The sequence below is a fragment of the Lutra lutra genome, chromosome 5 (assembly GCF_902655055.1).
Source record: "Lutra lutra chromosome 5, mLutLut1.2, whole genome shotgun sequence".
Classification (NCBI taxonomy): domain Eukaryota; kingdom Metazoa; phylum Chordata; class Mammalia; order Carnivora; family Mustelidae; genus Lutra; species Lutra lutra.
Window position 1 is genome coordinate 139,133,020 of NC_062282.1, and position 144,179 is coordinate 139,277,198.

Consider the following 144,179-nt stretch of genomic DNA (forward strand, 5'->3'; position numbering starts at 1 on the left):
CTTCAGTTCCAGCGTTGACATCCAGCCCTCCTCTTGGTAAAGGAGCAGCTTATTACAGAAGCTGAAAGCAGACACATGTAGACAAAGCAACGTTTCTGGCTTGGATCTGAAGACTTCCAGGAAATCCCAGCCTATATTCAACTCATCATTCTTTTCCAAGCTTGTTCTGTCTCTTTGCCACATTTTTGCTTTACGATTTGTGGTTTTGTTCCTCACTTCCCTACCAGATTTCTGATTTAACACTAATTTTAGGACTCAGGTCGTTCAAAAAGGAGCTTGGTTTATGACTGTGTTTGAGACCTTCTAGCTTTGTGAAATGTTTTATCTGCAAGAGTAAGATATTTCTCCCAGTTAAGGTTGGTTAAATAATCTTATATATGATGGTTTTAGAAGAATTATTAATCCATGGGGGAAATGCATTTTAAACAAAGAGAACAGTTTACAAAACAGCATTTCTGGTAATGTACTACTTTTTTTTTTCTTTTAAAGATTTTATTTATTTATTTGACAGGCAGAGATCACAAGTAGGCAGACAGGCAGGCAGAGAGAGAGGAGGAAGCAGGCTCCCTGCTGAGCAGAGAGCCTGATGCAGGGCTTGATCCCAGGACCCTGAGATCATGACCTGAGCTGAAGGCAGAGGCTTTAACCCACTGAGCCACCCAGGCACCCCTACTTTTTTTTTTTTAAAGCACTCTATGTATACATATATTATCTGTAACAATTGATTCATATGTAATTGGAAAGTATGCCATAATGTTGTTAATGGTTCTTTAGCTGAACAGATAAGGGTTTTTAATTATATTCTGTATACTTTTTCTACATGTTCTCAATCTTCTGCGTGTCATTTTTATTTTGTTTAAAATTATCAAAATACTATTAACTTTCTAACAGACCACATCGGGGGCGGGGGTGGGGGGAACAAACGAACAAACTGTTCTATTCAAATGTTTCCAAGATGAAGCCTCTACCCTCTAAGCATGACCGAACCACTGCTGGTCTGGGGGCTCTTCAAGAAATTATTTTCTCCCTCTGCTGAGAAAGGGATGGAAACACCATAGCTAGTTTTGAGCCATTTTCTATCAAGAGACACCGTCTTAGTTGAGATATAAGGTCAACACCACCAAACAAGCTTGCCTGACTTTCTTAACACCAGTTTAGGTGAAATCTTTCTTTCTTCCTCAAAGAGATGAAAAAGCTATCATAGCTTTTATCACAGGGTTTGTGAAAGCGAAAGACAAGTGAAAAGAGGCAGACAGCAAGATAGAATACCAATAACCAGATACATCGTTTTATTTCTTTATGGACCATTTATTTCGCCCCCTACCCCCTACCCCCGCATCATAAAGCTTTTTCCGTGGCAACGGTTCTCAGTCTTTTGAACCCCTATCATCTAGCAGAACCAACATGGTTCCAAAGTGTAATTAATTTTCCACAAGGCAGGCAAGAGAGCCTCACACAGATGCGGATCAGAATGAGGAGTGATTTTACTTGGATAAAATTATTTCTAGTTGCTTCTGATATCCCCCCCAACTTTGAGAATTACTGCTTTATAGTATTTTGTTGGCTTTTATTGAATATTTAGTAGATCAACATCACCTATTAAAAAAAAAAAGCTTGGCTGTCTTCTGCTAAACACTGTTAGCATTCTCCCTGCATCCTTCCTCACTTTGTCCTTTCTGTTGTGTCTCCCAAACCCAGATGCTTCAGGGCAAGGTGACTTCATCTCCAGCCTCAGAGCTAAGCCTGAGTGATTTGAAGGGTATTCTACTTAACTAATGAATCATTGAACACTACATCAAAAATTAACAATGTACTACGCAGTGGTTAACGGGACATAAAAAATTTTTTTTAAATAATATTAAAGGTTGGGGCGCCTGGGTGGCTCAGTGGGTTGAGGCCTCTGCCTTCGGCTCGGGTCATGATCTCAAGGTCTTGGGATCGAGCCCCGCATCGGGCTCTCTGCTCAGCGGGGAGCCTACTTCCTCCTCTCCTTCTCTCTCTCTGCCTGCCTCTCTGACTACTTGTAATCTCTGCCAGGTAAATAAATAAAATCTTTAAAATAATAATAATAATAATAATAATAATAATAATAAAGGTCATCTCAAACGCTTGCAACAGTGACTGGTTTGGGAGGACTAGGACCTGGGCAAGTCAGCTGTGGCGTTTCCCCAGCCATGGGATTGTTCAGGAATGAGCAACAGCCAATGGACTTTATTTAGCTGTTTAGAAAGAAATTTCGTCCCTGTTAGGAGAAAGTCCCTGGGAGAGACAAGTTCTTTCTCTGAAAGCCGTTTTGTGTAGCCGTGAAGTACAGGACTGTTTCACGTTCTCCCCAGTGAAGGAAGCGGACGCGAAAATGAAACAATTCTAATTGAAGAACACAGATGAGGAACTCACAGGAGCTACCCCCACCCACCCTGATACCCTTCCTGCTGCTCAATCCCCAGTGGCAACCATTGCCTTAGTCTGTAACCAGCGGGGTAGGAGGGACTTTTCTATTCCTCACAGCTGAAAGCACACTAATACTGATAAAATGTATGTAATATTGAAAAATTCCTCAAAATAGAGGCTCATGATTCTAGTGTGAACTGAGTTTTACTTTATAGATTGGGATGAATAGGGAAAGAGAAGCTGCTTCAGTCTCTAACTATTGATTTAAGTTAATCCCCTTAGATAGCATCTTAAATATTAATACCGAAAGTTTCCATTAAATACAGCATAATAATACAGTTGGTTAGAAGAGATGAGGCTTTTAGCAATCACAGAACACCAGTGATTGTGAAGCAAATCTCAATAATAGGATTTGTGCTTAAACTATGTTTTTACCTATAATGTCCTTGAGATCTAATCTTAAAATATTGGTGCTGATAAGTGATTAAGGTACATTTCTTAGTGAATAATTCATGTATCAGATCATCAAGTTGAAGAATTATATTGCAGAGAGATTTCAATAACCATTTATACGATCACAAGAACAATCCTTATGTTTTTTTTTTTAAGATTTTATTTATTTATTTGACTGACAGAGATCACAAGTAGGCAGAGAGGCAGGCAGAGAGAGAGGAAGGGAAGCAGTCTCCTTGCTGAGTAGAGAGCCTGATGCGGGGCTCGATCCCAGGACGCTGGGATCATGACCTGAGCTGAAAAGCAGAGGCTTTAACCCACTGAGCCACCCAGGCACCCAATCCTTATGGTCTTTTTTAAAGAAATGTCTTTTTCAGATAATCCATTCATTCCTTTAAGTTTATTGAAATATTCTAAAATAACAAAACTGTGAAAATAAAAGCCCAACTTAAAAAAAAAAACTCAACCTTTTCCCTCTTTGGTAAAATCATTTCATGTTTTGTTCCATAAATTGCTTGTCTAAGTAATCCGTACCTTTAAGTGTATGGGAAGGACAGGTGATAGAAAAAAACCAACCAACAAACAAGCAAACAAAAAAACTTAAAATCAAGAACCATAAACCCAAACCCAGATGCCAGGTAATCTACAGGATTCTTCTCTAGAATTGAAAATGTGTGTTTTTGAAGGTTACTTAGGTGCCAGAATCATTGTGGAAATGCTATGCTCCCTTTTCATAGGAAATCTTCTGTCCTTCAAAGATGCTTGTTTTGAGGTTTCCATTATTTTTTTCTCCATTGAACTCAGTATCTATGCAGACTCAAGGTACATAGGCACTTTGGTATCCATCCTCCATTATTTACTTATATTTAATTTGCTAGATTAGTACATTCCTACACATCATAATAATATGTGGCCACAGAGGAAAAAAAAGTATTCAGGCTGGCTGGATATTGACCATCTAGACTTAACTTGATCTCTATTTTGCTGACACAAGAAAGTGGGAAAAAGAAAGAGCGATGCTGGAAGAGAAAGCTTTTCCATTAAGGGAAAACGTATTAAATTAACTCTATTTTTTCTTGTTTGTTTGTTTGTGTGTGGAAGTTCATGTTTGAGACTTTAAAATGGGAAGGTGTATCGAATAGGGTCCAAACAGCTAACCTGAGACTATTTGGGGGTTCTATTTACCAAAAAATCAAACACATTTTAATACAAAAAGACTTTGGGGGGTAGGACCTGTAAACAAAATATCTCAATGAGTGAAATTTTAACCAAAGTGAATAACACGACTGGATACATTATTATCTTTGGATAGAGCCAACGTTAATCTGAGAGGACTGGGAGAAAAAAAACGTATAGAATAATTTTTGTCTCACTCCTGGTATCAGATTGAAGCACGTTGCTTGTTTTAAATGGATTTGAAGTGAATGCATCTGAGGAATGGCTATGAAGTTCTACCTTTTCATATCAAAATGATAACACGAGGCACCCACACTCATGAGAACCATCCTGGGTCGGGAGAAAGTTAATTGATCTGGGCAGAAATGCTTTAGGGAAAGGACAAGAAGAAAAGAAACCCCAGCACGCGTGTAAGATAAGTATTCCCGAGGCTCTCCGTCTCAGAAGTGGTTAAGTTAACTATTTGGATAGCATGATAATTGGGTCCATTGCAATGCATTGATATTTAATGCTTTGAAAATGGAAGGAAAGTGGAATATCTGATCACGTTTCCTAAAACTTAAAAGCTTACTTAAAAAAAAAAAAACAGTGAATTTGGCAGAACGTAGATATATGATAAATTTATTCAAACCTTCTGATTAAGTTCAGTGAGAATATTTCCCAAGATAGACAGCAATGTGGATTTGGATATTTGAAATTTAAAGAACCCCCTGGGAATCTGATGGAGCCAATGGTTCTGTTTAGGTCCAATTACGAAATAGGAGAAAGTCCTTGAAAACTTTCGATATCTACATTTAAAAACCTGAAGCTTAAGAGTTTGACCAAGGTAGGGAGCCTGGGTGGCTCAGTGGGTTAAGCCGCTGCCTTCAGCTCAGGTCATGATCTCAGGGTCGTGGGATCGAGTCCCGCATCGGGTTCTCTGCTCAGCAGAGATCCTGCTTCCCTCTCTCTCTCTGCCTGCCTCTCCATCTACTTGTGATCTCTCTCTGTCAAATAAATAAATAAAATCTTAAAAAAAAAAAAAAAGAGTTTGACCAAGGTAGAAAGCTGCTGGCCAAATCTAAAAAAAATATATAACATTTTATATTATATAAATTTTATATTATAAAATTATAAAAATGTTTAATATTCTTATATTTTTGCTTTATAATAGAGGGTATTGGTCAAATATATCACATGCCAGGTTTAAAGTCCATCTACTGGCTAAAATCCATCATAGTTTTGCCATTTGTGTAACAAATATTTACTGAATGTCTATAGTGTGCCATCTACTTATTCCAGACCCTGGGGATAAGGTCCCTATCTCATGGAACTTAATTAATAGATTATACTTTGTTGGCATTTGTGCTATTAGCCAACTGAATTGTTAATTTAAACAAGGATTTGGGTTGCAATGTATCCAAATAGTGTTAAAATTCCCAATAAGAAAAAAATAATGAACAAGTAACACAATGTCTTTTTATCTTTACTCTGCTGAATAGATATCCTTTTGGTGTATTCATATTCCTTGAGGGAGATAACAGAAACTGGTTTGTTAGTAAACATTGGATGGTGGTGGACAAAACTATAACTTCCCATATCTTGGTATGATGCAAATGTTATCTAAGTAAAAATTATGAGAAATGGCTGGTGAATACATACTTGTGCAAACACACTTGGAAGATACTTCTCATTGCCTCTCTGAGCATTGGCTTAAATTCTGCAAAAGTCTAGATTTTTAAAAATATTTCTTGGGACGCCTGGGTGGTTCAGTCAGTTAAGTGGCTGCCTTCGGCTTGGGTCATGATCCCAGTGTCCTGGGATCAAGTCCCACATTGGGCTTCTTGCTCGGCAGGAAGCCTGCTTCTCCCTCTGCCTTTGCCTGCCACTCTGCCTGCCTTTGCGGTCTCTCTCTCTCTCTCTCTCTCTGAGAAATAAATAAAAATAAAATCTTAATAAAAAATTTCTTTCTTTGTCATTTTAAGTATCCTTCTCACTCCCTGATGAAGTAATCCTCTTGATTTATCAGATTCCTGTGGCACTGTCAATGAGAATGCTAATGAAATATACAAGTTTCATATTTAGTTTCTTTTTTCCTTTCCTCTCCTTCAGTTTTTCCTCTTTCTCTTCTTGACACTTATACAATAATCATATTTTTCAAGGTTAACTTGATATTTGTGTAAAATTATCTGTTTATAGAGCATCTTAACCTTCAAATTTTTCCCAGAGTAAGGCCATAAATCTTTCTTTTCTCCTCTAGTCCAATAAATCACTTCTTTTCATTCTGGTAGAAAGTTTCTGAAATCAAATAGACTTCGAAGTGTTTCCTAATGCATCAGAGAATGGCTGGTACAATCTGAACAAGACAGTCTCGCAGCTACATTTCTTAATCTGTGCCAAATTCCGTATTCACCTTGGTTCTCTATCCATGTAAGATTTTATCTCTATGACTATCTATCAGTGGCACAGATACAATTCTAACATCATTGTAAGTTTGGCTTAATTTATTTAATGAGAATTTCTTGAGCCTCTGCTACAAATTTACTCAAGACACTCTTCTAGACACTAGGAGTATAGTAATGAACAAAATAAACATGTTCTCTAATTTACTAGAAATTGCTATTCCTGATTTTTGGGAGATTACGTATTTCTGGTTAATGGTAGAATAATCCAGTTAATGCTGACATTGCAGGGTTTTGGCTAAAAGTTAAAAAAAAAAAAAGAAATCACTGCTTCTTACCTTGTAATCAACCCTTGTCTGGGACATTCATCATTTTACGGTAAAAATTTGTAACAATTTGGGGCACCTGGGTGGCTCAGTCGGTTAAGTGTCTGGCTTTGGCTCGGGTCAGGGTCTCAGGGTCCTGGGATCGAGCCCCACGTTGGGATACTTGCTCCTTGCTCCTCCCTCTCCCTCTGCACCTATCCCCCATTTGTGCTCGTTCTCTCTCAAAATAAATGAATAAAATCTTTTAAAAAATTTCCTAACAATTTATAGAGTATACTAACGTTCTGGTATCACACAAGAGTACCTCACAGCTAACCATCCAACCATTTACATCTGAAGTAATTAGAATATTCAAGTCAGCTTTCCTGAGAATTTCCCACCATATTGAAATAACAATGACTTCAATGTATGATTAGGGAAATAAATTCAATCTTCTCCAAGCCCTTAGAGCCCTATGCGGAAGTAAGACATTTCTTCCCTTTAGATATTGTCTTTGTCCCTTTCAGTATCGTGAATAGTAAAGCGAATCGGGCTCAAGAATGTCAGTAATGAACTTTTCAGCCAGTCCACCAAATGACCCCTTAGCTGGAGCAGAGGGTTGATACTGATGGAGTCTGTGTGGGGAAAAGGCTGAAGATGTGATCCAAAATGAATTTCTTTGAAGGATTAAGTTTTTTCTTTTTAAGTCATGCAAAAATGTCCATTGTATCCATATAGCTTCATGTTTTTTTACTATTGACTAACATTGCTGTTCTCTGATAGGATATGGGAATTTCTACTCCTTTCCTAGCATGGCTCCATGGGCTCAGGTCATACGTGCACCCCTCTTCAAAATCACCGGGGTCGCTTACCACAAGCTGTCAGATCACCTGGCCTCTCATTATTATCCAATTGTTCCAGTTATCAACTTCACATTGTCTCATGTGTTAAAAAGTAATGAAAAGCAGAGATGCTTTTCTTTCCATAGGGTCACTGGGAAGATTGGAAGACTTGATAGGATATTATTATTTTTTTAAATTTCTGTCATTTTTCAAAGATTTTATTTATTTATTTGAGAGAGAGAGAGCGAGCAGGGGGAGGAGCAGAGGGGAAGGGAGAGGGAGAGGGAGAAGCAGACTCACCGCTGAGCAAGGAGCCCAGGATCCTAGGACCATGACCTGAACTTGAATTAAGATTCTGCACTTGGATCCCAGTCAAGGTACAGATATAAAATGGTTCCATTTTTCTCTAGTTACTGCTTCTCATTGTGCTCCACAGAGTCTCCTCCCATCCCTTAATGACAGCTTGATCATAAGTTTCTGATTACTTCTAGCTCTTAAAATATCAGTTCAGTCCAATTTAATCCATTTTAAAAGGTCACCTCATATCTGTTTGAAATCTCGTCTCTTCCCATTTTCCCTGTTCAACAAAGTTTCCACCTATGGTATTTGAATGGAGCAAGAAATGGGATCCACTTTTTCACCCTCTGTCCTCCCTTTCTTTTGAGACCCTTACTCCTCCAAAGAATTGGCATCCAAGATGGAGAACAGCAGCAAATATCCCTAACTTTGCAGATGCAGCTGTGGTCCTCTCTCATCTGTTGCGCTTTCTTTGTTCAAGATCTGTCTCTGATGTCCTGCAAGTGACTCCCCGATAAATGCTGTTTCTCTTGGGACACACATAGGAATTGCATCTAGCAGCAATGTTGGTGGGGGTGGCATGAGGAGCTTCCCAGTGCAACGTGTTGTATTCCGAAGGACCTGCCCTCATTCAGTCATTTTTGATTCCTCCTGCTCAATTCTTCGGGAACCAGATCAATTCCCATATTGGAATTGACCCCATAGCTTCTCAAGGCTGCAGCCTCCTCACCTGATGACTTGGCTTCTTAGACACCAGAATGGCTCAATGGATGGGACCTACCACCATATTCTTTTGATCCACGGGATCACACACATTTTTGACACAACAAAAGAAAAAGTAGGCTACTCATCTCTCTCTCTCTCTCATAACCATATAGACTCACAGCCTCTTTCTCTCTCTCTTTTCCTACTTAAGTATCTATAGTGAGCTGCTAATGAGCATGCCCACACACCTTTGTGAGAAATTCCTGTTGACTCACTCCTTTGTACTTGGCCTGGGTTGAGGAGGGGGAACAATTTCACTCTCTACAACCGGAAGGCCCTCAGGCTTATCGCTAACCACTCCTCAGCCCACCATGTTTGAACATAGCGTTAGGTGGCTACTCAGGCGATGGTCATGCTGAACCAGGTGGTCAGCTCCTCAAAGCCCAGGAGATAATGACCCAGGAGAGGCATCTGGGCCTTAATCGTCTTGGGTGCTCTTCACAATGAAGGGGACACGACACCTCTTTGTCATCCTTTGAGTCATGGGTGACATCTCCAAGGCAACACAGTCCCCATCCAACATACTGTTACCTGTTACACTGACTAGACTCTGCCTGGAAGTGGACACGTTTTTGCAAATGAAAAATTCTATGATGGCAGTGAAAACACATACAGTAATTTAGGAAGGGCAGTTTAGTGATTTAGGCAACTGCCAAGGGATATCAGCTTTGCTATACCACTTGGGAAATGAGGTGACTAAGCGTGCTGGCTGCTGGCTGTGGGCGCTGCTTGTGCTATCGCTCAGGGATGTGGGTGAGAAGTTGAGGGAGCCTTCTGTCTTCTCTGAATCCAGGCCATATGTTTAGAGCCTTTCTCCAAATTCATTTGATGGGGGGCGGAGGGGTGGGGGAGACGGGTAATGATTGTCTGTTGTTGTAATTTCTGGTTGTTGATGGTGGTTGTAACACAGACAGGGAGGAAATAGTTTTCTACCCTTCGGGTGTCCCTGTAATTTCATCCTGAACCAAAAACCCTTATACCAGAGATATCTCACAGTGCGGAAGATCATGTTACCGTTTGATGGGGTCAGACTTCTGGGGGCTAAAACACCCAGAAGCCTGGAGAATGTCTCCTCTAGATAGCTGAGTAGCAGACTCCAGCTTTTCCTCCACCAATGGCTTCCAGGTTTCAAAAGGAAGCTTTTCAGAGGGGAAAGAAATTGACACACAGGAGACATTACATAATAGGTGAATCAAAGTCCCATAATGTCATAGAGTGTCTCTCAATGACACCATGTCCCAGTGGCTGGGCTTTCTTCCCAGCATAGAACATCTGTTGCATCCTTTACCCCTAAAATGAAGTCCTCTCAGGGAGCCTGGGTGAGTTCAAGCCCCGTGTTGGGCTCCATGCCGGGCCTGGAGCCTACTTAAAAAAAATAATAAAATAATAATAATAAAATAAAAAGAAGTCCTCTCAAAAGGCTGCTGCTTCTAGTATGCAATTATTCTACTAATGGGCTCCTCCTTCTAAAGCAAATTCAGTTGGCCTGCAGACCTTACCCACAGTTGCAGAAATATCTCTAGCTCTGTCTGTTCTCCATGGAGTAGGAGGCATTCTCCCACCCCCCACCCTCGCTCTGTGCCTTGCCTCAGAGACGGAGCCACTCGGTACCTCAGACCCCGTCCCAGCCTAAAGGAACTTCCAGAAGCTTACTCCACAAGGAAGGGAGAGCAAGGAATGTTGTTCTTCTTCAAATGCTTACATTTGACTGCAAGCTTCTCCTGTCAGGCAGAAAATCAGTCTCAGTCGCTCCTGGGGTTCCCCACTGCACACACAAAATGTTGTGCAAAGGTGTTTGGGTTCTTACATGAAGCAAATATTTGCGGAGGGCTTGGGAAGTTTTGCCCCTCCTCTTAACTGATAAGTAGTCTATCATCCAAGCCTTTGTGGTCTCCTGACTTATCTAGTGAGTCTGCTGATTCTGTGTCAATTTAGGGGCATAAAAACTTGTGCCAAGGGTGATAAATGGGGGGCTAAGGTCTCCATTTCCTGGGGATCCCACAGGGCTAATCTCTGTTTCTGCCCTTTCTGAAGGTTCTGCTAAGGAGTGTAACGGGGGTCCCCAGCACACTGTCTTTCAGTCCTCTCCTTCCCACTTGGAGGTGATCTCTTCTCCTTTCCTGATTCTTGTCCTTTCTCTGCCCTTCAGGAATACCCATTAGAACCACCTTCCTGAATTAATGCCAGAGCTAACTGAAGTGTGATTGGAAGAAGTTTTGGTTGGCTCCTGTAGTGCTGTTGCTGTTGTTTGTTTGTTTTTTAGCTGAAATTAATAACCAGCATTTATTGTTTTTAAAGATTTTATTTATTTATTTGAGACAGAGAGAAAAAGAGAACAAGCAGTACAGACTCCCTGCTGAGCCGGAAGGCAGACTCCATCTAGGGACCCTGAGATCATGACCCGAGCTGAAATCAAGAGTCAGACAACAGGTGCCCCAATAACTGGCATTTAAAAATCAGATGAGGGGGGTGCCTGGGTGGCTCAGTGGGTTAAAGCCTCTGCCTTCGGCTCAGGTCATGATCCCGGGGTCCTGGGATCGAGCCCCACATCGGGCTCTCTGCTCAGTGGGGAGCCTGCTTCCTCCTCTCTCTCTGCCTGCCTCTCTGCCTATTTGTGATCTCTGTCTGTCAAATAAATAAATAAAATCTTTAAAAAAAGAAAAAATCAGATGAGGGAGGCACCTGGGTGGCTCCATTGGTTAAGTGTCTGACTCTTGATTTCTATCATTCTAGCTTCTTATGGAAATTTAGAAAGCCTGGCTTTTATTACCTGGCCAGAAGCAGCTGGGCTGGGAAGGGCTGCTCTTTGGGCAGGCACCGGGCTCTGCTTCTGTGCACCTGACACTGGTTACTAACACCTGCCTGACCTGAAGGGGTGTATGACTTTGGAGCGCCCTGCTGTGGCCTTTCCCAAGAGCCAGGGAGAGAAACTGTTTCAGGACTACATCACCCTTAGAACGTAAATATAGGCCAAACTGAGGGAATATTTAAAAAGCTGGTTTTCTTTGCAGGAGCAGAAGAAAAAAAAATGACACAATGATACATCTGTCCAAATCAACAATCAAAATGGCTGCCGCGTTCAGAGATTTCATCATGGCTGGGGCCTCTCCCTGAAGTAACGCCAATGAATCTTCACGAACACCTATTATCCCTGTTCTACAGAAGGGAAAACTGAGGTTCAGAGAGAACAGATGTGGCCAGGTCACAAAGTGGAACTTGGGACACAGGTCGGTAAGGCTCTTCACTACTGGGCTACCCTGCCTCTCTTGCCGTAGACATTAGTGACCCTTCTTCAGGGGAATAGGGGCACCCAAATTCATTGCCAGGTTTAATGATATCAGATGCTGGGTTGGAAGTCAAGTCATGCGGATGCTGAGTGAGTAGAAGTTACTGCCTCCACTCTCCCTCCCTCTGCCTGAAGGAGGGATGTCAGGGTCTAGAAGGTCAGGGCCTGGCCCATGCTCTTAGACATCACAGGTGTTCAGTTACTGTGCTCATGTTGTTACTTCTGGTAGCTTGTCTGAAATTGTAATAAGTGCATGTGTGTGTGTGAGTGTGTATGTGTGTGTGTTTGTGTGGTGAGAAGGGGGAAGAAGAGGGAACGGACAGAGGCAGGGCTCCTGATCCTTCCTGTCTTGGGCCATAAATGTTGCTGGAAAGAGTCCAGATAAAAGGAACTGTATGAAAATTTTACTATGTGAAAGAGTTTCTTGGTTAATTTTAATGGTTTGTCAGAGTTTTCTTTTCTGATTTGAGATTATTTTCTGACATGCAGGGATGGTTTACAATCTAGCTTTTCAGCCTGAAATATCCTAAAACAAAACAATGAGACATCTTGATGGCAATTTCCTAGTTCTCGTACATCTAGTAACTTAAGGTCTGTTACTGTTCATGTAAAAAGATAATGACTGGGGGCACCTGGGTGGCTCAGAGGGTTAAAGCCTCTGCCTTCGGCTCAGGTCATGATCCCGGGGTCCTGGGATCGAACCCCACATCGGGCTCCCTGCTCAAGCAGGGAGCCTGCTTCCTCCTCTCTCTCTCTCTGCCTGCCTCTCTGCCTACTTGTGATCTCTCTCTGCCGAATAAATAAATAAAATCTTAAAAAAAAAAAAAGATAATGACTGAATGCCGTTGGCTATGCTTAAGTCCGGAACTAAGAAATTATGTATACTACTATTGTATAGCTGAAATTTAAGCTCAGAGGGGTAGAGTGACTTGCCTAAGGTCACCTAACATATAAATAGTAGATTTAGGTCCCAAACTCTGACTTCCAGAATCATTCTTTGCTTTGGAGATTGGCTCCTTTTGTCTAGGGTTTAAGCTAAATAGTGTTTTACACCATAATAAGCTTGTATTTGGCTCACTGTTGTTGACCTGTTTGCTGATCTCGAGTATTGTCAACCTGGACTGGACATCTTCATTAGACTGCTCAACAGGTGAGGTGTTCAATAATAACATTGTTCTTGTATCAACAAAATTTAGACTGTGGTAAACTCCACAGGGCACATGACCAATTACTTCAATGAAGAGTTTCGAGGGAGAAAAAAAATGGAAGTGAGTACCTCTACATGAAAAGACACAAAAGACAGATCAACCAAATACACTGTGTGTGAACCTCTTCGAATCCTGATTTGAACGAAGCAACTGAAAAGTAATTATTAGATCATCAGGGACATTTGAAGAGTGTGCACTTAAAGGTTTTAAGGAATTTTTTAAAAATTTTTTTATGCAATTGAGGTTGAGATTAAGTAATATATGAAGATATACTATGTTTTAGAGTTACATATTTACATATTTGTTTATTTAAAAGATTTTATTTATTCATTTGACAGAGATCGCAAGTAGGCAGAAAAGGGGAAGCAGGCTCCCCACCAAGCAGAGAGCCTGATGCGGGGTTGGATCCCAGGACCCTGAGATCATGACCCGAGCAGTAGGCAGAGGCTTAACCCACTGAGCCACCCAGGTGCCCATAGAGGTACATATTTAAAGAGATGAGTTGATACGATGTTAAGGACTTCCTCCAAATTAACGGAGCAGATGAAGATGGGTCTTCAATCATAATCGTTGAAGCCATGTTTTAGGTATTTGCTGGTTCACCGTATCATTCCATCTACTTTTGAATCTGTTTGACACCTTACACAAAAGAATGCATTGTTCAACTATGAACCCAAAGTAGATCGTTACTTTGGTATTATATTGCATAATGCCTCATTTCAGGGAGCTTGGAAGGGGACGGAAAGGGTCTTCTTCGAAGTCGTCTAACACAAAGTGCATATTCTTCTCCTCTCCTTTTAGGCCCACCCAATGGGGGTGGGGTGGGGATTGTTTTTTCCTCTTTACTCACCCCCTCCACCCCACACCTGGTTCAGTTTCAAGCTTATAACCTCCAGAGGATTCCTAATCGGTCCTAAAATAAAGCCTGAAGGTTGCGGTGCGGGGCGGGGCGGGGGGGGGGGGATATGCTTTGTTTAATTTGGGTCTTGATCGTGCTAATTAGTTACCCTCTCGTCAGGGGGCCGTACAACCTACACTTTTAATTTCCCTGCCCACGTGACAATGTTTTTGTTTCAGGGTAATTTCTAAAGTACAGGAAATTCTCGGAGAGTTTACGTCACCGCCAGCAGCTACAATAATTACCGTATTGACGCTACTTGTTTTCCAAAACGTGAACGTTTGCGGGGCGGTGCGCGTCCTAGTTAGGGATTTTTCAGTTCAGACTTAATTTTAAGCAGTCGTGACGCTGGGAATGTGAACGGAGCGGGGGTGGGTGGGTGTGTGTGTGCGCGCGCGCGAGCTCTCCATCTCCACCGCTGTATTTCCCAGGTTGCGTCTGGGGGTGAAAAAACAGAGAATACACCACATCCACACTCCTCTTCCGCGCACTGCGGGAAGCGTCGGCTGCAGTAGTGCGCCTGCGCAGTCGGGTCCCGCCAAAGCTCCCGCCTTCCCCCGTCCCGCTAGCAGGGGGCGCTGTGAGGCAATGGTCAGGTCTTCTCTCTAGGGCTCTGGAACATAGCATAAAAGGGCGGGAGGCGAAGCGACAGGAGGGGCGTTCTATCCGCGACCGCCCTGGTCTCTATCACCCTTTGGCCTCCATCTTTCCCCCGGCCCTGGGCCTGCCGGCCTGGTTGCTAGGCGGAAGCGGGGCGCGGCGGATGCCGCGGCGGCTGCCCGGGCGTTTGAAAAGCTGCAACGCAGGCGGCAAAAGGTTTTCCGGCGGCGGGCTCGCCTCTCCCTGCAGACGGGCCGGGTGGCCGAGCAACCTTTGCCTTTGCTTTCAGTCCGGGCAGGGCGAGGGCTGGGCTGGCGGCCCGGGGCCGGGTTGCCCGGAGCGCTGCAGGCGGCGGCAGGCCCGGGCCGCGGAGCGGGGTCCCGAGGTCGGGAGCCCCGGGCGGGCGGTGGGAGCCCCGCCGGGAGCCCTGCTGGTGGTCGCGGGCCTGCCGCATCTCACCCGGGTCCTTCTTCCCCCAAGCAGACCCCGCCTGCGGGTCGCGCAGCGCGACCATGGTCTCCAAGTCCGACCAACTGCTCATCGTCGTGTCCATCCTAGAAGGTGAGCGGCGCGGGGCTTGCTTCTGCAGCTGCTGCTTGCTGAGTTGTAACAGTGGCGTGCGACCGAGGCTTGGTTAACCTTAAGAATCATTGCTTTCGCGCTCTCCCTGACGTGTTCACAGATGGAGCTAGTCAGGTCTGTTAGGCGATTGATTTAAAAACCTCCCCAAGGGAGCATGAGAGCTATTAGGGATAGGTGGTATTTAGCGTGAGGAGCCGGAGCCCCAGAGAATGTAGGAAAAACGATTTCCATCTGAAGCAGCCTGTCGATGACTTTTATATGTGAGCTGAATGTGCCTGCAAAGCATGTTCTGTTCAGCGGCCTCCCGGTGACACCATTTGTGAGAACTTGGCTTCGGGTCGCGGACAGATTTCCTGCGGTCTGAAGTACTGCGGGAGGCCATTCCCTTTATAAGTCTTGGTAGGGGACTTAGGAGACTGGAGTTGTCAAGACGGTCCACCGGACGTGCCTTGAAGTTCTGTTGGTTAGATAAGTGGCATTTGTTCATCGGAGGCTCTCTGAGTGTCAGGCACTGTGCTGGGAATGGAAGGAAGCAAGATCCCTAGTCCTAAAAACTCAGGGGATAGCATGGAGAAATGTGTGTAATTCCTCAGGCCGTGGAAGAAGGAAAGACAAGCTCTGGGGACGATTTCCCAGCGGAGGTGACATTGATTTGGGTCTTAAGAGATGATGAGGTCTGCCTCAAGGAAAAAAAATGGAAGGGAGGGCTTTCCATACAAAGAGAAGAGCAAAGAGAACTTAAGGTATGGAAAAGCAAGGCATATTCTGCAAGTGCTTAAATTTCCTGTAGTTGGAGAGTAGGTGGCAGAAAGGGGTGGGGGCATAGGATTTGGTAGGGAGAGTGAGGACAAGTTACGAGTATTGTGACAACAGTCGTCTTGAGTGGGCTAGAGGAATGGCTGGTGGTTTTTTGTTTTAAACCACTAGTGCAGGTATTTTGTGAGGCCTACCACTGTTGGGGGGATGAGAGGGAATGGTTGTAATAAGTTGTGAGACAGAAGGCTGACCAGAGACTGTAAAGTGCTGGGACATTTTTAACTGTTCCATTACTCATTGTTAAAAGACAGAGGATTGAATTCCCCTTGTAATTTGGTTAATAAAAGCTTTTGGACTTGGTTCTTGCTCCCTGTAGCATGGCAGCAAACCAAAAATAAAAGGCATTCTCTGTCCTTTCCAACTTGCAGGCTTCTGTCTTCTTGCGGAGATCAGATTGATCTGCAGGGCACCGTATGTTGGAATGCTTTCTAATATTAAAAATACTGGATGTGGGCCATAAACATAGGTTTTGGGGGTGAGTGGGGACGATGGCTTCAGCACTGAGAATGGTAAGTAAGGATGGAAGAAAGTCCTTGCTGGTGGTTGGATAACCCAGGCCGATGATGGAGCAAGTGTGGTAGATAGAATGGTGGAGAGGCCTTCAGGATGCCCAGGGTCAAGGGAGGTGAACACTGAGGAATATTCTGGTAAAATAAGCTTGCGTGAGTGAATAGACCTTGGAGGATTTTGGAAGCCAAGGAGTTTAGATGGAATGTTCTAAAAAAGAGAGAGCCCGCCCATAATCCTAAGCAGGAGAGCATCATTTGCAAATTTCGCAGGGGCTGTGCAGGGAAGGGAACCTGGCTTTAGGGAAGTCAGTTAGGTGTTGCCACAAATACGGCTGACCCTGGAGGGTGGGCCTCCCTGCAGATTCTCCTTTTGTTTGTGTTTCCATGCATCCTCTCCATGTTGTTGCCTCAAGCCCAGAACCGGAGAGTCCTCATCTGCCTGGGTTCCTTCTCCATCTGCACCTTCCAAATGGTCCCCAAGTTTTGTTGGCTTTATTTTTAGAATAATACTAGGGGCTTCATGTAAACGTCTGAATGAAAATTTTTCCACTTCGAGTGCGCTGTGTTGAGGCCCTAGTAGTTATCTTTTCAGTAGTCTGTTTGGTGAATGGTTTTTTTTGTTGTTTTTGTTTTTTTTCCTTTTCACAGAACCTCCACTGCTCACATTTTTTGTGAGGTGATTTTTTGAAATGCAAATCTAATTGTCTTAAAATCCTTCAGTGTCCTAAAGGATAATGTCTGTACTTTTTATACATTTTATTTATTTATTTGAGAGAGAGAGAGACAGTGAGAGAGCGCATGAGCGAAGAGAAGGTCAGAGGGAGAAGCAGACTCCCGTGGAGCTGGGAGCCTGATGCGGGACTCGATCCCGGGACTCCAGGATCATGACCTGAGCTGAAGGCAGTCGCTTAACCAACTGAGCCACCCAGGAGCCCCGTCTGTACTTTTTAAGAATGGGATTCATGGCCTTTTATGACACACTGCTTGCCTGCCTTTCAGTTTGCTCTCCTCTCCTGCCCTGTTCCCAGGTCTTCAGTTATATTGAGCTACCCGTAGTTTCTTGACTGCACCTCTAGAAATGCCCTATATTCAAAAGAAAATGAGATTTCTACCATGAGCAAAACTGGGGCTATGTACTGGATGCTAAGAATGAAAAAGACAAGGTTTCTATTCTCTAAGTATTGTCTTTGGAAGGAGGCAGGCACTGGTTCCTTCTAGTACATATTCTCTGTTGTCAGCCCAGTTGGAACTTATAGTTAGGGTAGAGGGACTGAAAATAAAGGTTTTTGTTGTTTTGTTTCTTTTTTGTTTTTTTTTTAAAGATTTTGTTTATTTGACAGAGATCACAAGTAGGCAGAGAGAGAAGAAGGGAAGCAGGCTCCCCGCTGAGCAGAGAGCCTGATGCGGAACTTGATCCCAGGACCCTGAGATCATGACCCGAGCTGAAGGCAGAGGCTTTAACCCACTGAGCCACCCAGGCGTCCCTGTTTTTGTTTTTGATACTGATGAATTTCATTTGGGGAAGCTGGTGATCTTTTAGAGCAGCTCAAAATGATGTCCAGAGAGAGGCCTCTGTGATAGCTGGTTGGGAGAGCCATGTGCTATGTGGTAGGACTGCTAAGTGGCGAGTTTTAAATGGGAGCTTCAGGTGGAAGGTCACAGGATGGCAATCAAGATCTCTCTGAGCCCTTGCATATGAAGTAGTTTGTGCCAGGGTGAGTAGCAGCTGGGATGTATTTATTTAATAGGCGTCAATGCTCGTCTCACCAAAGTGCCCCTCACCAAACTTGTGAACAGGTGGACGATAAGATTCTTGTGCTTTAGTTCTTCACCTTCCTGTTTGCAGTGTCTTCAGTTTCTCTCTCCCCTAGACCCTCCATTCCTTGAGGGCAAGTACCGTTTCACTCTTTTTGCTGGATGTGCTGGGCCTTCAGTAACCAGTGAAAGAACAGAGTCAGGCAGTACCAAATTCAATCATTTACAGAATTGTCCTTGAGATTTGAATGAATGAATGAATGAATGAATACATGTGACTGCTTTTCCCTGGCTGATTTGCTGAGTATTTTCAACCATGTTAAGAGGTAAATTAACATGAAGGTTGATGGGTGATTGCTTATTTGATTATTTCCTGACTCTCTGGATGACTTCACTGTTCTATATTAACAGCCAGTCTAGTAATATCTAAAATTGGTGGAATCACATTTTTAATTGTTTAATTCTAAATGTCACTGAGATCATTGCTGCTCCAAGGGTGAACCAAGGACAACAGCATTGACATCACATGGGAAATGCAACCTCTCAGGCCCATCCTAGACCTAGTGAACCAGAATCTATATTTTAACAGGGTCCCCAGATGATTCATGCATGTTAACCTTTGAGAAGCTCTAATTTACAACTTGTAGTCTTCAGTTCGATCCCTTTCTTAAGAATCATGAATTTGTACGTGTGAGTACGTGTTAGTAGGTAGGTAGTGGAATATGTTAAGTCAACCTGATGCAGATGAGTTTTTAAACCACGTGCTAAAAGATGATGTTTGATTTTTGTATGCTCTTGATTCAACTGTGTGGTCTTTTATTCCAGGTCGCCATTTCCCCAAGCGTCCAAAGCATCTGCTTGTAGTGGAGGCAAAGTTTGATGGAGAGCAGTTGGCTACTGACCCTGTGGGGCACACGGACCAGCCAGAATTTGCTACCGAGTTAGCCTGGGAGATCGACAGGAAAGCCCTCCATCAGCACAGGTGACTCTTACTGTCCGTTCCTTCTGCTCTGTTTCTCTGGGCTCCTAGAGGTGAATAAATTCTTATCTTATTATAGTAACAATGATAATAATGTATGTTTAGTGCTTTCGTCATGTGCCAGGAGATTTTTCAGAGTATTTGGCAGTGATAATTCACTTGAGCATTGGAAAAACCTATGAGGCGGATGTTAGGATTTACCCCTAGTTCAGGTGAGAAAACTGAGGCCCAAGAAGGGAAGTCACTTGTCATCTCTCAGTCAGGTGGCTAGCACTAGAGCCCAGCCACTTGAGCTCTGGAGGGTACCTTTCTAACCTCTGCACCTTGCTATCCCCCCACCCACCCCCCCAGCTGCCCCCTGATGTCTGAGAGAATAGATACTCTAGAAGGGAAGTAGTTATTCTAGAAGGGCTGTGATGATGCTTACCCAGTATTAAATAAGGGTTGGAATTCCTTGTAATTTCTGTCACTTCATTTATTATACACTTGACCTGGTTTGCCAAGGATATATAGAGATATGTATGTAGTAATTACAGAAGAGACTCTTTCTAGTTAGTTTTATACTTGATTCTATTTATTTATTTATTTTTATACTTGATTTTAGACCTAAAAATACTTGGTATCAGTACATAAAACGTAAAACAAGCTTAAAGTTAGAACGTCTTATTTCATGGACCTAGATGATTAGAAATAGGCAAGAGGACAGATACTTATATTTTAAAAGACATGAAAAGTATTTTTTTGTTTTTTGTTTTTGTTTTTGTTTTTCTGGGAAACACAAAATCATTTCATTCATTGCTCTGACTTAGGACTAGAGCAAATAAAATTGCAAAGTTAAAAAATGAATGTCAGGAGAAATTTGTTTTTTTCTATGGCTAAATGAGTCCATGGATTTGTTTGGGGCATGTGAAAGGGTAATCAGTTCTTAGAGAAGATCAGAATTATGTTTTCAGTGACTTCTGGAATAGTTTGTGATTTTTATGGCAGTTAATTCCTAAGGTCATTTCATTATTTTAGTCACAAAAAGAGCTTTAAGCATATACGTATATTTGTAGTTTTATGTGTGTATGTGACAGTAGAAGGAAAACATTTTGAAATCAGTCTTGAGGATTCATGGTAGTTTTTTACTTGAAAAGAGTTCTGTATATTATAGAAGCTTGAAAAACACTGCCCTAGACCATCTCCAATGAGAGAAACCAAGATTTTTGACGTGGTTTGAATATTACTTGTATAAAGATAAATAGGCATAAGTAATCATTGATGTCAGTTGGATTTTTCAGAAAATACAGTGTTCTGTTATTCAACAAAATTATAATATACTTTATAGTAGTGACCAGCTTTTTCGAAGCTAACAGAACATCAGTTCAGAATTAAGCAGGAGGTACGTTATCTCTAATGTGAGTTGTTACCTTACAGGTTGCAGCGTACGCCTATCAAACTGCAGTGTTTTGCCTTGGATCCTGTATCTTCAGCCAAGGAGACTATAGGTTACATTGTTCTAGACTTAAGAACTGCTCAAGAAACAAAGCAGGTAGTAGCCTTTGGATGTTTTCTTACTGATTCTGTTAGTTGACGATTTTTAGTAGATACCAGATTGCTGAAAAGGCCGTGGAATAATGGACCTGAAAGGTTGGGGGAAGGTGGGGTGGAGACAGTAGAGCACTTCTCAGGTTTCTGTCCCTTCTTTGACCTAGAACTGTGTTTCTCAAAGAATGTTCTCTCTGAGCTCAAACATGTGGTCATGTTGCTGTTACCTGGAGCATTCACCTGCCAAGCTCTGCTTTTAGTGGTACTCCTCCTGTAGTGGTGCCCCCTTCAGTGAGTGCTCCCTATTCCTCTTCCCGGCATGCAGCCTAGAAGGCCAGGAGTCTTCCTCCACCCCTCCCTCTTCAACCTCTGCAGCCCTTTCCATTTGGTTTCAGGCCTCCAGCTGCCCCTTCCTGATCCAGGTACTCTTCTCCATTCTCACTGTGGCCGTTGTGGCCGAAACCACCATGCTTTTCTAACGTGGCTGTGGTGGCAGCCTTCTGATCACACTCTCTGTGTCCTGCTCTTTGCGTTCCTCCTGGAGCTGTCAGAGCATGTGAACTTCCTGGAGTGCTCTCTGAAGACTGAAACAGCTCCCCCCACCCCGCCTTCACCGCGCGCGCGCGCGCGCACACACACACACACACACACACGGAAAAAGAATTCAGGGTCTTGATTCCTAGCTCAGTGCTTTCTGTTACTGAAAATGTCTTTCTTCCATCTTAAAATCTCTTATGTCACTGACTTGGGAAGTGTTTCCTTTCAACTTTTGTTAATAACCTTCTTTTGTCACAACTCTCTTAAGAAGATAAATACACACACACTTGTCTTTTGAAGTCCTTTATTTATTTATTTTTAAGATTTTATTTATTTGGCAGACAGAGATCACAAGTAGGCAGAGAGGCAGGCAGAGAGAGAGGAGGAAGCCGGCCCCCCCGCTGAGCAGAGAGCCCAACGTGGGGCTCGATCCCAGGACCCCAGGATCATGACCTGAGCCGAAGGCAGAGGCTTTAACCTACACTGAGCCACCCAGGCACCCCAAAGACCTTTATTCTTGATTGGAATCCTAAATTAGGATTCTGTGAAGAAAATGGATCTGTTACCAACATTTTTGCTGTGGTAGCCATGATATTTACAAATGGGCCAGTTAGCTTAGCCCGAGTTTGGAATCCTTGAGAAGAAACTGAAATTTTAAAATGTTTTAAAAATCTGTCTCGGATGGTGAGTGCTGTGAAGTGTGTAAACCTGGCGATTCGCAGACCTGTACCCCTGGGGATAAAAATATATGTTTATAAAATAAAAAATAAAAAAAAGGAAAAAAAAATCTGTCTTGGGCGCCTGGGTGGCTTAGTAGGTTGAGCGACTGCCTTGGGCTCAGGTCATGATCCCGGACTTCCTGGATCGAGTCCTGCATCAGGCTTCCAGCTCCTTGGGGAGTCCCTTCTCCCTCTGACCTTCTCCTTTCTCATGCTCTCTCTCACTCATTCTCTCTCAAATAAACAAATAAAATCTTAAAAAAAAAATCTGTCTCTCCTTTCTCTTTGGATACTCCTCCTCAGTTCTCTGCATCCAGTTCTTTTTTTTTTTTTTTTTTTAAAGATTTTATTTATTTATTTGACAGAGATCACAAGCAGGCAGAGAGAGAGAGAGGAGGAAGCAGGCTCCCCGCAGAGCAGAGAGCCTGATGTGGGGCTCGATCCCAGGACCCTGGGAACATGACCTGAGCCGAAGGCAGAGGCTTTAACCCACTGAGCCACCCAGGTGCCCCTCTGCATCCAGTTCTGAAAAAAGTTTTCTCTCTCTCATCTTAGCCCTGCAACCATGATTGTGCCCCTGATGTTTTACTTAACTAGCTTTACTACTTGATCTAGACACTTGTGCAGTAGTGACTTTGGTTACAGAGAAAGTGAATTCTCTTAGGGGGAGGATACCTGAGAAGAGGTCATGCCGGTAAATGCTCTTGGCATTCTCTCCTCCCCCACCCCGGCCCCACTCCTGGTCCTATAGGACACTTTGTCCTCATAGTGGTTTTTTATCTCTATCAAGGGTAAGGAGAAATGTTTCAGAATTAAGAGTTTTAGGAAAGCCGGATGTTGTCTTGCTTATTCTCTCCTGTTTATTAGCAGAAATATTTGAATTGGTGAGTAGAATATATGAAGTTCAAAATAAATTGATTGTCCATAAATGAACATCAACACAGAAAAACCCAGATTTGTTATTCTAAGTTATGTAACAGAAAAATAGGTCATAAATTTTGAGTTGCTGAAACTCTTTCCTCAGGCTCATACTTAAAATGATAAAATATCCATCATAAAAAAGACAGCACAAGACTCCTGAGTTTTCTTTGCTTTTAACAAACCTTGGGTGTGGATTTTTTAAAGGCTGTGGCCTAGTTAGTCCTCTTTTACGGGTCACATGTAACTTGATACACAGCAGCAGCTTTTGCTTTTGATCTGTAAAAGCACTCGCTTCAATGGCTTTATGTAACGGTGATCAAAGTAGGAGCGCCTTTCCGTGAACGACAGTGGTGCCCCTGCAGGAATGAAGCAGGAGGTCCTGGGCCGTGATGGCGCTGGCTGACTTGAGTTCTAGACTGCTCACCAGTGCTAGAATAACAAGGATCCTTGATTCTGTGAGAAAGACTTTGTGTTTCCATCAAGTGCATGGTTTGTAACCCAGCCCTCTGCCTCAGGTCTCTGCTTTAGTATTGTGTTAGTGTTTTTTGTTACCACTAGCTTTCCTTTTCCCTCATTTGATACATGCAGAACGAAGCAGAGAGGGGGTTAGGCAGCAGAGGTATGCCAGAGAAAATGAAAAATGAGGGTTTAGGGAAATGGAAAACTGGTAGTCGAAATTACTTATTTTTTTTCCAAGAGGAAGTTCAGTTAGCTTCCCAAGCAGGGTTAAAGTCTTTGGAGGAAAATGAAAAATATTTTAAAAGAGGACAAAGTACTGAGGAAGGACAGGGGATATATTAGGAACCTAATAGAATGTTGCCCGCTCTCGTTGATTGCCTATTAATGATTAAGGTGGTTTTGTTTTTTGTTTTACTCTCCAGGCTCCAAAATGGTACCAGTTGTTGAGCAATAAATACACCAAGTTCAAGACTGAGATACAGATAGGCATTGCTTTGGAAACAGATACAAAGGCCCCAGTGGATAGTTTTAAAGCCAAAGGAGCCCCCCCTCGAGATGGAAAAGGTTTGTGCATTATCTCTACAGTCATTTGCCAAAAAGTTGTAACTGGGGAATGGTGAGTGGCTTGATAAGAAAACACACTCGGGAGTGGACTGATTTTACTGTAGTGCATCACACACGTTTTGAGATTGTTAAACATGCAACCCTTGCTGCTCTAAGCTCTTGTTTACAAAACCAAGAAATAGAACAAGAGTTTCTTTTATGTGGTATATAACAGAAGAAAGCAGAATTTTGTTTTCTTAAAAATCGATAGGAAAATTTTCTCCTAGGATGAGTATAGGAAAGCCAAAAACACACACTGTTCTCTTTTCCCTCACCTATTAATAGCACCTTCATATTTTTTTTTTAACTAAACTCTTTCTTATAGAGCATTTTGAGGTTCACAGCAAATGGAGTGTAAATTCAGAGTGTTGCCGCATTCCCTGATTTCCTTGTCACGTAGGTCCCCGCTGTCACCATCCCTCACCAGAGGGGAACACTTGGTAAAATCGATGAACCGACATTAACAATCACCCAAAGTCCATAGTTGGTACTAGGATTTACTTATGGTGTTTGTATTACAGTCTATGAGTTTAGGCAAATGTGTAATGACACCCATCTGCAATTGTAGTATCCTACAGAAGACTTTCACTGCTCTAAAAATTGTCTGCTCTGCTTTCCCCTCCTGCCAAACTGGCAAATACTGTTGTTTTGTTTTGTTTAATTGTAGGATAGTTGACATAAATGTCCTATTAGTTTCAAGTGTACAGTACAGTGGTTTGACAAGTCTGTTCCTTACACTGTGTTCATAAGTGTAGATACCCTCTGTCGCCATACAAGCCTATTACAATCCCATCACTGTATTCCCTGTGCTGTTCCTTTTGTCCCCACGACTGACTTGTGCCATAACTGGAAGCCTGTACCTCCCACTCTCCTTTATGCAGTTTGCCCTCCCCTCCCCCTGGCAGCCATCAGTTTGTTCTCTGTGTATTTATAGATACGATTCTGCTAGGAATATATTTTGCATCATCTGCTGACAAAGACTGTTTTATGTCTGTACTCCCGCTCAGCATGCCTTTGTTTCCTTTGTTTATCTTACCTTATTAGCCGGGACTTGCAGTATGATGCGAAGAAACACTGAGGAAAGGGGATATCCTTACCTTGTTCCTGTAGGTTTTTTTGTGTGACATTTTTCATCAAGTTAAGGAAGTTCCTCTCTATTTGTAGTTTGCTTAGGGTGTTTTATCAGTACTGAGTGTTGGATTTTGTCACGTGCTTTTTCTGCATCTTTTGATGCCATCGTGTGGTTTCTTTAGCCTGATGATGTGAGGGATCAGAGTAACAGATTTTCCAGTGTTGAACTAGCTTTGTATACCTGAGCAAAATCACATTTGGTTGTGGTTCGTATTTCTTTCTTTCTTTTTTTTTTTAAACTATTTTTATTAACATATAATGTATTATTTGCCCCAGGGTACAAGTCTGTGAATCATCAGGCTTACACATTTCACAGCACTCACCATAGCATATACCCTCCCAAATGACCATAACCCCACCACCCTATATCTACCCCCACATCCCCCCAGCAACCCTCAGTTTGTTTTGTGAGATTAAGAGTCTCTTATGGTTTGTCTCCCTCCAGATCCCATCTTGTTTCATTTTTTCCTTCCCTATCCCCCACAAGCCCCCACCCTGCCTCTCAAATTCTTTATATCAGAGAGATCATATGGTAATTAACTATCTCAGATTGACTTATTTCGTTCAGCATAATACCTTCTAGTTCCATCCATGTCATTGCAAATAGCAGGATTTCATTTCTTTTGATGGCTGCATAGTATTCCATTGTATATATATACCACATCTTTTTATCCATTCATCTGTTGATGGACATGTAGGCTCTTTCCATCATTTGGCTGTTGTGGACATTGCTGCTATAAACATTCAGGTGCATTTGCCTCTTCGGATCACTACATTTGTATCCTTAGGGTAAATACCCAGTAGTGTGATTGCTGGGTCATAGGGTAGCTCTGTTTTCAACTTTTTGAGGAACCTCCATGCTGTTTTCCAGAGTGGCTGCACCAGCTTGCATTCCCACCAACAGTGTAGGAGGGTTCCCCTTTCTCCGCATCCTCTCCAACATCTGTCTTTTCCTGACTGGTTAATGTTAGCCATTCTGACCGGTGTGAGGTATCTCACTATGATTTTGATTTGTATTTCCCTGATGCTCAGTGAAGTGGAGCACTTTTTCATGTGTCTGTTGGCCATCTGGATGTCTTCTTTGCAGAAATGTCTGTTCATGTCTTCTGCCCATTTCTTGATTGGATTATTTGTTCTTTGGGTGTTGAGTTTGATAAGTTCTTTATAGATTTTCGATATTAGCCCTTTATCTCATATGTCATTTGCAAATATCTTCTCCATTCTGTCAGTTGTCTTTTGGTTTTGTTGACTGTTTCCTTCACTGTGCAAAAGCTTATGATCTCGATGAAGTCCCACTAGTTCATTTTTGCCCTTGCTTCCCTTGCCTTTGGTGATGTTTCTGGGAAGAAGTTGCTGCAACTGAGGTCAAAGAGGTTGCTGCCTCTGTTCTTCTCAAGGATTTTGATGGATTCCTGTCTCACATTGAGGTCTTTCATCCATTTAGAATCTATTTTTGTGTGTGGTGTAAGGAGATGGTCTAGTTTCATTCTTCTGCATGTGGCTGTCCAATTTTCCCAACACCATTTGTTGAAGAGACTGTCTCTATTTTCCATTGGACATTCTTTGCTGCTTTGTTGAAGATTAGTTGACCATAGAGTTGAGGGTCCATTCTGGGGCTCTCTCTTCCATTGATCTATGTCTGTTTTTGTGCCAGTACCATACTGTTTTGATGATTACAGCTTTGTAATAGAGCTTGAAGTCTGGAATTGTGATGCCACCAACTTTGGTTTTCTTTTTCAACATTCCTCTGGCTATTCGGGGTCTTTTCTGGTTCCATATAAATTTTAGGATTATTTGTTCCACTTCTTTCAAAAAAAAATGATGGTATTTTGATAGGGATTGTGTTAAATGTGTAGATTGGTTTAGCTAGCATAGACATTTTCACAGTATTTGTTTTTCCAATCCATGACCATGGATTCCATTTCTTTGTGTCTTCCTCAATTTCTTTCATGAGTATTTTATAGTTTTCTGTGTACAGATTCTTTGCCTCTTTGGTTAGGTTTATTCCTAGGCATCTTATGGTTTTGGGTGTAATTGTAAATGGGATCGACTCAATTTTTCTTTCTTCTGTCTTGCTGTTGGTGTATAGAAATGCAACTGATTTCTATGCATTGATTTTTATATCCTGACACTCTCCTGAATTCCTGTAGGAGTTCTAGCATTTTTGGAGTGGAGTCTTGGGTTTTCCACATAAAATATAATATCATCTGCAAAGAGTGAGAGTTTGATTTCTTTGCCAATTCGGATGCCTTTTATTTTTTTTTGTTGTCTGATTGCCGAGGCTGGGACTTCTAGTACTGTGTTGAATAGCAGTGGTGATAGTGGACATCCCTGCTGTGTTCCTGACCTGGGGGAAAACAGAGCTTTCCCCCATTGAGAATGATATTCGCTGTGGGTTTTTCATAGATGGCTTTGATGATATTGAGGTATGTACCTTCTCCCTACATTTTGAAGAGTTTCGATCAAGAAAGGATGCTGTACTTTGTGAAATGCTTTTTCAGCATCTGTTGAGAGTATCCTATGGTTCTTGTTCTTTCTTTTATTAATGTATTGTATCACACTGATTGATTTGCAGATGTTGAACCAACCTTGCAGCCCAGGAATAAATCCCACTTGGTCATGGTGAATAATCCTTTTATTTTATTTTTATTATTTTTTTAAAGATTTTATTTGACAGACAAGTAGGCAGAGAGGGTAGGCAGAGGGAGAGATGAGGAGGAAGGCTCCCAGCTGAGCAGAGAGCCTGATGCGGGGCCGATCCCAGGACCCTGGGATCATGACCTGAGCCCGAAGGCAGAGGCTTTAACCCACTGAGCCACCCAGGCGCCCCCTTGAATAATCCTTTTAATGTACTGTTGGATCCTATTGGCTAGTATTATGGTGAGAATTTTCACATCCGTGTTCATCAAGAATATTGGTCTGTAATTCTCCTTTTTGATGGGGTCTTTGTCTGGTTTTGGGATCACGGTAATGTGGCCTCATAAAATGCGTTTGGAAGTTTTCCTTCCATTTTTTTAAACAGTTTCAGGAGAATAGGTATTAATTCTTCTTTAAATGTTTGATAGAATTCCCCTGGGAAGGCTTCTAGCCCTGGGCTCTTGTTTTTTGGGGGATTTTTGATGATTGCTTCAATCTCCTTACTGGTTATGGGTCTGTTCAGGTTTTCTATTTCTTCCTGGTTCAAGTTTGGTAATTTATATGTCTCTAGGAATGCATCCATTTTTTCCAGATTGTGAAACTTGCTGGTATATAGTTGCTTATAGTATGTTCTTATAGTTGTTTGTATTTCTTTGCTGTTGGTTGTGATCTCTCCTCTTTCATTCATGATTTTACTAATTGGGGTCCTTTGTCTTTTCTTTTTGATAAGTCTGGCCAGGGGTTTATCAATCTTATTCTTTTGAAGAAGCAGCTCCTAGTTTCATTGATTTGTTCTACTGTTCTTTTGGTTTCTATTTCATTGATTTCTGGTCTGATCTTTATGATTTCTCTTCTCCTGCTGGTTTTAGGCTTTCCTGGCTGTCCTTTCTCCAGCTCCTTTAGATGTAGGTTAGGTTGTATACTTGAGACCTTTCTTGTTTCTTGAGAAAGGCTTGTATTGCTGTATACTTTCCTCTTAGGACCGTTTTTGCTGTATCGCCAAGATTTTGAACAGTTATGTTTTCATTTTCATTTGTTTCCATGAATTTTTTCAATTCTTCTTTAATTTCCTGGTTGACCCATTCATTCTTTAGTAGGATGCTCTTTAGCTTCCATGTATTTGAGTTCTTTCCAACTTTCCTCTTGTGATTGAGTTCTAGCTTCAGAGCACTGTGGTCTGAAAATATGCAGGGAATGATCCCAATCTTTTGGTACCAATTGAGTCCTGATTTGTGGCCCAGGAAGTGATCTGTTCTGGAGAATGTTCCATGTGGACTAGAGAAGTGTATTCTGTTGCTTTGGGATGGAATGTTCTGAATATATCTGATGTCCATCTGGTCCAGTGTGTCATTTAAAGCCTTTATTTCCTTGTTGATCTTTTGCTTAGATGATCTGCCCATTTCATTGAGGGGGTGTTAAAGTCTCCCCTATAATACTATTATAGTATTATTGTCAATGGGTTTCTTTGATTTTGTTATTAATTGGTTTATATAATAGGCTGCTCCCATGTTAGGGGCATAAATATTTAAAATTGTTAGATCTTGTTGGACAGACCCTTTAAGTATGTTATAGTGTCTTTCCTCATCTCTTATTATTGTCTTTGGCTTAAAATCTAATTTATCTGATATAAGGATTGCCATCTCAGAAACTAAACTATATCCGGCTAGGCTGTCATTGAAAATAGAAGCTTTAACCTGCTTGAGTGGCGCAGTGGGTTAAAGCTTTTTTTTTTTGATGTCCATTAGCATGGTAAATTGTTTTCCACTCCCTCACTTTAAATCTAGAGGTGTCTTTGGGTCTAAAAATGAGTTTCTTGTAGACAGTATATTGATGGGTCTTGTTTTTTTATCCATTCTGATACCCTGTGTCTTTTGATTGGGGCATTTAGCCTATTTCCATTCAGGGTAAATATTGAGAGATATGAATTTTAGTGCCATTGTATTGCCTGTAAGGTGACTGTTACTGTATTTTGTCTCTGTTCCTTTCTGGTCCACTACTTTTAGGCTTTCTCCTCGCTTAGAGGACCCCTTTCAATATTTCCTGTAGGGCTAGTTTGGTGTTTGCAAATTCTTTTAATTTTTATTTGTCCTGGAAGCTTTTTATCTCTCCTTCTACTTTCTTTTTTTTTTTTTTTTTAGATTTTATTTATTTATTTGACAGAGATCACAAGTAGGCAGAGAGGCAGACAGAGAGAGGAGGAAGCAGGCTCCCTGCGGAGCAGCCCGATGTGGGGCTCAATCCCAGGATCCCGGGATCGTGACCCAAGACGAAGGCAGAGGCTTTAACCCACTGCGCCACCCAAGCGCCCCCTCCTTCTATTTTCAATGACAGCCTAGCTGGATATAGTTTTCTTGGCTGTATATTTTTCTCCTATTTTTCTCGTTTAATGCTCTGAATGTATCATGCCAGTCCTTTCTGGCCTGCCAGGTCTGTGTGGATAGGTCTGCTACTAATCCAACAATTCTGCCATTGTATGTTACAGACCTCATGTCCTGAGCTGCTTTCAAGATTTTTCTCTTTGTCACTAAGACTTATAAGTTTTGCTGTTAGATGATGAGCTGTGGACCTATTTTTAGAGGGGTTCTCTGTGCTTCCTGGATTTTGATGCTTGTTCCCTTTGCCATGTTAGGGAAATTCTCTACTATAATTTGCTCCAATATACCTTCTGTCCCTCTCTTTCTTTCTTCATCTGGAATCTCAATTATTCTAATATTTTAATATTGTTTCATCTTATGGTATCACTTATCTTTCAACTTTTCTCTTTGTGGGCCAGTAGTTGTTTGTCTCTCTTGTGCTCAGCTTCTTTATTCTCCATCATTTGATCTTCTATATCACTAATTCTCTCTTCTGCCTCATTTATTCTAGCAGTAAGACCCTCCTTTTTTTTTTTTTTTAAGATTTTATTTATTTATTTGACAGAGATCACAAGTAGGCAGAGAGGCAGGCAGAGAGAGAGAGAGGGAAGCAGGCTCCCTGCTGAGCAGAGAGCCCGTTGCAGGACTCGATCCCAGGACCCTGAGATCATGACCTGAGCCGAAGGCAGGGGCTTAACCCACTGAGCCACCCAGGTGCCCCAAGACCCTCCATTTTTGATTGCACCTCATTAATAGCTTTTTTGATTTCGACTTGGTTAGATTTTTAGTTCTTTTATTTTTCCAGAAAGGGATTTTATTTCTGCAGAAAGGGATTCTCTAATATCTTCCATGCCTTTTTCGAACCCAGCTAGCACCTTAATAATCGTCATTCTGAACTCTAGTTCTGACATATTACCAATGTCTGTATTGATTAGGTCCCTAGCCGTCAGTACTGCCTCTTGTTCTTCTTTGGTTCTTGTTCTGTGGTGAGTTTTTCCACCTCATCATTTTATCCAGATAGGAATAGATGAATAAGAACTAAATATTAAAAGGGGTGGGAAAGACCCCATAATTGTATATGCTAACCAAATCAGAAGAGACCTGAAACCAGGGGGAGAAGATAGGGGGAAATAATTTAAAATAAAAAAATAAAAAATAATTGCATATTAGACTGGTAAGTAGAATAGGGCCACCCACTTGATTTAGAGTGTATTCTGGTCTCTTAGAAGAAATTACCTCCCGGTCGCCTGGGTGGCTTAGTGGGTTAAAGCCTCTGCCTTCGGCTCAGGTCATAATCCCTGGGTCCTTAATGATGATGACCATTTTTTCATGTGTCCATTAACCATTCACATGTTTTCTTTGGAGAAGCGTCTGTTCATGTCTTCTGCCTATTTTTTGATGTGATTATCTGTTTTGTGTGTGTTGAGTTTGAGAAGTTCTTTATAGATCTTGGATATCAGCCCTTTGTCTTTAGTGTCATTTGTGAGTATCTTCTCCCATTCCATGGGTTACCTCTTCTTTTGTTGATTGCTTCCTTTGCTGTGCAGAAACTTTTGATGTTGATAAAGTCCCAAAAGTTCATTTGTGCTTTTGCTTGCCTTTTTTTTTTTTTTGTTTGCTTTGCCTTTGGGGACATGTCTTGAAAGAAGTTGCTGTGGCTGATGTCGAAGAGGTTACTGCCTATGTTCTCCTCTAGGATTTTGATAATTTCCTGCCTCACATTGAGGTCTTCCATTTTGAGTTTATCTTTGTGTATGGTTTAAGAGAATGGTCGAGTTTCATTCTTCTATACCTAGCCATCCAATTTTCCCAGCACCATTTATTGAAGAGACTGTCTTTTTTCCACTGGATGTTTTCTCCTGCTTTGTCGAAGATCATTTGACATAGAGTTGTGGGTTCATATCTGGACTCTCTACTCTGTGCCACTGGTCTGTGTCTGTTTTTGTGCTACTACCATGCTGTCTTGATCACAGCTTTGTAGTAAAGCTTGAAATCAGGCAATGTGATGCCCCCAGTTTTGCTTTTCTTTTTTCAACATTTCCTTAGCAATTCGGGGTCTCTTCTGGTTCCATACACATTTTAGGATTGTTTGTTCCAGCTCTGAAAAATGCCGGTGGAATTTTGATCGGGATGACATTGAAAGTATAGATGGCTCTAGGCTGTATAGACATTTTAACAATGTTTATTCTTCTGATCCATGAGCATGGAATGCTCTTCCAACTTTCTGATTCTTTAATTTCTTTTGTGAGTGTTCTGCAGTTCCTCGAGTATAGGTCCTGTATTTTGTTGGTTAGGTTTATTCCCAGGTATCTTATGGTTCTTGGTGCTATAGTAAATGGAATCGATTCTCTAATTTCCCTTTCTGTATTTTCATTGTTAGTGTATAAGAAAGCAACTGATTTTTGTGGATTGATTTTGTATCCTGCCACATTACTGAATTGCTATATGAGTTCTAGTAGTTGCCTGGTGTGGGGATCAGGGTAATGCTGGCTTCATAAAGAGTCTGGAAGTTTTCCTTCTGTTTCTGTTTTTTTTGAAACCGGTTCAGGAGAATAGGATTGTTTCTTCTTTGAATGTTTGGTAGAATTCTGGGAATCTGTCAGGTCCTGGACTCTTGTATTTGGGCAGGTTTTTAATCATAGCTTCAATCTTGTTTCTAGATACTGGTCTATTCAGGTTGTCTGTTTCTTCCTGATTCAGTTTTGGGAGTTTATAGGTTTCCAGGAACGCATCCATTTCGTCTGGGTTGCTTAACGTATTGGCATATAGCTGTTCATAATAATTTCTGATGATTATTTCTATTTCCTTGGTATTAGTCATGATCTCTCCCTTTTCATTCATAATTTTATTAATTTGGGTCCTTCTCTCTTTTCTTTTGGATTCATTTGGCCAGTGGTTTATCGATCTATTGATTCTTTCAAAAAACCAACTTCCAGTTTCATTGATGTATCTGTTGTATCTCTAGTTTCTATCTCACTAATCTCTGCTCTAATCTTGGTTCTTTCCCTTCTTGAGTGTGTGGTTGGCTTAATTTGTTGTTTATTTTCCAGTTCTCTAAGGTGTAAAGAGAGCTGGTGCATTTTGGATTTTTCAATTTTTCTGAGTGAGGTTGGATGGCTATGTATTCCCCCTTTGGACCACCTTTGCCGTATCCCATAGGTTTTGGACCGATGTGTCTTCATTCTCATTGGTTTTCATGAATTGTTTAAGTTCTTCTTTGATTTCCTGGTTGATCCAAACATTCTTAAGCAAGGTGGTCTTTAGCTTCCAGGTATTTGAATTCCTTCCAAACTTTTTCTTGTGGTTGAGTTCCAGTTTCAAAGCTTTGTGGTCTGAGAATATGCAGGGAATTATCTCAGTCTTTTGGTATCGGTTGAGTCCTGATTTGTGACCCAGTAGGTGGTCTATTCTGGAGAAAGTTCTGTGTGCACTGGAGAAGAATGAGTATTCTGTTTTTTTAGGGTAGAATGTTCTGTATATGTCTATGAGGTCCATCTGGTCCAATGTGTCATTTAATGCTCTTGTTTCTTTATTGATTTTCTGCTTGGGTGATCTGTCCATTACTGAACGTGGCATGTTAAGATCCCCTTCTGTTAATGTATTCATATCAATGTGACTCTCTATCTTGATTAACAGTTGTCTTATGTAATTGGCTGCTCCTGTATTGGGGGCATAAGTATTTACAATTGTTAGATCTTCTTGGTGGATAGACCCTTTAAGAATGATTTAGCGCCCTTCTTTATCTTTTGACTATAGTCTTAGTTTAAAATCTAATTGATCTGATATGAGAATCGTTACCCAGCTTTCTTTTGAGGCCCGTTGGCATGAAAGATGCTTCTCCATTTCTTTACTTCCAGTCTAGATGTATCTTTAGGTTCCAAACATGTCTATTGTAGACAGGATATGGACGGGTCCTGTTGTTTTATCCAGTCTGCAACCCTGTGCTGTTTTATGGGAGCGTTTAGGCCATTCACATTGAGAGTGGTTATTGAAAGACACGTTTTTATTGACCTCATGTTCCCTGTGAAGTTCTTGTTTCTATAGATTGTCTCTGTAAATTTCTGTTCTAAGTCAGTCTTGGGTTCTTTCTTCTTTTATAGGCGCCCCCCCCACCTTGATATTACTTGTAGTGCTCACTTGGTGGTCACATACGCTTTTAAACTTTGCGGGTCTTGGAAGCTCTTTATCTCTCCATCCATTTTGAATGTCAGTCTTGATGGATAAAGTATTCTTGGCTGGATGCTTTTCTCATCTAGTGCCCTGAATATGTCTTGCCATCCCTTTCTGGCTTGCCAGGTTTCTGTGGAAAGGTCTGACATTATTCTGATGGACCTTCCTCTGTACGGAAGGAATCTTCCCCTAGCTGCCCTCAGAAGCAGTTGTCTAAAATTATGATTCGTCAGTCTCACAATCAGTTGCCTCGAGGTCTTTCTAGATTGGTTATCTTGGGGGGTGATCTTTGAGCCTCTGGACACAAACGTGGGTTCCATTCCCCAGATTGGGAAAATTTTCATCCAAAATTTGTTCAGCTCTATCTTCTGGTCTTCTCTCTTTCTCCATCCTATCACAATCCCAATAATTCTGACGTTGGAACGTTTCATAGGGTCATTTATTTCCCTAATTCTGTTTCCATGGCTTCTAAGCTATTCTTCCAGGCCTCCTTCTGATCCTTTTTTCCTGTCAATTTGTCCTCTAGATCTTTTGCCTTGGTTACACTAGCTGTTAGAGTATTTAGATTAGATTGGATCTCATTGATAGTATTTTTAACTTCTTCCCAGGCGGCTTTCACTTCTGCTATTAGAGAGTCTATGTTGTCACTAATGGTTTTCTCCAACCTAGCCTTTGCCTGGATAATTCTAACCGTGAATTGTGTCCTTATCCAATAATTCTGATGGAGAGGGCACAGTCTCTGAAATTTTCCTCTGTTGGGTGTTCCTCCTCGTCATTTTGGTGAGAGGTGGTTGAGGGGATGTATCGCTGAATATATCAGTCATGATCCAGGCAAGGTGCACTCTGGAATGCTTCTGAGCAATCGGGAGTCACCACCAAAAAGAAAGAAAAAAGAAAAAAGAGCGAGAAAGAGAAAGAGAGGGGGGGAAAAAAAGAGAAGACCCAGCCAGAATGGGCCCCCAAAATAAGATTTATAAGGTATACAAACAAAAACAGACAAACAAAAAGACCGACAAAAGTAAATGGAAAAAAAAAAGAACCCAGCCAAAATGATCCCCAAGGATAAGATTTATATAATATCAGAACAAAAACAAATACACAGAAACACTGGCAGAAGAAAAAGATGGGAGGGTGGTTATAAATCCTTAATGTGGGCGAGGAATTCTTCCTGGGTGTATCTTGATATCTTTGTTAAAGGACTCAACTTTCTAGAGATGAAGGGAGATTAAAACTGGTTTATATATAGGTGTAGTATTGATTAGTGAAAGAGGATTACTTTGAAGCTTATATGTGTATGTATATTAAAAATAGAAAAGGAAAAATCACGGTACGTGTATGAAAAAAGTTCAAGTTAAAAGGTTATTATGGAATATGTTGTATTAATCCTCTGGTTGTAATGGTAAGTAGGTTAAAAAATTAAAAAAAAATAATAGTGAGAACGAATTAAAAATTAAAAGTTGTATCTGTGAAATATACAGGTTTTAGGGCAATACCAGGAGCTTAACATATTATTTTCCCCTGATATTGGGGTTTTACAGTTTTATGGGGACCCTGTAGTGGTTGTTTTCCCGTTCTTTTGGCTTGTCTTCTGGGAGAGAGGACTGCTGCATTGTTTTTCAGTCAGGTTTGCTTGGGTTGAGTCCTCCTGTCCCCTATCAAGGGGCTGGGCTCTGTGAAAACCGGTTTTTCAGGCTTTTGTTCTCTGGAGGTTTTGGGTTTTGGTGGCTTTTTGGTTTAGTGGAAACAAACTGCACCCAGACCTCCATCTCAGAGGGAAGCCTTGGTCTGCTTCCTCCTGGTGGTTCAGAGCACACAGACTCCCCCTCTGCAAACTCCATGAACTGTGCAACCTCAGTGCAGGCGGTGCAAGTCCCCAGCCACACCAAGGGGTCCCTTGAAGTGCCGCTTGTCTCTGCACCCATGTGCCGCTAAAACTGCAAGCGATATTGGTCCAGGGAGTCTGCTTCCGTTGGCTGCCTTTGCTGGGACTGATTCTGGGGTCCAGACTTGATGGCCGCCCAGGTTGCTGCCAAAGGATCCCGACCAGAGGTCGTGCTGAGTTCCTTCAGGCCGGGCTGGGGTGTGGGTCAGACCCAGTTTGCATAGTGTGTGCAGAGCGCAAAAGGCTGTACTTCTAGGGAGCGAAGGCTGGCGCCGTCACCAGACTCCCCCTTGTGGGGGCAGGAGTGCGCCCAGCCTAGCGGTGGTGCAGGCTACACAGCCCGGGGGAGCTCAGCAGCCAGAAACTGGAGGCTTCACCGCACTCTCTCTGGCACCGGTGGTTGCCGGCGGTGGCCATCCTGGGTCCGTGCGCCTAGGCCCGTGCCCGTGACTGCCTGATTCCACCAGTTGCCCTTTAAGATCTTTTGCTCTGTTTGAGTGCTTTTAACCAGATTCCAAGTAAATGTTGGTCCCCAACCACAGGGCACTTTCGTATGGGTCGCTTCTGGTGGCTCCCTCCCCCTTCTGCTTATCCTCCGGTATCAGTCTGAGCATTCCCACTCTGCTTTACCTCTCCCCGGTGTCTTCTGCCCCTGTAGAGATCCAGAAGTGTATAATCCTACGTCTCAGGCTGATTTCATGGTTTTCAGGGTGTTCTGGTAAATAATTAGCTCACTTTAGCGCTCCAGTTGAAACAGAGTCTCCTACTTCTCCACCATCTTGCCCCTCCCCACCCCCTTGAGTATCCTTTTAATGTCCGTAGAATCTGTAGAGATGTCTCTTTTATTTCTGATAATAATTTGTGTTTTCTCTCCTTTTCTCTTAGTTACATTGGCAAAATGCTTAATGGTTTGATAGATGTTTTTGGAGAGCTAGCTTTTGGTTTCTATGATTTTCTTCATTGATTTCCTGTTTCCATTTCATTGATTTAAGCTCTAGTTTTTATTATTTCTCTCCCTCTGCTGGCTTTGAACTTAATTTGCAAAAATTTGCTGCCGTTTTTTCTGTTTTCCTGAGATAGAAACCTAGTTTTTTGTTTTTTGCTTTTTAATATGCCTTGTAATTATTTGTTGCAAGGTGGACACGATATACTGGGTAAAAAGAAAATAAGCCTTTAGAACATAGAGGGAAGGTGTGGGGAGAGGAGACCCTTTCTGTAGTCCCATGACTGAGTCTGAGCTCTGGGTGAGCCTGTCCCCCTGTACCATTTCAGCTTGTCTGATAATAGATGTAGGTTGTACATCTTTGGCATGAATATCACGGATGTGATGCTCTGTTCTCATTTCATGTTTGCAGGTGGCATGTAATTTGGATTTGCCTCATTACTGATGATAAAATGTTTCTCATTTTGATTACTTGATTAAGGTGTAGTGTGTATCTTCTCAACTGTAAATTACTATTTTCTTAGGGAATTGATATTTTGTGACTCATTATTAAGAAATTGTCAAAAGTACTCATTCCTTAAACCTTCAATTTACTGTTGTTGTTGTTTTTAATGGGTTAAAATATCTATCATTGTTTGTCCCAGATTTGTGCAAGGGGAACCCCTTCAAACTGCTTCTGTTTCCTTTAGCCTGTCTCCATAATTCTTTGAACTTTCTCTTGGTTTCTGGCGTAGGAAGATGGTACAGGCTGATGTCCTTTCCTGTCTAGGCCTGGATTCAGCGGTTTGTTCAGGGAGCCCTGCTTCCTTACAAGAACGAGTCTAGGTGCAAGATATGCCTGATGCTATTGGGGTGTTCTGCTGCCAGGGCCTTCTAATGAAAAAAGTGAGGGATTTGGTTTATGTAGGTATACATAAACACACATACATGAACATGGGTACACATGCCTTTATATCTGTTTATCTGTACATTTAGTGAACCGTGTACATTCACACTGACACCTTCAGTCCTTCCAGTCTTACAGTAGGTTTATCCTCGTTCTCGTCCCTTTAATTTTAACTTGTGCCTGTAACTCCTTGGCACAGGAGACCTGTCATAGTTACTCTTCTCATTTTTAAGCTCTGCTGACATGACTGTTTTGTGGATGTCTTTAACTAAAGTGATTGTCAGAAGCTTTATTTGATTATTTAATTTGATCTTCTAAACAACATTATAAAAGCTTTGCAGAGCAAATAATGGAAACAGGAAGAAATCTTATGGGTTATTCATAAAACTGGTAAATGGCAGAAGTGGGATTGGAACCTCAGTCTATGTTACTGGAGCATCCGTGTGCTTAACTGTTTGGCTATATTTAGCCAGTGCTGTAGGAAGTTCATTTCTTCAGGGGTAACCCTGCATGCTGCCTTCCCCCTATCAGAGTCCAGGCTGTCTTTCCAGCTGCCTGACTGCTTGGGGGAACCGTTTGGTTTTAAGATCCTTTTCAAGCCAAAGGTACAATTTCTCAGGCTGCATAATAGGAATCTGGAGAGGATTGCTTATTGATGGGGGATGCATATCTCTGAGGTATGCATTATATCACTTCTCTTCCCAAAATTGTTTATGCTCTCCTCTTAATCTTGGAAAATGACCCCCTCGTTAGAGTGTGGTGTGTGGGGAGTCTGTCATCGGGCCTCAACCCCGCATCTTCCTGCCTGTCGGTCCTTACTCTGTGAGCCAGCACGCCACCCCGCCACCCCCCCACCTCTCCCACCGCGTGCTTTCTCTTCCCAGGCTGTGTATTCCAGTTCCTTCTGCCTGGAACACTGTTCCTACTCCCTTATTCTCCGTTCATTGCCCTTTCTTTTCTTAGCCACGCTGGGCTGATGGTTCAGTCCCCAGTTTAGATTCACTTCCTGGGGCGTCTGGGTGGCTCAGTGGGTTAGAGCTTCTGCCTTCGGCTCAGTTCTTGGTCTCAGGGTCCTGGGATCGAGCCCCGCATTGGGCTCTCTGCACAGTGGGTAGCCTGCTTCCTCCTCTCTCTCTGCCTGACTCTCTGCCTACTTGTGATCTGTCAAATAAATAAATAAAATATAAAAAAAAAAGATTCACTTCCTTCGGGAAACCTATGGGGTCTCTTCTCTGCAGTTTGTTCAATTTTAAAAATGTTACTGTATTTCAGACTAGAAGGAAAATGGTGGTTAAAAATGGTTTCTTGGGAGAGAGTGTTTAAAAAAAAAGAAAAAGAAAAAGAAAAATTTACTGAGGTACTGAATGTATCTGTGACCACTCTCCAGCAAAATACAAAGCATAACCGGCTTTCAAAATCTTACAGTGGTTTATGGCAAACTGTAATGTAGTTGCATTGTGGTTTTCCCCATAAAGTACCTGCCAGCCTGTCTGGACTTGACCCCAAGGACATTGTGGTGGTGCTAAATGAGGAGGGAGGCTACCATCAGATCGGCCCAGCAGAGTACTGCTCTGACTTCTTCATTATGTCGGTGACCATAGCCTTCGCCACCCAGTTGGAGCAGGTGAGACTTCCCCTCTGATGAGGGATTCATAATGAACTGAAAACATTGATTTTTATTTTATTTTTATTATTTATGTTTTTTAAGATTTTATTTATTTGTCAGAGAGAGACTGCACACAAGCACAAGCAGGGGGACTGGCAGGCAGAAGGAGAAGCAATAGCTCCACAGCTGAGGAGCACAGAACTTGGGAGATAGACCACTGGCAATGTAAACAGTCCTGGTCTCTCCCCAGGAACATACTTAATCCCTCGAGGTTACCAGCTGTACAAGCAACCCTGGGAAATAGCCTGGGGGAGAGTGCTCTGGGCCTGGTGGGGCCTGGTGGTCTCGGTGCCCTCAGCAAGGAGAGCAGGGACACTCACGACCCATGCCAACATTGCCTCCTTCCAAAATGAGCTGTCCTTCCATCGTTTTTCTCAAGATTCAGCCCACTTTCTCAACATTATATTGGTCTATAGCAGTTGAAATAATAATTTCAAAAATAGAGAAAATGGCTTATGACTTCAATTTTTACCGTACTGTTAACTTCTTCAGAGGTACAAAGCTCCCGCAAGGTCCACGTTTATAAGTGAAATACCTGGTAGTGACCATATATGAGTACATGACTCGGAAGAGTTTCAGGTAACGCTTTTTCTCAGGAAATATTTAAAATTTCTCATTCCAGATTCATGCTTTTGGCTCTCTCCCATCAGTTTCTCTCTTTTTCTTCATAAAGCCCTGCTTATGAATAGCTCCACCTTAATATGCCGTTCCTGCTGGGGGAAGGTCAGATGTCCACTGCCTTCATTAACCACATCAGGGTACATGTTAGATAATGAGGCCGCTATATTTTTACTGTGTTATTAAGTAGATGCAAAGGCATTTTACATTACCACTTTAATTTTTTTCAACTCTCCTGGGTGGCATAATTGTTCCTCATCATTTACTGTGTGTCCTTTTCTGTGGACCAGGCATTATGCTAACTACTGTGTTTAATCCTCCCACAACTTTAGGGGATTATTATTTTCATTTTCAAGATCAGGAAACCATTTCTTAGGAAGGTTTTACAGCTAAGTAAAGGGCCTACGTATTTCTGGACATTGAGTCTCTTCCCTTATTCTCTTGTTCCAGTATTATGCTCTCTTCCCTCTTACACAGTTTCGGAGTAAGATGGATTGGCATGGGGTTTGCATTCTCTCTGCTTACTCACTACTTACTAGCTGGCTTCTCCAGTTTAGGCACCGTAACCTTTCTGAGGCTTGAGTTTTCTCCGGAGTCGAGTGGCGATAATACCAACTTTCCATATAAGGATGAGGGATGAGATAATATAACCAAAATGACTATCATGTAGTTTGTATGTGTGAAGCTACATTTGTACAGTAAAAGCTTGTTGAGAGTAACTGACTTATTGAATCCACAACTAAAACAGCTCTTCGTAATACAAGATGATTTACTGGGACCAGTCACTCCGTTTAGTTTTTAAAAACTCAAAAACCAGATTGATGACTGACCATTGGCTCTCTCTGCTAAAAAGGAAGCCAAACAGTTTTCTCTCAAGAGTAAACCGAACTAGTGTGGAATCCAGCAATGTCAATGCTAGGTGTGAATCAAGAACTGAAAGCAGGTGTACAAACAAAAACGTGCACAGCAATGTACTAAGCAGTATTCACAGTTTCCAAAAGTTGGAAACAACCCAGCTGTCCGCCACTGGATGAATGGATAAACCAAATGCATGTCCGTATAATGGAATATTACGCGACTATAACGGAACGGGGTGCTGACAGGTGCTGCAGTGTAGGCAGACTTTGAACGCATGCCAAGTGAAAGAAACTGGACACACAAGGCCACCTGATGTGTACTTGCATTTATATGAAATAGACTAGCATAGGTGAACCTATAGAGACCCAAAGCAGATGGGTGCTTTTCTGTGGCTGGAGGAGAGAGGGAATGGAGACTACTTCATGGGTGCGGTGTTTGTTCTGGAAATGATGAGAGTGTTCTGGAACCAGATGTGACCAGTGCATGCACAGCCTTATGAATGTACTCAGTGTTACTGAGGTGCATGCTTTGTAATCGTTAAAATGGCACATTTTCTGTTACATGTATTTTACAATAATGAAAAAACACAAGAAATTGAGCCCAGTAATCTAGTCATCTTTTGATATTGTTTCCTTTTTTCATTATGTATAGACAAGCCAAGGGTTTTATAAATTAGCCATTTAGTTTTTTCCTCAAACTAGTGAGAAAGGTAGTGTGAGAAAGCACCAAGCAACAAATAAAGGTAAGAAATAATACCTTTGCAGGTGCTCCTCAGTGACTCAGGACATGTGCTGTCCTGTTGCAGAACGGAGGAATGAGTTAGGAGCAGGAGGACTGGGTGGTTTTCTTATATTGAATGTCGAAGTTTAAAAAAAATTACCTTCCAAATACAAAGATGTTAAAGGATTTTTGAAAGAATCTTTTCTTAGTGGCAATTAACTTAAAATTAAATATACTGTGAAATATTTAAGGTTCTTTAGTTCTTATCTTTAGTTCTTTATCTTTAGTTCTTAAAATTTTTTTTTTTTTTTTTTGCTTTCTGATGATGGGAGAAACAAAAGTCTTGTCTAATTAAACTCTGAAATAGTCACTGGTAAGGATACTATATTTTTGCCTCAGATTTTCCTGAGCACAGCTCAGCTGTGCACAGCTGACTGTGCTGGGTGGTGGAGTTGTCCTATTGAACAAGTATTCTCTCTTCTAATCCTTCCAACAAGCCTAAAAGAAACGGAAGTACAGAGCGATAGAGTAGTTTGTCCAAAGCTTCACAGTAACCCATGGATGGAACCAGAATTGGGGGCTTAATCCAGAATCTGCTCTTAACAACTGTAGGTATAGAAGTGCTGGCTCTCTCTAGATAGACTAAAACCTACTCAAATACAGTTGAATGTATGGGGTTCAAGTAAGCATTTACTTCACATACAAAAATATACTTGATATGAAACAAGAGTTGTTGAGTATCTACTGTGTTATTTCGCACAAGACCAGTGACTATTGAATGTGGGGCTGTTTTATTCTAAGTGGTTAATTCTTTTATTGTCACGAACTCTACAAGCTGTCCTGTAACTCTGCTTGGCCTAAAAGGATGTCTTAGGTAACTGTCATGTCAGGATATAGTTATTTAACAGCCTTGTTGTATGATCACTAGGATATATTCAAAACCCATCGATGAACAAAACCACTGTCTTTTTAACAGCGTGCTAGTGAGCACTTGGTCTGTTAGATGACTCCATATTGTATTGTCCAAGAATCCACGTCTTTGCCATACGTAGCTATGAAAGTACGAACTTTGCGAAGTAACACTCCCATTAAAGCAAGTGTCTTTTTGCAACTATTAATTTATAGTTTTCCCAGTTTGGACAGATTGGTAGAAAGCATTTTTCACGAAGGCCTGGGCCAAGGTGTTACATTTAATAATCTGAATTACAGTTGTTTAAAACCCTTCTCTTAGGAATGAAGAGGGTGGCAGAGTGAGAATAAGATGAAATAAGGTAAATGGAAATAAAGAAAGCTCAGTTTAAAATACTTGACCACTTCCTTCTAAAAGAACTTCCATGTACTTGTTCATGGGTCAGTTGAATGAAAAGTAAACTTGAAAACAACAGAAATCTCTAAAAATATTTTGGTCTCTGGGCTTTTCTGAAGTAAGCCTTGAAAAATTAAACCAATCATTTGGTTGTAATTTTTCAGAGATGTAGGAATTCTGAGTGAATAATTGAAGACTTAGAAGTTTAAAAAAAATCATATTTTAGCAGATACCTTAAAGTTTGTCTTTAAGATAGTCTTTAAGCAGTTATCTTAAAGACATGCGTAGCATGTATAGTGGTTTACAAATTAATACTCTCTTCTTTTTCCTTGAATGTTTAGTTAATTCCATGTACCATGAAGCTTCCAGAAAGACAGCCTGAATTTTTCTTTTACTATTCTTTGCTGGGAAATGATGTTACAAATGAACCCTTCAATGATTTAATCAACCCAAACTTTGAGCCAGAGAGAGCATCAGTTCGAATACGTAGCAGCATAGAAATTCTTCGTGTTTACCTGGCTCTTCAGTCTAAACTACAGGTAAGTATTGCAGAAAGTTGCTTTATTTTAGTTTTGTTTTATTATTTATTTGTTTGCTTGTTTATTTATTTTGACGCAGAGAGACCGTGAGAGAGGGAACACAAATAGAGGGAGTGGGAGAGGGAGAAGCAGGCTTCCCACCAAGCAGGGAGCCTGATGTGGGGCTTGATCCCAGGACCCTGGGGTCATGACCCACGCTGCAGGCGGTTGCTTCAGGACTCAGCCATCCAGGCACCCCATTCAATTTTTTTTTTTTTTTTAATTAAGGATGATTTTTTTTTTAAGCTTCAGAGAGGTACCTAAACTCCTATTTTAATAGCAAAGATGATCTCTCTGCCACATCTTTTAATTTTTTAGGAATTATCCTGATTTGTAAAGGCCTAGAATAACGGTTACTTCAGAATTTTAGGAGATTGACTTCTTTATCTAGTTACTATGAAAAGAAGTGGCACTTGTTGGGCTTTATAATTTAAAAAAATGGACCTGGAGTCTGAAGTGGGCTCAGGGAAAATTTCATCATTAATTAGCGGGCATAGTAGCTATACACACACAGATCACATGATGGAGAGTTCACAATTTACAATTCACAATTTAATACCTTATTACTATTAAAAGCAAAGAAATAACACAACTTCCTAGAGCCTGCCCTTGAGCTTAATACTTTTGTAAAGTAATTTTACTGGACTCTTAAAAGTAAACCTTACCTAGTGAAAACGACTGTTTTATTTTTTTTTATTACATTTGCTTTTAATCAGACCGAAATGGCATAGTGAAATAAAGGATTAGGTCCTCATTTGTGTAACGTGATCAGTCATGAGATTTTGATTGCAAATTTAGGTGGGACATGGGAAGGGGGCATTAAGAAATTAGAGTAGAGCTAGGGTGTGCCTGGGTGGCTCAGTTGGTTAAGCAGGTATGCCTTTTGATTTTAGCACAGGGCGTGATCTCGGGGCCGTGCATCCAGCCCTGCTTCAGACTCTACTCTCATGGAGGAGTCTGCTTGAGGTTCTCTCTCCTCCTCCTCCCCTACCCATGCTTGCTCGCTCACTCTCTCTCTAAAATAAATAAATTAAAAAAAAAATTATAGTAGAACTAAATTTTAGAAGTGGTTCTGCTAAACCCAGGAGACTAGTGAAATACTATGTAAGATGATCAACTGCTTTTTTTCCCCACATTTCTTCTTTTCAGTACTTTTTAGCTTTCCAAACCTCTTGCATTTTTTTTATATCTCGCATACCAGTCTTTACTGAAGTAATGACCTTTCTCTTAGTTTGATTTTTATGGACATTTCAGTCCTAAAAATCCTTACTCTCCAGCCTACCACCAACATCCTACCTAATAACATTAAAACTAAGTGACAGGTCATTGCCAACATTAGGAGTAAAATAGTTTCCTGTTGCAATTGCTTATTGTGCGTGTGAATGCTATGTTTGCCTATGTAGTAAGGAAAAAAAAATACAAAACACAATAGGTACCTCGATAGCCATTTTTTTCCCTGTGTTTTTGGTTTTTTTTTTTTTTTTTTTTTTCTTAAAATTTTATTTATTTGACTGAGAGCACAAGCAGAGGGAGAGGGAGCCCTACATGGGACTTGATCCCTGGATCCTGGGATCGTGACCTGAGCTGAGGGCAGCTGTTTAACTGTAATTAAGCCACCCAGGTGCCCCTCTTTTTTATGTAGTTTCAAAAAGGGGGGGGGTAACGTTGAAGTTTTGATTAGCTATCCATGATAAATAGTTCAGTCCACCCAACAGGTACTCTATTTGACCTTGTACTGGTCCACCTTGTTCTGTATATAGAATCTGAAAAGCAAGAGAAGAAAAAGAAACACTAAGGATGTTTTATGGGTGAAGAAAACAAAACTGTTTCAGGTTCTTTAGTTGCCAAATAGGGCCGGATCCACTAACTTACTTATCTTTTTAGAACTGTGTTTAGATTAATGTTGAAATAGAAAACAAAAATGCTTGAAGTATTAGTTTTCTGTTTACATGCATGTATTCATGATACAGTTTGTGAAATAGCATAGTAAAATATTAAAGTAACCATAACTCCTAAAAGAGAGAAGGGTGGTAATTTATGAGTATATAATATTGAGAGAAAAAAATGGAGGCGAATGGCTTTATTATTGAGTTCTTTTTTTTTTTTTTTCTTTTTGAAGATTTTATTTATCTATTTGACACAGATCACAAGTAGGAGAGGCAGGCAGAGAGAGAGGAGGAAGCAGGCTCCCTGCTCAGCAGAGAGCCTGATGCGGGGCTCGATCCCAGGACCCTGGGATCATGACCTGAGCTGAAGGCAGAGGCTTTAACCCACTGAGCCACCCAGGTACCCCTATTATTGAGTTCTTAGTAAACTTTGTGCCTTATCAACAATGTTAACCATCAAGTATAAGAATCTGTTAGTCAAACAGAATCTGTGCTGAGCGTGAGTGCAGAGCTGGATGTGGGGCTCGATTCCATGACCCTGAGATGACCTGAGCCAAAACCAAGAGTTGGATGCTCACTGACTGAGCCACCCAGGTGCCCTAACTATCTGTTAAGTTTCTGTGTTTAGGAGACAGGAGAGAATATTAAGCCTCTTTTGATTTTTCTCTTTCACATTAGATCCATCTTTGCTGTGGAGACCAGTCACTTGGAAGTACAGAAGTACCCTTAACTGGACTCCTGAAAAAGGGGAGTACAGAAATCAACCAGCGCCCAGTCACAGTCGAGGGTGCTTTTATTCTTGACCCTCCAAACCGAGCCAAACAAAAGCTTGCGCCTATCCCTGTGGAGCTAGCCCCGACTGTCGGCGTGTCTGTGGCTCTGCAGAGAGAAGGCATAGACGCCCAGGCAAGTGGTGACCCTCTAGCCCCGCCTCCAGCTTTTGCGATGTCACTCGGGACTGCTCCTGAAAGCTGAACTTCCAGAGAGCTACCTTGTATAGGAAACTGTTATTATTAATTAGTGGTCTACGTTATATGATAACTTCCTTTCTGAAAAGTACCGTAGCTTCCCAGCTCTACTTCATTAAGTATTTATAGAGTCCGTGTGTGCAGTTTTGTTTTGTTTTGTTTTCTTAAAGATTTTATTTATTAGAGCACGAACAGGAGGGAGAGGCAGAGGGAGAGCAAAATGCAGACTCCCCGCTGAGCAGGGAACCCAGTGTGGGGCTTGATCCCAAAACCTGGAGATCATGACCTGAGCTAAAGGCAGACACTTAACTGACTGAGCCACCCAGATGCCCCCTGCTCTTTTTTTATTTTTAAAGATTTATTTATTTTTAGAGAGGAGGGTGCAAAATGAGAAAATCTCAGGCAGACTCCCAGGTGCCCCCATGCTGTCTTCTCATGTAGTAGGAACCATTCCCCTCAACCCCAGCTCCTGGTCAGTCACTGCCAGAAAAGGAACTCCTAGGAAAGAGAATGTCGTTAGACCTAGTTTCTGGGAATCTGCGTTGATGGTAATGGTTTCAGTTGACTGCTGGAGCCAAGACAAAGTTGTTGTCCATTGGTGCTTTATGGTCCTCATACTGTCTTTAGGCAACAGAGATCAGTATTTGTTCAGATGTAAAAACATTTTTTGATTCTATATAATCAACTTTAGGGTACTCTTCTTTTGAGGAACTGATCTTTAGGTAGGTTATGAATTGAAGGTAGAAAAACTGAAGTGAGAGTTTAAGTATGTGCATATACGTGTGTGTGTGTGTGTGTGTGTATGTATGTATATATCTTTAGAAGAAAGTTGAACAAAGGAGAGGAAGAAAATCAATTTAGATATGTTTTTGTTTGAGTAACAGGCCTCCATTGTGTTCATTGCGTTGGTAATAACCATTCCCAGGGACACCTGGCCTGACTTGTTATATCAAATATCCCTTCTTACCAGTTAGGATGCATTTTGGTGCTCAGCTCTGGATATCATATTTCCTTCCTGTTCATCTTCCTTTTTCTGGTCCTAGATGCTATAAGAAAATTTGCAAATTATGAAGAAAAATAGACTAGGAATATCCAAACTGGGAAAGGAAGCTTATATTTTTAAAAAAAACAACGTCACGTTTTTTGCTTAATTATGAAGGAAAGTGCTTTGCAAATTATACTTTATTTAAAAATTGTTTTTAGTCTTTAATTGAGTTAAAGACCCAGAATGAACATGAACTACAGCATTCAAAGAAGCAAGTTTTAACTCCTATAAAAGAGAAGACACTCACTGGGCCAAAGTCACCAAGTGTGTCCCCTGTTCCACCTCAAAACCCATCACCTCCCACAAAAGATGATGCAACAGGAAGTGAAGCGGAAAGCTTGCAGTATGATAAGGACACAAAACCAAATCCAAAGGGTAAGATGTTCTTTCTATAGATATTCAAGGTGTACATTTTATAGCCATCTAATTAATGATTAAGAGAGTTTTCACGGTTTATAAGTAAATGGTGAGCTTTTTTTTTTTAAAAGAGCCAATGATGCTTGGTGATGTAAAAAAAAAAATCAGTTTAAATTGAATCAAATTTAAATTGAGTTTATAACTTCATCATAGAATTTGCTAAAAGGTAAGAGAATTTTTCTATTACTTTTACTTTAGAAGCAATAGGTTATTCAGAAGAAATTACAGAAAGTAGTTCTTTCGAACATATTTTTAACTAGTAGCCACTTAAACATTGTGAATTCTTTGGAATTTGAGGGAGAAGAGCTTACTGCCTATGGCAGTAATCATTACACTCCTTGTTTGATCCTACAGGTAAGGGAGAGACTCGGAATGGTTTTACCTGGTGTTAAAAACTTTTCCCATCTGCTGCATGAGGGTCTGCGGTTGGATTTCATAGTAATCTGAAAGTAATTAGAGTAGTGGGGGATTAGCAGTGAAGGGTTAAGGTGGAGCTTCTCACTCGGTCACTGAATAGCTGTAGGACTTGAACTACTTGCTAAACAAACCTCTCTGGTCTGTAATAGGATTGCACTAGATGGCTCTTTCTGTTAGACTACATCATATGTGCCTAAAATAGCCAAAGCTACTTCTTAAAAAGTGATGTTGTTATTATCTGCCCTAAGCCTCAAGTACAGCCCTTCAAATATTAAGTGTCGCTGCCTCTTGGAAAGAAGTTGGTGCCTGCCAGGCTGAAGGCATACATCCCTGCGACAGTAGACAGTCGCATATGCTTTTATGTTTTGCATGCTGTGTGAAGAGTAAGCTCTTTTTTACACGGTTCTAAGATGGGATTGAAAGCCTCCCTTGTTTTGGGTAAGTTACTTTAAGAAGTTGATGGCTCAGTTCATATGTTCATGGAGGCAAGTGACCAAATTCCTTGCTTGAAGGTAAATCAGGTATCTTTTTTTAAAAAGTGCCATACTTAATGTAAAGGGAGATATCTGTAAGTGATGTAAATAACTTAAGAGAAACTGTTACCAAGTGGAATTGTTTCTTTGGAATTTTTGTGTTCGTTCTAGCCGTCGGTCCTTCCATACCTGCTTCTGTGGCCCAGCCAGTACCCGCATCCCATGCTTCAGAAACAGCCTCAGGACAGAAGATTGCCGTGCCAGCGACATCACATCATTTTTGCTTTTCGATAGACTTAAGGAGTATCCATGATTTGGAAGTTGGTTTTCCAATCAACTGTATATTAAGGTGTGATCTGATTTTGTCCCCAAGTATTATTTTCTGAAGAGCAATGCCTTTCCTCTCTTTGGGAATTGCAGCAGGAGAACTCTCACCAGAGACATTCAAACAATTGTTAAACCCCTGAACTGAAAAGGAGGCCAGGCTCTTTCATAACGACTGAACTTAAACCAGGGCGGCATTGGTGGTAGGAGAGCTAATTCTAATTGTAGGTATTGATGACAGTTGATTCATGCTTGTTTAAAAAAAAAACAAAAAACAAAAAAAACAAAGTGACTCTTGAACTTAAAAGGTGTTGTTTCTAGAAAAGGTACCATAGGTCAAAATAAGGGAAGTGTAGCTTTAACCCACTGAGCCACCCAGGCGCCCTCACTAGCTTGTTTTTAATAATAATAAATTTTCATCAACTTCCTGGCTGAAATGTATATTAAATGTAATACAATAATGTGTTTCAGTTTGGAGTATTAAGTTTTTCCTTATACATGTCTTTGGAGCAAGCATTAGCATTTCTAATAAAGTTGTTGCTCCTTATGTTTTTAAAATGTGAAAATCTTTTCTGTCATTTGGGGTTGCCGTTGGCAGAAATGTCCACCACTACACAGTGCTCCCTGATGGTATTAAGGCATACCTGCTTTGCCAATGCATAAATTAACTCATACTTGTATCTCATTTTTCAGTTGTTAGATTTTTATCAGGCTATTTCCAAAATCCTCTGGACTTTGGTGTGAATACCGGACAGAATCAAAGGGACCCAACACTGAGTCTGATTGTGAATTCACAGAACAGGTGTCTCTCTGTCACAGCTTGTTTTGCTTTTTGCCTCTTGTTAGAGGCCGAGAATCATTATGAAAATGTTAGTTGAAAATGGAGGGCCAAAAAAAAAAGAAAAGGCTTATCTCACAAACAGAGCTTTTCTCAGAGGGTTTCTAAAACATCCCTTAAAATGGTTTTTAGAGGGCGCCTGGGTGGCTCAGTGGGTTAAGCCGCTGCCTTCGGCTCAGGTCATGATCTCAGGGTCCTGGGATCGAGTCCCGCATCGGGCTCTCTGCTTGGTAGGGAGCCTGCTTCCCTCTCTCTCTCTGCCTGCCTCTCTGTCTACTTGTGATCTCTGTCTGTCAAATAAATAAATAAAATCTTTAAAAAAAATGGTTTTTAGAAATAGAATTATTATTGACTTTCTACTTTACCTTTTTGTCTTTTTCCCTCTAGTTTTCTAACTGAGATCTCTTTACTGCTGCTGGTAGAGACTGTGACCTCAGGGTACTTAGAGATGTTGTTAGCCAGAGCATAGAAATACTGATAATCTGAAATTAGAAGCTGTGAGGGGGAAGCCTTGAACCAGCCCACTTAGTAGGCACTCGTCATATTTTTTGTGGTTCAGTCCTGTCCTGTGGACCATCGTTGAATCATGAATACCTGTGTGCCTGATGTTAGGGGTTTATGGGTCATATAAACAAAGTGCTCAGCCTCGTGAAGAAGACAGATTGAGAAAGAAGTTAACACATGAGGGAGGCCAGAAGTCCAGTTGGCAAAGAAAAGAGGGAGAGTACCATAAACCAATGGTACAGTTAAGATTCACTTACACACCCTGCATAGAATTCACTTGATGATAAGGGCCATTGGTTCTGTCTTAGAAGTCATTTTATGGCTTTTTAAAAAACACTTTACCTTTGAGTTTGAGAAATCTTATGGTGTCATGCTCTCTGAGAAATCTTATGGTGTCATGCTCTCATGACTATCATGAAACTGTAGTTGGCAACTGCATAATGGGATTTGTGAGATGACCTGATTTCAGTGATGTGTAATTATATTTATATATGAATTGAGTGCGTGCGCAGGATTCTTAGTTGTAGGAAAAGGAGTTTTCACTACTAGGCTTTAAGCCCCAGTTTTCCTAATGGATAACAAGATAGAAGATGAAATTTAAGTGAACATTACATTGTCAATACAAAGTAAGTTCTGCAGTAGTCAGGCAGCCTCCCATTTACTCTGGTGCGGCTTCTGCGATGACAGGAAGAAAGACTTGTTACTCAGTGACTCATCTGCTTTCATCCTTGATTTTCAAAGACAGAATGCCATTGGTGCACCCTTTTGGCGTTGACTAGGAGTTTTTTTAGCCCATAAACATCAAGACATTATTGAATAAAGAAAATAAGTTTTGAAATTAAATTCAGCAGGTATTTCTTGAATGTTTATTATGTGCCCCAAACTGCTTATTTGTTCCTGGGACAGCACAGATAAAAAACATGGGACCCTGTGCCCTCAAGGAACTCCTAAACAAATAGCAGCTTGGTCTTTGTTTAGTGGCCTCATTGTCATTCCTAAATCTTAGTCTTACTTAGAATGTATCAAAATGATGAGCTCTTCCTTATTTGGTGTCATTGCCTTCAAAATACCAGAATTCTACTTCCCCAGAAGGTCATTCTAGGATCACTTGTAAAGCATCTTTGGGAACGAGTGCTGTACACATAATGCTTTTCTCTAGAACTGCTACAATTTCTATGTCAACACTGACAGTATTGGCAGTATTTTAAAGTTGGTGTTAGGACTAAAACCATCATGTATTTGTACCATCTACCAATTTTAAAAATTGCATTTGTTCATTATATTCATAGTACATTTTCAAAAAACAGACTAAGTTTTATCTGTCAAATGTATCATAGGACTTTGTTTTTCTTACGTTCTAGGTACTCCTATCCATTCTTTGGTAGTGCAGCTCCCATTATGACTAATCCTCCCATAGAAGTTCGCAAAAACATGGAGGTTTTTCTTCCACAGTCTTATTGTGCATTTGATTTTGCAACTCTCCCTCATCAGCTGCAGGATACCTTCTTAAGGTAATACGCATACGGTGCATATGCTCTGAAGTCACTCTGGAAAATTGATAACCCTGTTAACAAGAGGAATTCCTAGAGTTTTAGACTCACATCAGTCAGTGCGTTTGAAAACCTAGGGAAAAAAAAAAAAAAAAAAAACGAAACAAACCTAGACGTTTGTCCTTCTGCTGTCAAGTTTTAATGTAGTTTTGGAGGCTCTTTGTAGATTTTCGTATCTTATTTGTCTTGATTCGGATGGAAGACCTGTGTTAATACAATCTATGAATAAAGAAGAAACTCTGAAAAGTAGTCTTGTTTTTTTCATAATATGTGAAGATAAATACGAGCAAGCTGTTTACTTTTTATTCTTGCTTCACCAGTTGACTGTAGTGTATTACTTGCTTTTTCTGATTTGTCATCTGTATAAAATGGAGGTGTTAATCCAGCTGTCTGAATTGGATTTGTGAAGAAAAGTGAGATCAGAAACATCTTCTTACTTTCTCAGGGTATCGCCATTCAAATTGCATATTAATTTAAAGAGAAGAAAGAAGAATAAAAAAGAATAGTATTTGAAGGGTTTTCTTTATTGCACAGAAAGAGATGTTGAAAATGTGGTAGTATTTTCTGTTTGTTACCTATGGAATTGAGCCTTTCTGATCCAGGTAACAAACCATCTCTGAATACATTCAGGAAACTCAAAGATGTCAGTGCCCTAGTTCAGAACTGATAGTTACGAACACTGGTTTCTCTTTTCCTTAGGATTCCATTGCTGGTTGAATTATGGCACAAGGATAAAATGAGTAAAGATTTACTTCTGGGGATCGCCAGAATCCAGCTTTCTAACGTCCTGTCTTCAGAAAAAACTCGCTTTTTAGGTTCCAGTGGTGAACAGTGTTGGCGTCAGACTTACAGTGAAAGTGTGCCTTTCATAGCCGCACAGGGGTAATGGATTTCCCAGAACTGGCCTTCCCTTGCCTTTTCTTCTCATTAGCTGAATACAGCCTTGTCCTTTCCTGTCATTTTTGTTCTCACATGGGGGCTATATTCTCCTTTGCTGTCTAGCCCTCTGTAGCTTTCAGGTACCACCATACCCTGTGATACTGTTAACATTCAGGCTCTTAAGTATTTCCCACCCCCCTTAAGCCTGACAATTGTAAATTCTGGCCTTTTTTTTTTTTTTTTTTTTTTTTTTTGTAAGTCAAGGTCAAATTTATGATGCATTGTTACATTGTCTTGTATTGGGAGTGACTGTTGTTCTACTTGATAACATTTCAACTTTTGCTTTAATTCTAATTGCTGAGAATGTTACAAATGTTTGGCACTTTAAGAAGAGTATTGTTTTTCTGCCCTGGGCTTTATTGCCGCATTGAAAAACTGAAGTTCACATGTCTTCCACAAAAGACCTCTTTTGAGTGAGCTTTTTAAATTTAGCAACAGAAGTTTAAATAAACTTGAACATTATACATCACATACCTGGATTTTTGAAGCATAATTAGAATGTAGAAAGAAATCAGGATCAGTAAAAAGCTGTGGTCCTAAAAGTAGTGTTGAAATCCCTTCCCTTACTCTTCGCCACCTCCACTCACTTCCAGGGAGTGAAGAGTTGAATAAAACTGACTTATTTGGAGGATCTGAGAACAGGTATTTTACAGTGTCAGATATTCTGCTGAACTGAAGATTCTTCTAAAAATACCAATCTTGGGACACCTGGATGACTCAGTTGGTAATGTGTCTGCCTTCGGCTCAGGTCATGATCCCGGAATCCTGGGGTGGAGCCGTGTATCGGGCTTCTTGCTCAGCAGGGAGCCTGCTGCTCCCTCTTACACTATCCCTGCTTGTGTTCCTTCTCTGGCTCTGTCAAATAAACAAAATTTTTTTTCAAAAGATTTTATTTATTTATTTGACAGGGTGAGAGAACAAGTAGGCAGAGAGGTAGGCAGAGAGAGAGGAGCAGAGAGCCCGATTCAGGGCTTGATCCCAGGACCCTGAGATCATGACCTGAGCTGAAGGCAGAGGCTTAACCCACTGAGCCACCCACGCATCCCAAATAAACAAAATCTTAAAAAAAAAACAAAAAACATTGTTTGGTGACATAAGTAGAAAATCATGAAAATAATCAGATCATTATGAGTTGTTTTAAATCTGTGGGTTATAAACATTAATTGTTATTGCCCTGCTCTGTAGACAGAAAAGTTTTAGGACACTTAGGTAAGACAGTGCTTAATTTTGCTTTATTCATGTCTTCTAAAGGCTATGAGATTAGAAGAATATGTAAAAATTGATTATTAAAGGTTTGCAGGTGTGGGTTCCATTCACTGAAGTTGTTTGACCAAGGATTTCTGGAACAGATAGATTTAGACAAAGCTACGTTTCTTATAGCCAAGATTGTATTCTCCTCTAACAGTTTTGTAAATGCTCCTAGTAGTTCTCTGATAGAGAAATCCTCATTGTAATAATTACATATAATTAACCAATTTTCAGAAATTATCCTGAAGCAACACTCATATCCAGTAAAAGATTTATGTACAAGTGCTTCATCCAAGGGAAAAGGTAGAATAAGAATTCAGAATAATCTTTATATAATCAAGATGAGGGAAATTTTTTTTTCTTAATTTTACTATATAAATTCATTAGGATGTTGTATAGGTATTAAAGCATACATTGAGTTACTCTTGATGACCTCAGAAAAGTGCTCCAGGTGGAAATGGAGAGAGGGACAGATGGTTTGATCTTAACATGCATGATTGCGTGTCCCTCTGCATATGCAGAAAATGGAAGAGAGGAAGGAAATGAAAGCTCAGTAATGATTACCTACCGACATTAGGTTTTTACATTTTTCTACACCTACAGTGTTAGAGGTCATTTTTAAATAAATGTGGGTATGTGCTAATTAGAGTGTTTATGCTCAAGTACGATCCTGTATGTGGAAGGTCTTGATTGAAGCCTAGAGAACTTACTGCAGTTGGAGTAGCGAGAGTGTCAGGTTTAAGAAATGTGACCGAGTCACTGTATAGCATTGGGGAAATAAATGAAGAAATAATGGGAAAGGGTTTCCATGAATTTTAAGATATTTCTGATCCATCTGTAGGTCAAACAACAGGATAATGGATCTTTCTTACACCGTAACTCTCGAAGATTATGGACTCGTAAAAATGCGTGAGATCCTTGTCTCTGATTCGTCTCAGGTCAGTATCCCTGAAAATGAAACCTGACTTCTCACGGTGGATCTCTTGCACTGCGGGTGTGAGCGTGTGGGATTCATTTCATTTTCGTTCTGATGTCAGGCTTTATCTGCTGTGCAGCAGAAGCCACCTTCTGTTCCTCCGGCACCTTGTCCTTCAGAAGTCCAGTCAGAGCCTCGAGAAACCTTAGAATACAAAGCTGCTCTGGAGCTGGAAATGTGGAAAGAGATGCAGGAAGACATTTTTGAAAATCAGGTGACTTTATCTATTGACTACATAGCTTTTCTTCTCTGTAAGGCTTTTCTCCCTCTGTCCATTGGGTACCCTACCCAGTCCCTCTGAATATCCAGAATGCTTTACTCTTACAGAAAAACAATAAAAAAGTACTCCATAAATGACAGCTGGGCAGAAGCCATGCAGAAGAATTGCCCTAAACTTTCTCCGTGACTCTGGGGCAGGATTTGGACTGAAGGTTAGAAGGCAAAGTTTGAATACTTGAACGTTTCCTTTGGTTTCAGGCCCTCGTGTAGCATTTCCTCCTGGAGCCTGGAATCATTCTTCTGGAAACGAACAGGTCTTACATTAGCTTTATTCTCATATGGGCATTCCTTGCCTCAGGACTTCCCTTTGTTTAGTTTAGGAATAAAAGAGAATCCTGGAAGGAACATAGTGGTGAACAGTATTAACTCTTTACCACAGAACAACTGATTGTGTGCTGGAAATACTGACGTGTTTGCTGTGACTGTTTTGTCTTCCTCTTGTAGCTAAAGCAGAAGGAATTGGCTCATATGCAGGCTCTTGCAGAAGAATGGAAGAAAAGAGACCGAGAGAGAGAATCACTTGTAAAGAAAAAGGTAATCACATCTGTAGACATCAAAGGTGGAAAGGGAAACTATTAATGACAATACCTGGTACATGCATTAAAGAAAATCTGTGGACTATCGAAGTTATAATGGTTGTACATTGGCTTGGGTAAAGTGGATGAATGGATCAGGAGTAGGAGGAAGGCCTTTCTCTTAAGCTGTTAGGTGCTTTTTCGATTTTGAACCCTGAAAATGTATTATTCTTTCAAAAAATGAATACTCTAGGAAAAAAGCCTACTTCTGTATGAAAAAAGAAAAGACATTTAAATATATATAAATGTTATAATTTGTTAATAAAAAAAAATCAGAAACTTAGAAGCCCTTTTAAAGAACTTAATTCTGGAAAAAATGACATCTTTAAAAAGAAAATGAGACCATCTGATCTTACTCCAGAAAGCAGAAGTTCAATACTTACCTTTTCACACTCAAGTTATTGTGTAAAACAAAAACCCTGAAAATTAGATGTGTTGCAAATACTGAAATTTAACTTTTGTATTAGTGGTTAATGATGTATCTATAAATGGGAGAAGACACCAATGGCAGGATGGTTTTTTACACTTGACCAGGAGACAGGAGTAGGGTACGGACTAGAATGTTTTTGGAAGTTACTTTATTTTCTTCTCTGACTTCAAGCATTTTTTTAATGGGTAATTATTGACCTGCTTGGGGTTTATTTGTTATTTTTTTTTTATATGCTTGGGTTTAAATCTACTTTTTTCGCTCTTGGTTTTCCATTTGTTCCATCTTAGCTTCTTTTTTTGTCTTCTGCTTTGGATATATTGACCTTTTTATGATCCCATTTTATTTTTACTATTACCTTATTAGCTGTATCTCTGTTTTTCTGTCTTTTTTTTCCGTGGTTGCTTTAAGGCTTAAAATATGCAGCTTTAATTTATCACATTATGCTTCCAAGTGCTGTTGGACCACTGCACGTGTAGTATAAGAAGCTTACAACACTACGTGTCCAGCGTATGTCCTCTGTGTTGTTACCATCATAGATTTTTGCTTTTACATGTATTACCCTAACATATATTTTTGCTTTAAAGAGTTAGTGTTTTTAATGAAGTACAACTCTGAGGCAGTAGTCCTTCTTTATTACCCAAATACATAACATTTATTGGAGTGTGGGTCTGATGGCAATAAATGCTGTCAGCTTTTGTGTGAGGAAGGGTTTCTCTCCCTCATTTTGGAATAAATATATTTTCATTGGGTATAGAATTCTCAGTCACAATTTTTTTGTTTCAGTCTTGAAAGTTGTTTCATTTGTGTTTTGGCTTGTGTTGTTTCTGATGGAAAGTCCGCTGGCCTTTTTACCATGACCCTTTGTCGTGTCTCGTTTTTTTCTCTGAACTGCTTTTAAGCTTTTTTTCTTACCACTAGTGTTCAGCATTATGATTTTGATGGGCCTTGCGGTTCTGTGTGTGTGTCTGTGTGTCTGTTTGTCTGTGTGGATGTGTTCACCCTCCTTGGAGACTTGTGAGTTCCTTGATTATAGCATTTCATCAAGTTTGAAACAGTCTGGGTTTTTTATTGCTTGAAATTTTTTTCTGTGTCTCTTTCTCCTCCTGTGTTTGGGTTGCAATGTACATGTATCTAAGATTGCTTGATATCGTCCTAGTAAGAAGTTCATTATTTTTTTAAGTTGTTTTTTCTTCTCGGTGCTTCATTTTGGGTGTTTTTTATAGCTGGGACTTCAGGTTCACCTGTCTTTTTTTCTGAAGGGTCTAATTTGCCATGAACCTAATTGAGCATAATTTTTCATTTCATATACTGCACTTTCTGTCTTTGAAAGGTCTATTAGGACCTTTTCCTTTTTTTTTTTTTTTTTTAAACCTATTCCACTTTTCTTCATGCTCATGTTTTCCTTTACAGTATCTACAATATTTTTATAATATATTATCTACTTGTTCCAACATCTATATCATTTTGAGGTCCCTTTCTGTTGTTTTTTTCACCTGGTCAAAGGTTACATTTTTCTCCTTAGCATGATGAATAATTTTTTGTTAGATACCAGAAATTGTGAACTTTACATTGTCAGTTGATGGATCTCGTCGTGACATGTTACTTGGGATGAGTTGGATCCTTTAAATTTAGTTTGGCTAGGGTGAGTTGAGAACACCCCATACTGCTTGGGCTCCATAGGAGTATGTAGATGCCTTGGTGTGTCACAGCGTCTCTCCCCTCGGACAGGTAGGAACGCATACTCCTCTCAGACCTGTCCAAGCTCTTGGGAATGCTTCATCCTACAGCTTTCCAGTGGTAATGTCCTAGCCTTGCAGGGTTGCAGACTACTCTGCACGTCTCTGGTGCTCATGTCTCTGCATCTCCCTCCTCCCTCATGAACTTGACTCACCTCTGTCTCTTCACTCACCTATTTGTTGCCTCAACTCAGCCAGATTGCGAGGCTCTGCTGGGTCCCCCCTTCTCTGAGCTAGTGTCTGGAAAATGCCTCTAGGAAGTGCACTCTAGAGTTCCTGTTAGGGCCTCATTTTTTTCTGCTCTGTCAGGGATGATGGTCCCGGGCCGCCCATTCTTCAGCGTGTGAAACCAGTTGTTTTGTGTGGGTTATTCCAGTTGTGTTTGGGGGAGGTCAGGGTAGTTAGTCTTCTTGAGTAGACTGAGCAGAAGGCCCCCAAGCCTTTGACTTTAAAGTAACTGAACTTTATCTCCCTTAATTCTCAACCATTAAAAATGTGAAAAACCAGGCACCTGGGTGGCTCAGTGGGTTAAGCCGCTGCCTTCAGCTCAGGTCATGATCTCAGGGTCCTGGGATCAAGTCCCACATCGGGCTCTCTGCTCAGCGGGGAGCCTGCTTCCCTTCCTCTCTCTCTGCCTGCCTCTCTGCCTGCTTGTGATCTCTGTCTGTCAAATAAATAAAAATCTTTAGAAAAAAAAATGTGAAAAACCATTGAGTTATAAGAAAAAGATAATAGGACTACTTTAAAGCATCTGTTCTTTAATATGCAAATAACTGAAATTAAAAAGTCAGAGGCCCTCACACAAACTTTATAGTATGTGTGTATTTGTATTAAATACGACTTTTATATTAAGTAGCATTTATAGTTCTCAAGTATCCTTTATGAATTGCATCTGAGTGAGCCATATAATATTTAAAGTTTTTGAATTTTTCATTTAGCTTTTAAGGCAAGACGAGTTTATTGGGTTTTTGTGGGTTTTTTTGGTTTTTAATTTTTTTTTTTAAAGATTTTTATTTATTTATTTGACAGAGAGATCACAAGCAGGCAGACAGGCAAGCAGAGAGAGAGAGGGAACTAGGCTCTCCGCTGAGCAGAGAGCCCGATGTGGGGCTTGATCCCAGGACCCTGAGATCACGACCTGAGCTGAAGGCAGAGGCTTTAACCCACTGAGCCACCCAGGCGCCCCAAGACGAGTTTATTGTTGAACCATTTTTTAAATGCTGTTGAAGAGTTTTCCAGTTGAGGTTTGCAAAAGTCAAATCTTGAAACATTTTTTAGTTAATAATTTTAACAAATCCAGCTTGTGCCCTAATTGAACTTTCTAGTGCCAAAAAAAAAAAGAAGAAGAAAGAAAAAGAAAAATCAGTTTTTATGTAATGAATTGAAAAAAGTCATTTTTGGTTGGTTGTAATTTTGCTTTTTAATCTTCTCAATTGGCTTCCCACACATACAATTTCTCCTACCATTTCAGCTTGAATTGACAAGCTTCTGACTAGAAGAGCTCTGCTCAGAAAATGGAATATGTTATTTGTCTAATAAGTGGCTGAGCTGTTTATTTGAATTAGTCCCATCAAAAAGTACATTGGATGTTGCCATTGTATTTCAACTGAAATACATTGGACAGTAACAAGTTATCTAGTGTAGGGTGTACTCCACCTTGCAAGAATATGGTCAACTAGAATGAGATCTGTTTTCTGAAACTTGATAAGTTACTGTAAAATTGAGTCCATTAGGGAAGAAAAAAACAATATTTTCCTCAGTAGGATGAAACCTTTTCAAGCTGAATTCTCTGAGAATTTCACTGTACTATTTTTAGGTCTAAAATATATGAGCCTTTTGTGTTCATTTATTTTCACTTTATTTACCTGTTTTCTTCAATGTATAACTCTTTGAATACTTAGAAAGTTCACCTGAAGGAGTCTGGGTAATATTGGTGGAACATACTATGCAGTCATTTAAATTTATTCTTATTTCTGCTCTTTGGCACAAAATAACCAGTTAATAGTAAAATGGAACTCATCTGCTTATTATGAGGAACTTCCATCTTGCCTTACCAAAAAGATGCTAACTAGCTAATAGCCACCAATTCAGGATGTAGTGGTGAAGGAGTATAGGTAGTAAATAAAACTACATGGAGTTAGATTTGCAAGACACCAGTATTTCATAATAATAAATTAATATTTTAAGCTTATGATAGGCATCTAATGGTATATATCCTTGTGGGTGATTGGGTTTATTAGTCCATCAGTTAATGATTTGTGGTCATCTTCTGGGACCATTTTGGAGGCATTATTTTGTTCCCTGAGAAGGAGCAGATTGTTTTAGTGGAAATTTTTCTGTTTGATAAAATAATTTATTATTCTCTGGAGTTATACATAAACTTTCCCCCCAAATAAATGAAGGGTTAGTTAACCTTGAAACAGATAATATAATGACCTATCTACCATCCACTTGGGGCCTTGAGGCCTTGTGGGAAAAGTGAAATATACCAAATCTTTATTTCCAGAATCCAGTATATTGCTAAAGACCTGGTTTTACAGACTGATAAGCTAACCCAGTGATTGTTAAGTAATGAATGTGTCTTAAACTAATATTGTATGAGTATGATACTCCGGTCCTGTCCTGCCTTCTACATAGCTGACATCATGTTTCTTCTGTCTTCTGCATGACTTCCCATCAGATAGCAAAAGATCGCTATCGTGTACCCACAAAGAAGGAAGACCTCAGTTCTACATAAGGGAATAATGTGAGGAAGTGTTTCATGGATAAGATAATGCTTTCACTTTGATACAGATTAGCAGATACTACTAGGTGGACTCAAGGGACATTCCAAACAAAGAAGTTTGAAATTGGCTTGGTGTTAAGAAAACTGTATGTAGTTTGATGTGGGAAGGAGGGAGGAGAGGGTATGCCTCAAGAAATAAGGTTTAGAGAGGTTTATGGAATATAAATTCTCTTCTGTTCCATTTGGAGGAGGTTATACTTGATGCTGCAGACTTTCTCAGCCAGGGTTTCCTGAGAGAATTAAGGCCTAATGCCTGCCAGCATCCTCCAAGGTCGCTGATGAATTAACTTTAGCCTGTGCTTCTACGTGTTGGTAGAGTCGTGTGCCATTTTAAGAGGAGACAGAGAAAATACTTACTTGAATCATTTGTTATGTTCTGTGGTTCAGCTGGTAACCCAGCTTGGGAAAGGTAGAAATTTGAGAAACTTACTTTTTTTTTTTTTTTTTTTAATAAACATATATTTTTATCCCCAGGGGTACAGGTCTGTGAATCGCCAGGTTTACACACTTCACAGCACTCCCCAATGTCCATAACCCCACCCCCTCTTCCAACCCCCCGCCCCCCATCAACCCTCAGTTTGTTTTGTGAGATTAAAAGTCACTTATGGTTTGTCTCCCTCCCAATCCCATCTTGGAGAAACTTACTTTTTTTAATGAAGACTTTTATGTAAGAGAACAAGGAAATGAGATTTTCATTTTCAGACAGTTATTCTGGTGGAAGTCTAGTGGGCAGAGAGTGGAGGAGGGTAAAGCTCAAGTCAGGAAGACCAGGGAGGCAATAATAGATATAAAAGGAGATGAAGGCTCAAAAGTCAGAGCAGTGATAAGGTGGTGGAGAAAAGCGGAATGGGAGTTTAAAGAAAAGGCATTAATGAGGTTTACAATCTGAAGGCTTAAGGAATACTCAGGGCTACCCTCCACTCCTCCTGCTTTCCCTGATGACTCTATTCCCTCTCCAGAACAATTCTCAACCAACCCTCCCTCATCCTCACCCAGTTTGGTCTTGCCCTTTCTAAAACACTGCTCTGCTTGACCTTTCCTCCTGTCTATTGAATTCACCCATCTCCCCTTCCCCACTTTCGTGCTGGGTCATTTTTTCCCTTCATCCTCTGCTGGGTTTATTGGCTTGCCCCAAGGCCCAGTCCTTGAATCTCTTTTCTGTTTTTACATGTCTTCACATGTTGTCCTCCACTTTCTTACTGTCCTATACAAGTTAGGTACAAGTGTGCGTAGTGTACATAATACACATGTGTTATATATAACATTTATCTGATTGCATCCCCTGCATCTTCCCTGGACTCTGCACTTGGCTGTTGACACTGTCCATTGACTGTCTCATAAGCAACTCAAATGTAACCTGCCTAAAAACAAGCTCTGTATCTCCCTCCTGTATAAGTTTGTTCCTGTTGATTCCACCTCTTAATAAATGGTGACACCTTTTACTCCGCTCCTCAGGCTACAGGCAAGTTATCCTTGACTCTCTGATTCCACATCTAGTTTATTAGCAAATCCTCGTGGCTCCACGTTGAATATGTATCCTGGAAACAAACCACTTTGAGCTCCCTCCTTTATGACTTTATGTTTCTCACAGATGACTAGTTACTTCTTAACTCAGTATCCCTTCCTCTTTCCTGACCCCGGTAGCTCACTTCTGGTACCAGAAGTCAGACGATGCACTCCTTGGCTTAAAAACCTGTCATGCTCCTCCTGGCACATAGAGTAGAACTCCCATGGTTTACCGGGTCCTACAAGGCCTCAAGGCCTTATGCGATCTACCTCCTGGCTTCCTCTGTGACCTCATTTCTGTCAGCCTGCTGCTACAGTTTGTTCTTAACAACCTGGCCTTCCTCCACCTCAGGATCTATGGAATGTCCCTTTGTCAGAAGTACTTTCTGGTCTCTGTTTAGGATAATCTTTCCGAAATATGCCTTCTTTCTTTGCTCCCGGCCACTAACTAGACACTCATTCTGCTTATTTTCATCCTGGCATTTAGTTCGGATGACATTAAATATCTACTTCCTTGTTCATAGTTGGGTCTTCTCTCAGAATATAAGTACCACAGGACTTTATTTTACCCACACCTACTAGATTTGCCATAAAAACTTGTTATTTAAATGATGGGGATTTCCAGTTTTTAAACATTTTTGAGTTTGAGATATCTAGGGAGTAATGGCATATGCAGCAGATTCGAGGTCGGAATCTCTGGAGGGGGTTTTGACTTGGCAGTCTGGATTCGGGAGTTCTTCATATACATGATGGTAGGTGCCTCAGGTCATCTGCAGAGGTCATGTAGCAGGAAAGGACACCTCCTGAGACAGAGCTCTGGGAACTCACGAATTTGCGTGGCCAGGGGCAGAACATTGGAATTCTGACTCACCATCCTGTTTCCCTGTCTCCATATGACTTTATAAGGAGTTAGGGCACACTTAGTTGTTTTTTGTTTGTTTGTTTGTTTTGTTTTGTTTTTTAGATAAATCAAAAGTAGGTAGTAGAATTAACAGAATTCTTATGTAAGTGACCATGATTGGTTGGTATGTCGGGCCTAAGTCACTGAAATAAAGTTTAATCACAGATGTCAAATTCTGTAGTCACAGCAGTCTTCTGGACAATAGGTGTGTGGGTATAGTTATCCCAGGTTTAAAAACAAAAGCCTTGGGGGAATTTCTCTGACACAGCAAATGGTGTGATTAAGATCCTGAAATAGCACATGTGAGTTTAGACCAAGTTAATGTACTTGCTGTTCTTGTTGCTGGTGGGGGACATTCTTTGGCTTCTGAAGTAGTGAGATCACATCGGGTACCACATCTATTTTAAAAGACTTGGTCTACCATCTAGACTCTAGATTAAATCCAAGGTACTAGATGTGAAAATGGTAATATGTGAATAATTGCTAAAGCTTGTGTTTATCTTGGAGAAGAAAAAAGACTAAGAGGATATATGATGGCTATCACCAGATTCAAATACGTGAAGACAGATATTTTTTTCTTCTAAGGAGTACAAGTAAGGTTTGGGAGAATAAAACTGAGGTCCTGTTGACTATGGGAAAAAGATTAATATGCGGCCTGGGCTGTGGAGACTAATTGGTGAGGATAGAAAAATTGGTTCAGAAAGTCCTAGTAAAAACGATCAGTTAGAAATGAAGGACAGGAAACTGTCAAGAGTCCTACATGCTGTGTAGGCTGCGCTAGCAGACTTCTTACTGTGAACGGGACTCACAGCGGAACTGCAGGCCTACGGCAGCCAGGGTACGAGGCTAATCATGAGGTCAGAAGTAATCACGAGGTCAGTTATTGGAACTGCAGGGAAGAGTTGGATCTGAACCATGAGAAGGATGGACTTGAAACTGACGAGCTGACCTAGCAACAGAAGTAGTTCTAGGGAAGGAGCATAAGTGAAGGGGGCATCAGAGAAATACCGGCGTAGTGACCAAGGCAGATTTTTAAGGAGCTGGATGTTGACTGAGCATAGGATTTTACTGGCAGTCTAATTGTCCAGTGGGAGAACGAGCTTCTTCAGGAAACTGAACGTCTCTAGAGATAGCCAAGCAGAAGCTAGAGGGGCTTCCTTCTTTAGAGTACTAGCAAGAATTTCTGCTTTGAATTGGTGGATATAATTCATGATTTTCCTGTTCCCACATCATACGTTTCAGTATGTTAAAATGTATGCAGCGTTGACTTTGTTCATGTTTTGAATTGGGGGAAAAGGTAATTTTTCTTTTATTGTACTGTAGGTGGCTGAATATACTGTTCTAGAAGGAAAACTTCAAAAAACCCTAATTGACTTAGAGAAGCGAGAGCAGCAGCTTGTCCTTGCAGAATCGGAGGTAACTGTATTCCTGTCTTATGTCTTCATTTTCCAGAATCTGCACTCTAGGCACATGCTATTTCTTTTCCTTTATGTTCTTTCGAAATCCATTTCATGGAAATGGTCTTGTGGGTATGATGGAGAAAAGTGCTATTCAATAATAGGTCACAATGGGAGGAGTAGATAACAAAGTATTTATCAGAAATGTTAATTGTTACTCAGCCAACTTTGGCTGACATCTGCAATGGTGGACTTTTGGTGAAGTTTCCCACATAGAGAAAATGTAGTACAAGCTTGGTGGCCCAGCCTTCTGCCCTTGTTCTCAGTAAGAAGGGAATACCCCTCTTTGTTGACCATTAAAGGTTAGCTCCAAAGGATGGATGAAAACTTCTGTTAGTGCTAGGCCTACCTAGCCATTTTGTTAGGTCTTACTGAATTTTACCCAAAATGTTTATTCAAATTACTACAGAAGTTTCAAAATAATTAGAATTTCTTCCACATTAAATTTGTATGCCCCTTCCCTAACCACATGTGTTTCTCAAAATTTTTCTCAGCATATCTCCCTGACTTTGTCCTCATATATTTTCTGGAATTTCTAAAATGATTTGGAAACTGATATATTTAAGGTCAAACATCAATACTAAGGCTGAGTCACCTTCTATGTTACCAGGCAGAATGTTTGTTTTTGGTGGGCTCCACGTTTTGCTAGGCTTTGCCCGCAAATCAACACCTGAGTTGAGATTGAACGTCAGTTGCTTAACTGACTGAGCCACCCAGGCGGCCCCATTTGTGTTTTGTTTTGTTTTTTTTTAAGATTTTATTTATTTATTTGACATACAGAGATCACAAGTAGGCAGAGAGAGAGAGGGAAGCAGGCTCCCCGCTGAGCAGAGAACCCGATGCAGGACTTGATCTCAGGACCCTGAGATCATGACCTGAGCCAAAGGCAGAGGCTTAACCCACTGAACCACCCAGGTGCCCTGTTTTTTAAAGATTTTTTATTTATTTGATAAAGAGTGTGTGCAAATAGGGAAACGGGTAGAGGAAGAGGAAGAAAGAATCTTAGACTGAGTCAGATGCTTAACCGACTGAGCCACCCAGGCATCCTCAGAATATAAGAAATCGCTAAAGAAGAAAAGAAACTTGGGCATATTTGCTTAGGTAATACAGTGAGTTTTATTCAAATAGGAATTTTAAGTGATTAGGGCCTTTTCAGTTGAATTTTTTGCAAGTCATGTATGGAGTTTTGGAGGTACTAGAATTAAATGATGATGGATTAAAATGTGGCATTTCAGTATGTTCAAACATTAATTCTAATAATGGAAAAGGACATGGAGATAAATTTGTACATATTCTGAACATTGTATATAAGGATGAGAGACTACTGGACCGTGTCATGTAGCCCAGAGCAAGCCACCCTCTGACAGATGCATCTGTTGTCAGGTTCAAAGAGAAAGAAAGGAGCTGAAATTAGAACGTGAACGGAACCTACAAGAACTTCAGGACTCTATCCGGAGATCCAAGGAGGATTGTGCGCATCAAGTTGAACTCGAGAGGTTGAAGATGAGACAGCTCGAGGAGGACAAACTCCGACTGCAGCAGCAGGTGGGAGCAGCGCTCAGAGCTTAGCTGTAGTCGCTGAAAAGTTAGAAAGATACACAGTCAGTCCAACTGTTGATCGGATTGATGGCGGCGGGATTCAGATGTACTTTAAGTCAGAGCTTGTCTTCCTAAATCAAAGCAAAAGATGACACTGGGATAATGTTCCTTCCTTTACCATTATTGATATAAGAAGGAACTAAGTTTCACTCCAGATTGTTATTTCTAGTAAATTTCGTGGGGGCCAATACATTGCTCATGTGCCCCTGGACCCGGTTCAGTTGCGAGCCAGGCTTGGGGAGCAAACGGTCTGTGCTCCGTCACCTTACACTCCCCTGCCTGTCTCTCCCACTCCCCTCTGTGGCTCTGTCGCTGCCGCCAAGTGTCAGCCCAGGTGCTGCGAAGCCTTCTGTCCTCTGACTCACACTTCCTCACGGCTTCCTCGCTGTTGTCCTGGTGTTGGTGCGCACCAGTGGTCTCCTGGTCTGCCTCTACTTTGCTGGCCACCCCTCCAGCTCCTCCGTGGGCTTCTTTTCCCTTATTCTAGCCAGTCAGTGTTGGATGTCCTCCCGGCCCAGGCCTCAGTTGGAACTGAACAGTCTTATTCGTGCCTGTGGCCTCAGAGACACTGTGCACCTCTGGGACTTTCACATTTATATTCCAGCCCTTTCCTTTGCATTCCAGAACCATGTATCTAATCGCCCTTTGGCCTCTATACTTGGATCTCTTAAAAGCGTGGGAAACCCACCCTCACGCCCCTGTCCATACACTGCAGTCACGGACTCCTCCACTCTGGTCTTCCTGTTGCAGCCAGTGTGATAATTTTGAAACTTGGGAAGCCTGACCTCCTCCACTGACATCCTCCAGTGTCGTCTTACTGCTCTAGGATAAAGACCAGAGTGATAAGCTTGCCCTACAAACCTCTGCATCGCTGGGGACCCCCAGCCTACCTTTCCCACCGCTTCCCCCAGTCCTTTACTTCTGCCGGAGGCTCTCCAGCCACACTGGGTGTCCTTCGGTCTTCAGGCCGACTGTGCTTGTCTTCCCCAGAGCATCTCGGTGTCTGCTACTTCTCTCAGCCTCGTGAGCTACACTCCTCCTTGGCTTTATAGCCCACTTCCCTAGAGCCATCTTCCCTGACCCTTATTCTCCAAGTCTCCGTCGAGTTTTTATTAGATGTTAGAGCAGTTTGTTTTTACTTTCATTAGCATGATAGTTTGATCAGGGTCAAATGATTAGCTCCATAAAATTCTTTGGGTTTGTATCTGTATGCCTGGAGTCCAGCCAGTCTTCAGAACATAATAGGGGCTTAATATTTGCTGAAAAAAAGCAGGATCAAGCTGTTAAAAATTAAGCTTCTCTTTCTTCAAAAATTTCAGCATAGATTAGATATGCACGGTGAATGCCTCCAGACTTCTTCGGTAAATTCTGGCATGAAGAATAGTTTCCATAGCTGTTCAGGGCCAGTTAAAGTCCCATTGTTTAGGCAATTGTAAATACAAATGTGATTGTTATAGAGGCCTCACTTAAAATATAAAAGATAGAGTTATGTAAGTGGGCAGTTGTGACTAGGATTCACAGGTAGTGCTTCTCCCACTTTGCAGGAGGATCGAGGCTTCTAATGTGTATTAGACTCATCAGGGGATCTTTTTTTAAAAACCATTCCTACCTTGTCCCAGACTGACGTAATTAGCTCACATCTTTGTGGGAAGAACCTTTCAGGCACAAACTGGTATTTTGGAAAAATTACCCCAAGCACTCCCCTAAAACATAGTCTGAGACCTGGGGCAAATCAGGTGGGGAAGTGGGGAGGGAGCTGTGGGGCAGCACACGTGTCTGGGAGCTGAAAGTGCTCAGCCCTTACCTGGGAACATTTCACAGTTCATATAAAAGAAAACATGCTAGGCCCTGATTCAGAACCAGGTTCCATATACTCAACACACAGTTCTAACGAGACAGGTAGAAAGGACAAAAAGACACCCTGTCAGTGAAAGGTGGTCAAGTGTCTGTGTGCTCGTATAGAAAAGCAAGTCGCACAAGTCAGCCCGTGTTTAGGGACCACTTAGCACAAGAGAAAGAGGCCCTTATATCTCATAGCTTACTTTTGTACAACCGGATTGGAGCCGCAATAATTGTTTATGATGAGTTCTCTGAATGCTGGAAAAAATAACAAATATCAAGTCTGTTAGCTTTTGTTTAAAACAGAAATAAGTGTGATGGAGATGCTTGAGGAAGGTTCTGATTCAAGTTTAAAAATGAAAGTTCAGGGGCGCCTGGGTGGCTCAGTGGGTTAAAGCCTCTGCCTTCGGCTCAGGTCATGATCCCAGGGTCCTGGGATCGAGCCCCACATCGGGCTCTCTGCTCAGCAGGGAGCCTGCTTCCTCCTCTCTCTCTGCCTGCCTCTCTGCCTACTTGTAATCTCTGTCAAATAAATAAATAAACAAAATCTTTAAAAAAAAATAAATAAATAAAAATGAAAGTTCAGATATGCAGAGGTAAACTTCAGTCATATGAAAAATTTTCAGATAACAGACTACCTTAATACCTAAAGCTGCTAGATAAATTCTAATTAGAACGATTTCTATTGACTGGCATGAAATAATTTGTCATTGATAATTGAAGTTCCATTTCTATCACAGGTTTTCTCAGTATTTCAAATTCAGTTAAGTCTTATGTCTTAGTTAGAAGATAAATGGGTTTATCTAATGATTGGTAGTCATAGTGTGACATGTTTTTGGAAGGCATCTTTAACAGTGCTTATTTTCATTTCATAAAAAAAACCCCAGATCAAATCAAAGAGAACATTTTTATATCCTGTTTTTGGGAGGGGCGGGGGTTGGTAGTTCTGAAACTGTTCAGAGGGGAGTTATATATAGATTTGAGTCAAGATGGTCTTGCTTTTTTAATTTAACAAAGTATTTGCCTGCTCTCCTCAGAGCATTATTCTAGAGGATGAAGACATTCGATGCTACTCAGGTCTCTGCTACTTCCCGGCCCACAAAAATGAAGGGATTGGGGCAAATCATCTTGAAATGACTTAAGTTGTAATACTATTTGATTTACGCAGTTCTTATAACTTCAAATAATAAGTAAAATAAATGCTACACTAAAAGTTTATGTTTTCATCCATAATTAGCTGGTATATGTGTGTGTGTATGTATGTATGTATATATATATATAATGCACAATATGTTCTTACATGTGCCCTCCTACTAGTATTGGTATTTTTGTAAAGTGAATTTCATTTGCCATCTAAAATTTACCAAAAATGTTCTGGTGATACTGGTTTTATAACAAATTTCATACTCTTAAAAAGTTTTTGTATGTTGTTAATTTTCCTCATTATACTTTAGGGATTTTCTAAATTTTCTGCTATAAACATGTTTTAGCATAAGGGAAAAATGACCCTGTTGAATTCGGTAGTATTGAACTTAGCATACTGGTATTTTTTAATGGCTGTACTTTTTCCTTTGTTAAATACAGCTTAATGATGCTGAAAATAAGTACAAGATTTTGGAAAAAGAGTTTCTTCAGTTCAAGGATCAGCAAAGCAACAAACCAGAAATCCGTCTACAGTCTGAAATAAATCTTCTCACCTTGGAAAAGGTACCCATGTCAGATCATGGCAAATTAACTAATTCTAATAATTTATAAAGTCAGTAAGTATTATTTGAATATAAAATATAATAATATTTCACTGTAGTGTTCTGATGTCAACTAAGAACGATTCTAGAGATGTGACATTGTCAGTACCTGAATTTCTTGGCTCTTCTCAGTTTTCTCAGTTCTAGCTTGTACTGATCCGAATTGTTTGTTGCAAACAACAGAAGTGACTAACGGTAGGAATAAAGGAATCCCCGAAACTTTGAGGAAGGCTACAGAACAGGTTTCAGAATAGGAACAAGAACCAGGGGAGCACAGCATGGCCTGTCCTGTCACAAAACTCTCTTCTCTTGCTACTTTTGGTGCTATCATGACCCTGTCCCTAGATTTCTGTATCCCCCAGTTCTGGTGCCAGTCTTGCTGTTGGGAATGCTCTCTGTGTATTACTCTCCGACAGGAGGATTCATTTCAAGCCTGCACTTCTCTAGGATGATGTCCCCCTCGAGCGGGGACGTCCATCCTTTTCTGTTTCCTGTGGTTGGAATCCAGGTCCTCCCTCTATTTATATGGGATTCACCACCAACAGGAAGTATATTCTGGTTCTAGGCATTAAAAAATGTGTAAGGTCCAACAGCCAACCTAAGTTTGACAGTATAGGCTCTTGCATTTTATCATTAGATGTTCTCTGGGCATTATTAAAAAGATACAGCCTACGTAAGAAAATGACACCGGTTATAAAGAAGAAAATAATCTGTGGAAGTTCAAGGCCACTAGGGGGCACCACCCGAAGATGACAGGATGGAAGTTGGGAAGATGCCAGGGTAGTCCCTGTGCTTTTTGTATTTTCTCAGGTAGTAGGTGTACTCTATGGTTTCCTCTCCCACCAGCCAGGCCTTCTCTCGGCTTGCCCTGGACTATCCCCACTGGGGCTCTAGCTCACGGACAACCCCTGTGTCTGGGTTCTGGGTAAGAAAAACTACTACTCCTGCTCCTTCCTTCTGTAGTCCCTTCTACCTGGGAGAGGTGGGACTGGCTGCTGCGGCTTCTCCTGGGGCGGGGGGGGGGCTCATCCCCTCTGGCATTTCTGCTTTTCACCTGTCTCACCAGTTGCCTGTATTAAGATAATCTCTTTGGAAGACCTAGAGTGGTTTCTGGTTTCCTGGCAGGATCCTGATGGACAGAACTGATTTTTCATTATCCAGCAAAGATGTACACTGACACTGTGTAAATCCTGTTCTGAATGATTAAAAAACATTCAGGATAGAGTTACTTAAATGGCAGGTCATACAGAGAGGCAGAGAACTTAGCCTAGGTCATAACAGTGGAAAGGAAGATGATGGCTCCTACCGTCTGACTTTGTCTTACTAAAAGCCGTGAAGGTAAAGGGGAGACAAAGCTGCTTCTAGTGAAATCTGCACATGAAGTATGGAACCTAAAGGACACATGACCTCTTAATGGGTGAATGTGTAGGGGAAGGATATTCCAGAAAGAGGTATGCAAGCAAAGGAGCAAGGTTAAAAAGTCTATTAGTATTTCAGTAATAGCTTGATTAGAACCTAATCATTACTGTCCTATTTTCAAAATAAAAATAGGACTGCTAAGAGAATGCTGGGAATTTTAATTTTTGGTCCTATGGCAGGGGAAGACCTTAGATGGTAAGTTAAAGAATTTGTATTTCATCTGGTAAGGGAAGTCAGACCTGACAATCAAATTTATCAGGTTGGCTTCATGGAGGTTAATGGAAGTGAAGAATTTTCAGGAAGATCTTTGAGGAGGTGGAAGTTGTAGAGAATTATGGTTCTAGACATACTACGCTTGAGATGCTAGCAGAAAAAGGGAAGTGGAACAGTGGATGGAGTGGTTAAAAAATGGGAAGTATAGTAGGGAGAGGGAAAAGAACCAGACTTACAGATTGGGGAGTCAGTGGCATCAAGTAAACACCATAATGCAGATGTAATGGGCTGAGGCGTGCTGAGGAAGGACCCCTGAACACTTCTGGGAAGTGCAGCCTCAGGGACAGAAGGTGAGGGAGAAGGAGGCTAAAAAGATTGAGAGGAGTAATAAAAACAGTCCAGTGGGGTGCCCAGGAGAGGAGGACTTTTGAGAATCAGTAGTAGAGGCCATCCCTCACGAAGGGCAAGTCAAGCATGGTGAATGAAGGGCCATGGGTTTGACAGGTAAGAAATCACTAACTTTGAAGAAGCCAAATTGGTGGGGCTTATTGAAAAGTTGGGCACAGGAAAAAACAAAAACGAAATCTAAACCAAGGGCTTCACACTGTTGAAAAAAAAATCTATATGGCAGAAGGAAAATCTACACGTGTTTTTAGATTGAGGGTAAGCAATTAAAAACAAGAAATTCAGCTTTTAGAGAGTAGGGGAGTAGTGGACCATGAAAGAGCTTCTCTTGGGAAATAGAGACACTATTTAAGAGGCAGAAAAAGAGAATACATAGAAAAGTTGGAGACAGGTTTTTTTTAGTGGAAATGGATATCAATTAACCAGTTTTTGCTGCTGTTCCCAAACTCAGTAAATGTTTTCATGGCCTGTCCACGTCTGTGCTGTCTGTGCTGTGTTCCTTTTCTTACCCAGCGTGGGCTTGACTGCCCAGCCTGGTTGATGCTGCTTCTTACATATCGGGACAATCTGCATTTTCCCACTGGCTTTGGTGGCCTGTTCATTTGTCTGCCAGTGAATTTGAATGCAGCTAGACCTCCTCAACCCCTCTTGATAAACCAAGTGTTCATCTACTTCCATGTTGACCACTCTGAATTCTGTGGTACCTGCCAAGGACAAGTGACACGCATGGCTTCTCAGCCCTTCTCACAGGCCCTGTTACATAGGTGTCAGGATTCTCATTTTTCCCTTCAGACACTATCTATCTCAAAATTAGAACAGAAGCACTATCTTTTCCGAATATAAACCTGACACTTTCCACCTTAGAAACACATTTTAAGTGATTTTCAGTATCTCTTTTTCCAATTGTACTTATAGCAAATTGGGGTAAAAATCACTCAACATATTACAAGTGTAAACCGTGTCATTAAGTTAAGAGCGAGAGGGAAAAAATTACTGGTTCACCTGCCAGAGCACCAGACCTAACAAATTCACCCAGCATGTGTAAGTGTTCAGTAAAACGAGCCTTCTGCTCTTGTGAAAATTCTTGGTAAATTCTTTTTGGAGCCAGAAGAGGGCAGAATCCTATTTGTTATTTTTACATAATAACAAAGACCTAAAAGCACAAAAAGGAAGGCAGAAGTGAAAAAGTATCTAGTTCTCCATATAATTTTCTGGTTATGACTGACTGAGAGCTTTTCATTTCTGACTGCCCATTCTCTTCAGTGTAAAAGAAGTATTTCTATTTTCACGAAATAGTGTAACATTAAGTTAAGATACAGTTTTACCAAATACAATCCTGATTCCTTTTGTTATGGAAGAAGTCAGTTTATGGTTTGCTTTTTGGTAGGAGTCTCTTCAATGGCTTAGAAATAATCCAGTTTTTAAATAAAATATGGAAAACAATTTAGTAGGGCAGACTGAAGTTAAAAATAAATGCTGACTTTTTTTTTTTAAGATTTTTATTTATTTATTTATTTGACAGGCAGAGATCACAAGTAGGCAGAGAGGCAGGCAGAGAGAGGGAGAAGCAGGCTCCCTGCTGAGCAGAGAGCCTGATGTGGGGCTCGATCCCAGGACCCTGGGATCATGACCCGAGCCGAAGGCAGGGGCTTTAACCCACGGAGCCACCCAGGCACCCCGATGCTGAAATTTTCTTAAGATTATTTGGTAGCTATTGCTTGTCCACTCGTGTCTTAAGGTAGAGGGAAAGATGTAGGGAAAAAACACATTATCCTTTGGGACCTCACTTTTAAAGAGTTCATAAAGAAATTAGGGAGATGACTCAGCCTTAAGTGATTGTGTATAATCAAATACCAGGGAATGTGATAGGAACTCTTGGCAATTAAGAAACAGTTTTCAGACAGCCTCAAGTTTTAAGTTAGAGTAGGAAAGTAACCTGCTCAAGAAGTTAGCGGGGCAGGGTAGGTGGCGTATAGGACATGGACCGGAGGGCAGGAGGAGAGGGTCTTCTGTTGAGGAAAACCCAGGAGATAGATTCAGCCAGGAGGACAGAGGTGCGATTCTGGAACACCGGGAAACCTCGACAGAGGGGAATAGGCTCCAGACTATAGGCAAGTTGCAGTGATGGTAGATTCTTTTTAGCAGAGAGGACAGTGGGATGGGTAGATAGAAAAGATTTAGGCTGAAGAAACCAGAGAAGAGGAAAAGAACTTGAGCTAAGGAAATGGCAGTAGGAAAGTAGAAGGTTTTCCAGGAAGAAATCTAAATTGTTGGTTTGTGACAGACTCGAACGAGGGAGTAGAGCATCAGTGATGAAGGCAGTGCCCTCTGTCTTGTAGGGGATGCGAGCTGTGGGCATAGAGACAGGCAGATGGGAGCAGCAGTGAGCACAGCTCTGTGCTTACTGCCATGCTAGCCTCTCTACTGACTCCAGGTCCTGAAGTGAGTTTGCACACTAGAGGTCTGTAACCGGGCTCAGGATCTACGTGTACGGGCTAGCTCAAGCCTCCCGTCTACTCACAGTGAGACGTCTTAGCTTGAGGTCTGTGAGTGTCCTGGAAGTAGATCAAATCTTCACTCGGGTGCATGTTTCTGGGAATTGGGTTGGTGTGGTTTCTTTAGATTCACAGAGGCTCCTATATTCTTAAAAAAATAAAGGTAGGAATAATTGATTGGGCCAAAGGAATGAACTCAGAAAAGTGAGGTTTCAATCTGAAATTTGATAACTATAGTTTTTTATTTAAGCATGAATAACTACGCAAATGGGAATTATTTTGAGACTCATGGCAAAACTGATAAAACCTTATCCCGCTTTTTCTGTTGAGTCAATCCCCTGGGTTTATGTGATCCCTCTGGTTTCAGTCCAGTCCTGACTCTCCTTCTTGGTCCCATCCAGACTACTACACCTTCTCCAGGACCCATGGACACGATTGCTTTCATAATTAAATACTACCCTTTAAAAAAAAATACGACCCTTTTATCTTAGAGCCATAAAAAGATTTTTGCTATTCCACTGACTGACACCCTATTGTTAAATTAACAAGTAATATGGATAAATCTGGAAGGCATAAGTAGAAGAGATCATCTTTGATAATCTCACAGTATTATTCAACTTAGGACATGTAAGTCTAGTTGTGAAATGTCAACACCTTTATATCCAAGCACCAGGGATTTGCAAAGCTGAAAAAACCTTGACTCCATGAAGTCATATATTACTGCAGGGAATGTTCTGGTCTTTTGTGAAGGGAATTTGGCAATCAGCTTTTCCTTACATGAAAATAAAACAAAAGTTTTCTGGAGTTTGAATTTTGGGAGAGTGCCTTTGGGTTTGTTTTCCTGCAAAACACAAGGAGCTGTGTGTATGGGAAAAACTAGACTTGATATAAAAAAACTTAGACCTGTTTAGAGTCACAGTATTTTACTGTAATTCAGGCATATTATTACATTATCACTTAAATAGTAAAACTGTCTGTTGGCTTCATGAATTTGTTTGGTACTTAGTTTGAAACACTGAGAGAGTACATTCCAGAACTTAGCCAAGTTGGCTTGAGTTCATGCACAACAGATTGCCTGCTGCAAGTATAAATAACCATTTTTTTAATGGAATCACTTTCATGTTTTTCTTTATATATTTGAGGGAAAACAGAAAATAAGAGTTAGATGAGTATTAGTAGGAGCATTTTTTTTTCCTACTCTTGGATTTATTTTAACATTCTTAAAATATTTTTCACTTTGTACTCTTGCTTAGTAAACTGCTCTGATAAAACATTTCACTGTTTTCGACATTTTCTGATTTTTGCCGAAATATACAAGTATCTCTACTAGCTTTTTGTGTTTTAAGACCAAGTTCCATGTCATGAGAGGCCTCCACAAGGAATAAGTTGGTTTCTCAGATTGGGGGTGCCAGCTGAATTGGAATGCTAACAGTAAGAACTGCTTTTTGTAAAAAATGAATGTGTTTTGCACTCTCTACACGTTTTAATACATTTATAGTAACTGTCTGGAGGTTAAGACTGATTCAGTTCCTTTTAGTATAGGCTGTTAGGCAGTAAAAATACGACTATATTTTAAACAAGAAAATGTTCATGTGCCATAATATTTATAGTAAATTATATAACAGTTTTAGATGATGTCGTATGTTACACTGTATAAACTCTTTTCTTAAGCCAGACTCTTTGTATATATTATCTTTCAGTGATTGTACACAGTGGTATAGTGTTTCACTTGATACGATTTTAATCACTGTCAGGTTGAACTTGAAAGGAAGTTGGAATCTGCAACTAAGTCTAAACTGCATTACAAGCAGCAGTGGGGACGAGCTTTGAAAGAACTCGCCAGACTTAAACAGGTATGTAGTTGATAGCTGGTGATGGATTGGTCGTTTTATGTCTTTTTCCCCTTGATTCTTTATAAGTATGCATATTTGGCAATATCTCTTATGTTCGGATGTGTTCATTTCAATTGTCAGGGCTATTTCTGACATTAGGAGGTTAGCAGCTTTTTTAAAGAGCTTTTTCTTAATTAAGAAAAAAAAGAACTTTTAGGGTTTTTTTTTTTTGTTTTAAGTAATAGCCAGCTATCCTCCCCAGAAGAAAGTGGGAATAATTTATTTTACTTTCACTTCTAAAATGGCCATTTTTTTTTCCTCTTAGTAGAAATTCCTTCCACTGAAAGTACCTTTCAGGAGAGAACTTTAAGAATAACTTTAAAAATTTAACATGTCCTGCAACTGAATAGCTTATTTTAAATGTTATTCCTAGAATTCATAGTAATTTATATTCAGTGAAGAAAAGGAATCAGAGACCATTTTTGGTGTAATTTTACAAGAATTTAAAAGGTGATAGTGGTTTCCTGAATTCTTCTTAGGTTACCTCCCCCGCCCCCTTCTTCCTACTTGGTAACAAATGCCGTAAGCCTCAGGAGAAATTAATCTCATTTTGGGGTGTAATTTCCTCAGATGATTAAGATCAAGTAAAATATGAGCAGGTTTTTTAGAATCCAACCTACTTGACCTGACACTTCTAAGGATCAATAATGGTTAGCTTTATTCTAACTTCTGCCTTTTCTTTAACAGTCAGTTTTATTCTGAAGGAAATTTGGCACTTGGTCCTTTCAAATTTGTATTCTTTTTAATCTGTCTCCATGACCATTAAATGCTATTAAACAAATTCGTGGTATCGTACCGATCACTTCCTGCCCTCAAAGAGAATTATGTCCAAGACCGCAGAAGAATTAATAGTACAGTTTGCCTTAACGTAACTCCTAGAAGAGTTGAGATTGTACAGAATGACTATGAAAGTTCGCAGGACTAAAGATAAATGAGTGTAACTGGGGGCCTCTTGTATTCAAGGTACTGCCCTAGATTGATTGATGTAGGTAAAACTTAAGTCTTTCCCTCAGGGAGCTTGCAATTTGCTAGTAGGGAAGAAAATTACAAATATAACATATATATTTAAGAGCCCTGAGAAGAACCATCCAGAGTAGTCAGGAGGGGAAAGTACATGTTTTACAGCACTTAAGAAGGGGCTTATGGAAGAGGAGGTATGTCAGATACAGCTCTGGTGAGTGGGTAGTGATTCAGGAAAGTAGTGAGGGAAATGTTGGAAATAAAACTGCCAAAACAATTATGGCAAACAGGATCAAATTGGAAAGCAGAGGCTGTACTTGAACCCCAAGAGGAGGACCCCTCATAGCAGTCATTTGAGGCTAGAAGGACTGGAACGTCAGTGGGAACGTGACACGCAGACTCATGTAAAAAAACAAAAACAAAAAACACATAGTTTTGGTAGATGCTGTGTAGCACCATCTACTTGATTTTAATGTGGAGTAGAAAGTCAAAGATGATGCCCAAGACTTAAGCCTTACAATCTGGAAATTTAAGACGAGAAGGAGAAAGGACTTAGAATGTTGGGCACTGTAACTCGTGCAGAGGGACATTCAGCGAGCAGTCTGAAATGCGGATCCGACGTGGGGAGGATGCCGTGGCTGAAGAACAGAGCAAGGACTCCCTTGCAGGGTGAGAACTGAAGCTGGGGCAGGCAGAACTGAGCATTCTTAGGTTTGCAGTGGACAGATGAGAGCTGATCCTGGAGGCAGCAACTGGAAAGAGAGTGATCCTGATTTCTAGCCCCTCACTTGTCATTCCATTCTAATCAAGATCCTTCTGGAGCAGGTCATTTTATTTCTGTTTTCCAGAGGAAAGACACTGAGACTTAGAGAAGTCAAGTCAGGTGCACCTACTCATACAGAGACCGAGGACTGGAGTCCAGGCTCTTTCCCCTTTATAATGTCAGCTTTTTTATTCCCTAGAAGCCAAATAGTGAAAGAATTTCAGGGAGAACAAAGGGACCCAGGGAAGGCTTTAGAGATTTCTGACCAAGGACTGAGGTACCGGTCACAGTTTGGCACATCCCAGCCAGGAAAATGTTAGATAGAAGAGCTCTGATGGTGAGAATTCAGGGACTTTGGATAGGAGGAAGCTCAAGTCGTGATGCCAAGGTCCTTAGGTTACATGCGGTATGAGAAGGAGGAGTCCCAAGGAATTGGGAACAAGGAAGTGATGTGTTGAGAGTAGCTGTTAGAGGAAACAGGATTCAAATTCTCTCAGGGGCGGCACACGGGGTGGTTTAGAACATGGCCTGGAGCCCTAAGAGGTGAGCGGAATCTGGGCTCTACCTCTTGATTTTTCACTGTACCAATGAGGAGACTAATCTCTCATCACAAGTTTGTCTGAGAATTGAATGAGTGGCTTATACAGCATTTAATAAAGGTTTGGTTGTAGGATGTGCCCACTACCTGGGAACTGTTACAAGGAGATGAGCTCTAAACCTGGAGCATTCTTGGTTTTAGTCAGCGGGGACCTAATTGGTTGCTAGGTTTGGGTATTTTGGGAAAAATATTGGAAGGATTTGTGACTACAGTGTTCTGTTCAGCAATTTCAGATTTTTAAGTCTCCAAAAGCGGCGGATGTGATTATATAATAATAGAAATAGGCAAGTGGGCAGGCTATAGTTTGAGTAGTAACAGTACTTTATTTATTGATATGGTAGCTTTATAGATGTTCTTTAGAAAACCGTGTAGAAAGAAAAAAAAAATCCTAAAGTGCAGATATACCAGGTTATCTGTAGAACTTCCTAAAGTTTGGGTATAAAGAGATGAGAGCGCATGGAAGCTGTGGCTCTGTCAGCGTGTCATTCCCGGGAGCCTGTGGTAACCCTTGCCCACTGAGCGGCGCTCTCCCCTGCGGAGTCCCACGTCCAGCTGGGAGCCCCGATTGTTCCCCTGGGTCTTGCCGGGTGGTGAAAATGTGAATGAAGTGAGCCAAAATAATACAACCTTGTTAGAAAAGTACGAGGACAACGGGCTTACCGTTGTATTTCGTCCCTCAAAGCTAAGGGAAAAAATGTTTTAAAGACAATGTTTGCAATACACCGATTAGATTTGCAATCATTTCCAGTCTTAAAACTGAGAGTAGACTGAGAAGATGTGGAAGACCCTGCGTGCAGCTGAAGGAAAGTTACATAGTGAAGGCTCAGAGACTCAGAAAGGCTAAATCCATAATGAAAAGGTAGAAAAGGGTTAGCTTTTGACTAGGGATGACTTGCTTCTCCAAAGCAAATACCCTGAGTACTGAAACGGAATTTCATTGGGGTTGTCAGGAAAAGGCTGCCACTCCCTTGCCCCTCCTTCCTATCACAGGCATCCTTGTACACTTTGGTTCTTTCTGGCTCCTCCTATTTAATGCCTTCTTTTCTGGTTACACTTTCTCCATCTTTTCATTTTGCCTAAAAACCATTGGCAAAGTAATTCTGGCAGATTATTCTCCCAGAGAAGTTATTGTCACAAAAGTCAGATGCTGGACGTCTGGGTGGCTTAGTGGGTTGGGGCCTCTGCCTTCGGCTCAGGTCATGATCTCAGGGTCCTGGGATCAAGCCCCGCATCGGGCTTTCTGCGCAGTGGGGAGCCTGCTTCCTCCTCTTTCTGCCTATCTGTGATCTCTGTCTGTCAAATAAATTAAAAAAAAAAAGTCAGATGCTGCCCTGACTTGGTGTCTGTGTTAAGAACAGAGCAGCCCTGGGACGCCTGGGTGGCTCAGTTGGTTAAGCGGCTGCCTTCGGCTCAGGTCATGATCCCAGCGTCCTGGGATCGAGTCCCACATCGGGCTCCTTGCTTGGCGGGGAGCCTGCTTCTCCCTCTGCCTCTGCCTGCCATTCTGTCCGCCTGTGCTCGCTCTCTCTCCCTCTCTCTCTGACAAATAAATTTAAAAAAAAAAAAAAAACTTAAAAAAAAAAAAAAAGAACAGAGCAGCCCTACATGGCTGGTTTACCTCGGAACTATTTGCTCCAAAAAAAAAAAAAAATCTCATTCTTGGAGTGCAGTGATCTTCCTTGCAGACTAATTCTCTTCCTTAGCCCACAAACTTTCTGCTTTGGAAACAACCCTGTAAACAAACTTTGAGGTCAGCAGGAATCACTGATGTTCTGCAGACAACTTTCGAGGTTCGGCACTTAGGAAGAAAGGCAAGAGCCAGACTGAATTGTGCTCTGCCACTCACTGTTTTTGCAGGATTAAAATTAATAACTTCAACTAAGCACAATTCATATGTGTGAAAATACAATTTTTTAGAACTTTTTATTAAAAACACATTTATTGTGTTTGAATATAAAATTGGAATCCTCTCTCTGCTTTTGTTCAGATGATTGTTTGTGCAACTTCTTGTTTAAATTGGATTAGTACCATGTTAATTTTACATTGCCTCTGGTGAATAGCCACGGGGCTCTAATCTCTGCCAGTAATTTGTCACAGCAAAATCCTCTGGAGGGTCATACAAAACATTTGTGTAGTACGGATTAGACGGGGAAAGCCATATCTTAGATTGTTAATAAATGTTAATGACAAAACCCAGCTGGTAAAGCTTGGAAATAAGATCTAATGTTTGGTGCCTTTTGCCAAAACAATGTTTAAACAGATTTCCATTACTCAAAGGTGACCCAGTGTAGTCAATTTGTGAATTAAAAAAATCATACTCCTCTAATGATTTAGGGGGGAGAAAGTCTTTTCTGTTGCCTCACAACCATAAAAATCTGTGTTTCTAAGCTGCAATTTTGTGTTGTTGTTGTTGGTCTTCGCAGACGGGGGAGACGACAGCTGTAACATGGAATGTAAAGTGGGTCCGAGCTTAGAAAACAAGGAAATGAGCCCCAGACATTCTGGATCTGATGCCTTTCCTACAGGGTGTAGCACGGATCTTTAAAGAATTCTGATTGTTAGACAGTTAAGGGGGAATTTAGTTTCTTTTTCCCGCAGGTCCACCAAGATACACTCTAGAGCTATTTTTAAACCCAAACACTCGAGTTTCGTTGTTCTACAGATACTGAAGGTTGTGGCTTTAACTTTTGTTTTATAAATAATATGTTTACTTAAAAGCATTTCTTGTGACCTTATAAAATAATTGTCTAGGTAGCATAAAAGCCACTACTTTAAAAAAAAAATCATTAAGAGGTATGAATTTGGTACTGGAGAAAATTTAACATTTTCATTATGTCAGATCCATTAACACTAGGTACGTTTGTTCCCAGGGCAGGAAACAGAATGAAGATTTGGGGGTAGGATGTGGGTCTCTTACCATATTTGTGCCCAGTAGATCTGTTTAAAACTAAGCTCTGATGTATTTAGTTAAAACAACACAGACTTCATTGGCTGACATCAGCACTATCTTGTCCAGCCTCCTGCTTATCCACTCTGGGTAATTAATTTGATTAATTTATAAGTAATTTAGCCAAGGAGGGGATGTAAATCTTTGTTTAAGAAAACAGTTGGAGGTCCAAGTCTTGGTTAAAAACTGTGTCTTGAAACCATCCAGGCCCTCCTACTGACTTGTCAGCTCTGGGTTATTTTCAGAAAACTTGACTTGAGTTCCTTAGTTTCGTTGTAAGTTTTTCCCACAGACTTACATGGTATGTGTGAGTGGGAGAGTCAGTAGTGGCCACTTTTTAGCCGCTGTTTAGTCTAGTGTATGCATGTTTACATCTCCTCTCTGGATTTATAGGCAGCTAAGGCAAAATAAAGATTATACTCACTTGATGGAGGAGCCTTTAACCCAGAGCACCTGGCAACAGAGAGGATTTCTTGCTCTAACCTCTAATTTTTGTGCGTGCATGTGTGATGATTATTAATGCCACAACTTGAAGAAAAATGCAAGGCATTTAAAGGCTTTTCTTTAGTGTTTTAGAACTAGAATGTTTCCAGTTTTGTAAAATGACAGTTTTGTAGGTAAAGCTCGTATTCTATAATTGGCTTTGGTATTTTTTTTTTCTGCTTGTAATTATGCTTGCTTATTGTAAACAAATGCAAATTTTGCAACACTGCATAACACAGAAGAACGAAATCACCGGTATTCTTATCCCCTCCTTAGCCAGTGTTAAGAGTTTGGTATATTTGGTTGAGCTTTCTTGTCCTTTGTTTTTTAATCATTACTTTTTTTTTTTTTAAGATTTTATTTATTTATTTGACAGAGAGAGATCACAAGTAGGCAGAGAGGCAGGCAGAGAGAGAGGAGGAAGCAGGCTTCTTGCTGAGGAGAGAGCCCGATGTGGGACTCGATCCCAGGACCCTGAGATCATGACCTGAGCCGAAGGCAGCGGCTTAACCCACTGAGCCACCCAGGCGCCCTTAATCATTACTTTTTAAGATATCCTAACAGTCCAAAGAGGGGGCTTAAAGAAAAGATGAGGATTCTTAGACACCCCAACTCCAACTTTATATTTTAAGAAACAGCATTATCGGGGCTTTGGAAGCTCTCCATGTGCCTTCTTTCAACTGTGTCCCCTCCAGAGGGGACCGACTACTTGCCTAAATTTGGTAGCTATTCTTCCTTTGCTTTTCTTTACTTTTGTGTGTTTTTAAACGTATATAGATGGAATCATTTTGTTGTCTACCTTATATGACTTAGAATTGCTTTTAAGATTTAGCTATAGTTAATTTTTATTGCTTAAAAAAAAACAATATGAACATATTGCACCATTTATTGAGTCCTTTTTCAGTGATTTTTTTTAACTTAGAATAAGACAACACTGGAAATTTTTGTATGTACCCGAGTTGTTCTCGTATTTATACCAAAAAGTAGAGTTTCTGGTAATAGGGTTCACTGGTTTCTTCTGCTAAATATGGCCAAATTACTTTCTAAAGTGGTGGTACAACTTTTCAGTTCCCAAGAGTGCTGTGTAATTGTTATTCTCCATTACCATGTCCAGCCCTTGGCTATTATAACATGTGTTAATTTTTTCCATTTTGGTGAGTCTGAAATAGTATCACTTTGTGGCTTCAATTTTCATATCCCTGATTACTTCTTTGGAGCATTGTTTTCATTTCTTTATTAACTACTTGTGTGGTTTCACTGGGGAATGGCTTTTTATGTCTGGGGCTCAGTAGAAGTAAGGCAACAAGTAATCCAGATTTTCAAATTACAGCAGTGATAGTTATTTCAAATTTGACTTCTGGTAGAAAATAGGTGATATGATGGAGAATTGGAATCTTGAATGATACAGAAATTCTAGAACTGAGAAGTACTTTAAGTGCAATGGAAGATTTCAGTGGATGAATTAACAGCATATTGGTTAGAGCAGAACCAAGAATGTATCAACTGAAAATAAAAAGCATCCAACCTGAAAGAGGGTTTAAAAGGATGGAAAATATAGCCAAGACCATGAGCATCACATGGGATCGACTATATGAGGACACAAAAGGAAGTCAGTGTGTAACTGTGCCCCTGTCTTAGTCTGTTTGGGTGACATAACAGAATATCACAGACTTAAACAACAGATTGGTTTCTCACAGCTGTGGAGGCTGGAAGGCCAAGATCACGGTGCTGGCATGTCAGGCTCTACGTTTGGTGAGAGCCTGCTTCCCAGTTCATTAATGACCACCTTTTTGCTGTGTCCTCAGGTGGAGGCCCCCGAGAGCTCCCCTGGACCTCTTTTATAGGGGCAGCAATCCCATTTATGAGGGCTTGCCTTCACGACCTAATCACCTCCCAAAGGCCCCATCCCCTAACAGCTCAAAATGGGAGTTGGGTATCATTAGGCACATTTCCCCAGCTATCCAGAAGTAGAGAGTTCCTCAGAAACTTGTTGGAAGTTGAGATGGCACAAAGCAGAGAGTATCCCCAACTTTCCCCCAGTTGGTGTTTTGCCATTTGGCTTTTACAAAAGACCTACACGTATGGTAATGGCTTTTTCAGTAGTAGTCAAACTCTTCTTTGGATTCGTTTAGCAAAAGCCGGTACTAACGTAGGTTTTTTGGAATAATGAAGCCGTATAATACCAACTTTCAAAAAGGTGGGAAACCTGTATGCATTTTGGAGAGACACAAATATTAAGCCTCTAGCAAGCCCTCAGAAGACAACAGAACGGGAGAGAAAGCAGTATTTGAAGAGATACTAGGTGAGAATTCTCTGAAAGTAAAAAAGGTATCAGTTTATAGATAGAAGAGTATTTATGAACTCTAAGCAGAATAAATACTAAGTAAATCATACCTAGATTCATCATAGTAAAATTGTCCAAAAAAAGCAAAACCATAAGGGATGGGGGTAGAGGAAGGCATGGCCTTCACGGGAACAACAGTCAGACAGATGACTTCACAACAGCAGCGCAGGAATTCATGAGAATACCATCCTTGAAGTACTGAAAGAAGATAACCTCCAACCTCATTTTCTTTATGCAGTGAAAGTGTTCTTCATAAATAACAGTGACCTAGGACTTTTCAGACTAACAAAAATTGCGAGACGTTGTCATGGCAAACCTGAAGTAAAAATATAAGGTTTTCTTCAGGCAGAAGGAAAATGATTCCAGAACGTAAACAGGAGAATAAAAAGGAATGGAAAGAAATATCTGACTAAATAGAAATAGTTGTTGATTGTAGGAAACAACCCTCACAGGCTTTGTTGGGTTTAAAATATACGTAGAATTATGGGGCGCCTGGGTGGCTCAGTGGGTTAAGCCTCTGCCTTCGGCTCAGGTCATGATCCTGGGGTTCTGGGATCAAGCCCCGCATTGGGCTCTCTGCTCAGTGGGGAGCCTGCTTCCTCCTCTCTCTCTCTGCCTGCCTCTCTGCCTACTTGAGATCTCAGTCTGTCAAATAAATAAAAATCTTAAAAAAAAGATTGTGGGGGTCGGGGTGGAAAGACAAAGGCTAAATCTAAGAAAAGACCAGAGCAGAGAATAACAGAAAAAATATGGAAGAAATACAGCATCCTAACATGTAAAGATTTAAACCAATTATATGACCAGTTGCTTTAAATATAAATGGACGAAATATTGTCATTAGAGACAACTACTACATGAAAAACTAAAAACAACGGCAATATGCTACTTAGAAGGGATGTGGCTTAAATGTCAAGACATAGAATGGATAAATTTGAAAAAGGAAAAGTATTTTACACATTAAGACTAATCACGAGAAAGCCAGTCTAGCACTACTTTTGTCAGGCAAAGACTTCAGAGCAAGAGAGATTGTCGTAGGTGGTGTTCCTCATCATCAAAGGGTCAGTTCACCTGGAAGAGGACAACAGTTCCACCTGTGTGTGCACCTGGCAACAGCCACAAATGTATATGAAGTAAAACATCAAGAGAACTCCCCCTTTGGGAGCTTTCTACTATTGCTCAATAAACTTTACTATTAAAAAAAAAAAAACATAAAAGGAGAAATAGACAAATTCATAAAAATGGTACATTTTAGTGTAACTCTCCTGGGATGTGATAGAGCAAACAAAATCAGTAACGATTTAGAAGATTTAATCAGTACAACTGTTGGTGTATATATAGAACTATTTCATGAGAGAAGTCTAAAATACACATATTCTAGTGCCCATGGGACATTTAGCCACATTGCTCACATGCAAGATCACACTATTCTCAACAAATTTCATATGGTTGTAATTGAGAGTATTTTCTGTCCACAGTGAGATTAAGCTAAAAATTAATAACAAAAAGTTAATATCCCCAAATGATTGAAAATTAAGTAATATACTTCTAATTACCTATAGCTAAACTGAAAACCACAAGTGACATTAGAAAACATTTTGAACCAAAAAATAGCAGCATATCAAGACAGGACATTAATGCAAGCTGTGCTTAGTGGGAAATTTTATAACTTTGAGTACACTTAAAAAATAAGCAAAAAATTTATTTTCTAAATACCCCTTTCAGATGTTCAGTAAGAGCAAGAAATTAAGGCAGCTAGAAGAAAGGGATGAATAAAAATTGATGAAATAGGGTGAAAATAAACAAAATTTAAAAAATGAAAAGTTCTGGGACGCCTGGGTGGCTCAGTTGGTTGGACGACTGCCTTCGGCTCAGGTCATGATCCTGGAGTCCCGGGATCGAGTCCCGCATCGGGCTCCCAGCTCCTCGGGGAGTCTGCTTCTCCCTCTGACCTTCTCCTCGCTCATGCTCTCTCTCACTGTCTCTCTCTTCTCTCAAATAAATAAATAAAATGTTAAAAAAAAAAAAAAATGAAAAGTTCTTTCTTAAAAAGACCTTTGTGGCAGACTGTTGAAGGACAAAAAGAGTATGCACTAAGTTCCAGCATCAATAATAGAAAAGAGGGACACAGGGTTGTTGATCCTATAGTCACTAAAAGAACTAAGAGAATGGTAATACAATTTTTCTGTAAACTTTGAGAAACAACTTACAAAGCTGACACAAGAAACAAAATATTAATTGGATAGCTATTAAGGAAATTGAATCTGTAATGAAAAACTTTCACATAAAGGCTCTAGACCTAGATGGCTTCACATTTGAATTTTAGTAAAAACATTAGAAAGAAATACCACTAAATCATAGACAAACTGTTTCAGAAAGTAGGAAGTCCGAACACTCCTTTTTTAAAATGAGACTAGCATACTCTTGATCCCCAAATCAACAAGAACATTTAAGAACAAAATAAATGGGACCGTTTCAAGAACACTGATAAACCACTTATAACAGTCACAACAGAGTTTATTAAATAAGAGCAAACATGGAGGCTCCTGGGTGGCTCAGTGGGTTAAGCCTCTGCCTTCGGCTCCGGTCATGCATGATCCCAGGGTCCTGGGATTGAGCCCCGCATCAGGCTTCTGCTCGGCAGGGAGCCTGCTTCCTCCTCTCTCTCTGCCTGCCTCTCTGCCTACTTGTGATCTCTGTCAAATAAAATCTTTAGAAATAAAAGAATATGAAAAGCAAACATGGTAGTTTACTACCTTAAAAAAATACAAGGGAGAAAAAATCAGGAGGGTCTATTAGATGGAAAGTGAAAATAAAACTGCTGTTATTGTAGATGACACTTACACTTAGAAAACCAGAAAGTATCTACAGATGACCAAGTAGAATTAGTGAGTTTAGCAAGTTTGCTGGAAACCAGTTCAGTATATAAATGTCAATGTTAATTCTCTATACTAGATCCAATTAGAAAAGGAGACTTTAAAATCTCTGCCGTTTACTATAACATCCAGAAAGAAACACCAAGCAGCATATTCTAAGAAAGTTGTTACCCTTACTATATAGAAAAGTATAAAATACTCAGTGAAATTAAAGAAGACCTAAATAATTGAAGAAGTAAACGTTGTTCACTGATTTAAGAATCAATATTGTGAAGAGAATAGTTTGGCCATGGTGGTCTGAAGATTAAGCATAATCATAATCAAATCCCAGGAGCCTTTTTTTTTTCAGCCATCAAAACGGAGATTGATATAAAAATGTGAAGACTTACACTGTCCCTTATCAAGATTTATTATTTTAAAAGTTATAGTATTAAGGCTATATGATTTAATGCAAGGGTAGAGAAGTAGATCAGGTTAGAGAGCCCATTAACAAACCCATACATATATGGACAGAAGTGGTGTGTGAGTGCGGTTACTGCCAAGCAGGAGGGCGGATTTTTTTTAGTAGACGTTGCCATGTCAGTTGGAGTTCTTTGGCAGGGGGTGGGGTGGGGGAGAAACGATCTCAAACATACTCAAAACCCAGTGCATATGAATTTTTGATCTAAATGAAGCTTCAAGATGCTACAAAACAGCATCTTCATACAAAAGTGTCTTTAAGACTAAGGCAGGCAAAAACTTCCTTAAATTGGACATAGAAGGCACTAGCTAGAATAGATGAATTTGGACTATGTTAACATTAAGTCAGAAACACCATTACAGGAATGAAAAATGCAAGACAAAACTAGTGGAAAATATTTGCAATCTAAATAACCAACAAAAGACTTACCCCTGTATATATAAGGTACAATGAATATATCAGTAAGGAAAAATGCATAACCAAGTAGACCTAAGTGCCAGATGGTAACAGGAACTTTACAAAAGAAGAACTCCATTAAAATACTAAACCATGTTCAACCTCATTAGTCTTGGAAAACAATGGAAAATTTACAGCGAGATGCCACTACATAAACCTATCAGAATGGTTTAAATGAAAAAAAAAAAAATCACCTTACGCTAAGAATATGGAGCACTGGAGTGCTCACAGGAAAGTATAAATTAGTACTGCTACTTTGAAAACTGTTGGACAATACTTATTAATACGGAAATTCTCCTACCCTGTGGCCCTTCCGTTTAAGTCCTAGGTATCTACCCAGTAGACACACGTACGATAGTATTTACATCAGTGTTTGAGAACGAAACTACAGACCAACCCACATGTCCCTTAGCAGCGGAATGAACAGATTGTATATTCATCTAACGTGATACAGTGCAACAATGGCAATCCTCAAACAAAACGTCCCTACAGCAATCTGTACAAAGAACTCTGAGCTAACTGTTTGATGATGGGGGTTTGCAGCCCTGCCTGCGGTACCAGACCCGTCCGTTCCTGAGATGGGTTGATTCAGTCATGGGCCAGCCATTGTGGGGAAGCTCGCCTATTTTATTCCAAGACATTTTGTCCTGTGTGCAAAGATTCTTGTGTGAACTTAGGGAATAGAGGGGCAAGGCATACTCTGACCTGAGGCGGACGTGAACTTAGTGACCAGGGCAGAGACCATTCATCTGGGTTTTCGTGGTGTATCTTATCTTTGTATAATTTACCGTTTCTTAGATGCTTTTACCACCGGTCCCTTGGCAACTCACTGTGTTGCCAGAAGACTCTTCCCTCCTTCATCTTGGGTTCTCTTATGGTCTCTCGCTAACCTCAGTACTGACTAGGCCTTGAATGACTGTGGCTGACCGCAAGAAGAAGGGACTTTTTTTTTTCAAAGATTTTATGTATTTATTTGACACAGAGAGAGCGATCACAAGTAGGCAGAGAGGCAGGCAGAGAGACGGGGAAGCAGGCTCCCCGCCGAGCAGAGAGCCCGATGTGAGGCTCGATCCCAGGACCCTGAGATCATGACCTGAGCCGAAGGCATAGGCTTAACCCACTGAGCCACCCAGGCGCCCAAAGAGGGGACTTCTGAAGAGAACCTGGCCCTTTCTAGACAGTGTGACTCGGAATGAGCCCACATGGCTGTATCATGGGTCCTGTCTGATAGGAATATGATCACAAGCCAGAGTCATATGAAATATATTTACTCCTCACATTCGAGTTCTGCCTTGTTTCTTTCCTTCCAGAGGGAGCAAGAAAGTCAAATGGCTCATCTGAAAAAACAGCAAGAAGAGCTGGAACAGATGCGACTACGCTACCTGGCTGCTGAGGAAAAAGATACGGTGAAGGCCGAGAGACAGGAATTGCTGGATATCAGAAACGAATTAAACAGGTACAATAACCAAAAAATTCCTTTTTTTTTTTTTTTTATTTTTTTCCCATACAGAAATGGGAGCTCCAGTAGGAAAACCTCTTCATTAGCCATGGGGCCAGGGCTGTCCGAACTAAAGGACTTCCCATGTCAGATGTGGTACGTGGGCTGCCACGACCAGAAGTCTACCCGAAAGAACGTTTTGCTCACGTTTATTGCCATGAATGTAGCTGTATTTAGCTGGTTCGTTCCTACTCATGCCCTTAGTACTTTAAATTTTATTTTTGTGTGACTAATGTAGGATTGTTGTTATTACTTCAAGGTAATTGATTATAACTGAATTTTTAATAACCATAGATACTTCAAATCTAGTTATATTATTATAATAAATAATAAAATAGCCCTTACTTATTAAGCCCTTACTGTATGCCAGGAGCTATGCTAAGTGCTTTCTTTGCTTTTTTTTTTTTTTTCTCTTAAAAACAACTTTTTGAGGAAGATATCCCCATTTAGAGATGAGGAACCTGCTGATTAGAAATTTAAGTACCCTTTCCAAGGTCACATAGGCTAGTAGATCATAGAGCCAGCATGGAAATGTGGTTCTATGGCTTTGTATATTTTTTAAGACTTTATTTATTTATTAGAGAGAGAGAGAGAGAGAGGGAGAGCCAGCATGCTCACAAGTGGGGGAAGAGGCAGAGAAACAGCTTCAAGCTGACTCCCCGCAGAGTACAGAGCCCGAGGCAGGGCTGGATCCCAGGAATGTGATGGTGACCTGAGCTGAAACCAAGAGTCCAACGCTTAACTGACTACACCACCCCCAGGCGGCCCTGTGGCTGTATTTTTAATTGTCGTTCAACACCAGGCCTCTCTGTAATGTCATGTTCATCTTAGTGACAATTTCAGCAGCACCTCATGTTAGAAAAGCCATCGTTAGAAAACAACATAAGAACAAATTCTTTTTGGAGAGGTTTTGGGGGAAGGCTTTTTAACTTAGTTTGTGAAGACACTAGTATTTTTGTTCCAGCAAAGCCTACGCTCTTAACTCGGACTGCCTTCACCGTAGATTGGGTGACTTTAACAACAGATTCATTTTCTCATAGTTCTAGCGGCTGCAAGTTCAAGATCAGGTACCAGTATGGTTAGTTTCTGTGAGGACCCACTGGCTTATTCACAGCTGCCTCACACTGTGGGAGAGGGAGCAATTTCCCTTGTGTCTCTTCTCACAAGAGCTTCTAATAAGGTCCCCGCCTTAGGATCTCATCCAAACCGCGCCACCTCCCAAAGACCCTTTCTCCAGATAGCATCACATTATGGTTAGAGCTTCAGCCTCTTACTTTTGGGGGCACAAAATTCAGTTCAGAGCACATACGTTTGACACCTGCAGTCACTATCAGGTCATTTCAGAGCTGAAGTAAACAACCGCATTTACAATACTACTGTATACGTGTCATTTGGAAAAGGTCAAGTACCATGTGACAGGGGTCAGTTTTGACTCTTCCCTTTTATACAGCAGATAATTAGTATGCAATGTGTTATGGACATGGAGGATGTTATAAATGACCCTTGCTTTCTAAAATTTTGCAGTCATATACTTTTTGTTTGTTTGTTTGTTTTAGTTCATTTTAGCATATAGGTATTAAGCCTCTGCTGTTCGCTAAGCACTGTTTTGGTGGCTGAAATACCAGTAAGCCATCTGGCTATCAAATTTGCAGATCAAGCACATTTGAATCTTGAGAACTTAAGCCACTAAGTACATTAGAAATAAAAGCAGAGTCTTCTGTATAAATTACAAGCCAGACCTCCTAAGTGATGGGAAAGGCAGGAGCAGACCATTGATGTGAGGAGGCCTGGGCAGATGCATGGGGCCACAACCAGTGGTGTGACACGACTGTCACAGCACCATCTTTATAAAGATAAAATTTAGTAGTTGCAAATTAAAACATTTTTATAGCCACTTGCATAAGGGTATGAAGTTATCTCTTAATTGTACATTCTCAATTAAAAACCTACTCCACTGTCCAAAGCTGGTATTACTCTCACTTAGGAAAGTATACTAAGTATACGTAATATTCGCAAGGTCGCGCAATTAACAGTATTCCACTGGAAACACCCAAGTCCCAGTCGTACCTGCTGTTCCTTCTCTGACCTCTAGATGAGGCATCACAAACATACAAGATCTTCAAAGGTACATGCTGTCTAAACCAGGCATTCGCATCAAAATGCTATCCCCAACACCTAGCACTGTGGGGTACACAGAAGTGTTGGTTGAATGACTTGGGAAAATTTTGTTCAAAACAACCAAAAGGATTTACCAACGACTTAAAGACCAGCAATAAAGGTCTTAAATAAGAGTACATCCAAGTGAGGGGATGTTGTGAAGCCCTTTAGAAGACACTAAAAGATGCAGGAAAACATTTTATCAGTCAGTGGAAAAAAAGTAGTATACAGCCTTGCCTATATCCTATCATCGGCTTCTTAGAAAAATATTTAAGACATACACATTTTTAATTGAAAATACTGAAGAGGGCACCTGGGTGGCTCAGTGGGTTAAGCCTCTGCCTTTGGCTCAGGTCATGATCTCAGGGTCCTGGGATCGAGTCCCGCATCGGGTTCTCTGCTCAGCAGGGAGCCTGCTTCCTCCTCTCTCTCTGCCTGCCTCTCTGTCTACTTGTGATCTCTCGCTGTCAAATAAATAAATAAAATCTTTAATAGAAAAAAATACTGAAGATTATTACTTAGATTGGTTATCTTCAGATAAGATCATCACAATTTCCTTTTTCTAGAATTTCACATTTCTAGAACTGCTACAGTTCTTACATATTTTATATTTAGAAAAACAAGTTTTGTTTTCAAAACTGTCTTTTATGAGCATGTTCACTCTGGCTAGCCAAGTGGAATACTGGTTTTTGTTATCTTCCTGAAAATAATGCTGTGGGCATAATTTCACATTAAATCATTTTTTGAAATGGCGTTTTGTTAATAAAAAAAGAAAATCAAAACCCAAAACAGCATTTATTGCCTGCTTAGAGTGGTATCTGTTCTTGACTCCTCAGGTTAAGGCAACAAGAACAGAAACAGTACCAGGATTCCAGAGAGATTGCGAGCGGAAAACTGGACAGCCCGCGTGGCAATGCCCTGGAAGAGGGTTTGGATGATTATTTGACGCGACTCATAGAAGAAAGGGATACTTTGATGAGGACGGGTGTGTATAATCACGAGGATCGAATAATAAGTGAACTAGACCGACAGATCAGAGAGGTTTTGGCAAAAAACAATGCCAGTAATTAATACCATTTGGAAAATCTTTACAGAGACTCCAGGCCTGAATATTAATTTCATTGTAAAACCCTCGAAAGAAGGGAAAATGGATATTTTAAAACCAATTTTCAATTTTTTATAAGCAAAATTTTGTATGTTACTGTACAGTATTTATTTGACTTTATTTACTTTATGCTACCTCTCCCACTCTGGTTTTATTTGTAATTGCATTTTATATACTCATTTTAAATGACTTTTCAGTGTTTCTCATAATTTATAATTTCCTGGCTAACTTTCCCAGCAGCTTTTCACGAGATTTGTCCTTAGAGAAATGACTGCAGTAATTTTTCACATTGAGCCGAAAGAGTATATGTTGCACTTTAAAAATGCTGCATCCTATTCATTTGAATATGGCTATCTTGAAAGTTGAGGCCAACTGTAAATAATTTATTTTACTTTAGACAGCCTTTGTTTTTAACTTGTAATATTGGACAAGTTTGAAAACAGAAAGCAAGATCAGTGCAGAGAAGCGCTAGGCTCTATTGAATGACAACCTAGGCATTTATTTAAATAAAGTTCATACAGAATAAACTTGTTTCCACACCCATCGAATTTCCAAATTTTCACTGTGCTCCTAACTTTTAGGAAGATGCAAGTCACAGTTTAAAAAGATGCTTGTCTGCCCACTCATGCCCCAGATTGTATTTTGATTTCTTGAAAACCCAAACCCTCTGTATTGTAACAGACACAAAGGCTTCTGCTGAGAAAGAAGAGGGAGGAACCACTATTTTTTTACTCCCCCTAATTTTGATCAGTTGGATGTTAAAGTACACGAGATGCAGTCACTGGGGTTCGCTAGGAGTGCCCTCCCCTGCCAACTTCTGAGAATTCCTGCACAGCACGGCTCCCGCCTGGGCCCTTAGGCAGCACCTTTCCACCTCCTTTTCCAGAGTCTGTTAGCCGATTCACAGATTACGCAAGTCTTAAAATAGAAGTAGTTTGCAATTTCTGATTCCCAGATACAATACGTTTAAGTAGATTTTAGGAAATATATAGTGTTTACCGAGTACTTCCCTAAAAGCAGAATAGGCTGGAAACATGAACATTTTCTATTGTTTTCAAGAAGGTGTATTTTTGGGGGGAAAGCAAAGCCCCGACACGCATTCTATGTTTTGTTTTGTTTCCTTCATAACAAAGTATTAATCTTCTAAAAAAAACACCTTAGCAGTACAATGACAGAGACCGAAATGACTGAATGAGAGACTGATGACTCTGACTCCCAGCAGGAATGTGAACCGTTCGTTATGCTTAGACATTTCTCTCGCTGATTCTCTGGCCATACGCACAGAAGCAGGCATTTCTGTTGCAGGAGGGCGCTGGTGAAATCCGGCCCCTGGGCCTTCGGGGGCTTGGTGTGCGGCGCGTGACTGTCCTCCGACACTAGAGGGGGCCTCAGATTTAGAGAAACGAAAAGGACTTTTTTCTCCTCCGGTGTGTGGCTCACGTCGCCCTCTGTAAAGCCAGCTTCTGGCTCTGTAGCTTCAGCAATAAAAACCAGAATCCTGCGGACACGGAGTGCCCCAGCAGTCTCATACTTCTGCTCCTCCACAGAGCAGGCCCGTGATCGGCGCCTCCTGTCGCCCTGTGGGCTGGGTTTTTAGGGGTGTACGTTGCCCGTGCTTTCATAAGTCTGGCAATGGGGAACATCTGAAATTGCGCCACCTTTTGCAGTCTTTCAGCAACAGCCAATTCGTGCATAAGGGTCATTTCACGACCCTCCCAGGGTCGGAAAGCTGAGCGTCAGCACAGTAGGTGAAGGAAGGGGGGTGGCCGCTGAGGGAGGTGGCTTCCTCATTACCACACCGAAAGGCAGACCTCTCATCGTGTATTTCTACGTGAAACAAGATTCCCCTCCAAGATGTCTGGGGTTCCTTGACACAAAGGAAGCCCAGTTTCCACGTCTGAGTCTGGCGCCTGCTGTGTGGGAAGGGGGCAGCAGGGCTGTGCCTGGTCTGGGCCAAGTCAGGGCTGTGCAGGTTCTGGAGACTGGAGAGCTCTTTTACCGTTGCAGCCCGGTGATTTTGACCAGATCTGGGTTCCTGTTGCAGATGGGGGAGTCTGAGTATGACTTAAGGACAGATTGGGGCACCACAGAAACATCTGGGGAGAGAATAATCTGGTTGGACCACCTACTGCTCTGTCCACTGCTTCCAGTATGAATGTCAGGTATCAGTTCACAAAACATACCTTCTGTTCTTCGGTCCGAAGACCAGTCCTCTGCTAGCCCCAAGCAGAATTTTACAGTCTGGCCTCTCACTGCCATTGTGTCCACATTCATGGAATAGCTGACTTGATTGCTTTTATCGATATAATTCACAACAATAAAAGCCACCTTTTCAATGGATACAGTTCAGGGGGTTTTAGTATATTCTAGTATATTTAGTATATTCTCATCCTACAGATGTCCTACAGCCATCACCACTATGTAATTCTAAAGCACTTTCATCATGCTCAAAGGAAACTCTGTAGGGATGAGCAGGTCACTCCCCATTCTCCCCTCTGCCCAGCCTGGCGACCGCTAACCTTTCTATCACTGTGGCTTTGGCGATTCTGGACATTTCGTATAAATGAAATCCCAGACTCTCTATTTAAAACCAGAAATAAAAGAAAACCTGAAGTAATTTTCCATAAGCAGCAGTTCCTGTGGTATACAACGTTTTATCACATGTTGAATGAAGGGATACAGAGATGTGGAAGGCCACACTGAGGCTATAATGTGTCAAGTTACACGTAAGAACATAGCTCGACTCTGACTATCCCTTCCCGACCAAGGCAGCGATGAGCATGAACAGCGCGAGAGGTGAAAAATGTTCTGCTGTACCATCTCCGAGCATTCCCATGCTGCTGGCAGTGATGACTGGTACGAGCGTCAGGCCCCGGAACCTTCCCTGCTTCGCAGACCATCCCCATGTTTTGCCAAGGTTGGCAGTAATGAGAAGCATGGGTGACTACAGAGCCAGGTCAGGGAGGACAGAGAATAGGTCCAGCTCCCCTTCTGCCACGTGCCAGGACTGAAATAGGGCCTGCCCCGGCACTCAGTAGTTGGTGGATTCATAAGGAAACAAGAACAGCTCATGTATGGTCTCTCGGTCCAAAGACTTAAAAAATTAACTATGACGGAGATGCTAGGAAAACAGGCTCTCTTGACCTTACCACCCAGGTCCTACTGAAGTTGAAGCTGCCTTTGTTGCACTGTCCTGCCTTTAAAAATTGTACTTTGGGGCACCTGGGCGCTTCAGTCATTAAGCATCTGCCCTGGGTTCAGGTCATGATCCCAGGGTTCTGGGATTGTGCCCCACATCACGCTCCCTGCCCCAACCCCTGCAGTGCTCTCTCTGACAAATAAGTACTAAATAACTAAATAAATAAATATTGTCAAATGCTTGGAGATGGAATGAGTACAAATGACCAGGGGCTGGGGTGGGGAGTGAGAATGAGGGAGTGCTGAGTAGGGACAGAATTTGTTGACGATGATGAAAAAGTTCCAGATCAGGGATAGTGGAAATGGTTGCCCAGCCCTGTGAATGTATTTAATGCCGGTGAATTAGGGCACTTAAAATGGTTATAGTTTTATGTACATGTTTTTACCACAACTTAAAAAAAGCTTGCTTCCTCCATGAGTTGCCTGTCAAGACTTTCTGGAAGATCCTATCTTCTCATTCCCTGACAGTAGGAATGGATCAATCACTTCATTAGATGTTTGTTGGACCTCTGTTAACAAAACCCAGAGTTACTGAAAATTAGTGGTTACTTTTCATTCCTGACTTCTGGAGGTGAATTGCAGGATCCTTGAAACTTGCTCTAACACACCCGTGCTTTATAAAATTAAGGTCTTGTTGTTGAACAACAACAAAAACCCAAACGGACAAAATCCACGACCAGCGCTGTGTCATTGAGCAGATAGTCCAGACCGTGGACATAAAGTGGATAGAGAATTTTCCACAGTGGGTTTCAAGTTGCCGAAAGTAGGCTTTGTAGTCTTACTGTCGGTTGGTGGTCCTACCAAGTGATGAAGTGATTTGTGTGGGAGCGCTGGATAGTCTGCCTGAATAATTGTTCATATGGTACGATGTGAAAATGTAAACTCATCCTTGATACTTGTGTTTTGGCAACTGTAACAGGCTCTGGAGCCCAAACTTTCCCACATTCCCTTTTCTGCTTCCTGCTCTGGAGCAGTGCTTACCCTTGCTTCTTCCTCTCTTCTCCCCTCGGCTTCCGTGACTCGGGGAAACCAAGATGTAACCCTCTCTCTTGGTGTACGTGGGAAATTCAGACAGCATAGCGTAAGCACCTGCATTTTTCACATAAACCCAAAGACCCAGAGTGTTCACAGATTCTATTACATAACCTTGATTTGGCATCAAGGTCAAATCCACTTTTGTTAGGAATGTAACTGTAGAAAGGCTGCTATATACTTAAATCTCATTTTATTTGCTTCTCTGGGGTTGTCTTCATGTTTTCATTAGAAATGTTTTTACAGATGGAGGCTCTTCAGATACAAAGTTGCTGAAGTGGAGACTCAGAAGTTTAGTTTTCAAATTAAAGGGCGGTGGAAATCTGTTTAGAAAGATTAATTTATAGATAAATAATTTACTGACTGATACGCTAATGTGCAAGGATCCCCAGAGGCTTTTAAAGATATAGTCATTATATGCTTAAGGTTTCTAAGAATGTTAAACCTGTCATTCATAACAGGAGAGAACTAAAATAAGGCCCATTTATAATTTCTTCTTGGAAACATTTCAGCCACAAATTCATAGACAAATATTTTTTCTTTTCCAAATAACCCATCTAATAGTTGGACAGCACAATCCTTTGCTTGAGTAACATGTTAACTAGTTGAAAGCACGCAGATGCATTGGATGAATGCTGAGTTGTCCTGAATATTTATATTAAAACTTGCTAGAGAAAAAGAAGTATTACTGCAAAATCTTACTTGGACATTATTGTAAATTTTAGCAAATGCCAACCCAATACCGAGAAAGTCTGTGCCTGGTAGGTTTGCAGTATTTTAAGCAAATTCTCCCCTTAGTGAATAAACCGAACAGGATTAAGGCATCCAAGAACTGGTTCCCTTGCTAGGACCTTTCTGTAACCTGAAAAGGCAATATTGGGTCGCTAACATTTCCATCTGTTCGCCTGATAGAAATTCTGGGTTGCCAGGCAAGACTGGTACTGTCCTCCTTGAGTTCAGTTCAGATTTTGTGAAAAATCTGATGCCCTGAAGAAAGTATGGCAAATCAAGAACTTGGGGCATAAATACTGAGCACCTGTCTTCATGCTGTTTCGGTTGGATGAGCCAGTGTGTGGCTTCTTCACCTTATTGTGGCCTCGAGGAAGGAAATTTCAGTCCTGACTTAGCTCCATTGTCGGCAGATGAGCTTAATGGTCTTGTCTTGGTCTCTGACAGATGTTTATTTAGGTAACCAGCTGAAATCTGTCAAATTCACACGAAGAAAATAAAGGTACCAAATAGGAAATCGTTTCATAAATAGTTTTCAGAAGTAATTTAGCCCACAGACTCGGCCCGCCCACATGTGGCCTTCCATCAGTCGCTCTGTTGTCAACTCACACTCCTCTCCCTTATCTCTCTGTGCGCGTGTGTTTACCAGGAACAAATGACACGCAAAATGTGTGTTCCAAAGATTCTTTTAGAAACCCACAAAAAAGAAAGGAGAAAGAGAAAGAGTAGAAAGAAGAGCTCACACCCCAGTTTTGTCCTTCAATCCACTTTTCCTATCCTAAAGGCTGTAAGGTGCCATTGGTTTTGCTATTCGTCGGCTCTTATGGTTTGAACCTTATTGTCACTCTCCTGATCTACAAGGTGTCTGTGAATCTAGCGGCCCACATATGCAGGAGGAGCAGATGCCAGCCTAGTCTGTTGCTGCCTGAAGCCCCACTTGAAACTTGCTGCATTCACACGGTCATTGTAATGTGCCCTCCAGTGTGTGCATTTACTGACCAATCCCTCGGGCATGTCCTACCAGATGAGGGAGAATAAGCTGCCCATTCTACTGAGATCAGATGAACTGAGGCATTCATCATGACTATATATTATTTATAATTTTTATATTTGTATAGTATTGTGTTTACATATGTATCAACTAGAACTCCTTGTTTAGTATGGGATTCTCTTTAGTCATATATAAATCACTCATGCTGCACTTCCTATTATGGATCTTAGAAATTACACCCATCACTGTTATCAGTGACCAGAGGTAGGTGACAGTGGGCCTCTCTTCTCTTTACAAACCAACAGCAAAGAGTGAACAAAAGACCATTTCTGCCTTTTTTCTTCTCATCTCTTTATACTCACTGTTGTACCTTCCCTATGATTACTGTGCATCCTAGCCACCCAAGGTAACAAAAAAGTTTCTTAGCGCAGGATTATTAGTAAAAGCTCTAGTAAGGCCTGTTTAGGTCAAAAGAGACTTTTCTCAGATTGAGTCAGAGTTTTTTGATACTAAGAGTAATATCAAGCCTGTTGGAAACACCTGCTCAGCTTAGTCATAAACTCCCTCCACTTAGCTCCTAGTCACATTGAAAGTGCCAAGTTAACTTGGGAGAAAAAATGGAAAAAACACAGCCAGTTTATAAGCCTGTGCTCTGAAATGGTGGTGGTGGGGGACTGGAACATGGCAAACTCAGAATCTAAGATGGCCTTCAAATCCATAGGGTCCAAACCTTTGTATAGAACAGTGATAGGCAGTTTGGGGTACAAATGAAAATGGTCATCAAGTGAGAAAAATATTTATCAGAAACTGACATTCATTCCTGATAAAGAAGCCCAGGAAACTAAGAAGGGAACTTCCTCAACCTGATAAAGAACATCGATTTAAAAAAAAAAAAAAAAAAAAGAACATCTATAAAAATCCTGCAGGTAACATAGTTCATGATAAAAGGTGAGGAATTTCCCTAAGATGAATAACAAAACAGCATCTGTTCTCAGTATCTCCATTCGATATTATATGGGAGGTTCATAACCAGTTCGATAAGGCAGAAGAGAAGAAGATGGCAGACTTGGAAAGACCAGTTTTCATTCCCCACCAAAAAAAAAAAAAAAAAAAAAAAAAAAAAGAAAGGAAAAAGTAAACAAGAGTACATGAATGAAAATCACCCTGGGAGGACTCAAAGAGTCCAATTAGAAACCTACAACAACACTGTAGAGCCCCCAAAGAAAATAACCACATACAAAGGATCTCTAGGGAGATTGGCATAGCTGAGGCATCTAGAGACAGCCAGGAACAAAGTATTTTAATATCTTAGTAGGGGTGTGTGAAGAATTTAACTCTAGTATAAAAGTTAAAAGACAGAAGTTTAAAAAATAATTATAGGTACGATAATTTATTAATGGATACACAGTGTAAAATGATGTAACTTGTGACTTCAGAAACAACATGTGGGGGAAGGAAAAGGATAGGGTTTTTGTATATGATCAAAATCAAGTTGTCACCAATTTAAAACAGACTGCTGTAAGATATTCTGTGTAAGCTCTGTGTCAAAGCAAAAATGTACAGTACTTATACACAAGGTAAGGAAAAAGAAATTAGGGTATATCACTACAGAAGATCATCAGATCATGGAGGAACAAGGAAACTATAAAAACAGCCAGAAAACAACTAACAAGACAGTTAATTCTCAGACCTTATTTCTATAATTACTTCAAATGTAAATGGATTAAATTCTATCAAAGACATAAAATGGCTGAATGGGGGGGGGACCCAAAGACACCCAACTATATGGTCTTCAAGAGCCTCTCTTCAGTTTTAAGGATACAAATAGGTTGAAAATGAAGAGACTGAAAAAGATATTTCATACAAATGTAAACCAAAAGAGATCAGGTGGTAGTTACAGTGCTATCAGACAAATAGCTTTAAGTCAAATATTGTAATTAAAGAAGAAGGTCATTATTAATGAAAAAAAAGTCAATTCATCAAGAAGATATAGGAATATTAAGTATATATTACTCAATATTGGAGCACCTAAATACACTGAGCAAATATTAGCAGAGTTGAAGGCATAGACAGCAATGCAATAATAAGGAACCTCAATACTGTCAACAATGGGTCTATCACCTGGACAGAAGATCAGTAATGAAACATTGTACTTGAACTACACCACAGACCAAATGGAGCTAACAGACTTATTAATAACCTACCGTTCAACAGGAACAGGACACATTCTATTCAAGCACACGCAGAACTTTCTCCATGATAGATGATATGTTAGGTCAAAACGAGTCTTAAGAAGACCAAAGTCATATCAAGTATCTTTTCCAACCACAAGAGTATAAACTAGAAATCACCATCAGGAAGAAAGTTGGTTAATACTGCAAATAATGTAGCACTTAAACAACACCTTCCCGAATATTCAATGGATCAAAGAATAAGTCAAAAGGGAAATAAGAAATGAGATACAAGTGGAAACACAACACACTGAAGTGTATGGGATGGAGCTCAAAGAGTTTAAGATGGCAATTTATAGCAGTAGAAACCATTAATAAGGATCTCAAAGAAATGAACTAACTTGTATCTCAAGGAACTAGAAAAAGCAGAAAGAATAGGCCAAGTTTAGCAGAAGGCAGGAAATAACAAAGAGCAAGCAGAAATAGAGAGTAAAAAGACAAAAAGATCAATGAAAATTAAGAGCTGTTTTTTTTAAAACGATAAAACTGACAGACACTTACACTACGAAAAGCGAGAAAAGACCAAATAAAATCAGGAATGAAAGAAGCAGCATTACAACTGATTCTGCACAAAGGACCACAACAGATTACTACTGAACAATTATTGCCAACAAATTGGATAACGTAGGTGTGGATACATTTCTAGAAAAATAAAACCTACCAAGACTAAATCATGAACAAATAGAAAATATGAACAGGATATTGAATCAGTCATCAAAACCTGCCAATAAACTGAAAGTCTGAAACCAGATGTTTTCACTTGCAAATTCTACAGAACATTAAAGAAGAATTACTACCACATCTTGCTCAAACTCCCCCAAAATAGAACACTTCCAAATTCATTTTATAAAAGGCCAGCTTTAAACCCTGACCGCAAAAACAAAGATACCACAAGAAAATTGCAAGCCAATATCTTTGATGGACTAGATGCAAAAATCAATAAAAGACTAGCAGACCAAATTCAACACCATGTTATAAGGACCATACACCACAATCAAGTGGGATTTATCTCTGGAATGCTAGGAGGGTTCAACAAATATAAATAAACGTGATATACCACATTAACAAAAGGAAGGACAAAAATTCTATGATTGTCACAAGAGCTGTTAAAAATACATCTATCCTGTGATCTACCAATCCCACTTCTGGGTGTTCATCAAAAGGAAAAAAAAAATAGTATCTTACAGAGATACTGCCCTCCCATGTTCACTGCAACATTATTCACAATATCCAAAATGAAAACAACCTAAGTGCCTGTCAACAAATGAGTAAACAATATAAATATAAATATAAATATAAACATATGGACACACACACACACACACACACGTTGGAGTTACTCAGCCATAAAAAGTATAAATGCTATGGGATCACTTATATCTGGAATCATAAAAAAATTTGACCTCATAGAACAACAGAATTGACAGAGGGACAAAGATGGTGGAGGAATAGAGGACCCTATTCCAGCCAGTCTGCTGAATTGAGCTGGATATTTAGCAGACCACTCTGAACACCCACGAAACCAGCCTGTGCTCTTTTAAGATCTATCCAGATCTCTACAAACAGAATATCTCTGGCCATTTGGGCCTTGAGGTATGAAGTGGGGAGCCATAATTCTACAGGCAGATATCGGAAGATAATGGAAGGGGTAGGGATCCTCTGTGATCTTGCACTGGGAAGGCAAAAGCCTCCTGCGCTGGGGCCTGGGAACAGACTTGAAGACCAATAGTGGCGGGGAAAGGAGTTTAGGGCAGCCCCCAGACTGAAACCTGGAGCTGCTGGGGTACACATGCAAACTGGGGGTGGCTGATAGTTTTAGAAGCACAAAGGGCAGAGGCGTGCCTAGACCTGGAAGTGAGGTATGGGGGGTGCCACTCTGGGGCACACAACCCAGGACACTCTGGTGTTTTAGCAGCACAGACAGAAATGGAGTCAGTGTAGCCTGGAGGGCTCTCTGGAGATCAGACCGCTATCTCTGTTCTGAGACAGAGGTTTGGATATGGTCACTTCAGCTCTGACTCTTGGAAGAGATGCAGAAAGCCACCAGAGAACAAAAGCCCCCCAAACCAGTTTTCACTGAGCCCACCCCTCACCCCAACACAACACACATAGGGTACAGGGCAATTCTGCCCTAACAGGGTTGCCTGAGTAACCATGCAGAAGGCCCCTCCCCCAGAAGACAGGCTGGAAGAACAAGAAGCCAACAACCCTAAGGTCCCTATAAAACAGGTGCATCTTGCTTGGATTGTGGTCAATAATCTGGACTCTGTACATTCCCTCAACCACCCCTCAACAGAATGACTCAGAGGAGGAACCCCCAACATAGGAAAGACTCAGAGACTGTGACCTCTGCCACAGAACTAATGGATATGGATATGAGAAAGATGTCAGAATAGACTTCAAGGTAGCAGTTATGCAGATAATAGCTATGATGCAGAAAACCATTAATGGCAACATAAATTCTCTAAGGGTAAAAGTGAGAGCTGATCTGGCAGAACTGAAAAATGCTATCAGTGAGAGCCAACCTAATCTAGATACTCTAACAGCTAGGGTAAAGAAGGAAGAAGAACAAATTAATGATCTAGAAGACAAGCTGATAGAAAAGAAGGATCGGGAGGAGGCCTGGAATAAATGGCTTAGAAGCCATGAAAACAGAATTAGGGAAATCAATGGCGCCATGAAACGTTCCAATGTTAGAATTATTAGGATCCCTAAGGGAGTGGAGAGAGAGAGAGGACTAGAAGAAATATATGCGCAAATCAGGGCTGAGAATTTCCCTAATCTGGGGAATAAAATAAGCATTCGTCTCCTAGAGGCAGAGAGGGCCCCCTCTCAAGATCAAGGAGAAGAGACTAGCACCCAAGCATGTAATAGTAAAACTTGCAAATCTTAAAACCGGGGAAACCATCTTAAGGGCAATTACTGGGAAGAGATTCCTTACGTACAGAGGGAGGAACATCAGAATAATATCAGACCTATCCACAGAGACCTCGCAAACCAGAAAGGGCTAGCAAGACATATTCAGGGCACTAAATAAGAAGAACATGCAGCCGAGGATTCTTTTTTTAAAATTTTTTAAAAGACTTTTATTTATTTATTTATTTATTTGACAGAGATCACAAGTAGGCAGAGACGCAGGCAGAGAGAGAGAAGAGGAAGCAGGCTCCCTGCGGAGCAGAGAGCCCGATGCGGGGCAGAGGCTTTACCCACTGAGCCACCCAGGTACCCCACAGCCAAGGATTCTTTATCCAGCAAGGCTGTCATTCAGAATGGATGGAAAGACAAGAAGCTTCCAAGACTGGCAGGAATTGAAAGAATATGTGATCACTAAGCCAGTCCTGCGAGAAATATTATGAGGGGGGGTTCTATAAGAGGAGAAAGACCCCAAGATGATACAGAACAGAAATACACAGAGACAATCTATAGAAACAAGGACATCACAGGCAACATGATTACAATAAAACTGTATCTTTCAATTATCACTCTCGATGTGAATGGCCTAAATGCTCCCATAAAATGGCACAGGGTTGCAACTTGGACAAAAAGACAGGACCTATCCATTTGCTGTCTGCAAGAGACTCATTGTGAACCTAAAGATACATCCACACTGAAAGTGAAGGGATGAACAATACTTCATGCCAATAAACCTCAAAAGAAAGCTGGGGTAGCAATTCTCATATTAGACAAATTAGATTTTAAGCTAAAGACTGTAGTTAGAGATACAGAAGTACACTACATCATTCTTAAAGGGTCTATCCAACAAGAAGATCTAACAGTTGTAAATATCTATGCCCCCAAAGTGGGAGCAGCCAACTATATAAGCCAACTGTTACACAAAATAGACATACTGAGAATAATACATTAATAGTAGGAGACCTCAACACTGCACTCTCAACAATAGACAGATCACCTAAGGCAGAAAATCAACAAAGAACAAGAGTTTTGAATGACACACTGGACCAGATGGACCTCATAGATATATACAGAACATTCCACCCTAAAACAACCAGAATAGTCATTCTTCTTGAGTGTACATGGAACATTCTCCAGAATAGACCACATACTAGGTCACAAGTCAGGTCTCAACTGATACTACAAGTTTGAGATTATTCCCTGCATATTCTTAGACCACAGTGCTTTGAAACTGGAACTCAATCACAAGAAAAGTTTGGAAGAAATTCAAACACTTGGAAGCTAAAGACCATCCTGCTCAAGAATGTTTGGCTCTACCAAGAAATCAAAGAAAAACTTAAACAATTCATGGGAAACCAATGAGAATGAAAACACTTTGGTCCAAAACCTATGGATATAGCAAAGGCAGTCCTGAGGTAGAAATACATAGCCATCCAAGCCTCACTCAAAAAAATAGAAAAACCCCAAATACACAAACTATCTTTATACACCTTAAGGAACTGGAGAATAAACAACAAATTAAGGCCTAACCCAATGCACGAGGAGGAAATAAGATTAGAGTAGAGATCAATGAATTAGAAACCAGAAATACAGTAGAACACATCAATGAAACTAGAAGCTGGTTCTTGAAAGAATGAATAAGATCAATAAATCACTGGCCATACTTATCCAAAAGAAAGCAGAGAAGGACCCAAATTAATAAAATTATGAATGAAAGGGGAGAGATCAGGACTAGCACCAAGGAAATAGAAATAATAATCAGAAATTATTATCAACAGCTATATGCCAGTAAGTTAAGCAACCTAGAAGAAATGGATATATTCCTGGAAACTATAAACTTCCAAGACTGAAACAGGAAGGAATTAACAACCTGGACAGATAAATAACCAGTAACAAGATTGAAGCAGTGATCAAAAACCTCCCAAAAAACAAGAGTCCAGGACCTGATGAATTTCCTGGGGGAATTCTACCAAACATTCAAAGAAGAAGTAATACCTATTCTCCTGAAGTTGTTTCAAAATTAGAAACAGAAGGAAAACTTCCAGACTCTTCTATGAAGCCAACATTATCTTGATCCCCAAGCCAGGTAAAGACCTCATCAAAAAGGAGAATTACAGACAAATATCCCTGATGAACACAGATGCCAAAATTCTCAACAAGATTCTAGTTAATAGGACCTAACAGTACATTAAAAGAATTATCCACCAATTTATCCCTGGGATGCCAGGGTGGTTCAACATTCCCAAATCAATTAATGTGATAGAACACATTAATAAGACAAGAACCACATGGTCCCCTCAATGGATGCAGACAAAGCACTTGACAAAAACAGGATCCTTTCCTGATTAAAACACTTCAGAGTATAGGATAGAGGGAACATCCCTCAGCTTCAGAAAAATCCATTTATGAAAACCCTACAGTGAATATCAGTCTCAAAGGGAAAAGTTGAAAGTCTTTCCCTTAAGATCAGGAACAGGACAAGGATGCCCATTCTTGCCACAATTGTTCAACACAGTACTAGAAGTCCTAGCAATGGCAATCAGACAACCAAAAAGAAATAAAAGGTGTCCAAATTGGCAAAGAAGAAGTCAAACTTTCTCTCTTCACAGAGCACATGATACTTTATGTGGAAAACCCACAAGATTCCATTCCCAAATTACTAGAACTCATATAGTAATTCAGTAATGTGGCAAGATACAAAAACAATACACAGAAATCAGTTGCTTTTCCTTTCCTATACACTAACAATGTAACTGTAGACAGAGAAATTAGAGAATTGATTCCATTTACAATAGCAATCAAAACTATAGATACCTTGGAATAAACTTAATCAATGAGGTAAAGGATCTGTACTCAAATAACTACAGAACACTCATGAAAGAAATCGAAAGAGACACAGAATGATGGAAAAATAATTCCATGCTCAGGATTGCACGAATAAACATTGTTAAAATGTCTATACTGCCTAGAGCAATCTATACTTTCAATGCCATTCCGATCAAAAATTCCCCCGCATTTTTTCAAAGTGCTGAAACAAACATCCTAAAATGTGTATGGAACCAGAAGAGACCCTGAATCGCTAAGGAAATGTTGAAAAAGAAAAACAAAGCAGGAAGCATCATGTTGCCTGATTTTAAGCTATATTACAAAGCTGTGATCATCAAGCACCAAGACAGCATGGTACTGGCACAAAAACAGACACATAGACAAATGGAACAGAATAGAGGCCCAGATATGGACCCTCAACTCTATGGTCAAAAAACTTTGACAAAGCAGGAAAAAAACATCCAATGGGGGAAAAAAAAACAGTGTCTTCAATAAATGGTGCTGGGGAATTGGCAGCTATATAGAGAAGAATGAAACTCGACCATTCTCTTACACCATACACAAAGAGAAACTCAAAATGGATGAAAGACCTCAATGTGAGACAAGAATCTATCAAAATCCTAGAGAAGAACACAGGTAGTAACCTCTTCAACATCACCTGCAGCAACTTCTTTCAAGACACGTCTCCAAAGGCAAGGGAAACAAATGTGAAAATGAACTTTTGGGACTTCATCAAGATCAAAAGCTTCTGCACAGCAAGGGAAACAGTCAGCAAAACAAAGAGGCAACCCATGGAATGGGAGAAGATATTCACAAATGACACTACAGACAAAGGGCTGATATCCAAGATCTATGAAGATCTTCTCAAACTCAACACACACAAACAGATATCATGTCAAAAAATGGGCAGAAGACAGGAATGGACACTTCTACAATGAACACATACAAATGGCTAACAGACACATGAAAAAATGTTCATCCATCATCAGCCATCAGGGAGATACAAATCAAAACCACATTGAGATACCACCTTACACCAGTGGGATGGCAAAAATTGACAAGATAGGAAACAAATGTTGGAGAGGATATGGAGAAAGGGGAACCCTCTTACACTGTTGGTGGGAATGCAAGTTGGTGCAGCCACTTTGGAAAACAATGTGGAGGTTCCTCAAAAAAATTAAAAATAGAGCTACCTATGATCCTGCAATTGCACTACTGGGTATTTACCCCAAAGATACAGATGTAGTGAAAAGAAGGGCCATATGCACCCCAATGTTCATAGCAGCAATGTCCGCAATAGCCAAACCATGGAAAGAGCTGAGATGTCCTTCAACAGAAAAATAGATAAAGATTTGGTCCACATATGCAATGGAATATTACTCAGCCATCAGAAAGGATGAATACCCAATTTTTGCATCAACATGGATGCGAATGGACAAGATCATGCTGAGTGAAATAAGTCAAGCAGAGAAAGTCAATTATCATATGGTTTCACTTATTTGTGGAGCATAAGGAATAGCATCGAGGACAGTAGGAGAAGGAAGGGAAAAAGGAAGGGGGAGAATCAGTGGGGAAGAGGAATCATGAGAGACTGTGGACTCCAAGAAACAAACTGAGGGTTTTGGAGGGGAAGGGGGTGGGGGTTGGGTGAGCCTGGTGGTGGGTATTATGGAGGGCACCGATTGCATGGAGCACTGGGTGTTACCTGCAAACAATGACTCCTGGAACACACTTCAAAAACTATGCTATACTGAATGGTGACCAACATAACATAATAAAAATAAAAAGGAAAGAAACAAACAAACAAAAAAACAGTAAACACACACACATGCACATAAGAAACAACAGAATGTCAGCAGGGGCTGGGGGTTAGGCGAAATGGAGAGATGTTCCAAGGGTCAAACTTTAATTTGAAGATGAATAATTTCTCAGGATACAATGCATTGCATGGCAACTATAGTTGGTAATACTGTACTGTATACTCAAAATTTGCTCAAATAGTGTATCATCCACATTCTTATACACACACACACCACACACACACACACACACTTGGTAACTGAGGTGAAGAATATGGTTACTTCATTATTGTAATCACTTCACAACATTTGTATCTATCAATCATTACACTGTACACTTTACATATAATTTTGTCAATTATAAACTCAATGAAACTGGGAAGAAAAAGTCATCCAAATTTCAAAGAATGGGGTATCTATTTACAGATCATATAATTGATCACCTAAAAAATGCCCAGCAGAATCTAAGGATTCACAAGTCCATTTGGCAAAGTTGAAAAACTCAACAAGATCAACATATAAAATACACAAACAGCAGTTGTATTTCTGTGTACTACCAACAATCAATCCCAATTCATTTAAATATGCCACATTTAGGACCAAATGGGACAAAAATGCCAAAGACCTACACACATACATCTCTAAAACACTGTGGAGACAACCTAAGTAAGTAAAGACACAGGGTATTCATAGGTCAAAAGAGTCAATATTGCTAAGATATTACTTTCCCCAAATTGATCTATAGGTCTAGTAAAACCCTTATCAAAATCCCATCATGTTTTTGTTGCTGAAATTGAAAAACTGAATCTAAAATTTCTATCAAAATGCAAAGGAAGAGTTCACCTCTTCCACCAATGCACCAAATGTACACCCATTTATTATAGAGAAATTCCTCCTGAGGAAGAACTGAAGACTCACTGAACAGCTTCTGAACAACAAAAGAGAGACCCCAGAGAGAATAGCAGGAGAGACGGAGACACAGTAATGGGGAGAACACTCACCCCGATGCTGCCAACAGGAGTGGGGAGGGATAGTACAGAGAGACACTGAGCAGATTTGGCTGCCCTGGAGCAGAGCAAAAAAACCCCCAAAAAACAAACAAACAAACAAACAAAACCCCATGGTTTAAAAGGGTAACTGGAATATCCAAGAACCAGCCCAAGACCCTGCCAAATGGCGGAGGAAGTGTTGGAAATCTCTCTGGATCAGAGGAGTTGGTAAGCCCCATAGCTTGCTTGCCCCCTCCACCTGGCTGAGTCCCAAGTCTTTAGCCCACACCAGCCCAAGCCATCCCATCTGCCAACCTGACCTCAGCATGGTACACACTGGAACACCCCAGTCAGGGCTCACTACAGCTCTAGCTATCTTGCCAAGGTGACATAGGCACCAAGTACCCCAGAATACTCCAGATAACTTACTAGGGTACCCCCTGCACAGAGCATTCCAAGACACCCCAGCCTGTGCCCACCTCTGCTCCATTCCCACTGCCAGGGTGCTCCCTGAGTGGACCATCCTGGGACACCCCAATTTGCACCCACATCAGCTTCAACTGTCCTGCCAGAGTGTCCTTTGTGCAGAGAGCCCCAGGAAGGCCCATCATAGCTCCAATCATCCCACTAGGATAACCCCACATGGATTGTCCCAGGACCCCCAGCTCCCACCAGCCACAGCTCCAACCAGCCAGCCAAAGCCACCAGGCATACACAGTCTACACAGGGGACCACCATATACAGGATCACTCTTCCAAGTTTAGGAAAGTACCTGTCTTTCCTAATTCATAGAAATAAGCACAGAAAGTCAAGCAAAATGAAGAGACAAGAATGTGGGCAAAAAAAATAGTCAAGACAAAGGCTCAGAAAAAGACCTAACAGGAACAGAGATAACCAATCTACCTAGTACAGAGTTCAAGGTAATGGTCATGAAGATGCTCACCAGGCTGGAGAGAAGACTGGATGAATTGGAGAGAAGGACTTCCAAAAAGAGATTTAAAAAATATTTAAAAAGAACCAATAAAAGCTGAAGACTACAATATACTATGGAAAATGAAAAATACACTAGAGGGACTCAACAAAGGATACACAAGAATGGATCACCAGTCTGGAAGATAGGGTAATGGAAAGCACCATAGCTTATAGGAAAGAGGGGGAAAAATAGCATGGAATGGGTTAGGAGTCTCTTGGACAATATCAAACATTCACATTATAGGAATTCCAGAAGGAGAACAGAGAGAGAAAGGGGCATAAAACTTATTTTAAGAAATAATAGCCAAAAACTTATTTAACTTGAGGAAAGAAATAGACATCCTTGTTCAAGAAGCATGAAAGTACCAAGTAAGATGAACCCAAGGAGGTCCAAACCATATTTCAGATTTAAAATGTCTACGATTAAAGGGGCATCTGGGTGGCTCAGAGGGTTAAGCATCTGCCATCAGCTCAAGTTGTGATCCCCAGGTACTGGGATCGAGCCCCAAGTCAGGGTCCCCACTCTGTAAGGAGTCTGCTTCCCTCTTTCTCTACCTCTCCCCCTGCTTGTGCTCTCTTGGTCGGTCTCTCTCTCTCTCTCAAGTGAATAAATAAGTCTTTTAAAAAATAAAATGTCAGGGCGCCTGGGTGGCTCAGTGGGTTAAGCCTCTGCCTTCGGCTCAGGTCATGATCTCAGTGTGGAAACTGCTTGATATTCTCTCTCCCCCTCTCCCTCTGCCCTTACATACCTCTGTCTCTGTCTGTCTCTCTGTCAAATAAAAAGAAAAGTACAAGGGAAACCCCAGAAGACAATCAGCTGATTTTTTTTCAACAGGAACTTTGCAGGTCAGAATGGAGTGGCATGATATATTCAAAGGGCTGGAAGGGAAAAATCAACACCAAGAATACTGTACCCAACAAAGCTGTCCAGAACTGAAGGAGAAAAAGAGTGAGCCAGACAAAAGAAATAAAGGAGTTTTCCCCCATTAAACTGGTCTTAAAAGAATTGTTAAAAGGACTGCCTTAACTGGAATAGAAAAAGCCCTAATTATAAGAAAATTACAAAAGGAATAGAATTTTATGAGTAAAAGCAAATATACAATAAAAGTAATGGAGCATCACTTATAAAGCAAGTATAAACGTTAAAAGACAAAAGTAATAAAATCAATTATATCTAAAGAATTAGTTAATGGGACTTACAAAACACAAAGATGTTAAAAAAAAAAGACAACATATACATAAAACATGGAGAGGGGAATAAAAATGAAGTTCCTTTAGAATGTGTTCAAACTTAAGTGACAATCAATATAGTCTGCTATAATCTTAGGATGTTATTATGAACTTTATATTTACCACAAATTCAGAAACTGTAACAATACACAAAAATTAGAAAGTCAAGCCAAACACTGAAGAAAGTCAATCACAAAGAAGGACAAGCAAATGAACAGAGAAGAGCTACAAAAACAACCAGAAAACTTAGCCAAAGGGCAATGATTGCTTTAAATGTAAATGCTCTAAAAGCTCCAATCCAAAGACATAAATGGGGTGACTAAATGGATTTAAAACACAAGACACATCTACATGCTGCCTACAAGAGACTCACTTCAGACCAAGGACATATACACACTGAAAGTGAAAGGATGCAAAAAGATATTCTGTGCTAAAAAGTGGGGGGGAATTCCTGGTAACAATACTTACTTTGTACAAAATAGACTTCAAACAAAGACTGTAACAAAAACAAAGAAGTACATTACGTAATAATAATGAGATCAGTTAAACCAAAGGGTATAACAATTGTCATTATCCATGGACTCTAACAATGGAGCACTAAAATCCATAAAGCAAATATTAACAGACACGAGAGGTAAAAGTGGCAGTAATGCACTCAAAGGAGAGGACTTCAACACTCCACTTAAATCAATGAATAGGTTATGCGAACAGAAAATCAATAAACAGTATCCTTGAACAACATGTTAGACCAGATGTACTTAAGAGATATCAACGAAACATTCCATCCAAAAACAACAGAATACACATTCTTTTCAAGTACACAAAGAACATTCTTCAGGATAGATCACATTTTAGACCACAAAGAGTCTTAATAAATTTAAGAAGAACAAAATTATATCATGCATCTTTTCCAACCACAACATTTCAATTAGAAAGCAATTACAAGAAAAAAAGCTGGAAAAAATACAAACACATGGAGCCTAAACAACACACTATTAAACCACCAACAGATCAACTAAAAAAGCCAAGAGGCAATTAAAAAATACATGGAGATAAATGAAAATGAAAGCACAAGTATCCAAAATTCTAGGGATGCAGCAAAAGCTGTTCCAAGTGGGAAATTTATAGCGACACCGGCCCTACCTCAAGAAACAAGAAAAGTCACAAGTAAACAATCTAACTTTCCACCTAAAGAAACTGGAAAAGAACAAACAAAATTCTAAGTTAGAAAGAAGGAAATAATAAAGATCAGAGTACAAATAAATGAGAAACTTAAAAACCAGTAGAAAAGATGAGTAAAACCAAAAGCCAGTTCTTTGTAAAGATAAACATAACTAATAAACCTTTAGCCAGACTCATTGAGGAAAAAAAAAGTGAGAGGACCCAAATAGTAAAACCAGCAATTAAAGAGAATAAGTAATAACCAACACCACTCACAGACAAAAAAAAAACCCAAAAACTCACAGGGATTATGAAAGATTACTATAGAAAATTATATGCAAACATTTGGACAAACTAGAAAAAGTCGATGAATTCCTAGAAACACACAACCTTCCAAAACTGAATCAGGAACAAATAGAAAATATGAACAGAGCAAATGTAAGTAGTGAAACTGAGTCAGAAACAACAACAACAACAACAACAACAACAACCCAGCTCCCAAGGAAGGAACAAAAACCCTGGACTAGATAGATTCATAGGAAAGTTCTACCAAACATTTAAAGGAAAGTCAATACCCATTCTACTCAAACTATTCCAAAAAAGAGAAGAGGAAGGAAAGTTTCTAAATACATTCTTTGAAGCATTACCATTATAAAAAAATCAGACAAAGACACTACAAAAAAAGAAGACTACAGGCCAATATCCCTGATAAACACAACCATAAAACTCCTCATTAAAATATTAGCAACCCACATTCAACAATACATTAAAAGGATCATTCACCATGATCAAGTGAGATTTATTTCTGGGATGCAAGGATGGTTCAATATTCAAATCAATCAATGTGAGCTACTGCATTAACAAAAGGAAGCACAAAAATCGTATGATTGTGACAAATGGTGCAAGAAATGCACTGGAGTAAATTCAACACTTTTTCAGAACAAAAATGCTGAACTGAGTTCAGAGAGAACCTATGTCAACATAAAAGAGGTCCATATGAGAAACCCAGAGCTAATATCACACTCTATGATGAAAAACAGCTTTTCCTCTAAGATGAAGAATAAGGCAAGGAGGTTTACTCTTGTCACTTGTATGAAACATTGTACTGGAAATCTAGCCACAGCAATCACACAAGAAATAAAAGGTACCCAAATTGGTGAGGAAGTAGAAAACTGTCAGCAGTTGTAGATGACATGATACTATACATAAAAAACCCTAAAGATTCCACCAAAAAACTATTGGAATAAATGAAATCAATAAAGCTGCAAGATATAAAACTAATATACAGAAACTTGTTCTGACTTTGTACCCTAATGATAAAGTAGCAGAAAGAGAAATTAAGACAACAATCTTTTTTATAACTGCACCAGAAATAATAAAATACCTAGGAACAAACTTAATCAAGGAGGTCTAAGACCTGAGCTCTGAAAATGATAAAGCATTGAATAAAGAAACTGAACATGACTCAAGAAATGGAAAGACATATTATGTTCATGGATCAAAAAACTTAATGTTGTTAAAATATCCATACTACCCAGAACAATTTATAGATTCACTGAAATCTTTACCAGAATACTGACAGAATTTTTCACAGAGCTAGAACAAATAATAGTAAAATATGTATGGAGCCACACCAGACTCTGAAAAGCCAGACCAAACTTGAAAAAAAAGAACAAAACTGGAGTTATCCAAATCCCGTATTTCAAGATGCACTACAAAGCTACAATAATTAAAACAGTATGGTACTGGGGCACCTGGGTGGCTCAGTGGGTTAAAGCCTCTGCCTTCAGCTCAGGTCATGGTCTCAGGGTCCTGGGATCGGGCCCCACATCAGGCTCTCTGCTCAGCAGGGAACCTGCTTCCCCTTCTCTCTCTGTCTGCCTCTCTGCCCACTTGTGATCTCTGTCAAAATAAATAAATAGAATTAAAAAAAAAAACAACAGTATGGTACTGACAGCAAAACAGACACATAGATCAATGGAACGAAATAGAGCCCACAAATAAACCAATGATTTTATGTTCAATTAGTCTAAAAAAGGGGCAATAACATGCAATAGAAAAATGATAACATCTTCAACAAATGATGTTTCAAAACTGGACAGCTACATGCACAAGAGTTTCTTACACCATACGCAAACTCAAAATGGACTTAAATGCCTAAATGTAAGATGGGAAATAAAATTCCTAGGAAAAAAAACAAGGCAGTATTTGTTTGACATTTATCTTAGCATAATTTTTCTAGGTATGTCTTCTTTGGTAAGGGAAACAAAAGCAAAAATAAACCATTAGGACTACATCAAAATAAAAAGCTTCTGCACAGCAAAGGAAACCATCAACAAAATGAAAAGGCAACTTACTAAATGGGAGAAGATATATGCAACTTAAAGGGGTAATGTCCAAAATATATAAAGAACTTACACAGCTCAACAGGAAACAATTAAAAATAATCCAAGTTAAAAGAAGCAGGAGACCTGAAAAGACATTAAAAAAAAAAAAAAAAGTCATCCAGGAGGCCAACAGACACATGAAAAGATATTTACTATCCCTAGTCATTAGAGGAATGGAAATCAAAACCACAATTAGATACCACCTTACACCTTTGACAATGGCTAGAATGCAAAAGACAAGAAATAACAAGTGTTGGTAAGGATGTGCAGAAAAAGGAACCCTCCTCAGTTGGTGGGCACGTATATTAGTGTAGCTGTTGTGGAAAAACCAATATAGAAGTTCCTCAAAAAAACTAAAATTAGGAATACTGTAAGATCCAGTAATGTCACTACTGGGTAATTGCCCAGTGAAACACTAAATTGAAAAGATATATGTACTCTTGCCCGTTATTGCAGCATTATTACAATAGCTAAGATAAGGAAGCAACCCAAGGGTCCATCCACAGATGAATGGATAAAGATGTGGTGTATAAAATGTAATGATCCAAAGGGGAAATAGACCCACAATCATAGATACTGATGGTTGCCAGACAGGTTGGGGGAGGGGGAGGGACAAAATGTGCAGTGGGGAGTGGGAGGTGCATGCTTTCAGTTATGGAATGAGTAAGTCAAAGGGATGAAAGATACAGTACAGGGAATACATGTCCAAGGTACTGTAATAGCACTGTATGGTGAGATGGTAGCAGTACTTGCCGTGACCCCAGCATAAGATACAGACTTGTTCTATTGCTCTGTTGTACACTGGAAATTAACATAATATTGTGTGTCAACAACACTTTAATCAAAAAAGTATATCCAAAATAGAAAAGGAACACACACAACTCAACAGCAAAAATAACCCCAAATAATCCAATTTAAAAACAAGCAAAGAATCTGAATAGATATGAGTACATGAAACAGGAGGTCAGCAGGTACATGAAAAGATGCTCAACGTCACTCATCATCTGGGAAATGGAAATCAAAACCACAATAAGCTATCACCTCACAGCTGTCAGATAGCTATTATAAAAAAGAGATGAGATAACAAGTGTTGGGAAGGTAGTAGAGAAAAGGGAGCCCTGGTGCTCTGTGGGTGGAGATTGAAATTGGGGCAGCCACTAAGGAAAACAGTATGGCGGTTCCTCAAAAAATGAAAAACCCAACTAACCATATGAGCCAGATACTCCATTTCTGGGTACATACCCAACAAAAATGAAATCACCATCTTGAAGAAGTAGCTGCACCCCCATTTTCACTGCAGCATCACAAGAGCCAATACATGTTTACCCTAAAGATACAAATGTAGTGATCCGAAGGGGCATGTGCACCCGAATGTTTATAGCAGCAATGTCCACAATAGTCAAACTATGGGAAGAACCTAGATGTCCATCAACGGGTGAATGGATAAAGAAGAAGTGGTATATATATATATATATACACACACACACAATGGAATACTATGCAACCATCAAAAGAAAGGAAATCTTGCCATTTGCTATGATGTGGATGGAACTAGAGGGTATAATGCTGAGCGAAATAAGTCAATCAGAGAAAGACATACCATATGATCTCCCTGATATGAGGAAGTTGAGAGGCAACCTGGGCAGTTTGGGGGGTAGGAAAAGAATAAATGAAACAAGATGGGATCGGGAGGGAGACAAACCATAAGAGACTCTTAATCTCACAAAACAAACTGAGATAAAATCTTAAAAAAAAACAAAAACAAAAACAAACTGAGGGTTTCCGGGGGGAGGGGGATAGGGAGAGGGTGATTGGGTTATGGACACTGGGGAAGGTATGTGCTATGGTGAGTGCTGTGAAGTGTGTAAACCTGGTGATTCAAAGACCTGTACCCCTGGGGCTAATAATACATTATATGTTAAAAAAAAATAAAAAGACATCAAACAAACATAAACAAAAAACAAAAGCCAATACATGGAAATGACCTAAGGGTCCATCAATAGATGAATGGATAAAGGTATTATATATACAATGGAATATTATTTCACCATAAAAGAAAGGGAATTCTGCCATATGCAACACCATGGATGAAACATGAGGTTATTATTCTAAGTAAAATAAGACAGGGAAAGACAAATATTACATCATCTCACATGTGGAATCTAAAAAAGTTGATAACATGCAAACAGAGAAAAGACTGGTTGTTCCCAGGGGTGGGGGAAACGGGTGAAGGTGATCAGAGTACCAACTTTCTGTTACAATATAAATAAGTCCTGGAGATGTAGGGTACAGCTTAGTGACTAGAGTTAATGATAATGTGTATTTGCAAGTTTCGAAGAGTGGATTTTAAATGTTCTCACCACCCACAAAAAGTCATTATGTGAGGTGATGGGTATGTTAGCTAACACCACTGCAGTACTCATTTTGCAATACACAGACACATATCAAGTCATTATGTTACCCTAAACTTGCAGTGTCATGTGTCGATTACACTGCAATGAAGCAAAAGTAGTTCAAAAATTTAACTCAGAAGGGTTCATAGATCTAAAGGTAAAACCTAAGACTATAAAACTTCTAAGAGGAAAAAAAAAAACTTCTAAGGGAAAACATGGATAAAAACATGTGTGGTTTTTAGTTAAAGATTTCTTATATATGGGGCGCCTGGGTTAGATGGTTAGGTGTCCTCCTTTGGCTCAGGTCATGACCCCAGGGTCCTGGGTTTGAGGCCCGCATCAGGCTCCCTGCTCCACGGGGAGTCTGCTTCTACCTCTCTTTCTTCCCACTGTATCCCTGTTTGTGCCCTCTCACTCTGTCAAATAAATAAATAAAATATTTTAAAAAATGAAATAAAAAAAAAGATTTCTTACATAGAAATATAGAAAAATAGAAAAATATCAACAGCCCAGTCCACAAAAGAATAAATTGGTAAGTATTAGAACTTCATTAAAATTAAAAACACTGTTCTTCAAAGACACTTGATTAGGGAATGAGTAATAATAATAAACAAAAAAACCATAGCTTGGGGGAAAATCCTTGCAAATCACATAACCAACTGAGGATCTGTATTTAGAATACATAAACAACTCTTCCAAGTGAACAGTAAGGAACTCAAGTTTTTAGAAAAATAAATTGTTTGAACAAACGCATCACTAAAAAAGCTATATAGCCAATAAGTGCATAAAAGGATGCTCATTATTGTTAAGTAGGAAAATATCTCTATTTTCTAATTATTTTCTATATTTTCCTTATATATTTTTATCTATATGTATTTTCTATTTATATTCTAAAACCACAATGAGATACCACGACACAATAATTAGAAAGGCTAACATTAGACTAAACAGACTGGCAATCTCTCTGGGTGTTTACCTAGGTTTCTTCTCCCAGGTGAAATAAAGCAAATGTCCTGACAAAGACTTGTACATGAATGTTCACAGGACCTTTTTTTGTAGCCACGTGGCAAACAGTTGGAATGTTCATGACTAGGAGAATGAGTAAAGTGGCATAGCTGTACAATAGAGTCCTGCTCCATAAGAATGAGTTCCCTGACACATGGAACCAGGATGTGTATCCAAACAATTATAAAAAGTACATTCACAGGGGCTCCTGGGTGGCTCAGTCAGTTAAGCATCTACCTTCAGCTCAGGTCATGACCCCAGGATCCTGGGATCGAGCCAGGATCTACTTCTCCCCCTCCCTTTCCCTCTGTCCCTCTTCCTGGCTTGCACTCTCTCACTCTCTCCAACAAATAATTTTTTTAAAATTTTTACTGTATTCACAGACTAAAAGTACACAAAAAAGGAGCCCACAGTTCACACCTGTATTTATACAGAGTCTGGAAAGCAAAAATTATTGTAAAGTCATAGAAAGCTGATTGGTGGTCAGTTGGTACTGGGATCCAAGGGAGAGGAAGGGACATGATGGAGGAATCATGAAGTGGTAAAAGGAGGGGCGCCTGTCTGGCTCAGTCAGTAGAAAATGTGACTCTTGATGTCAGGGGCTGTGAGTTCGAGCCCCACGTTGGGTGTGGAGATTACTTACAAAACAACAACGACAAAATGAAGTGGTACAAGGAAACTTTAGGAGTACTGGATATGATTGTTCTTTCAGCTGAGGATGATGGCGTCACAGATTTACGTATTTCAAAACTTTTCAGATGGTATGCTTTAAATATGCACTATTTATTTTATATAAATTATATCTTGATAAAGTTGTTACACTCTTTAGGGTGCCTGGGTGGCTCAGTGGGTTAAGCCTCTGCCTTCGGCTCAGGAATGGTCTCAGGATCCTGGGATCGAGTCCCGCATCGGGCTCTCTGCTCAGCAGGGAGCCTGCTTCCCCCTCTCTCTCTGCCTGCCTCTCTGCCTACTTGTGATCTCTCTCTCTGTCAAATAAATAAATAAAATATTTTAAAAAAAAGTTGTCACACTCTTTAAAATTTACAAGAGCCGCCAAAGTATTCTGGGTTGTCTGTTCATTTGGATTTAATTTTCAATCTATTATTTAATATAATGATAATGTGTTTGGCCATATTGGGGCATATCCTTTCCCTTTCAATTCAAGTGGATTGTCTAAGGCACTGAGGTTTAGTATTTACCATATTGGAAAATGCTTATTTGAATACTTTTAAAGATAAATCTTTATTTCATGTATCACAGCCCCCTTTGCTTTTTCAAACACAAAATACCAAAACTGAGAAGTCTGTTTTTTCTGTGTCACAGATGACACGGTGACAGGGGCAGCACAGATACAGATACAGTAAACTACTGTATGTGAAGTTAGTGGATACTGTGGACAGGTTTCTATTTGCTTTTCTGCACAAGGAATTTCAGACGGTCGGCAAAATTACATTCAATTCAAAAAGGAAATATGTAATTGAAGACATCAAAGTGGGAAAAAAAAATACAGACTGCGCAATACTAACCCCAGAGAAAGTATCAATAAGGACATTATCCTAAGCAGGTATACTGGAAGGTGACCCCCAAAAAAATATCCAGCTCCTTAGCTCCAACTGTGGTGGTGGTCGGTTACAATGTATGCAAATCAAACCATCACGCAGTAGGACTTACACTTAGAAAGGGATGCATTTTGGCTACTTCTCATGAAATGGGCAGGTGGGTGTGGGGGGATCTAGGGCAATAGCAACACAATGCCTATTTGGTAACTTTGAACTTGAGTGGTAACAGACGTATAATGCTGATTAAAAGAATAGGATAATTTTTATGCTTTTTCCCTAATTTTAATACACTGTTACAACTCAAAGTAGGTATCCTGTCAACATTATGTCTTTAGATCTGAGAATACATTCCCTTCTGGAACACTGTATCATTCTATGACCATTTTCAAACCTACAAATACCCTGAAGATTGTATCATTTAAATCCCTTATTTAATTGCATTATTAACAAGTAACTTTGAAAGGAAATAATCAGTTATTACTAAAGATTATACAGTGGATTTAAGATTCTTTCCTATCCCAGGGGCAATAACTAGTAATAATTTCTTGGAGATTCTTCTCAAAATTTAACATACAAGCACACATTTAACCTACTTAACAGCATCACATAGGAACTAGAGAACTGTGATGACATGTAGTAAATCTCAGAGGTCATTCTCTATTAATACTTAAAACCTATCTTATTTTCTTTAATATGAAGCATTTTAAATAATGGTTGCAGATACAAATTTAATAAACTCCCTTTCTTCAAAAGATTTTATTTATTTGTCAGAGAGAAACGAGCACAAGCAGGGGGAGCAGTAGGCAGAGGGAGAAGCAGGCTTTCTGCTGAGCAAGGAGCCCGATGTGGGACTTGATCCCACAACTCTGAAATCATGACCAGAGCAGAAGGCAGACACTTAACTGATGGAGTCCTCCAGACACCCCAAATTTAATAAACACTTTTAAAGGCACCACCTAATTTTAACAAGTATTAACATTTTATTATTTGTTTTCACTTTTGCTTATTAAGAAAAAAATCAATCTGAGGAGCATTGGTATACCTTTCCTTAATCCTATTGACCTCCATCCATTCCCCTCTAACCATTCTTACTTTGCTGTTCACATTCCTTTTTTTTTTTTTTTTTAAAGGTTTTATTTACTTGACAGAGAGAGAGAGACAGTGAGAAAGGGAACACAAGGCAGACGAGAGGGAGAGGAAAGAGCAGGCTTCCCACAAAGCAGGGAGCCCGATGCAGGACTCTATCCCAAGACCCTGGGATCATGACCTGAGCCGAAGGCAATTGCTTTATGAATAAGCCACCCAGGCACCCCCACATTCCTATTTTTTTAAAAACTCACTATATAATATGTTCTATAAACAAACTGTAACCTCCTTTTAGGTGTAATAGAATGTTCCAGAATAGAATTGTACCTGGTTGATGGAGCAGTATGTATTCGATAAAATATAAGCATGAATCCACTTCCTTTTTCTACATTCCCTTCTTTTACTCTGCTAAATCTCTCCTGTACTTACCTACATCGTGGACAGATGTCAGAACTTTCTAGTCATTTGAGGCTGTTATAATCGCTTAAAATTCTAATTTCCTTCTATTTAAATAGAGCTTTTCTATTTTTATGGTCCTTCATTAATACATAGTTTCTTATAGTAAGATCCACAAACATTAAGGATAATATTAAGGATTCCACTCCGCAATCGAATACACAATATAGTGGGTAGATTACGTAAATGCATTGCTACATATGTATCCATCCGCACGCCCACCACTCATATCGGGACAGCAAGTGTTCTGATCACTCTCAGAAAGTCCCCTCATGTACCTTTCAAGGCAGTATCCCTTGCTGCCCCCCTTCCCCAACAAAATGGAAATACAGTTCTGACTTCTATTATCATAGCTTCATTGTGCCCATGCTGGTACCTCATAGAATTGCAATCCTATCATGTAATGTAATGTCTGGCTTCTTTCACTCACATCATGCTTTTGAAATACACCCATATTGTCACACGCATCACCAGCTCACTCTTTTTCTTTTTAGTACCACTGAGTGGGATTTTGCTTGTGAAGAGTCACAATTTGTCCCCTCTGCTGTTGATGGGTTCGTGTTATTTCTAATTTTTTGGCTCTTATGAGGAAAGCTGACATGAACAACGTCCAGAGTCTTTTTGCGGACATCTGCATTCAATTTTCTTGAGGGGATGCCAATCCATAAAACTGCTGACTCACAGAATACTGTATGTTTAACTTCGCTATAAACTGCCAAACACTTTGAAAGTAGTTGTCACATTTTACACTCTCAACCCAGTGATACACGAGGATTCTAGTTACATTAATGTCAACACTTCGTAGGGTCGACTTTTTTTTTTTAATCTATTCTGTTAGGTGGGTACAAAGTATCTTATTGTAGTCATTTCCTATACTTTTAAGTGGAAAAACTGACATGGGTAGCAATCATTGTTGCTCCTGCGTGCACAGAGTAACGAATCAGAGCCCTCAATTCATTGGGACCCCAGTGACCTTTAATTCCTTTTCAAAAGAATTATGCATTATAAATGTATTATGTATTGATGAAATAATTCTTCAAATCACTCTGTTAGTCCATCAGGAACCTCCACCCCACTTCCATCCCAGACTAGGTTTGTGAACTCACCGGTACGGTCCGGTGAGTTTCTAGTAACTGTCACCTCCTTTCTCTTCTTGGCTCTACCTCTTCTCATAGACCCAAGGACATGAGAGAGGGAGGGAAAGGGTCACACAGATCTGTCTGGCTGTGAGTGTATCTTCCTTTTTGGGGGGTGTTGCAGCTTCTCTAACATGGCCAGCCTTTGATGTGTTCTTCGTGGCAGGTCCAAAGGCAGCTCTGTCCTGGGTCCCAAAAGGAAGGTTTCCTTATGGGCTGGAGAATAAAGAATGGGCGGACCCTCTGCTCTACTGTTCTCAGATATGGAGCATCCAGGTGCAGCCTGACCTCTTTCAACTCCCCTCATCTCTGATCCTTGGGGTGGGGGCAGGGTTGAAACCTGTAGCCTCTCAATCGTGGCCTTTCTGCGGATTCCAGCAAGTTGGCTCAGGCCCAGCTCCCTTCCGCAGCATCGCCTGGCCTGTGTGATGCTTGTGCATCTGGAAGGGACAGAGGCTGCTCACTTCTGTCCCCACCCTACCCTACCCTCTCTCACCAAGGCTCTCCCCATCTTTGCTCAGCAAGTTACGACTGGCCAGTCCACAGGGATTTTAGCAGACTCTCAAAATAGGAATGAGCTAACAGACTCCCCCGCCCCTGCCTCTTTTTTTTTTTTAAGATTTTATTTATTTATTTGACAGACAGAGATCACAAGCAGGCAGAGAGGCAGGCAGAGAGAGTGGAGGAAGCAGGCTCCCTGTTGAGCAGAGAGCCTGATGCAGGGCTTGATCCCAGGACCCTGAGATCATGACCTGAGCCGAAAAAAGGCAGAGGCTTTAACCCACTGAGCCACCCAGGCATCCCAGACTCTCTCCTTCTTGCAGGCACTGTGGAACTCTAGGAGTACGTGCCTGAGAACCCTTCACACTTGGTTGGATTCCCAGTCGAAGAGGGGAGGAGTGGGGCAAGAAAAGAAAAGGATGGGAAGAGGAAAGCCCCTGCCAGGGCCCTCCTCTAGGTTGATGGCTCGGAGCTCCCACAACTTCTTCCTCCTGACATCATTGAAGTTCTTATATTAAATGCCCGAATTAGCTCTTATACAGCCAGTTCTGCTAATTCTTACTAATCCTTGTCTCTGGGTGTCTAACCCGGTGGAGGGTGTTGCTGCCTGTGTGCTGGGATTGGGGTGCAGCTGAGCAACCCAGTATGGGAGGTCTTTCTCGTCCAGTGCCTCTCAAATTCCAACATGCGTACACAACAACGGGTCATCTTGTTAACATGCAAACTCAGATTTGGGAAGTCCCAGTGGGGTTTAAAATTCTGCATTAAAAAAATATTTTCTTTTGTGTATAATACACATAACATAAAATGGACCATGTTAACCATTTTCAAGCCTACGACTGAATGGCATGAAATAGGTCCCACCACTGTGCAACCATTATCCCCTATCCATCTCCAGAAATCTTTTCCACCTGCAAAACTGAAACTTCATACTCAATAAACAATAACTTCCTACTCACCCCCCTGGCAACCAGCTTTCTGCTTTCTGTCTCTGTGAATTTGAGAATTTGACTATTTTGCAGCTACACTCTTGTAGGTGAAATTATACAGTATTTGTCCTTTTCTGACAGGCATATTTCACTTAGTAAAATATCCTCATGGTTCATCCCTGTTGTGAGCCAGGTCAGAATTTTTTTTTCCAACTGGGATTAGTATTTGATTTGGCAGACTCCAAAGGGCACGGTGACCTCCCTGAAGTGGGTGGGCGTCATCCAACCCATATGGAGCGCTTGAACACAACAAAAGGCAGAAGAGGGAGAAATTCACCCTTTTGCCCCTGCCTCGCTATTTGAGCTGGCACGTGTTATCTCATCTTCTACGGAGACTAGGATTTCCACCGTGGGCTCCCATGGTTCTGAGAGCTTCAGGCTCAGACCGAATTACATCACAGGATGTTCTGGGACTCCAGCTTACACACAGCAGATGGTGGAATTGGTTAGCCTCCGTCAACTAGACTTAACTCCTCACAATCCATCTCCTTTTGTTCTTTTATCTGGACACTTCTATAGGTTCTTCCTCTATGGGAGAATCCTGACTGATACAGTAGTTATTCTATTTTTCCTTTTTTGAAGAAATGCCATACTGTTTTCCACAGTGGCTATGCCGTTCCATAACCCCAAACCAGAGCTTATGTGTTCCAATTCTTCCACGTCCCTGCCAGGGCCTGTTATTTTATGTTTTGTTTTTCCAGTGGTCATCCGAACGCATGAGAGGGGACATCTCATTGTGTTTGTAAAAATCACATCAATAATTATTGCCATTGGCTATCTTTTCACGCATTTATTGTCCATTTGTATATTTTCTTTGGAAAAGTGTTCAAGTCCCTGGCCATTTTCAGTTGGCTTGATTCTGTTGTAGTTGAGTTTTTGTTTTGTTTTAATATATCTGTAGGTTAACTCCTAACAGATAGGATTTGCCAATATTCTTGCTCACTCTGTGGGGTTGCCTTTTCTGTTGAGTAGGTCCTTCCTGCAGATGTGTTTAATTGTGATGTGCTCCAATTTTTTGTTGTTGTTGTTGTTGTTGTTGTTTTTGCTTTTGGTATCATATCCTAGAAATCAGTGCCAAATCCAATGTTGTGATCATTTTCCCTAGGTTTTTTTTTTTTTTAAGATTTTATTTACTTATTTATTTTAGAAAGAAAGCATGTGCATGAGCTGAGATAAGAGAAAAGGGGCAGGGAAAGGGAGAAAGCAATATCAAGCAGACTCTGGGCTGAGCGTGGAGCCCCAGAGGGGACTTGACCCCACAACCCTGAGATTGTGACCTAGGCCAAAACCAAGAGTTGGAGGCTCCACCTGATGAGCCACCCAGGGGCCCTAACCTACGTCTTCTAAGAGTTTTATAAATTTACCTCTTAATTTTAGGTCTTTGATTCCGATTTGACTTAATTGTTGTATATGGTTTAAGACAGGGGTCCAGCTTCATTCTTTTACATGTGAATATCCAGTTTTTGCAGCTGTATTTGTTGAAAAGATTGTTGTTTCTCCACTAATGATCTTGATACTGTTGGTGGAAATCAATAGACTCTATATGTGAGGGATGATTTCCAACCTCTCTATCCTATACCATTGGTCTATAGGTCAGTCTCTGTGCTAGTACTACACTGTTTTGGTTACTGTAGATTTGTAATAAGGTTTGAAATCAGGAAGTAGGAGAACTCCAACTTCGTTCTTCATTTTTAAGGATTGTTTGGCTGGGGCGCCTGGGTGGCTCAGTAGGTTAACCAACTGCCTTCAGCTCAGGTCATGCCCTCAGGGTTCTAGGATCTAGTCCTGTGTCAAGAGCCCTGCTCAACGGCAAGTCTGCTTCTCCTTCTACCCTACCTCCATGCTGGTGATTTCTCTCAAAAAAAAATCCCAGGACCCAGGATCATGACGTGAGCTGAACGCAGAGGCTTTAACCCACTGAGCCACCCAGGCACCCCCCAAAAAAGTTTTTTAAAAAGATTGTTCTGGGGGCTCCTGGGTGGCTCAGTGGATTAAGCCGCTGCCTTCGGCTCAGGTCATGATCTCAGGGTCCTGGGATGGAGTCCCGCATCAGGCTCTCTGCTTAGCAGGGTGCCTGCTTCCCTCTCTCTCTCTCTGCCTGCCTCTCCGTCTACTTGTGATCTCTGTCAAATAAATAAATAAAATCTTTTAAAAAAAAAGATTGTTCTGGCTATTTTATAAGTCCTTTGAGGTCTCTTATGAATTTTGGGATGTGTTTCATTTTTCTATTTCTAGAAAAAAAAATCATTGGGATTTTGACAGGAATTGTATTGTGATAGGAATTTTTATAGGAATTGTATATTTTAGTGGTACTGATATCTTAGGAATACTACAATTCATAAATATGTCTTTGCCTTGGGGTACCTGGGTGGCTCAGTGGGTTAGGCCACCACCTTCCGCCCGGGTCATGGTCTCAGGGTCCTGGGATCAAGCCCCACATCCGGCTCTCAGCTCAGTGGGGAGCCTGCTTCCCCCTCTCTCTCTGCCTCTCTGCCTACTTGTGATCTCTGTCAAATAAATAATCTTTAAAAAAATCTTTAAAAAAATATGTCTCTGCCTTCATTGATGTCCTCTTTTCTTTGAGCAGTATTTTGTAGTTTGGTAGTATAACTCTTTTGCCTCCTTGGTTAAATTTTTTCCTAAATATTGTGTTCCTTGCTCCTGTAAATTGAAGTGTCCTCTTCATTTCCTTTGTCATTATTAATTGCTGATGTATAGCAACACAACTCATTTTTGCCACTGTATTTTGTATACTTTATTTGGCTGAATTTGTTCATTCGTTCTAAGATTTTGGCGGGGAATTTTCTGAGTTTTCTATATGTAAGTTCAGGTCAAGTATGAACAGCAATACTTTTACTTCTGGCGAGAACTTCCAGTACTATGTTGAACAGAAGTGAAAGCGGCATCCTTTCCTTGCTCCAGATCTTAGAAGAAAAGCTTTTAATCTTTCACCATTGAATATGATATTAGCTCTGAGTTTTTCATATAAGGGCTTAAAAAAAAACTTTATTTATTTGAGAGAGAGAAAGCATGAGGAGGAAGGGGGGTTGGGAAGGGACAGAGGGAAAGGGAGAAGAGGGCTCCCCACTGAGCAGGGAGCCTGATGGGGGAGCTCAATCCCAGGACCCCGGGATCCCCGGGATCATGACCCGAGCCAAAGCCAGACACTCAACGGACTGAGCCACCAGGAGTCCTCCCTTAACGGCTTCTTTATGTTGAGATAGTTTACTTCGGTTCCTAGTATGTTGGTTGTTTTTATCATGAGAGGGTGTTGAATTTTGTCAACAGCTTTTTCTGCATTAATTGAGATGTGGGTTTTTTTTTCCTGTTCTTTTTAAGTGGTGTATTACAGTATGACATAGATTAGTTTTTATAAGCTAAACCATCATTTCATTTCAAGAATAAATCCCATTTGGTCATAGTTTATAATCCCTTTAATGTATTGTTCGATTCTGTTTGTTAGTAATTTACTGAGGATTTTTATGTCAACGCTTTTCGGGGATATTGGTTTACAGTTTTCTTGGAATATCTTTGTCCGGGGTTGTTATCAGGTTAATGCTATCTCACTCAATGAACTTACCACCTTCTTCAATTTTTTTTTTTTTAAGAATTTGCAGGTGATTGCTCTTAATTCTTTAAATATTTGATAAATTCACTAATGAAGTCATTTGGTCCTCAACTTTTCATTAGCTTCAATATCATTACTAGTTATAGATTTATTCATATTTCCTTCTGGTTCACAATTCTGTCTACATAGGTTGTGTCTTTCTAGGAATTTCTTTTAGGTTATTCAGCTTGTTTCTGCAGAATTATTTCTGCACAAAGACAATATACCGTCTTATATTAACTTATTTATATAAAAATATTAACGTCCCTTCTTTCAGTTCTGGTTTTATGTATGTGAGTCTTCTTTACCTCTTCATCTTGCTAATGGTTTCTCAATTTTAGTCATTTTTTAAAGACACATGGCTTGCAAATTCTCCCCCCCACTCTACAGCTTGTTTTTGTACTTTGTTTCTGGTTTCTTTTGCTTTAAAGAAACTTTCTGGTTTATCTTTCATTTTGTTGCTTATGCTTTATGGGTCATATCCAAATAATTATTACTAAGGCCCACAGCCAGGAATTTTATTCCTAGGTTTTTGTCTAGGTGTTTCATTTCTCATCTTACATTTAAGTCTTTGGTTCTGAGGAGTGGCATGAGCTATAGCTCCATTTTTATTCTTGTACATGTGAATATTTAATTTTTCCAGCACCTTTTATTGAAGAGACTATTTTTCCTCCACTGAGTTTTCTTATTTAAGATTTTATTTATTTATTCGACAGACAGAAATTACAAGTAGGCAGAGAGGCAGGCAGAGAGAGATTGGGGGAAGTGGGCTCCCTGCTCAGCAGGGAGTATGCAGATACTTAATGACTGTTGGCTTAGGTCTTGATCCCAAGGTCCTGGGATTGAGCTCTGCGTCTGGCTCCCTGCTCAGCAGGGAGTATGCTTCTCACTTTCCCTCTGCCTCTCTCCCCAGCTTTTGTTCTGTCTTGCTCAAATAAATAAAATCTTTTTAAAAAAGTGTCAGTACTGTTAAAAGCTATCTATAGATTCAGTGCAATGTCTGTCATGATTCCAATGGCATTTTTTTTTAACAGAAGTTGAGAGAAGATTCCTAAAATTTATATGGAACCACAAAAGACCAGGAATAGCCACAGATAATCCAAATATAATTAATAATACAAGCAGAAGATAATACAAAGAAGAAGACCTTGTACTCCCTGATTTCCAGCCATATACAGTAAGGCTTTTGATCAAAACAATAGAGTATTGGCATAAAAACAGACAAGTAGACCAATGGAAGAGAACTGAGAGCCCAGAAATTAACCCAGGTATATACAGTTAACCAATATTTGGCAGGGGAGTCAAGAAAAAAATTCAGTGGAGAGGGGTGCCTGGGTGGCTCAGTGGGTTAAAGCCTCTGCCTTCAGCTCAGGTCATGATCCCAGGATCCTGGGATTGAGCCCCAAATCCGGCTCCCTGCTCTGCAGGGAACCTGCTTCTCCCTCTCTTACTCCCCCTGCTTGTGTTCCCTCTCTTGCTGCTTCTCTGTCAAATAAACTTATAAAATCTTTAAAAAAAAAAAATTAAAAAAGACCTGAGCCAAAAGCAGATGCTTAACCAACCAAGCCATCCAGGTGCCCAAGACATTTTAAGAATATTAATTTTTCTAATCCATAAACATGTATACTTTTCTGTGTGTGTCTTCTCTAATTTCCTTCATCATGGTTTTGTTTCTGATCTTGGAAGAAAAGAGCCTGATGTTAGCTGTGACCTTATCACATACAATCTTTACTATGTTGAGGTATATTCCTGCTAGCCTGGTTTGACAATATTTTTTTTCATAAATGAACATTCGATTTCATCAAATGCTTTCTTACACCTATGGAGATGTTCACGTGATTCTTTACTTCCATTCTATCAGTGTGACGTAGCAGGCCGATCTGTTCATGTTGAACCATCCTTGCATCATGATAAATCCCACTGGATCATGGTGAATGATGTTTTTACTAAGTTGCTGACTTTGGTTTGCTAGTATTTTACTGAGAATTTTTGCATTTATATTCATCAGAGATCTTGGCCTGTAGTTTTCTTTTCTAGTACTGTCCTTTTTTGGTTTTGGTGTCAGGATAGTGCTAGCCTTATTAAATAAGTTTGAGGGAATCCCTATCTCTCCGATTTTTTGAAGAGTTTGAGAAGGACTAGGTTAATTCTTTACATGTTTGCTGAAATTCACTAATGAAGGTAACTAATCCTGGGTTTTTCTGTGTGGGGCAATTTTTTTTTTTTAAATTACTGATTCAGTCCCCTTACTAGTGATTGGTCTATTCAGATTTTCTATTTCTTCCTGATTCGGTCTTGGTAAATTATGTATTTCTAACAATTTTTATGTTTCTTCTAGGTTGTCCAGTTTGTTGGCCTAGAGTTGTTCATACCAACCACTATAATTATCCTTTGTATTTTTGTGCTGTTTGTTAACTTACATTTTTTCTTTTTCGTGATTATTCTACCCGAGAACTTATCAATGTTATCTTTCCTTTTTTAATTAAAAAAAAATTTTTAAAGACTTTTTATTTATTTGACAGAGAGAGATCACAAGTAGGCAGAAAGGCAGGCAGGGGGTGGGGGTGGGAAGCAGGATTACCATTGAACAGAGAGCCCGATAGGGGACTCGATCCCACGACCTGAGATCATGACCTGAGCTGGAGGCAGAGGCTTAACCCACTGAGCCACCCAGGCACCCCTCAATGTTATCTTTTCAAAGAAACAACTCTTAGTTTGTTTAATCCTGGTTTCCCTTCGTTTCATTTATTTGTGCTCTTAATCTTTACTATTTCTTTCCTTATGCTAACTTTGGGCTTGATTTGTTCTAGTTTTTCTAGTACTTGAAGGTGTAGAATTTGGTTGTTTATTTGGGATCTTTCTTGTTTCACAATGCTGACATTATTGCTACAGACTTTCCTTCTAGGATTGATTTTGCCGCATCTTAAAAATTCTGGTAGGGGCACCTGGGTGGCTCAGTGGGTTAAGCCTCTGCCTTTGGCTCAGTCATGATCTCAGGGTCCTGGGATGGAGCCCCACATCGGGCTCTCTGCTCAGCAGGGAGCCTGCTTCCCGCCCCTCCCCGTGCCGCCCACCGCCCCCCCCCCCCCCGCCTGCCTCTCTGCCTAATTGTGATCTATCAAACAATTAAAATCTTAAAAAAAAAAATCTGGTATGTTGTTTCCTTCTCGATGTCTCAGGAGTTTTATTTCCTCTTCAGTTTCTTCCTTGATTTATTCAGTGTCCAGGTAACTATTGTTTAAGTTCCACGAATTCACGAATTTTCCAGGTTTCCTTTTGTTGTGGATTTCTAGTTTAATGCCATTGTGATCATAGAAAATACCTGGTGTGATTTCAATCTTTCTGAGTTTCCTAAGACTTCTTTTGTGGCTTAATGTAAGATTTTTCTAGAAAATTCTCCATGTATGCTTGACAATAATGTATATTTCATCGTTGGATAGAATGTTCTGTATACACCTGTTAGGTCCATTGGGTCTTTAGTGTTGTTCAAAATGAATGATTCCTTATTGATTGTCTGGATGATCTATCCATATTTGAGTGGGTACTGAAGACCCCAACTACGAATACATTACAGTTTATTGCTCTTATTGGCTCTGTTATATATAGATAAAGCAAAAACTACCTCTGACATCTGGTGTATAAATATTTACAATTGTTTTATCATCTTGCTGGACTGGCCCCTTTAATATTATCTAAGCACCTTCCTTGCCTCATTTTACCATTTGTATTTTGTGTGATCTAAGTATAGCTACCCCTGCTTATTTTTGTTACCATTTTCTTGAAACGACTTTCTCTAATCCTTCACTCTCAATCTATGTGTGTCTTTTAAGGCTAAAGTGATTCTCTTGTAGGGAGAATATCACTGCATTTTTAAAAATCCAGCCAGACATTCTATGTGTTTTGACTGGGCAATTTCATGTGTTTAGGTTTGAAGTATTTATTCATAGGTAGGGACTTAGTGTGGGCATTTGATAATTTTTTTTTCCGGTTGTTTTCTAGATCCACTGTTTCTTGGTTCTTGTCTGCTCTCATTTTTCATGTTTTGAGGTCTTTCAGTATAAGTATGCTTTCACTTCTTTATATATTATATACATATTCTTTTAGGTAATATTTTCCCTTTGGGCTTACCATGAAATTCACAAAAAAAATCTTAAAATTATAACACTCTATTTTAATAGGACAACTTATCTTCAGAGTATTTCTTAAACCTTACACTTTTAGTTCTTCTTCCCCTGCATTAGATTTTTCTAGATCAAGTTTTTTTTTTTTAAAGATTTTATTTATTTGACAGAGAGAGATCACAAGTAGAGAGGCAAGCAGAGAGAGAGAGGAGGAAGCAGGCTCCCTGCTGAGCAGAGAGCCCGATGCGGGACTCGATCCCAGGACCCCGAGATCATGACCCGAGCCAAAGGCAGCGGCTTAACCCACTGAGCCACCCAGGTGCCCTCTAGATCAAGTTTTGACCTTGGTCTCAGTCTTACACTGAGTGGAAAATATACATTAATTTGTTCACAGAAATTTTTTAATTTTTATTAATTTTATTTTTTATGAACATATATTTTTATCCCCAGGGGTACAGGTCTGTGAATCACCAGGTTTACACACTTCACAGCACTCACCATAGCACATACCCTCCCCAGTGTCCATAATCCCACCCCCCTCCCAACTCCCCTCCTCCCATCAACCCTCAGTTTGTTTTGTGAGATTAAGAGTCACTTATGGTTTGTCTCCCTCCCAATCCCATCTTGTTTCATTTACTCTTCTCTTACCCCCTTAACCCCCCATGTTGCATCTCCTATCCCTCATATCAGGGAGATCATATGATAGTTGTCTTTCTCCGATTGACTTATTTCGCTAAGCATGATACCCTCTAGTTCCATCCACGTCGTCGCAAATGGCAAGATTTCATTTCTTTTGATGGCTGCATAGTATTCCATTGTGTATATATACCACATCTTCTTTATCCATTCGTCTGTTGATGGACATCTAGGTTCTTTCCATAGTTTGGCTATCGTAGACATTGCTGCTATAAACATTCGAGTGCACGTGCCCCTTCGGATCACTACGTTTGTATCTTTAGGGTAAATACCCAGCAGTGCAATTGCTGGGTCATAGGGTAGTTCTATTTTCAACATTTTGAGGAACCTCCATGCTGTTTTCCAGAGTGGTTGCACCAGCTTGCATTCCCAGCAACAGTGTAGGAGGGTTCCCCTTTCTCCGCATCCTCGCCAGCATCTGTCATTTCCTGACTTGTTAATTTTAGCCATTCTGACTGGTGTGAGGTGATATCTCATTGTGGTTTTGATTTGTATTTCCCTGATGCCGAGTGATGTGGAGCACTTTTTCATGTGTCTGTTGGCCATCTGGATGTCTTCTTTGCAGAAATGTCTGTTCATGTCCTCTGCCCATTTCTTGATTGGATTATTTGTTCTTTGGGTGTTGAGTTTGCTAAGTTCTTTATAGATTTTGGACACTAGCCCTTTATCTGATATGTCATTTGCAAATATCTTCTCCCATTCTGTCAGTTGTCTTTTGGTTTTGTTAACTGTTTACTTTGCTGTGCAAAAGCTTTTGATCTTGATAAAATCCCAATAGTTCATTTTTGCCCTTGCTTCCCTTGCTTTTGGCGATGTTCCTAGGAAGATGTTGCTGCGGCTGAGGTCGAAATTTTATATAATTTTAAGTTATAATACATATCCTATTTCTACCATAACAGATTTAATTTTCCATTCTTTTTAAAATATTTAAATTGCCCTTTTTATTTTAGAGCTAGCTTTATTTTTTTAAAGATTTTATTTATTTATTTGATACAGAGAGATCACAAGTAGGCAGAGAGAGAGGAGGAGGAGGAAGCAGGCTCCCTGCCAAGCAGAGAGCCTGATGTGGGACTCAATCCCAGGACCCCAAGATCATGACCTGAGCCAAAGGCAGAGGCTTAATCCACTGAGCCACCCAGGCGCCACTAGAGCTAGCTTAAATTAAGATATATTTGCATTCTGCTTTAGTATGCCCCATGTTAATTGTATAACCATCAAAGCTCCTCAGTTATGATTATCCGTTTATTTACTATTTAAACCTTGATCACCTCTCATTCAATTTGACTTTTTGTATTAAGCAATAGGCTATAGTGAGAAAAAGATGAGGGTGTGGATCCCACACCAAAAGGGGTTGTAATCTAAACAGACACGTACACAACTCATCACTCTACAAGGTGTACCATGGATTGAGTGCTACAACTCATTGTTAAAAACATTTTTTTCATTTTCCATTTTTGATTATTTAATGATTATCTTACTTTTTAAATTTAAATTCAATTAGCCAACTTCTAGTACATCATTAGTTTCAGACGGAAAGTTCAATAATTCAGCAGTTGTGTTTAACACCCAGTGCTCATCACATCACGTGTCCTCCTTAATGCCTGTCACCCAGTTACCCATCCCCCAACCACCTCCTCTCCAGCAGCCCTCAGTGTGTTTCCTAGAACTAAGAGTCTCTCATGGTTGGTCTCCCTCTCTGATGTTACAAACTATTATAAGGATACTCAGAGGAGAGGAATATTTCAGAGCAGGAAGGTCACAGAAGAGATAGCATTTGAACAGGCAACGAAAGATTCAAACAATCCTTGAGAATGCCCTTTTATTGATTATTCCCTGTAAAATTACTCTTCTTTCCTGCAAAGTGCTCAGAAGTTGCTGTTAATGCCCTTATTGTAATTTTTCTATATTTCTACAAAGAACAAAGTCTTCTTTGCCTGTAAATGTATGCAGTGCCAAAAAAAAAAAATGAAGGTAGTGATAATGAAGTATTAAGGAATCACAGCTATAATAGGTTTATTATCATTTTATTATTTTGTTTTCAGTCCTCAAAAGACACATCAAATAGACAAATCCTAACATAATTCATTCCCTAGAGGATGAACTAGTTGAAAAGAGCAAGCTTAATATTTCATAGTCACTATGTAAAACAACATATCAGATGGCCTAGAACCTGACGGTAGTGAGAACTTAAAATACAGCATGTTGGCTGTGGAAAGACTCATAGATAATATCAAGGACAAAAACTAGTCATAGGACTTTGAGGTTGGGATCAAATAAATTCCCTACGAGAAATCCTCCAAACTTGCATTGTGTAGATTAGGGGAATCGTTGATGGCAGAGTTGTAGAGCATGGTTTTAAGTAACAACTCTGCCACTTAACCTTCTAGCACCTCTGCTTTCTCAGCTGTCCAAATGGGAATGACCCCAACCACATGCCCTTCAAAGGAGTTATACTGTAACTATCACCTCTGTTGGGTGAACATACCTTGTAAAATATGATTCACTTACCAAATATAGTTGTTACTGGTCAGGTATACCTTAAGCCAGCTCAAACCTTTCAGGCATATCCTAGAGAAAAAAAGCTGGCAACAATTTTGGATAGAGAAAGTTGAGGGGGACTCCTGGGTGGCCCAGTGGATTGAGCATCTGACTCTTGATTTTGGCTCAAGTCATGATCTCAGGGTCATGAGATCAAGCCCAGATAGTCTCCTCCCTCAGTGGGGAGTCTGCTTGGGATTATTTCCCTCCCTCTCCCTCTGCTCCTCCCCCTGGCTCTCTCTCAAATAAATAAATAAAATATTTAAAAAAAAAAAAAAGAAAAGAAAGGAAAAAGTTGAGGACTACTTTTCATAAGGTGGACAAGCTATGGGATCTCAGAAATTTTCTACTTGGCTAAGACTCCGTTTCCTCATCTGGGAAGGAAGGATCCTACTAACATCTCTCTTCTAAACACTGTGTGGATTAAATACATACCACATGTGAAGTGCTTGGCACAGTGCCTCACATGTGGTCAGAGTATACTAAATGGCAGCTCGCATTATTACATTCCTGATATGCTGGAAGCAACGAGAGAGTCCCCGTTAATACATTTATGAAAGTCCTAATGGGGACACCAACTTTCCATAGTTTGTGCCTCTAGTCTGTACAAGTCCTAAGAAGCTGTAACATGGTGTTGTGAAATTCATGGTTCCATGAATGTTTTTCCCCGGAATTATGCATTGAGAGCTTTTCCTAATAAGTCCCGTTAAAAATTTGTAATTCTACATACTGATTTCTTCTCCTTGAAACAATTTTTTTTCCCTTTTATAATCCATCAACTTCCTGTGCCCAAGGATGTCAATACTTGGAATGTCAACAGAAGCAGCACCTTTGCTCCTACATATGGTTTGAAGGGGTATTCAGGTCAGTTCTGACTGACAGAGTAACAAAATAAAGAAAAGAAAGGCCTATTGAAGGTTAACCAAGCTATAACTATTCCAAAAGAAATAAAGTCAGTTCAGTAAATGTCATACCATAGGCCAAAATAAATCCCACCAGGGAAAAAAGAGTTAAAAAAAAAAACACCCCAAAACCACTCAGGGTGCTAAAGGTCTTTGAAAACATAAAAGAATCCCTTAAGGAAAGGATTGATAGATTTAATTTCTTCAATTCAAAAAACAACATAAATAAAACTAAAAGGAAAGTAACAAACTAGGGAAAAGATTTGCAACACAGATGAAAGATTTATGTCTTTATTATAGAAGGAAATAATAAGAGTTGTAAGGATGTATGTGAAAGGATTTTATAATAGTGATAAATTACACATTTCAGTTTATAAAATGGGGATAGTTTATGCAATGGCCAAACTATGAAGTGTCTACACTTATTACAAAATTATGTTGTAAAAGAGTACTTTAAAAATGGTAACTTAAAATATACTTCTAAGCAAAGCACTTAAACACTTAAAAAATGTTCAGTTATTTAAATGAAAAATTTAACAGTATTTTTAATATGATAAAAACTAAGAATGCATTTTGACTAAATATGATTGATAGTGGAAGATGGGTATTTCAATTTTTCTTTTGCTTTCTAAAATTTCAACAATGATATATAGATTTTTACCCAAACCGTGATAAATATTATCTTCAAAACAAATCATCAACAGATTGGAAGTAATGACAGCTGGGAAAACCTTGCAACATTTAACAAAAATTTAACATTTTTACCTTAGTGCTGCCTCACCTTTTCTGAGATAAATCTCACCTTTACATTTTTAATTGCAACACTTGAATAAAGATGTCACAAATATTATATTTATCTCTAGATACCACTGGAAAAAAATAAACAGCGTTGATTCAAGGGTCCAATGCATCTATGAAATAATCATGTTTGAAAGGGTAACATTATCACCAAAGAAACTTATATAGTTGTCTGAAATGATTCGAATTACATCTTTCTTCCAATACCACCCTTTCCAAAAAACTTCCCTGATCAAACCACTTAGAATCATAATCCCAGCTCATCTATGTGTTGCCTATAGATGCTCCCTTCACAAGTAAGGCATGCACACGTGAATGGATGGAGAAAGATGTTCCATGAGATGGACACCGAAAGAAAGCTGCAATAGCTATACTTACACAAAATAGAATTTAAATGAAAGGCTGTAGTAAGAGACAAAGAAGGGCATTACACAATGATAAAGGGGTCAGTCCAAGAAGAGAACATTTGTAAATATTCACTCAACATAGGAGCACCTGAAAGTCTAATGAAAATAGTAACAGACCTAAAGGAAGGAATAGATAACTTCAGAGTAATAGTGGGGGTTTTAGTGCCCCCTTACATCAATAAATAAATCACCCAGACCAAAAAAAAAAACAAAACAAAACAAACACCTCCCAAAACAGTAAAGGAACATTGGTTTTAGATGACACATTAGACCAGATGGACTTCTCAGACATACAACCATTCCATCCAAAAGCATCAGGAGACACGTTCTTCTTAAGCACACATGGAATATTCTCCAGTACAGATCATACATTAGGGTACACACACACACACACACACACACACACACACACCCCTTAATAAATCTACTAACAGAGAAATCTTATGAAACCATATCAGCATCTTTTCTAACCACGATGGTAAGAAACCAGAAACCAATTTAAAGGACAAAACTGGAAAAGTACAAGTATGTGGAGATTAAACAACATGCTACTAAACCAAGGTCAAAGAAGAAATCACAAAGAAGATTAAAAAATAACCTGAGGAAAATGAAAATGGAAACATGACAGGCCATAACTTTTGAGATGGACCAAAAGTGGTGGCGAGAGAGAAGGTAGTACCAGTACATCACTTACAAAATAAAGAAGAAAAACCTCAAATAAACAACTAAAATCTATACCTTCAGCAATAGAGAAAGAGGAAGAAGTGAAGTTCAATTTAGAGAAAAGTAACAAAAAAGATCAGAGTGGAAAAATTTCAATAGAGATTTTAAAAAATACAAAGAAAAACAGTAAGGAAGAACAAACCAAGAGGTGGTTCTTTGAAAAGATAAAATTAACAAACCTTTAGCTAGACTCATCAAGAAAAAGGGAAGACTGACTTAAATAAAACCAGAAATCAAAGAGGAGGCATTAAAACTGATAGAGAAGCAGAAAAAATCTTAACAGGCTTCTACGTGTCAATGTATACCAACAAACTGGACAACCTAACAGAAACTGACAAATTCCTAGAGACTTACTACCAAGACAGAATCATAAAAAACCACAACAAAATAACAAAACGAAAAGCCCAAAATCCAGAGTAGAACAACTACTAGTAAAGACACTGAATGAGTAATCCAAAACCTCTGAATAAGTCAAAGACCAGGAGCACATAGCTTCACTGGTGAAACTACTGCGCATTCAAAGAATACCAGTACTTCTCAAACTGTTCCAAGAAAATAAAAAAAGAAGGAACACATCCAAATTAACTTTATGAGGCCAGCATCACCCTGATGCCAAAACCAGACAAGTATCCCACAAGAGAAGAAAATTACAAGGAATCCTTGATGAACACAGATGTAAAAACACACAAAAAATTAGCAAACCAAATTCAATAATACATTAAATATATATATATAATATAAAAAAATATAAAATAAATAAATATATAAAATATATATAAATATAAAACATTAAATGTATAATACACCCTGATCAGGTAGGATTTATTGCAGGGATATAAGGATGGTTCAATATCCACAAATGAACCAATGTGACCCAACACATCAACAAAATAAAGGATAAAAGTCCTATGATCATCCCAACAGATGCAGAAAAATAAAATGCACCCACTTTCATGCTAAAAAATGTCAACACAGTGTGTGTAGAGGGAATGTACCTCAACATGAGAAAAGCCACGTATGACAAATTTACAGCTAACATCATATTTAATGATGAAAAGTTGTAACCTTATCCTCAAAGATCTGAAACAAGTTAGCATGCCCCCTGCATTCATTTTTTTCGACAAAGTATTGGAAGTCCTAGCCAGAAATATTAGGCAAGAAAAAGAAAAAAAAGACATCCAGATAGAAAAGGAAGAAGTAAAATTATCCCTCCATGAAGATCATACTATATAGGGAGAACCCTAAAGATTCCACACAAAACAAATTTTAGAAATCATCTACAAATTCAGTAAAGCTACAGGACACAAAAGTCAATATACAAAAAACTGCTGGTGTTGCTGTATACTATTAATGAACTATCAGAGAGAGAAATAAAGAAAATAATCTCATTCATAATTACATCAGAAAGAATAAAAAACCTCGGAGTAAATTTAATCCAGAAAGTAAAACACCTGTATGCTGAAAACTATAAGACATTCATGCAAAAAAAAAAAAAAAAAAAAAAGAAGATACCATTAAGTGCGAAGATATTCCACGCTTATGGATTCACAGAGTACTGTTAAAATGTCTGTATTACCCAAAGCAATCCACAAATTCCAAGCAATCCTTATCCAGATTCCAATCACACAAAAGAAGAAATGTGGGGAGGGGTGGGGGAGGGGGGGCGCCTAGCTGGCTCAGTAAGTATAGCATGTGATTCTTGATGTCTGGGCTGTGAGTTCAAGCCCCATATTGGGCATAAAGCTTACTTAAAAAAAAAAAAAAGATTCCAAGAGCATTTTCACAGAAACAGAATAAACAATCCTACAATTTGTATGGATCCTCAAATGACCCCAAATAGCCAAAGCCATCTTGAGAAAGAACAGCAAAGCTGGAAGCATCATTCTCTGTGATTTCAAACTGTAAAGCCAAGCTCCAGTAGACACACTGATCAATGGGAAGGAACAGAGCGCCTAGAAATAAATCCATGCATATGTGGTCATTTAATTTATGACAAAGGAGTCAACAGTATACAAGGAGAGAAGAATGACCTTTAGAATAAACAGTTCTGGAAAAACTGGACAGGCACAAGCAAAAGAATCAAACTTTCATACACCCTACAGAAAAATAACTCAAAATGGATTAAGACTTGAATGCAAGCCTGAAACCATAAAACTCCTAGAAGACAAGAGGATAAATCCCTTGACATTGGTCCCGCCAATGAATTTTAAAATTTGATACCAAAGTAAAGGCAACAAGAGTCCAAACAAGTACGTGGGACTACAGCCAACTAGAAAGCATCTACAAAGCAAAGGAAACCATCAACAAAACGAAAAGGCAACCTCCTGAATGGGAGAAGATATCTGCAGATCAAGTATCTGGTGAGGGTCTAGTATCTGAAACATAAAGACTTAATTCAACAACAACAACAACAAAAATCTCAAACAGTCCAATTAAAAAACGGCCAAACATCTGAATAGCCATTTTTTTTTCCCCAGAAGACAGCAGTTGGCCGACAAGTACATGAAAATGTGTTCGATATCACTCTTCATCAGGGAAATTCAAATTAAAGCCACAATGCGGTATCACCTAACACCCGTGAGAACGTTTCATAGGAGAAAGACAAAAAATAACAATGTTAGAGGGGATGGAGAATCAAGAGAAACCTGTGCAGTTGGGTGGGAATGTCAACTGGTGCAACCACTTGGAAGTTCCTCAAAAAGTTAATAACAGAACAACCATATAATGCAACTATCTGTCTTCCAGCTGTTTATTATTATTTTTTTAAGATTTTCTTTATTTGACAGAGAGAGGCACAGAGAGAGAGGGAACACAAGCAGGGGGGAGTGGGAGAGGGAAGCTGGATGCAGAATCCTGGGATCATGACCTGAGCTGAAGGCAGATGGTTAATCGACTGAGGCACCCAGGTGCCCCTTCCAGGTGTTGATCCAAAGAAAATGAAAACACTAACTTGAAAGGGTCTATGCACACCCCCATGTTTATTGCAGTATTATTTACAATAACCAAGACATGGAAACAGCTGTGTGTCCCCTGATAGATGAATGGATAAAGACACAGTATGAATGCACAATGGAGTATTATTCAGCCATGAAAAGAATGAAGTCTTGCCATTTGCAAGAACATGGATGGTCTTTGAGATCATTATGCTAAGCCAAGTCAAGCAGACAAATACTGTATCATCTCGCTTGTATGTGGGATTAGAACAGAACAGAAATGGAAAAATGACTTTTTTGCATGTTCATAGATAAAAAGAAGAGAGGTGGAGAGGTAGGTGAAATGGTTGAAGGGGGCCAGAAGGTACAAATTTCTTGGGGACTAAATACAGGACACAATGAATATAATTAACACTGCATCGCTTATTTTAAAATCTACTGGGAGCGTCAACCTTAAAAGTCCTTATCACGCACACAAAAATTTTTCACTATGTATGCTGACAAATCTTAATGAGACTTACTGTAATCATTTCTCAATACAAATATTAAATCGTTGTTGTATACCATAATATTATATGTGAATTGTATCTCAAATTTTAAAAATCAAGGATCCTACTGAAAACAAAACTATTTCTCTTCTCAATTAAAAAAAAATGCAATGCCCTCCTTTCTGTCCCAGCCTCTCTGACCACCTTAGTCAACCTGCATTATTTTTCTATGCCCTTAATACCTTTTGCTATACGACACCACTTTTTTTTTTTTAAAGATTTTATTTATTTGTCAGAGAGAGAGGAGAGCGAGCGAGCACAGGCAGACAGAATGGCAGGCAGAGGCAGAGGGAGAAGCAGGCTCCCCGCCAAGCAAGGAGCCCGATGTGGGACTCGATCCCAGGACGCTGGGATCATGACCTGAGCCAAAGGCAGCTGCTTAACCAACTGAGCCACCCAGGCGTCCCACCACTTTCCTTTTATTAAGATTATTATCTATTTCTGCATAGAATATTGGTAAGCATCTACTGAGAATTTGTTCAATAAATTATATAAAATAGACACATTTTTTAAGAGACCAAAGAATACACTAAAAACCTAACTTTAGCTCTTTTTACATGAGTATGGTGATTAGTTTCTTTGTAAATCCCGAGATTGTATTAATTTTCTGCAATCAACATGGGTAACTTTTCTAACAAGCAAAACAACTTTGTATAGAAGTATGTTTAAAGAATGGTAAGCTAGGGACACCTGGGTGGCTCAGTGGGTTAAGCCGCTGCCTTCGACTCAGGTCATGATCCCAGGGTCCTGGGATCGGGTCCCACATCGGGCTCTCTGCTCAGCGGGGAGCCTGCTTCCCTCTCTCTCTCTCTCTGCCTGCCTCTCCATCTACTTGTGTACTCTCTCTGTCAAATAAAGTCTTAAAAAAAAAAAAAAGAATGGTAAGCTAGGTCTATAGGTAAAGCTTTACCCCTGAATCCTTCTAAATATCTTCTATTTTCCAAAGGTCTCCAGGACAAACACCACAGTCTTTCTTATCAACCTGTCTCAGAGTTTAAGATCCTTCAGAGTCAAGAACTCTTTCTTCCTGACTTTGTTCTGCTAGCCACTGGCCAGGTTACAGGATGCCTACTCTTCTACGGTCAAGCAGGAAGGCATTTGTTGAAGAAAAAATTATAGGAATACACTTTTTATATTGATGGAGTGAAGACTAGGAAATTAGGTGAAATGAAGTGAAGTAAAGAAAGATAGGGGCGCCCGGGTGGCTCAGTCGGTTAAGCTTTTGTCTTCAGGTCAGGTCATGTTCCCAGGGTCCTGGGATCGAGTCCCACATTGGGCTCCCTGCTCTATGGGGAGGCTGCTTCTTCCTCTGCCCTTCAACAGCCCCTGTGCTATCTCGCTCTCCCCAAAATAAATAAAATCTTTAAGAGAAAGAAGTAAAGAAAAAAAATGGGTGGGGGAGGAAGGGAGGGAGAAAAGGAGGAAAGGCAGCATCATTACCAGCTGACATTCTTCAATGTGCTAGTCCCCAGCATCAGTGATTTGTGTAAGGGTGACTGTGACAGAGTCCCTGCCCTCAAGGGTTTTATAATCTGGTTTGGGAGCTCCACATCCCAACTCCCTCCCCCACCTCCTCCCTGAAACTCAGCAGCCATTTTTGACTATTGTGCTTTTTGGTAGCTGTGTGAAGCAGAGGAGAGGCTGGGGATATCCTGGACAGTTTTATTTTCTTGGATGATGTCTTCTTTGAGGCAAAAGGAAAAAAGAGGGTTCAAGCTAAACATTTCGGACAATCACTTCTCCTTACATCATAGCTGGGTTGCTGGTAAGTGTGCACCGTGTGAACTTGCATTCATAACGAGGCTCTGCCTAGTTATTTGTGGGGTCTAAAAGAATGAATATACACTTACCAGAAGACCAAGAACCATGCTAGGCTTTTGGATAATACAATGATGAATAATTCCAGTCTCTCTATTAAAGACAGTGGTGGGGAATTACAAAGTGCAAATTATAACATAGTATCAAACCAAGGCCCCTTGAGCTCAGTACCCAGAGAGGAGTAGACAAGTTCTATCTCCTGGTGACAGATGTTGGAGAAGTTTCAGTCACCGATAAAGGAA

General features: G+C 40.2%; 1 protein-coding gene across 4 annotated transcripts; it reads left to right on the forward strand.

Moving 5' to 3' along the window:
* The first annotated feature begins 14,685 nt into the window (after window positions 1-14,685).
* On the forward strand, window positions 14,686-94,768 carry CEP120 (centrosomal protein 120). Of its 4 annotated transcripts, none has more exons than XM_047729640.1 (21): window positions 14,686-14,818; window positions 15,086-15,163; window positions 19,090-19,246; window positions 20,660-20,774; window positions 23,829-23,970; window positions 39,488-39,636; window positions 43,522-43,719; window positions 46,323-46,550; window positions 47,816-48,032; window positions 49,136-49,313; window positions 51,992-52,141; window positions 52,880-53,062; window positions 55,209-55,305; window positions 55,405-55,557; window positions 56,067-56,156; window positions 64,879-64,971; window positions 66,396-66,557; window positions 70,035-70,157; window positions 76,482-76,580; window positions 89,814-89,959; window positions 92,995-94,768. In XM_047729640.1, exons 2-21 carry the CDS (start codon window positions 15,115-15,117, stop codon window positions 93,227-93,229), a joined length of 2,964 nt encoding a protein of 987 aa, XP_047585596.1. In that variant the 5' UTR covers window positions 14,686-14,818; window positions 15,086-15,114; the 3' UTR covers window positions 93,230-94,768. The 4 variants fall into 4 exon arrangements, with proteins under 4 accessions (XP_047585596.1, XP_047585598.1, XP_047585599.1 ...); XM_047729642.1 differs by having other exon boundaries at window positions 14,688-14,818; window positions 15,083-15,163; XM_047729641.1 differs by having other exon boundaries at window positions 14,692-14,987.
* Window positions 94,769-144,179: the final 49,411 nt, after the last annotated feature.

Coding starts and splice junctions, on each gene's coding strand:
- CEP120 (XM_047729640.1), top strand. CDS start 15,115: ATGGTCTCCAAGTCCGACCAACTGCTCATCGTCGTGTCCATCCTAGAA. Junction 43,720..46,322: donor CTCTTCAGTCTAAACTACAG/GTAAGTATTGCA, acceptor CTTTCACATTAG/ATCCATCTTTGCTGTGGAGA. Junction 46,551..47,815: donor GAGAAGGCATAGACGCCCAG/GCAAGTGGTGAC, acceptor AATTGTTTTTAG/TCTTTAATTGAGTTAAAGAC.